At 38.1% G+C, this 144,179-nt stretch overlaps 1 protein-coding gene across 1 annotated transcript; it reads right to left on the bottom strand.

Moving 5' to 3' along the window:
* Nucleotides 1–47,504: 47,504 nt before the first annotated feature.
* On the bottom strand, nt 47,505–129,877 carry ZCWPW2 (zinc finger CW-type and PWWP domain containing 2). Its single transcript, XM_015544438.2, is given in 9 exon segments — nt 47,505–48,134; nt 51,425–51,549; nt 58,245–58,312; nt 59,397–59,446; nt 81,067–81,113; nt 93,135–93,249; nt 118,067–118,226; nt 129,542–129,855; nt 129,857–129,877. Coding segments are annotated over 9 exon segments (1,062 nt in total). The 3' UTR covers nt 47,505–47,972.
* Between the last annotated feature and the right edge of the window lie 14,302 nt (nt 129,878–144,179).

Genomic DNA, 144,179 nt, shown 5'->3' with positions numbered 1-144,179 from the left:
TTACAGAAACTCTATTCTGACACGACGACTAAGTGCTTGAGATAACGGGTGAGAAAATACCTCACTAGGTCCCCAAAAGGGAGAGACCACATTGTCTTTGGATGTCATTGCAAGAAAAGGAAACTGTTTTGTAAAGGTTTAACATAAACCTGCGTGAAAGCACAGAGGAGAAATAAATGGTCGATTTAGGGTCTACTCCAATTCATGGAATCAAAGCATACATAGCATGTAGCTGCTTTAAAACATTTCTCCAAAGAGTAGTTGGTAGAGAGGGATCAGGCATTGTTATTCTAGGAACAGAGAGTGCCAGTCACATCATGAAACTCTGGTGTAAAAAATCCTTTGACTGATGCAGTTTTCTAACCTTTCCTCCTATTTCAGAGACTTTCTGAGGATGTATAAGCATAAACTCGCAATTCAGGAGACAAGCTGATCTGGCACTAAGCTCTGATTTCTTCTCCAATAAGACAACTGGGGTAAATTCATGAGAAAGTAAATCATGGCCCCAAATCAGAAACTGAAAAAAAGAAAAAAAATGCCATTACTCCCTGGACACTTCATTTGAGGGAGAGAGGAGTCATATCCACTGACATTCTATTTACAGTACCCTTGCTTAGAGGAGGATTTAAGATAAAGTAGAGTATTCAAAATTCATATTTTATCACTTTCACAAGTGAAAAAAACCACAATAGTTCACCGCATTATATTTGTACGTTACTGTGTTTAAATCCTATCACGCGAATATCCCCGCTTCACCCCAAGCAGCTTGGTAAAACCACATTCCATTTTATCCCACTTTGTCTTCCATTTATATTTTAGTAGAATAACTTGGTCAGACATCCAAAGGCCCTCCCACTAATGAAACCAGGATTTGCTAAGAAAATCAGTTGATAACTTGCCTTAGCATCCATCAAAGACAAAAAGAGTTATTAAAGTCTGAAACACCTCAAACTCAGAAGAACCAGTGGGAGAGCGCCAGAGGCAAACGAAGGGTTAAAACAGCTGATTTCTGGCTTAAGAGGATGCAACACAATTTTTTTAAGGCAAACACCTGGAGGGAAAAAAGTAGTATCTTGTTTCCACCTCAAGAAATTGCAGACAAACCTAAAGCAAATCACATCAGTGGAATACTCAATTAACTGAACATGCTAATTAACGATATGTAATCAACCCGCTTTCAGGCCTGTCTTCACCTGCTGTAATTCTGTAGTGCGTTGCCTTCCTTATTCCTCACAAACGGTAGAACATTAGACAGTCTGCATGGTGCATCAAAGGGAAACAAATAAGCACAGATTTTTGCTGATGGCAGGAATTTCTCATGCTCAGGGCATATGAACCAACAATACGGAAACGGCAGCACCGGCTGTGTATTTTAATTATTCCCCACACCTATTCTGCAAAAGAGACTTTAAGTTTGACTCGATAATACAATGCTCGGTTATGGTTATTTCATAAAACTGAGCGCACACAGTCATTTAAAGTAGTAAATATGCAGTCATGACAGAATTAAATATTCATGAAATCAAGAGCCACTGGAAAGCAGAGGATAGTGGACTATTAAAATTCATCATAGTTTTTACAATGTAAATGCTGTATGCATTCGTAAGGCACTCCAATTGGGTCTGGTGTGCGCCCAGATTCCAAGTTCCATGGTCGACTGCCATTTAAATTACAATACTGATTTGGGCAGATAAACAACAATGTCAATCCTTACCTCAGTTTCAAAATGCAAGGCAATCTGGAACATTTGCAAATACCAACTTGTTAAGTGAGCTTGTCTCCAAATACAGAACAGCAACACTCCACATGATCCCAGTGTGTTTCGGGTATTTGTTTAATCCACTAGTACCTTCGGAAAGGTCCAACAGAAACCAAGGTAATCTTGTAGGAGGAGCACTCACGGAAGCACTCAACGCATGCAATTCTCTTCTAACCAGCCCAAGTAGCTATTTTGTTGTAGCTTCCTTAAGTGATGCAAAGTAAGAAAGTATTCGGACAGACCCTTCTTTGGTTCCACTATTCTCATTTGTTGCACCAACTCTTCCCCAACATTAGCAGGCAGTTTCCAAATGTATTCACAACCACACGTGTACGCTTGACACAGATACAACTAAACAACACTAGCTTCCATTGCACAAAACAGAACTCCAAGCGTGAATGGAAAAATAGGCTCAGAGACAAAGCTGTAATAAATACACTCCCATCATATTACCAGAGCGTTGTTTTCTATGCCGTTTCCTTCACTTTCCGATTTTCTCCAGAAGAAACATCAGCACCAGAGAATGATGGCATCTGAGCCATTTCTTACTGGAATCCAATTACTTGAAGAACTCCCCGGGCCACAGTAAGAAGTAGCTATCCCCTGGTCTACAATGACACAGCAGGGCTGCAAAAGATTTCCAGGGCTCCTCTGCTGCCAGGCACCTGGTCCCGGCCCTCCTAGCGAGGAGGGGGCCCGCGGAGGAGGAGGGCCTCGACTTTAGAGCTGGGTTAGGCAGTGCTCTCCATTCTGCAAAGGAGCCAAACTTTGCTCCCATTGTTGCCATCTTAAGCTTGATGTCACCTCCCTCCAAGGAGTCTCAGAAGCCACTTGGCAGCTCCCGAAGACACGCTTCCCCTTGACCTACATCATCTCAAGAAGCCTTGGTCAGACTGTGTGGGCAACCAGAGGTCTCCCCACACGGCTCTCCCCGAGTGCCCTGCTCTACCCCGGGCATCACACCGCAAGTACCAGAAGACTTTTCCCTGCACACACCTCTGAATACGGAAACCAGGACAGGCTCCGGCACACGCCTTCCAGTTCGGAAAGTCACTCTCTCCCGCCGACTCCCCTCGATCTCACGCCTTCCCCACCTCTGCAACCCCCACCGCCACACAAACGAGGGAAGGGGTGGGGGGAGCGGAGGGGTTAAAGTGACAGCCACTACGAGAGATCCTCGGTTTTGTCCAAAAGGTGTCACAGCTCCAACACTGTGGACCTACCTTGCTCTCTCCTTTCTCGCTGTTGGGTCTCGCCTCGGGATCGTCGCTGTCCTCCACGCCAGCACTCTCGCCGGGCACTTCATCCTGAGCCAGCTGCTGCTGCTGCTGCTGCTGCTGCTGCTGCTGCTGTTGCTGCGGCGGCTGCGGCGGGGGCTGGGGCTGGGGCTGGGGCGGCTGTGGCGGCGCCTGGCAGGCTCCGCCAGCCCCCTGGGAGCGGGGGATGGGCTCCGGGCGCGGAGAAACTCCCTCAACATCCATCTCCATCTTCCCATTCACTGGAGGGCAAGACAAAAGCGGAGCGGGGACTTGGCAGCGGCGCCCGGCGGCTCCTCAGCTGCCCGTGGCACGCATGGCTCGCCGAGGAGGGGCCGCCTCCCGCGCGCCCTCCCTCCTGCCGCCCTTCGCCCGCGCTCCCCGCGGCTCCGCTCGCCCGCTCGGCTCCGGCGCTGGCGGCGTCTGGGCCGGGGCGCGCGGGGCGCGGGGGGCCGCGTGTCCTTGGAGCGGTGGCCTTCGGGCGCCCCCGGCAGCCCCGCTAAGCAGAGCGCATCCCGGCGGCGGCGGTGGCGGCGGCGGCGGCGGCGGCGGCGGCGACGCCTCCCAGCCGCGCGCCCAGCCCCGGGGCCGCCCGGGGACTTGCTCTCCAGTCGGGCCTCCAGATTCGCGGTGCTTTGCAGCCTCTCCTGGGGCCCCTCGGCGTCTCCCCTCCCCTCCAACCTTCGGAACAAAGTTACTGGAAGAACGGCCGGGCGAAACGGACAGGAATGGGGACGGCCAGGTGCGCGTGAGCCCTACCATCCCCGCCCGCCGACCAAGCGCCGACCCCTCACCTTTGCCCTCGCCCCGGCGCCGAGGAGCCAAGGCAAGGAGGGGTTTCCGACCTGCGCCAGGTGGTGGCGGCGAGGACTGGCAGGAGGCGAGCACGCGGAGGGCCGGGGGCCGGCGCGCCCACCCCCAAGGCCGGGCGACCCCCACCTCCACGCCGGCCCGCTCTCCCCCGCCCCGCCCCGCCCCCCGCGCCGCGCCGCGCGCGTCTCCGGGGTCAGCCCTCCGGAGCGTGCGTGAGTGTGTCCCCGGGCTCCCGCGCCTCGGTCGGCTCCGCCGCCGCCGGCCCCGCGCCGCACAGCTCAGCGCCGGAGAACTGGAGTGAAGAAGCGGAGCCGGCGGCCGGCTCCGGGCAGGAGGTCGACCTACCCTCGCCTCCGACCCGATCGCGGGCAGGAACCGGGAAGGGGTGGGGCCCCGCGTGGACGGCGAGGACGCGAGGCTCGCAGCGCGCCCGAGTTGGGCGTAAAGGTCGGCCAGAGAGGGTCGATGGGGGAGGCCGAGGGCGAAGCGAGAAGTCGCTGCCAGGCATTGACTGCAGTGTGTCCCGGGGTGGGCGCCAACTGGGCGCCGCCGCTCCCAAGTGGCGAGCCCTCCGGTGCTGGAAGGGCGTCCTCCGCAGGGCAGGTCTCCAGGAGGTTCGGGTGGTGGTGACCCCAGGCCGGGCGGCGAGCTGCGTCTGCAAATATAGACAGATAGAGGTGACAAGGGTAGACTTGGAATTTCTTAAATCGGGGCTCGCCGACAGTCAGGTGATCAGCATGACTTCTAAATTTAACGCCGCTTGGTCCTGGGGAGTAGCTTACAACTTCACGGGAACTGCTCCTGCAACTCTGCGCTTCCAGGAGGGGACCCTCCAGCAGCTGTGGAGAGAAATAGCAGGTTATTAAGAACCTGTTTAATATTAAATAGAGCCCATTGTTCTGGGCTTTGAGTTCCATAATGCCCCCAAATGGATCAGCAGATAAATGAACTATTCATGCATTTCTTAGCAGCGGGTGGCTTCCCCCCCCCCCCCATAACATATAATGCATCGCAGGTAACGCTTACCTAATGAAACTAGAAAATTGCATTGTTCGTGACTGCTTTGCACTAACTTAAAGACTTTTCCATATCAAGACACACTGTCTCAATACATGCAGTTACACAAGGACACGTCATTAGGTCCTATCCTTCAATGCAATCTCTTAATCTCTGACTCTGCCTGTAAATGTGACCGAAATTAATTGCCACTTTAATTTAATCGGTGTAGACAGCCAATCTGGATATTGCAACGCGAGCATGCTTTTGGAAAGAAAAAGTTTGGGGACTGACTTACTGATTTGCTTTTCTTCAGAGTTTCTGAAAACTGGATTTCAAGCTCATTTTCGAATTTGGGAACTTGTGAAAAATAAAATGAGCCTGCATTGGTATGAAATCCACTGTACTTCTAAAGGACATATGACCCTTTAGGCAGTAATATACCAGCCAAAAATCTAGAGAGCTATGTGCCTCCAAAGAAGTCCTTACTCTCCATTTCCTCCCCAGAATATTGTTATAAATCAATTCTTCTAGTATTTTTACAACGGTAAATTAGATGATCTGTGTAAAGTCCTTAGCAGAGTGCCTTAGTGCACAGTGAGCACTCCACAATCATTACCTGTTATGCTGAAAATAGTAAGGTGATAGAAATTCACCGTGACACTCATCTGAGGACCTTGATTTAGGAAGAAGAAATCGTCAGTTTAATCTGTTTATATAAATTATTCTCAAAGGTATTTGGTATCTTCAAAGAATGAAGTCCCTTCTGAAGGCAGGAAGAAAGTCGGTGTGGTGTTCTGTGCAATAAAGTTTTGAATTTGTCAGATTTTCCTTCCAGTGTAGAAGTAAAAACTACATGTCAGGCCCAACAGGATCTGGAAGAGCCGACCGGTAAGTTATTATGCTTACATGCTTGTCACTTTCGAATGTATTTGTGAACTTCTTTCAAGGCTTAAATGAAGATTAAATCAAAATAAAGATACAATACTTCCACTAAATCTGTTCTAAATTTAGGTATGTGCTTGCAAAGAGTCCCACTGTTAAATGCAAATATTTTTCTTTCTCTGCCCTTCTATTTTTTGGGGGGACACAGATATTTTTTTTTGCATCTGTCATAAGTAAATATGGGCTTAGAAAATATATTACATTTCAAAACTGTTGATTGCACCTAATTATGCATGTAAATTGCTACTTCAAGCATGCAGACAGCTTGCAACATTTTGAAAATTTTGCCCTAGTAGTCATCTGAGGTATTTGTGGTACTATTTTGCTTTTGCCTTAAATGACTTCATTCCCGATTAGCTTCCCGATAGTGATGGATCTATGAATAATTTTGACCTTTTGATGTCTCTCTTTTAGATGATTCAAATTAGCAAATCAGGACTGCCAACAAAATCACCCCTCTTACTGTTTATACCAGACCATTTGATGTTTTGAGTCATTGAAATGAGAGTTTACAAAAAGGTGTCCTGAAAGAACCATCTAATCGTCTGCTACTCAAAATGTGATCAGTGGCCCTGCAGCATCTCAACACCGGTATTGTTAGAAGTACAGTCTCAGGCCCCACCCCAGATCTGCTACATCATAGTCTGCATTTTGACAAGATCCCCACGGGATTCCTACCACATGCAATTGGAGAAGCTGTAATACATCACATAGTTGGCCCTTCTACATTATAATTATCTTTGGCACTGTTCTCCTAAAATACTACTGGAAGAGACTTATTAGGAAAACACAATCATAGAAACTTTTTTTTTTTTTTTTTTTTTTTTTGTCAAAACATTATTGTCCCTTCCTGCCCTCCCCTCCCAGGATCTTAGTGCTGCATAATGAGAAGGTACACAAATTAAGAATGTAACAATGTTGTGTACTGGTAAGTGGATTAGAAGTATATAATTTTCTCACATCAGAAAACGCTAACCTGGGGTGCCTGGGTTGCTTAGTCTGTTAAGTGTCTGACTTCTGGTCAGGTCATGATCTCGCGATTCACGAGTTCAAGGCCTGCATCAGGCTCTGTGCTGACAGCTTGGAGCCTGGGGCCTGCTTTGGATTCTGTGTCTCCCTCTCTGCCCCTCCACCACTCATGCTTGCTCTCGCTCGCTCTCTCAAAAATAAACATTAAAAAAATATTTTTAAAAACAACACTAACCTAAAAAGGGAATAGCATTTTATCTTGAATGACAAATTTTATGCAAACATGTAAAATTAGTTCCTTAAAAGCTTTGGTTATTTTTGACCTTCTGTTTGAGATTTGAAAGTCCACAGTTTCCCCTCCTCTGACAGGATTATTGATTTCCTTCTGTTACAGTGGAAGTGGAAACCACCACGTTTGAGCCTATAAAATGATCATTTAATAAAGCTTCAGTAATTTGGTATAACGGTAGACTAAATTATATGCCCCGGTATTTTTTAGGAACTAAAAGAACTTGTTACTTTAAAGAATTTCTTTAAAGAACATACATGTGGATCAATAAATTATTACTTTAAAAGGTTATCCAATACAGTAGTTCTCAGCTTTAAGGTACATGGTATCACCTGGGGAAAGCTGTGGAAAATGCAGGTTATGACTCAGCAGGACAGGATTTGGGCCAGAGAATCTGCATTTCTACAGACTTCCAGGTAAAGCCAATGCTTCAGGTCCTCAAATCTGACGGACTTGCTTTATCACCATCAATGGTTGTTAAATTTCAATCACTTGGAGAATCATCACTTGGGGATTTTTTAAATCTGTGATGCCCAGGCTACACACACACACACACACACACACACACACACACACACACACCCCAGACAAATTCGACCTGAATCTTTGGGGGTGAGAGCTAGGCACCAGTAGTTTTTAAACCTACCCAGGTAATTATGATAGCTAGCCAAGACTGGAAATCAGTGCTATAAATCCGTGATTCTCCAAGCGCAATCCCCATACCAGCCACAGCCAGATATAAATACCCACTCTCTAGCCCCACCCCAGACCTACTCAGTATCTACACTTTAAGATCCCCGGGTGATAGGTTGCACATTTAAAATTGAGATCCACAGCAGCAACCTGATCGCAACTCCTTTATTTGTCTCTTGGCTCTTTACGGATCTACACCCGTTGCAAGAAGTTTGTAGAACCCTTACAGATAAAGTTCCAACTGAGAGGAGGAATCCACAAGCATCCTGGCTCTGTTTTAATAACTTCTGTGATTAGCGGCACTGTCCAGTAGAACTTTTGTGAAGTGATGGAAATGTTTTGTATCTGGGCTCTTCGGTAAGTAGCCGCCAGCCACATGTGGCTAATCGAGCATATGAATTATGGATGGCTAAGACAGGGAAACTTTTCATTTTAATTTTATTTAATTTTAATTGATTTAAATGTAAATAGCGTCGTGCGGTTATTGGCTCCCCTGTTGAACAGAGCAGCTCTGGAGTAAGCATCCTTCCTGTTGCTCAACCCTTGTTCAAACTCCCAGGTTGAACACAGGCCCCTCCTGCTCAGTTTTTGTATGTATTAATCCCCAGTGAGTACATCAGGAGGAAAAACATCTGCCTTGCCACCTCATTTACATAATAGGTAACATTATGCTTACTATTTTGAATGAGGGGAGTTTAACTTGAATTAAATGCCACCAAAAGTTGTCAAAACCTTTTTCATAGTATTTATAACTACGTAGCTTTAATTTTACAGCCTTTTCAAACACCAGCATACATGGGGTGCAATTGGAGCTGCCTTAAGAAAAAGAGACAAAAGAGTGCAAATAGATTCTGGGTAGAAGACCCATGAAGACACCCTTTCCCCCAGCATCTTATTGGTGCATAGTGGAAAGTTGCATAAATTAAGACTGGATCTCTGTTGGAAATAAATATAAGACTTGAAGATTCCTCTCGAAATGGAAGATGAGATACAAAACAAAGGAGGGGTCAAGGAGCTTAGGTGCCAGAAGATAGCAAATGAAATTCAAAGTAGAAATGTACTCAACAGTTACCCTGAATGTAAGTACCTAAGCTGTGGAATGGGACAGGACAGGAGGGCAGGGGTGAGGGGAGGGGGAGGGAGGAGAATATGAAATCAAAATGCTCAGGTTCTAAAGACCAGCACCAGCAGCCTGAGTGTTCCCTTCTCCGGGATGAAAATAACAAGCAGCAAACACCATCACGTTAGTGCTGCCTGGCGCTCCCTACGTCATGCCCCTGCAGCCTTCCCCACAAAACCCCCTGAGGAGCAGATGATCAGGAAAGAGATTATTCGGGGGACATCACTTTAACTGACACATCTCAGAATAGAAAAGCAAATCCCTACTTGAGAGGGAAGAGGACAGTGTTAAAGTCAGCCCTTGCCTTTGAAAAGGTCATGTGTCATTTCCAAGCTGAATTGGCCACAACCTATTTCATAAAAGGAGGCTAACACTAGGAAAAATATTTCATCATCGCCGTATTCATATTTCATCAGGGTCTCTGCCTTGCCCGGCTGCTGATTTGGTACTGTGTGACACAAGATTATGCCCACAAAGAAATGTGTAGCTAAGGGCAACAGCCTCACTTCTGAGGACGGTCACTTCATAGCAACTGAAACCAATAAATAGACTGCCCTTGTTGTCCTCAGAAAAGAAACTCCAAGGGACTTCAGACAATATGATTTCAGGAGGTTGGCCGCCAACTCAGAGGCCATTCGGAACTCGTTTTGACTCTCACGCAGGCATCTTCAGATCCCCTCAACCAGACTCCTTTCCTTCAGAAAGTGAGGGCAAGTTCTTTAAAAGTCCACATCAGTCTACCTCAGAAGGGAGGGGGCAGAGTAACCATGAAAGAAAAAGAAAATGTTTACTCCCTTGCCCCTGATGGGCTACAAAGGCCAAACCCGGTTCTACGTTTGTACCACTTTGCTGATATCCCACGCCTAACAACGCAGCTGATTAAAGCCAACAACCTCTAGCCATTGTTCTAGGCAACATTTGGAGGATTCCCCTACCCTTTGCTTATTCAAACGCACCCATGTTTCTTGGCTAAAGTTATAGGTGTAGTTTACAGATATAGGATTTCCAAGGATTCTGAACTTTCGTTTCTGGGTCACCTGAAAATATTCCAGAACATTGCAGTTTTAAGGGCAGTGCCATATCTGCTCTGGCAATATTGGAGCAGCTCTGCAAAGTGTGAGCGCCTGTGTGGCTTCCTACATCTAAGATAGAATGCCGGCTATGCTGAGTTCGTTCTAGACTCGACTGGTGCCAAAAGGTCACCTTTGTTACCGATAAAGAGCAGCTTGGAGTACGTAGCTTGCATCTGTAGGCAAATGGTCTTCCTATTTTTGAACTCCCGGATCAGGCAGACAGATCCACTCAGTCGCAGCCTTCTGGGGCTATTGCAAGCTTTCTTTGCATGCACCCTGCAGGCCGCTAGCTCCCAGAAGGTACAAGGAGGAGAGGCCTGTAAGCTCAGTTCATTTTTCCCAAATTCATTGGGCAGTTAAGACACCTAAGACAGAGACTAAAAGAGGACACATCAGGAGCGTCCTGGATTCCCTACATATGGAAAGAAACATCAAAAGTAGGGAAGAAGTGGTAAGCCCTCCCAAACAAATTCTGCGTCAATATTAGTCCCAAGTCCCAGGTTCCAACCCTCCTCACGGCATGGTGCCTCCTGTGGTGGGTGGGAATTCTGGGAGCCCACCCTGAACAGCTCCATTTCCTCCCATCGATCATATCCACTCATCGATCCCGTGTGGTCACCAGGCGATGACCAGCTCTACCAATCACACTCCCCTCAATTGTAGAACTGATTTGTTGGGTCTTAGATGTGGTTGGTCAGAATTAACATTCCTCGTACAAAACTGTCAAGAATTAAACTCCTGACCTGGCTCTCATTAGCATCATGCTAGAATCAACTGAGCAAACCAGACACTTTATAGAGGTGTAAAGCTTGCAGAGGTGGTGCTCTAGCAAGTGCCTTTTATCTTACAAGAGCCTAATAAATATTACATTTTCATGATGTGTCTTTTTAAACCATATATTATCTTTCATTCCCTTGTATAGTATATTTTAGAAGACCCACCTCATGCAGTGCCTTGCACATGGTGGGACTAAATAAATGTTTGAGAATGAATATTAAAGACCTTTTATGCGAAGGCTTAGAAACGACTTTACATCTCATCTGGGAAAATTTAGTCTTCAAGAAAGTAAAACAAGAATAGGCCATTTGGAAAGTAGGTTTCCATCATGGACTTACTGTGGTCACGTGTTTCAAATTCACTGAATTACCACAGGAAAGTAAATAACCATTAACTTTGCAGTACGTTGTCTCAGCCTTCATTTCCTTTTTTATTAATTGAGGGACCTATCCTTCCTTTCAGCTCCAAGATCTGAGATAACAAGAGTAGATATTTTCTGACCAGTTAAGAGCACACAGAGAGCATCCAATAATCAAGTGAGAGTGGGAAACCCTCTGGCGTTTGTAACAATATGTTCTCATTTTCATCTATTAAATAGCAGATCTCCTATTTCTAGATATGGCCATTGGTCTCCCGGTCATTATGTCCTTATTTGCACACCGTGTTTTTCATTTTGGAAGCAGCGTAGAAGCAACACGTACAACTATAGTAAAAATTAGGCAAGACATTTTGGAAAACCAAGAATCTAAACGTAAGCAGGAAACAGGAAACAAGCCACAGAGACAGCCATAAATATAATAAATGAGCTCCTAGGGAAAACCAACAGAGTGTGGTGATGAATTCTAAGATTCACCTGAATGTATTTCTAGAGAAAAGGACCACTCTAGTGGGGAAATTGAAATTTGAATGGGTGTTATATGCCTTTTTCATAGAATAGTATTCTCGGGTTCTTTAAGAATATCATGTACATGCTTAGAAATTAAGGTGCAAGTGACTACCAACTTTTGCTTCCTCTTACTACTTCCTCGGCATGCAGGCTTCCAGGCTGTGCTCTGTCGACACGGCTGTGTTATGTGTCACTAGTCACCTCCCCACTGCTGAAATCAGTACCTTTCCAGCTGTTGATCTCAGCTGGCCTTCGGTCTCATATTTCACCCCAACCTTCTCAAAAAGCTACTGAGCCTCGATTGCCTCCTCACCCTCTGACTATTCCCTACTGTCTCTTTAACTTTTCTTTTCCTATCTGTTTCCAAATGACCTGTTCTACTCCACGAATACTCTTTCTTCACAGAACTTCAGCTTGCTCATCCCGGGGAACAGTGCTCACCGTCACCAGAGAGATGAAGCCCAACATTAGACGTTTACCTATGGCATCTCTTTAATGATCTTAACAGCTCTCTGGGGCAGCCATTACTAATCCTATCTGTTGCACAAAGAAACAGAGGTTCTGCCCATCTGGGTAAGGTGCCTAAAGCCACAACCCTGGTGGTAGCAGAAGCAGAGATTTTAACGCAGGCATGGCTGACTCAAATTGCACGATCCTTTCACCACCGAAAGGTCAGCTGCGGGTGTGTAATGTACCTCCCCAGAACCCAAGGCCTGAAACAATCATCATCGTCTATGTGGCACACACATCTACAGTACAGATAGAGCTCGGTGGATATAGCATGCCTCTGCTCCGTGGGGCCCCAGCCGGGGCAGCTTAGCTGGGGCTGGAGGCTCCACTCACGGGGCTGGCAGGCTGGTGCTGGCCATTGTCTGGGAGCTCAGGGCCTCCGTTCCCTCCACCTGGGCCTCACCAATGGCCACTTGGGCTTCTTCACAGCATGGTGGCTGTGAAGCTTTCCAAAAGCAAAGAACCTAATACAGGGAGGCAGAAGTGCAAGGCATTTTTATGACTTAGTCGCATAGTGTCATTTCTGCTATGCCATCCGTTGAGGCAAACACAGAGTCCATGTTCAAGGGGAGGTAACGTAGACTCCACCTCTCAATGGGGAAATAGGAAGGTACCAGAAGAGGATGGAGGCCAGGAGGAAACACTGTCGCAGCCATCTCTGGACAAAACAAGCTGCCACAGCGTGGTTCCTCTACTATAAAGATGACTTTCAATTCTTTTTTTTTTTTTAATTTTTTTTTTTTAACGTTTATTTATTTTGGGGACGGAGAGAGACAGAGCATGAACGGGGGAGGGGCAGAGAGAGAGGGAGACACAGAATCGGAAGCAGGCTCCAGGCTCTGAGCCATCAGCCCAGAGCCCGACGCGGGGCTCGAACTCACGGATCGCGAGATCGTGACCTGAGCTGAAGTCGGACGCTCAACCGACTGAGCCACCCAGGCGCCCCTATGACTCTCAATTCTTTACCTCCAAGTCCTGACATCTCTTCTGAAGCCAGCTCCACAGTTCTGATTGTCTATTCAAATTTTTCAAAAGCCTAATTCACTTTATTGAAGTCAAGCCTCGCTTGACTTCATACTTACATGATCAGCACCATCGACCCAGTCACCATCGCTGAACGGCTCACCTGCGGCTTTTACTCCTCCTGTTCCCGTGGCCCCACACCCATTTCTTCTAACCTGTCGGCTCTCTGTCATCAGGTAGCGGATTCATTCTTGCAAAAACATTTATCGAGTACCTACGATGTAACTGGTCCTGCATTGGTTGTTGTTAATTATTAGTGATACAGATACAATAGAACACACACGCAAAAATATGTATGAATAATATGTATACACATACACATATATGTCCACATATCTTCTGTCTTTGCTCTCAAGCAATGTATAGGTATTTGCAGAAATAGACAAATCAACAAAAAAATGTACAATTTACGATTGTTATCAGCATTATATTCCAAGTACACTGCCGGGTGTAGAAGTTGCAAGGAGATGGAACTCAATCCTACATTTGGGAGAGTGAAGGAAGAAGGCAGTGCATTTAAAGGGATAGTAGGAGTTTTATGCCATCAGCGCTCACACATTACAGACATATATATGTGTCTGTGCGTATATATATACATATATATGTGTGCGTATATATATATATCTATATATATATATATACACACAATCTGTGTCATGTGTTTGTGAATGTTCATAGTTATATATTTATAAATTTTATAAATATATTTTAATATTTATTGCACAGAATGACATTTAGCTCAGGATGAGTTTCAGTTGGTCTGCCACAAGACAGTCTCTGAAGCAATGAATGATGCCCAAAGCCGAACCTCTGTTCAAATATATTTCTCCATAGACTCTTTTTGAATGTGTCTAACCTGTAGAAGGTAAATTAATTTAATTGGGATTAACCAGTATCACCGAGCATTGTAATGTTTGAAAGTCAATGTAGAGAGATTTTTTAAAGTCTTTACAGGAATTGGAGAGCTTTTTAAATGGCAAAGAAAGAAATCTTGCATGACCCCATGTGCTGGTGTTTTGCCAGCTTGCTCTCAAACCTGTTCCTCACTGCATTAGTTGCGTCTCCTGCTCTGCTCTGTGTCACGGGGAACTACACTTCTGGGCTCCCTTGCTAACTTGTCTCTGGTTGGTTTAAGTCCATGGGATGCACAGGTAGAAAACCAGAGGGTGCAAGGAGGGGAGACACTGGGGTATTTCGTCCGTCTGTCTGCCTTGCCTGTGTCCAGCAACAGCCCAGCCGCCTGGTTGGGTACTAGTACCCTCTGTGGCTCCCATTCCCACTGTATAACCCCAGATTCTGGGATTAGGTAACACATCCTCCTTCCCCATGGGCTTCCAGCTCTAGGGATGGGACCAACCTCTTGCTCTGGCTAGCCTCTGGTGCCCTCAACATCCCCTGGCTGCCATATGTGACCAATTCCAGCACAATCCCTTCCATGTGAAAGAGTAGAATGGCATCTGGGTTGCTGATTGGACCTCAACTGATACATCCAGCTAGCTCAGTTTTTAAAGTTATTCTTAATTATTATATAATACTTCTAACCTGAAATTTACCATCATAATCGTATTGAGATGTGTAGTTCCGTGACACTAATACATGTATGTTCCACAGCCATCACCAACCATCCATCTCCAGAACTCTGCTCATTTGCAAAACTGAAACTCTGTACCCATGAAACAACTCCTCATTCTCCCCACCCGTAGCCCCTGGCAACCACCATTCAACTGTCTATGAATCTGACTGCTCTAGGTACCTCGTGTTAAGTAGAATTATACAGTATTTGTCCTTTTATGCCTAGTTTATCTCACTTAACGTCCTCAAGGTTCATCCATGTTGCAGCATGTGTCAAATTTCCTTCCGTTTTAAGAATAAATAATATTCCATTGTATGTATGTACCAGATTTTGTTTATCCATTCATCTGCTGATGGGGCCTTAGCCATTGGGAATAATGCTGCTAGGGACATGGGTCCCTGATTTGAGTCCCTGATTTCAGTTCTTCTGGGCATATGCGTGGAACTGAAATTCTAGATCATACGGTAATTCTATTTTTAATTCTTTAAAGAACTACCAGCTTGTTTTCTCTGGTGGCTGCCCATATACATCCTCACCAACCACACAGGAGTGTTCTAATTTATCCATATCCTTGCCCACCCTTTGTATTTTCTGTCTTTTTGATAATAGTCACCCTAATGGGTATGCAGTGGTACCTCACGGTGGTTCTTAGCTCATTTTAATACCAGAACAGTTGGCTTTGGGTAGCAAAAATCATCGACTCAATCTCATCTTCTGGTCATTGGTAAGTAATAAGCAGGATTTCTGGCAGTAAGTTTATCGCTGCTCTATATTTTTGTGACGAGTTTAAGTGAGAGCCTTACCAGTGCCCAACAGTGGGGGCCCCGTGAAGATTTCTGAGTAAGACGGCTCTTCTGTTCAAATCCCACCTCAGTTACTCTATGACCTTGGACAACTCAGCACACCTCTCTCTGATCTCAGTTTTTTCGTCATTACCTGGCAACTAATAACCTCTGTCTTGCACAGACAGAAGAATTATATTTTCTCTGCATATTTACTTATATTCCAGATTCTTAGTTTTAAATATTTGATGCTTCATATCTTGCTAGCTTGTTTATATAGTTAAAACCTCATATGCTTTTGTTGACACAGTATCAATAAAAAGAACTGAGAATGTGCACATGTTGCTTTCCCTGGTAGCTAAGCTTAAGAGAGGTGATTAATTAAAAGTACAAGTCCCTGATGTCTGATCATATCATTTCAAATCCTAACTCCACCACCAGTAAAGGTATGACTTTGGAAAGTTACCTAAATTATTAAATGTCTCTGGGCCTCAGCTTCCCAATCTGTAAAATAGGTATAATAATAGTTCCTATACCTTTGGGTCATGGGGGTTAAGTTATAACATTACCTCAAGCTCTTATTTATCACACTTATTAATACACATTAAGGATTATTATTAGATTCCATTTCAACTGCAAATTTTATTTTTTTTATTTTTTTTTTAACATTTATTTATTTTTGAGACAGAGAGAGAGAGAGCATGAACAGGGGAGGGTCAGAGAAAGAGGGAGACACAGAATCTGAAACAGGCTCCAGGTTCTGAGCTGTCAGCACAGAGCCCAATGTGGGGCTCGAACCCACGGACCGTGAGATCATGACCTGAGCCGAAGTCGGACGCTTAACCGACTGAGCCACCCAGGCGCCCCTCAACTGCAAATTTTAAATGTTAGTGGATCCACTCTTGAAATACCCCTTCACTGAAACTTTTACATTTCACAGAGGAGATTCTAGTCGGGATACATTAGGACACATTGATCAAGAATGCTGCTGTCTGCATTTGCAGCCCTCACCTACCTTTCCCAGACTCTTGGGTGCGTAGGAACTTTGTATCAATCTAGGTACCCTTCTATATAGGTGGGACAAGCTCTGGGGCCCTGGTCTTCTCTCTGTATGCCTAAATGGTAGAACTCATGGCATTGTGCTTTTTTGTATAGTACAGTCTACATTTTTAATCAGCAAAACAAGGCCAACCATGGTCTTCTGAGGACAGCATTTTTGCTCAACCATAGTCCAAACTTCTCAGGACTATGTATAATGAGCGTGACTCATTGACTTCTTCCCTAAATGAAAATGCAAAGCACAATATCAACCTCATTCACTCATCCATTCATTTCGCAAACCTTTCTCAAGGACCTGTGCCAGGCACTAAGAAAAATATCAAGACACAGCTTTAGCCCTCCGGGAGATCTGGAGACTGACAATTAGCACAAGGTGCATCTAACTTACTCTGAGAGGTCTGGGAGGAGGCGATGGCTGGGCTGAATCTGGAAGGACGGGGAAATGTTAACAAGGAAGAATAAAAGGGAGGGAGCGTGCTGTTCCAGGTATCAAGAACAACAGGTACAGAAGCATGGAGGATGAGAGTAATGTGACACATTATGGGAACCTCAAGTGTGTGCAAGAGTTGCATCAGGTTGATGCAAAAGTTGGCTGGATCCAGATCATGAAGGCATTTCTGTGTCCTGGTAAGAAGTTCAGACATGAGACCATGCACACTACGGGGGAATGATTGTGGTATTTTAAGCTGGAAATAAGAAAACGGAGGGGATTTCTATGACAACTCTATGGACAAGAGTAAGACTAGAGGTCAAGGAAACCAAATAGGACACTACAGCAGTAACAGAAGCAAGAAGTAAGATTTCTAACAAGTCAGTGGACATAGAAAGAAGAGAAAGCACTGCATTCTAAATTGGAATCAGAAAGATAATCAACGAGACTGGGTGAGTCATTACATGTACCTGTTGCTTCTAAATGAAGAGTTCTAAGATTATTGAGCAAACCATAAATATCCTCTGACCACATGGGAGTACATCCAACAAGGTTTCAAAAAATGGTCAAAGTGACAGCAAAATCTATGTGCCACGTAGCTGTCAGATTTCAACCAAAGCTGACCTATTTTAGCATCAGCTACACACCAGAATATCGGAGGCCAACAAGTTCTGTGGAATGATTGTTTAGGAGAAAAGAGGAAAAGCCCATACCTTCAAGATGGCGTGCATTTTTGCTTCTGCGTTTACAGTGTTACTCGTTCTGAAGGTTCACTTGAGTGTTTAGACATGAAACTAAGGATAGGCTTTTCTGTGTTAAACCTCAAACATCCAAAGAGTCTATTTTCTAGTGTCTTTAAGCAACTCCCCAATTAACCATATCCAACCATTAAGAATCTGTTGATTCTATTTTTAAAGATGTGAGTGGATATGTTCCTCCACATCCTTGAGTAACCCAATCCACTTCTTAAGCCTCTTCCCAGGAAGAAAAGCTTCCTCATAACGACTGTAACTCTCTCATATGGCCCGGTGAAACTCTCTCCTCTCATGCTATTTGGAGAGCACTGGAGAATACCTGTTGTACCAAAGGCATTGCATTTGACTGCATCTTATAAGTGGAAATGACTTCTCCCTCAGAGATCAATACAAGGTGAAAGACACTAAATATAATTTGCTGAAAATTACACCTTTCAGGTTCCAGAGCTAATCACTCACCATTTATAAATACATGACTTTTGGCTTACAGTGGAAGGAATAACAACCCTGAACACCAATTCCAGAACTGGCCTTATCTTCAACATTTTCTTCCCTCAGAGTTTGCATATATATTTAGAACAAGGCAACCATTTTGGAGCATACAATTGAAAGACTCACTATTACAAGGTAAAATTATCATATGTTGTATGGTAAATTCCTATGTCTAAGAAAGTCTTAGTCAACTAGATAACTGACTCCTTCCATTGGTCAAGCACTGGCCACATTTTGAGGAGGTCGGGCCATGCATGTTAGATGACTGGAATCCAGAGTTGGAATCCAATGAAACAGAAAAGGGGATTAGGAGTGAAATGTGGGTTCAATTCAAGGCTGCCACCAGAAAGGAAGTACAAGCTATCTGTTTCAGTAAAGATGGGTCCATGGAAACTTGGTTTCACTACTGTTCTCTTCGATCTGTCTCTCTCTCTGCTGTATAATCTTTGTCCTCTGGCCGGCTCCACACTTATTTGGCTAAATTACATCGCACGCCCTCCCATGAACTAATCACCATGGCCAACATAATATGATAATTTAATTGATGTAAGCCAATCATGTCCTGTCCCTGAATCTGTGTGTGCGTGTATGTGTGTGTAGGGGGCGTGGTCAATGCCACGAAACCATATGTCTGCCACAACAGAAAAGGGATGGGGCAGATGCCAGCAAGGCGTTGGTGCCCACTGAACAGCCTGCTGAATCAGTTATCAATGAGAGCAGGGGGATAAAGCCGGAGAAAAAGGAAGCAAAAGAATTTGAGAACAAAACAGTCACAGCACAGCATCAGACTCAATTCCCTAGGCAAAAGACAACCTCGCACTGAAGCAAATGGCCTCAAATGGTAGGTTGATTATATTCTTCCTGCTGTAGTGGGTAACCAACAATAACTCCTAAGGAGGATTAAAGCCAAGTCTTACATTCATGGCAGTCACTTCCTGATTTTAATTATTAAGAAAAGAACAATGATGGTTATAATGCCAGATAGCTCATTGCAGTAAATCACTGGTCTAGAATAGAAAAAGAAGCATTCACTCTTTCAGGCAACTAATGGACTATTTAGTAAATGTCTGCTCTTAAGGACAAAGTAGAACTCTGAAACGCTAAACACTTCATTAAATAAAACAACTTGTTTCCTAAGAACTGCAGTACGTGCTGTGACAAGATGTTCTAGGACTGACTGAGTCTTTCGATAGGAACAAGGAGTTTACATGCCAATGTTGAAAAGGGAAGGGAGAAGGGTCACAGCCTCCAGGCAAGTGCATTTTACAATTACCAAAATCTGAGTGCAAATGCCACTTGTTTTATTTTATTTTATTTATACCAAGAAATTCTGCCTAAGAATAAATCAATTAGTAAATATCTTGTGCAGTACTTGCAAGTGGTAAGTACTCAATAAATGTTCATTGAATTAAAGTATTTATTGAGTGCCTCGTAAGGACTGTGACAGGCTCTGATGGTAGTTTAGAAGACACTGTGCATATCCCTGGGAACTCACTCTTCCGAACTACATGGATAGCTTCTTATCACAAGCATCTGAGGCTCTGCTTGAGGGAGACACGGAGTCATTACATGGGGTGGGCTGGGGGTACTGGGCAGTTACTGGGCCTGGGAGCAGCTCTCGGCCAAGGCCAGATAGCGATGGGTGAACAAATACCCAGCTTCTTGGCCGCTCGGGTGAGACCGCTCTGAGGCATGTTCTATGCTGGTGTCTCAGAGGTCTTGAGCAGGAATGAGTCCCAGTTGCCTACAGCACTCACCTTCTCATTAGTATACATTTAATTGGCTACCTTCCCTCCCTTTTCTTGTTTTCCCACTCCTTGCCAATGCTTCCGGGGATCACCTTCTAAATAAAACACCCCCTTTTCCTTGCAACCTTGTCTCATGATCAGCTTCTGGAGGAACACAGCCTATGGCAGCAGTCTTCCTAATATCCATTCTCCCTTTTTCCCTGGCTATCAGAACCCTAATATTTTGAGGAGAGTCAGTAAGCCCATCCCCCAGAAATAGATTATCTGGGGGATATGCCAAACAGGGCAATCCCATTTTCTGTTTTCCTAGCCAATGTTGTAACTACAAGAGGGTAGCATGATCAATTTAGGCAGTGAGAAATAAGCAAAAATCTACTGGAAATTTTCTGGAGAAGCTGTTGTTCTCTTGATAACAAGTTACAGATGCAACTTCCCACTTCCTGCCTTGAATGCAATCGTGGGGCCATTTGACATCTGCTCCAGCAAAGAGATCCATAGCAAAGATTTTGCTGGCCCCCAACATCACTGACCCACTGAACCGACAGGAGCAATGCCCATTTCTGAGACCTCTTGTTATGGGAGAAATTATAACCTTATATGTTTAAGTCATTGTCATTCAGTTTTCTGTTACATGCAGCCAAAAGCAATCCTAACAAATACTAACATCTAGCACTATGTTAACGGTTGAAAGAGATCAAGAAGGCACAACCCGTATCTCTTTCACTGAGGAGTAAAAACTACGTTACAAGATCATTAGAACCACTTTTATAAACTCTAAGAGGACTGATATCATATTTGGCTCAAGCACCTGTTCAACAATTAGTTGGCACAGATTCAAGCACTGTGGCATATTTGAGCTAGAGGGTCCTCTAGATCCCTTCCAATTTCAAGTTTCTGTCATTTCATCCTCTTACCACAGGGAAGGAAAAAATGAGAGTAATATTCCCAGAGAGGTCCACCGAAGAACAGAAGAAAGAAACGGACCCTGAAAGGTGGAAACGATGTGAATAAAGTGAAATAAAGAGCACCGCAATCAGAGCAAGGACTTGGAAATATATGCTGTAGAAATAATGCTTACAACTTGAAAGTCTCATAGGAGGAAGCCCTAAACTCGGACAGCCCCCCCAATGAAAGGGAAATGCAGCAACTCTGATGAATTCCATTATAGACCTAGATGCAGCCTTGTTCGCTATTTCAGAAGAGCAGGTTTCTAAAGAGTATCTGCTATGACTGGATCCAGAGGCTCTTGCTTTTAAACCCTCTTAGGAATCTCAACATCAGCTCAATGGATAATGACAAAAGTGTTAACTTGTGTTACACCACTCTCCGAAGATGAGACCAGGATGTCATCAGGTGTGGCATTAAATGCCAGCAGAAAAGAAAGTGGAAGAGACTGCTGTGGTGGAATTCAATGACATTGAACCCTGGAGAGAGGCCTGTTGTCATTGCTTGGCATTTACGGCATCCGTAATTTATTAGCTATTCCTGAGCAAAAGCCCTGTGCACTAGAGTCTTTTTTTTTCTTTAATAAAGGAAGTGAAAGAGGGTCAGAGAATAAGTTCAAGGTAACCAAGAATCTTTTCAGCAGTAAGATAAACGAATGTTACCATGAGTCTGAAAGACAGAGTTCTGTAGTGGGAAGAAATACATGGTCCTTGCTAATTCTAACCAGAACCACTGACTTTGTATTACAGTGATAACTAAAATCACTATTGTCTACATTTTACAAAGTGCTGTCACATATGCTACCTTATTCATGCTTCACAAAACCCCAGGAGGTAGAGAAATCAAATATTAAATCCCTGTTTTACAGAGGAGGAAACTGAGGCTCCAGAGGTTGAGCAATCGAGGTCACCTTGCCAGGAAGGAGCTGGAATTCAAGCCTTCAAACGCAAACTCCCATTCTCTGTTCATTCCTCCACACTGCCATGTAACTCTCAGCTACATGAACCTGAGGGCCAATTCTGGTTAGTCTTGGAGTGCCCAAGATTCAGGCCAACACACGGATACATAACTTCTTACAATCTACAAAAGTAATTAATTCACTTACTCATTGAACAATTATTTCTTAAATGCTGACCATGCACCAAGCACCATGCTATGTGCTGTGGATCCTTAGGAAAGAAAAAGTCCTAGGGTGCCTGGGTGGCTCAGTCAGTTAAGCATCTGACTTCAGCCCGGTCATGATCTCGTGGTCTGTGGGCTTGAGTCCCGCATCGGGCTCTGTGCTGACAGCTCAGAGCCTGGAACCTGCTTCAGATTCTGTGTCTCCTTTTCTCTCTGCCCCTCCCCTGCTTGCACTCTGTCTCTCTCTCTCTCAAAAACAAATATTAGAAAAAATTAATTAAAATTAAAAAAGGAAAGAAAAGGTCCTTACAATTCCTTTCAAAGACCTAAGCATCTTTAAATTACTGTCCTCATACGAAGCCAGAATGCCTTTCCTGGAGACAGATTTTTCAGCTGGCCCTGGTAATGGGGGCAAGACCTGCCTTGGTTTGCTAACTTGGATCATCATGAACACAGTGCTCTATAGAGTGAATAAAAAAGAGTGAAGAAAGAGGTCCAGGGACCCAGAAGAAAAGGATATACGTCAGAAGCTCTACAATAGCACCGTCCAATAGACCTTTCTGGGGTGATGGAAATGTTCCATATTTGTGCCGTCCAATTTGGTAGCCACTCGAAATGTGGCTAGTGTGACTGAGGGCACAAATTTTTAACACTAATTTTAATGAATTCAAAACCACACGTATCAAGTGGCTATCATATTGGACAGCACAGCTCTAGAAACTAATCCGATAGCTGAGACACTGGAACATGTGTGGCATCGCAGGGTAGAGACAGCCATAGCTTCTGTTTATACAGAGTTGGAAATACAATTCCTTTCCCAAACACCTCATGGAGAGAGAAGTACCTTTCCTTGGAAAACTAGCTTGGTAAGCTAATTGGGGTCACAGAGAGGCTGTGAGAACACGGTTCTTGCACTAGTATGTGGTTTCTGAATCTTAGCATTTTTGACATTTTCCCCTGGACAAATGTTAGTTAGGGATAGGACCTTTCCTGTGCCTTGCGGGATGTTTAGCAGCAGCCCTGGCCTTTACCCAGCAGGTGCCAGTATCAGACGCGGTCGGGGCAACCATATATGTCCCCAGACATGGCCAAATGCCCCCTTGATGCTCCTGGTTGAGAACCACTACAATAGTCCAAGAAACAAGGCCAAGGCCAAGCTGGTCTGCAGGGCAAAATAAGAATAAGTAGGGTTTACTCTTGGGAAAGAGGAGGAGAAAACAGACCTGAGGATGAGAAGTGCAGAGAAAAAGGGGAACAGCCTGGAAGAGGCAAGCATTTTGGGTACATCAGGTAAAGAACCAGGGAGAGTTCCCAGTGTCAGCAGAAGAAAGTCAAGAATAAGAATAAGAAGTCTGGCTCTTCAACGTGGACTTGTTTTCAAAGCTACCACAGAAAATCCTCCTTCATATCCTCCTACACCTGTCGGTACAATTTACTACACTTTACAAATGTTTCTGTGGGTGGGTTTTTGTTGAAATTGAGAAAAAAAGCTAAGATGCATGCTTGCATTAAATTATAGACCTAAAGCAGGTACCTGGGAAGATGGGTGATGATGATGATGAGGAGGAGGAGGAGGAGGAGGATGAAAGTAAAGCCTGGATTCACTGGACCCTTTTTATGAAGCAGTCCAAGCACACCTTAGGACTCCATCAGGGAAGCGGACCCGCCATGACTATCGCGCAATAAAAAAAAAAATGTGTTAAAGCAATGAGACCTTACAGCACTGTGGGGAGGACTGGAGAAGTATGGGTCTGGAAAGGGGACATCAAAGGACCAGAGGAATGTCAGTAACAGGGACCATGGCACAGGCGGACGAGTGGAACTAGCAAGCACATCCCCCAGTGGGGCTGGGATCGCAATGGGGGTCAAGTATGTGGTGGCAGGCCTGTAGTCAGTGGCCTGTAGTCTGGGAATGGTATGTGGAGTAGGGAAAGGTGAGCATGCTGGAGTCCATGGCACGTTTGGGTCTATCTCTCACCACTGCTGTCTCCCTGATGGCTTTTATCTCTGCAATACAACTTTAGTTACAATCCTGTAATCAAATACCAAAAAAATCAACTGAAAGATACACATTTATATAAGTAGATATTCATTCAATATTATTCATGAGTGGGGCACCTAGGTGGCTCATTCGGTTGAATGTCTGACTCTTGATTTTGGCTCAGGTCATAATCCTAGGGTAGTGGGATCAAGCCCTGCAACAGGCTCCGCGCTAGGCATGGAGCCTGCTTCCCTCTGCCTCTTTCTCTTTCTCTCCCTTTGCACCTCTCCTGCTCCCACACGCTCTCTTTCTCTCAAGAAAATTTAATTAAAAACATATTATTCATGAGCATAAAAACATGTTCCCTATTAAAAACCATGAAAAGAATAGAAAGTTATAGTATGGCCATCAAAATTATGTTGTGTTTAAGACTAATGATATGAGGGAAAGATTATCCTATAATCTTAAATGGAAAAGCATATATGATGTGTATGTGTATACAATGATACAATTTTTATAAAATTATTCACACCCACCTAGAAAAATGGCCAGAAGGGAATATACCCACATCCAAGTGGGGGATGATGGATACTTTTTATTTTCCTTTTCCTAGGTTATATTTTCCTCTCAGTGATTATGTAACAATAATTTTAAATTGTGTGGTCTGCTGCATACATTCTTTTCCATAGGCTTTTTTGTTTGGCCGCTAATGTGTTCACTTTGCTTTATTACAGAAGATACCACAATAAAAATTCCTCACCAAAAAACCCACTTTCTAAGAAACCAACTATCTAAGAAACTCTATTATCATTAAGGGAGTGAGGGGAAAAAATTTTAAATTCTTGCTCATAAACGTCTCAAATGAGTCAAGGGAGCTCTAGAGGTCACAGCTGGTCCCTGTTGTTGCCCTCTGTAATTCGGGAAGAGGGGCCAGGTCAGTTCCTCCTCTGGAGTGCCGGTGCTCAGAGAGTCGAACTCAGGTAGGAAACATTACTGCCTTCTCTCCCCCTCTCCCCTGCCCTCCTTGCCCTACCCTTACATGCGAGACTGAGTTTTCTGAGCCAGTCTTCAGTTTCTGGAGCATTAAACAGCAGAGGCCCTTCACCTGCTATTGGGGTCATGTCTGCGTTGGCTTGGCACACTGCATTTTTAGGGAATAAAGGATGGTGAAATACTTCTGGCCAGTCTTTCACTCTTTCTCTCTCTCCTGGTGTCCTAAAACTCCATCTCATTTCACCAAAAAGGAATTCCTTATGATTCTGTAAGTCTGAGGCCCATTATGCCAGTGGTCATGGTAGAGAAGTTAGGTGTGGAGCAGGCAGACACAGGGCATCGCTGGTTCCACATGGGGAGGTTCACTGGAGGTTCGGTTCCACACTGGTTCATTGGAAACAATGACATGTGGAAGGTGCCCAGGAATGGGGAAAAGAAGAGCGGGAGATTTATGCAGTCAAACAGAGAAGCTTAGAGCCCTGGCCTCCCCTCCTTGCCCACTGACCCATGCATGATAGGTAAGCATGAGGAAGCTGTGTGAAAGTGTTATGGGCGATCTCCCCTGTAGAAGTGTGATTCCGTTGACCTGGAAATACGATTTCCTATACATTCTAGTTCTCCAGCAATGAGATCCTCATCTGGTTGCAGGGTCTCTGCACGATGCCAGCTCAGTTTCTCCCTGGGTGACTTGGAATACACATTTGGCACAACTGGCTCAATCATTTCATCCTCTTGCCAGCAGGTTCCAATCATGGCAACCCAATAAATCTTCTGGCCATCTCCATTAATCCCCAAAACGACCGGATAATCCAATTGGCTGCAGTGCTGCTTAGTCACAATGCACATCAGACCATCTGGTGACTCCGTCTCCTCCAAGGGTAGCCCACAAGGACCATCTGCTTCAATGCTCTGTACGTTCGGCTGAAGGAGGCAGAGGTTGAGGCTGACCACACACCAAAGAAGTCATTCCCTCCTGCCTTTACACCAACCGAAGAAATCCTGAAATGCACTCGAATTTAGCAGCTCCCGTCCTGCAGAACCTGCTTTGCATTCTCAGTGAACACATCGTGATATTCAGAATGCAAATTAAACTTTATGGGTGTCATAACCTTGGCCATTTATTGCAGCAGATTCCGTAATTGCCTGATGCTGCTAATACAGCCAAGACTACGTTGGCGTTGTTTTTTTTTTTTAAACTTTTGCAGATAGAGCCGCCATGTTGATTAAGCAATCCTGGTGCTTCTTTGCACTATTTCTTAGGTTGAGGTATTAGCTAAGATCCTTTTGCATATAAGTAGCCAGAGTCAGTCTCAGCTAGAGATGGGCAGTAAAATTGACAACAAAATATATTAGTATGCTCAAGTCCAAGTAGCACTTATGAAATAAGTACAGTTAACATTCTAAAGGAAAATAGGTTTGCACAAAAATACAAGGAGAGTTAGGGGAAAAAAAAGTCAGTTTAAGACCAACTGGTGGTTGGGGTGCTGGGGTGGCTCGATTGGTTAGGCATCTGATTCTTGGTTTCGGTTCACGTCATGATCTCACAGTTCATGAGTTCGAGCCCCACATCAGGCTTGGTGTGGAGCCTGCTTGGGATTCCCTCTCTCCCTCTCTCTCTCTCTGCCCCTCTCTTGCTCACTTTCTCTGTCTCTCTCTCAAAAACAAATAAATAAACTTAAATTTTTTTTTAAAGACCAACTGGTGGCTATAAATAATACCAGATGGTAAAAGTTGGTTCTTTGAATAATTTGAACCACAAGGCATCTACAGTTTGCACTAATTTGGAAGAAAAATCACCCAGCATTAGAATTATCACCAAAGAAGAATTAAGAAAGCCAGGGGTATTATGGCTTAGGTGACACTTGTGTGTCAATCAGAAAAATTCTCCATTCCTCTAGACCGGTAAAGCTAGCCAGGCATATTCCATTGTCATCTTGAGCCCTGGGGGAGTCATCACCAAATAAAATGTCCCAGGACAACAAATCACTCCTTCTATTTTAATGACACAGTGATACAAGGAGGTGCCTGATTTGGGAATGGAAATACACAGCGTTACTGGAAGGTCCTGGGGGATGGACTTCCCCGAGGAAGGTTGCAGGCAGTGACTTGGATGGAGTTAAAGGAGGAGTTTGAGGATTTGACTAAAAACTGAACTCCATGTGTTTTGGGATGTTCTGGATTACAGGAGAACTGTTCGTCCTTCCCTGTCCCAGGGACTGCCAGTACAAATAAATCGGAGTTTGATTCATGGTCTTTTGCCTCTTCCACCCGATGCCATGGATATGACAACTGGCTCTTAAGCCAGGACCACAGTGGGGCTCATTCCTTCGGCAGTGCTAAGGGGCAGCGGTCTCAGATGTGCTTCCTCCTTGTTACTCATGAGGCAGGGAAAAGAAGTGAACGTATTGAATAGATGTGGGAGGCTACGCAATACAACCAAGATGCCCCCAGAGCAGCATAGAGGACTGCATCAAAGGCCCCAGTGCTCACCTCTCCCTGTGGCATGAGCACTGGTCATTCCTCTCCCTGAAGACGCAGAGTCAATCCCCCTGCCTTTGCGACTGTGCTCAGCCACGTAAGTTGTTTTGGACAAATAGAATGAGATGGAAATCACAGTGTGCAAATTCCAAGCCTGCTCTTCAGAAAACCTTGCATGTTTCTGCTTGTTCTCTTGTGCTCCTGCCATGAGAAGAACATGCCTCAGCTAGGTCTCTGCCCTGTGAGTGGGTGACAGACATGGAATAGAGTTGTCCCAGTTAAAATCAGAGCCCCCAGCCAGTCCCATGATGCATGACAGACAACTACTAAATGTGTGCATTATACTAATAAATGCTTGTTGGTGTGAGCCACAGAACTTTGGGGAAATTTGCTACATAGCTAGAGCTAACTGATGTCACAGGAATTAGGCAGAGGCTGAGTCCCAGCATTCAAGTTGATAGACCTTTTCTACAAACACTTTCCCTTAACCTGCAGCAACTCCTCCTTTCTGCTTTTGTTTCCAGTTCTAAACTCCTGAGAGGGACAAATAGCTGGGGAGGATGGAGTACAACCTCAGGGAAGATAGTTTTCTTTGTGTTCAGGGGCCAGAAAACCTTTCCAAAATGTCTGCCACTGTGGGGCCATCTTCCCAGGCCAAACACTGTGAGTGATTCCTCCTTCAACCTGTATCTCCATGCACTGCAGACTGTTAAACATCTCACCCCATTCCAGATCCAAAGTCAGCAATCAAGAAGAGTAAATGGTAATAAGAACAAAGCACTATCGGGGCACCTGGGTGGCTCAGTCGGTTAAGCATCCGACTTCAGCTCAGGTCATAATCTCACGGTTCACGAGTTCTAACCCATGTCGGGCTCTGTGCTGACAGCTCAGAGCCTGGAGCCTGCTTCAGAATCTGTGTCTCCCTCTCTATCTGTCTCCCCCCCCCTCCCCCGCCACTTCAGGCTCTGTCTCTCAAAAATGAATAAAGTTTTTTTTTAATGAATAAAGTTTAAAAAAGCATTTAAAAGGTTGTTTCCCTGGACAAGCTGGGACTGGTCCTTTGTACCCCGAAAGGTAGCTGTTCTGTGTCCTTTGGATGCTCCACATGGCTTATGGAGACTTGAGCCTGTCACAGGCTTCATTTGAAAGCCTTATCATAGCCTATAAAATCCAAGTAAACTACTTTCATAAAGTCCTGTGAAATAGGGATGCCATTTTTGTTTACTCTTTTCAAGAATTTAATAGCTAGAATGATTTTCCCTTCCAGAAAAGGTTGTGTTTACCTGTTTATTTTTTTCCCCACATTGTAGTATGAGGTCTTGAAATAATATCTGAAAAACATCTTTTCTGGAGCTGAGGGGTAAAACTCACTATTCTATCATTTTGGGGACCACCTGATTCTCTTTTCAGAATACAGAATTAATTTTGGTCTCTTGGCCACTTTAAATAACCACATTTTCTTTTTTCTAAGGGTTTTTTAAAATGTTTATTTAATTTTGAGAGAGAGAGAGAGAGAGAGAGAGAGAGAGAGAGAGAATGAGAGGGGAAGAGGCAGAGAGGGGGGACAGAGTATCCAAAGCAGGCTCTGCACTGACAGCAGAGAGCCCAATGTGGGGCTCCAAGCTCACACAGTATGAAATCATGATCTGAGCCACAGTCAGATTCTTAACCAACTGAGCCACCCAGGTGCCCCCCCCCATTTTCTTTTTTTATGAGAATAAATGAGTATTTCCCACTTCGAGTTCCCTGCATTCACATTTTAACTTTGTTTGTCTTAATAGATTTGAGACCAAAAGAAATTTTGACTGTTCATTTAAAAAAAATTAAGGACTTAACATTAAAAAAAAACCCAAATAATTGAAAAATGGACACAAAAAAGTGCACCATAAAAAAAGATGCATGATAAATGGAGGTTCCTTCATATCAGATTTTCATTTATTCTACTACAGACTAGAAAGCAAATACTTAGACTTACCTAACTTAAGCCATTCAGCCAGTAACTCTTGAAAAGCTGTGCTACTTTTCTCACAATGTCTTCTCTGTAACCCACCTCCTGTTTTGGGGACATATAGCAACTCTTCTAAAAACATGAACTGGGGCGCCTGGGTGGCTCAGAAGGCTAGATGTAGACTTCAGCTCAGGTCATGATGTCACAGTTTGTGAGTTGGAGCCACATGTAGGGCTCAGCCCTGACAGCTCAGAGCCTGGAGTCTGCTTCAGATTCTGTGTCTCCCTCTCTCTCTCTCTGCCCCTCCCCTGCTTGTGTTCTCTCTCTCCCTTTCTCTCAAAAATAAATAAATAAACATTTGAAAAACCATGAATAAATATGCTATAAGGAGTGATAATGCAACTTTGTCATTAAAATCTTTTTTAATGTTTATTTTTGAGACAGAGACAGAGACAGAGAGACAGAGCAAGAGCGGGGAAGGGACAGAGAGAGAGGAGACACAGAATCCAAAGCAGGCTCCAGGCTCTGAGCAGTCAGCACAGAGCCCAATGGGGCTTGAACCCACAAACCATGAGATCATGACCTGAACCAAAGTCAGATGCTTAACCAACAGCCATCCAGGCACCCTATCAACTTGATCATTTTAGACAAAGACATGCCAACCAATTTGCTAAACAGTTTCAGCTCATAAAATATCATATGAAACAAATCTGAATTGTACACTGTGCGTAGATGAACCCAGGGTTTAGTTTTGTTCATATGCTAAGAGACAATGAAGAGGTGGCCTCATCTACAACTCTGCAATCTGTTGTGCAAGTATGCAATTTTGCATGTTTGGAAACACTCACATTTCAGCCTTTACTTGGCTCCAAAGGTGTTTTTCTGTTTTGCAATTGTATTTATTTTTAAAGACTTTATTTTTAAGTAATCTCTACACCCAGGGTGGGGCTCGGACTTACAATCCCGAGATCAAGAGTCGCATGCTCTACCAACTGAGCCAGCCAGGTGCCTCTATAAATTTATTTTTAAGTTTAATTTGACTTCAAGATAACCATGAGTTCCTAAAAGCTTGAAAACTCAGTGAAAGCCAGGGCACAGAAAGAACACATGTTCCAAAAATAACTTCCTCATCGCATTCCTCCACCAAAATGAGTGGGAAAAGGCACCGATGTGCCATTTTAACCCAGGGACAGGCCCAGCAGTCACTGGGAAAGCTCATCAATAGATGACAAGTCAGCAGTGTTGGCACTTACGTTTTAGGCAACGGTTAGCCATGGACACTAATGAACTCTGCAAATGGCTGCAGAGCATGAAATTCAAACATGCACTTACAAAGCAGATAGGGCTGGGCACAGCTGTCCCGCATCTCTCTAGCCTCAGGCATTAGTATGGCTGGTAGTCACCATGACTTCAAAGAGTAAGAGAAGAAATGTAGATTGGTCAAATCACATACACTGGGCTATGGAGCAAGACAGTATGTGTCGCGTGGAAGGCCACAGTTCCGGAGCCTGGCTGAATCGGAATCCCCGCTTGGCTACCAGACTGGGCAAGTTACAGAAGGTTTTTGTGTGTCAGTTTTCTCATCTGTAGAACAGGAACAGTAGCAGTGCCCATCTCACTGAGTGGCTATGAGGATTAAATGTGTTATTTCAAGCCTCTGCACAGACCACGGTGCCAGGAACATAATAAGCATCGAGTGAAGTCAACTACCATCATTCACGTAAAGGAAAGTGGAGTGTCAAAGCAAATACACACCAAGTCTGATTTTTAAACTCTCGATAATTAAGGCCTTCAAAATGCCATTTACACCCATCACAAATTTTCTTTCTCTTGAAAAAAACATTCAATTGAAAAAAAAAAAACAAAAACACAAACTCAAGGGCGCCTGGGTAGCTCAGTCGGTTAAGCTCTCCATTTCAGTTCAGGTCACGATCTCATTGTTCATGAGTTTGAGCCCTACGTCGGGCTCTGAAATGAAAGTGTGGAGCCTGCTTGGGATTCTCTCTCTCTCCCTCTCTCTCTGCTCCTCCCCTACTCATGCTCTCTATAAATTAAAAATAAATTAATTAAAATAAATAAAATTAATTAATTAAAATAAATAAATTTTTTAAGAACTCACTTAGCTTTTCGTGATTCTCCACCATAAACTTCCCATGGTTGTTACTCTGAAATAAAACAGAACGTGTGTCAGACTAGTAGATGCTGTCTGCGTGTCTCCTATCACCTTGTTACCATCAGCCTGATCATCTCAGTCCATTCTAATGTGCACAGCAGGCCAGAGGCCTGGGGAATTACCATCCTTCAGAAGAAGCCCTTAACCAGTGGGAACGGGTGTATAAATACCCCGGGTTCCTCACCCCCTGGGTGGGATAGCTCTGAGGCATGTGCCCTATGCTGGCTCCCAGGGTTCCCCAGCAGGACTGAGCTCCAGTTGCCCGTGGGGGTAGCTTGCTGACAACACAGCTTCAGTGACCTCTTACCTTCCCTGTGTCACTTCCCCACCTTCCTACTATACTGTTTTGTCTGGCACAAATGATCTGTGTTGGCTATCCCAAATAAACCACTTGAGCCCAAGTCTTATCTGATTCTGGGGGAAACTCCAACTAAGACAGCCAGCAATACAAACACACAATCCACAAAAATGTGTTTTAAAACATATTTGTCCTGAAATAAAAAAAAATTACTGGGGCACCTGGGTGGCTCAGTCAGCTGAGCACCAGACTCTTGATTTTGGCTCAGGTCATAATCTCATGGTTCATTAGATCAAGTCCCACGTTGGGCTCTGCGCTGAGTGTGGAGCCTGCTTAAGATTTTCTCTCTCTCTCTCTCCCTCTCCCTCTCTCTCTCTCTCTCTCTCTCTCTCCCCCTCTTCCCCTTTCCCCCGCATGCATGCACTCAATTTCTCTCTTTTTCTCAAAAAACAATATATATATTAACACACACCAAGCAAATTTCTCAAGAAATTCCAACTTATTCGTAGAATTTGTTTTGAGCCTTAGATATTTAATGGTTTCTGAAGAACTTTTTATTTCTTTTAAAAACCTTTGGCTCACAAATGCTATCACACAGTGAACATTTCTTTTCTTTATTTCAATCTCATTTGAGACTGAGAGAACAGCTTTGACCTTGTTTAGAGTCACTTGAACTCTGTGGGCTCCAAGCTAACTTTTTCTCTCACACCCCAAGCTCCATTTACTGCCAACAAAACATGACTTTCTGGTTCAAATAAAAATACCTTTGAAAAGCCTTATAAAAAGGTTCATAAGATGTGTTGGTGTTTCAAATGGATCTGAGGTGTATAAATGAATCAGGAACACACATTAAGTTTCCTTTGAAATATAGTTTCCAAAAGAAAGGAGTCCTTGGGAGAAAATATTTATGAGGATTTACTGCTTTGTTTTGTTTGTTTGCTTGTTGTTTTACTTAAAACAGTTAAAGGAGTGCTGAAAATTTCTCTTCAGTAAAATTACCCTTGAATTATCTTTAAATTTCTTTTTTTAATGCTTATTTTTGAAAGAGAGACACAGTGTGAGCAGGGGATGGGCAGAGAGACAGAGAGAGGGAGACACAGAATCCGAAGCAGGCTCCAGGCTCTGAGCCGTCAGCACAGAGCCCAATGCAGGGCTCGAACCCACAGACCGTGAGATCATGACCTGAGCTGAAGTCAGACTCTCAACTGACTGAACCACCCAGGCGCCCCTGCTTTGAATTATCTTTAAATTGCTGTTTAGAGACAACCATTTCTCTGGAGAATAAATATTTAAAGTTCTTGCTACTTACAGAACCAAATTCTTGAGTTTCTGTCAATCCAAAAAAATTGTTTTAATGTTCTTAAATCAAATGTCTTTAAGGATTATGCATTTAACACAAACAGATTTCAGCATATGTTTACATTTATGCCAAATTTATAAGGTCACTGGTATTACAGTTCATAAAAAAATCATTTGAAAGAAAGATTGAACTTTCTTTACATTTAAAATTCATTTGCTTGCTTTCCATTAAGGTTAATGATTTTGGTAAATCATTATCATATTCAAGGGTCTCTATATTTTAAACACTTCATATTAATTAAATATGCACCAAAGAGAGATTTTTTAAAAATTTGTTTTTAATGTTTATTTATTTTTGAGAGAGAGACAGAGTGTGAGCAGGGGAGGGGCAGAGAGAGAGGGAGACAGAGAATCTGAAGCAGGCTCCAGGCTCTGAGCTGTCAGCACAGAGCCCATTGTGGGGCTCGAACCCACGAACCGTGAGATCACGATGTGAGACGAAGTTGGACTTTTAACCGAGCCACCCAGGCACCCCACAGAGAGATTTTGTTAAAAATTCCTTTGCCTATGCACAACTAGGCTAATAAAAAAATTCTGTAGAGATTTAAAGAACTCGCTTTCATAACCTATGAGATACAGTAAACACATTTAGAACTGAGAAAAAATTCATTATAAATGATACTACATATGCCTGGTCCTCAAGTATTTTAAATTAATTTGCTTTGATAAAAATGTACAGCAGTAGGTTTCTGGGTAAAGTATTTATTAAGTGCATTGCCTTTTGGTTATTTGTAATATTTTGCCTCGTAATTTGAATAGCCTCTTATTTAAGAAGAAAAACACGTACAGTAATTTTTTTTCAGTACTAATCTTTTTTCTTTAAATAACATACTGTTATTCCTTCCCACAAACAAATCCTAGTCTTTAAATAGTTGTCCTTTCTCCTTTCTAGTTATATCTCAGTGGCAATCTCTCTATTCTCTTCCCCCTGCACGCGCGCGCGCGTGCACACACACACACACACACGTGCACATGCTCCAGTATTTCTGTCTTTGCATCTATTTCTGTGTCTCTTTCTGGCTTCCTTTCTGATTCTTTCCCTCTACCCTACTCCCTGCCTTCCCCTATGTCTCCCTCTCTATGAAATCTACTCTTCAGAATTAAAACACAAATGAAATAATTCATTAATTTGCCAAGATTATGTTTATAAAACAGAGCAAGCAAGAAAGAAAATCAGTCACCTTTGTATCAAGAGAACAGCAATTGCTGCCATAGGAGAACGTGCAGGAGCTCTTGTTTACGTGATAATTTAAAATGTTAAATGTGAGTTTAAGCTCTGCATTATGCCTCTCAGAGGGGTGTTTACCTATTAAAGATAAACTTGTTTATCTGAGGTGAAATGCAAGATTAAAAAATTCAGATGTCTATGAAATACAAACACAATTTCATTTATTTATGATCACGAACATGCTGTAATCAAAGCAGAACTCATTATTCAGTGATCATTCGATTCATTGTGACATGTGTTTCCTCCAGCAAGAGAGGGAAAGGAGGTGAAACTTGCAGCATAGAATGACAGAACATTTAGGAAACAGAGTTTTATTTGTTCTTCTGTTGGGAGAGCTAATTACTCATCGATTTGAGACCTAATGTCTTGATGAACATATATTGATTGAGCCTGATTATTTCCTGCAATGTCAGAAACATTCACACATATTTGTGTTACTACCAAAGCTATGTAATTTATTGGTGGGCACTAATGGCTTTAATGAAGTCAGAAAGCTTCAAGTGCAGAAGTAATGAAAGGAAGATTGCAATCAGTGAATTGTCTAATTCTTCATTCTGGCTACAAATATTAGCCTATTTTGACTCATTAGCTGTGTTCCTGTTTATATCATGATTCATTTACATAAAAAGGTCTGTTTAAATTACACCAGTATCTGGTGCCCTGTTCAAATTCAGAAAACCAAGGGAAAGTGGGGTCCGAGCCCCGAGACAGATTTAAATGTGTAGTTGGACTGGCGAGAAATACAACAAGCTAACTAGTGAAATCTGCAACAAATGGCGGCCTCAGCCTTGGCCGTGTTGGCCCTGTTGAATGTGCCACATTCTTCCAGTCTCATGGCCTTTGAACTGGCCATTTCCTCTGCCTGGGATGCTCCTTCACAGGTACATGCACAGTTCTCTGCTCAAATGTCTTGACAGACATTTGATATGACATTTGATATCAGACATCATGCCTTCCTGACACCCAATACCAAATATATAAAGTAGCATGCCCATCTTTTATTGTTGTTCTGAGCTTCATATCTTCACTGACCTGGTCCATATTTATATTTTCAATTATTATATGTCTTATCCACTAGCATTTACTTAGTTCTTTTTTGTTTACTGCTTTCCTAGAAGAGTGTCTGGTAGGCATTAAATATTTGTTGATTTGACTAGAAGGTAATTGTGAAGTATTAACATCATTTATTTTGGCTAATATCTCAATATCATGCAGGTCACTATGAGAAATGAAAGATATGATTCTTTTTTTAAAGATGCTTATAATCTATTTGTTGGTAAAAGCCTGTCACACATTATATTAGTTATCCGTTGCTGTGTAACAAATTACCCCAGAACATTAGTAACTTCAAACAATGAACATTTATTATCACACACAGTTTCTGTGCATCAGGAATTGAGGAGTGCTTAGCTGGGTGTTTCTGGCTCAGAGTGTCTCATGGGGTTGCAGTCAAGATAGTGGCCTGGGCTGTAGTCATCTGAAGGCTTGACTGGTGCCGGAGCATCACTTCCAGAAGAGCTTAGTCAGGTGGCTGTCAAGTTAGTGCTGATGTTGGCAGAAGGCTTCAGTTCCACCACGTGGACCTCTTTTAAGGCTGCTTGAGTGTCCTCATGACGTGCGGTTGACTACTTCTGGATGAGTGATCCAAAAAAGAGAATAAAGTGGAAGCCACAATGTCTTTTATGACCCAGCCTTGGAGGTCAGAGTCTGTCATGTTTGAGATATTTTGATGGTTACACAGGCGAACCCTGTTCAGTGTGGAAGGAGCCAAACAAGAGTGTGAACACCAGGTGAGAATCGTCTTAGAGACTGGCTACCACACATGAAATAAATAATGGCATATAAATGCCCATGTGTAATTAAGTGCTACATGGTAAAAACATTCAAGGTTCAATTAATTTTGAGAATCTAGACTTATATAATTAGAAAGGCTAAGTTGGATGGCAAATTTAACCCTCATTTGGGCAAGGGTGTTTAAACATTTATAAACAATATTTATTAAGGCCTTGTTTTCTGTGCTAGGACCACAGATTATGAATAAAGCCCAGACCCTGGGAAGGGAGTACTCATAGTCCATTGTGTGGAAGGTCATAATTTTGGAGCAATAATCATTTTGAATGAATTTAAATACATTTTGCAGGGCAAGAATTATCATCCAAAACCAGTTTTTCTCTGGGCACTAAAAATAAAAATTACAGATACACAAAAGCACATATGTGGATGGAAAATAAAAGTCTTCATGTTCTCATTATAAGCAATTTCAATTTAATACAAGAAAGGTGGATTTTAGGAATCATCACCTAAGTTATCTAACATCAAAAACTCATCAATCGTGATTATAATACACCAGCAGAAGCCATGTGACTACCTTAATAGAAGTATTCAGTGAAAACTGGTCTATTCTCTCAAGCACCTCTATTTCCCTACTCCTCCCAAATTGGAATGTAACTTCCTAGATTTTTAATTGTTATCAGCTGACCAAAACGTTTTCCAGACCAATGACTCTGCCCTAGTATTTGTCACAACAATGATTGACCAAAAGGACATCTAATGTCTAAATCAAGTGACCATTGTTTCTTTTCACATTTGCCCATTACCTGGTTTATTATTCTTATCTCAGTCACTTTTCAGCCTGAGTCTATGGCCTATGTTAATGCTAGTCTTCAGCCTTCTCTAAGGAATTAGAAGAAAAAAAACCAAAAACCTACCATCTCATAGTCATTTAGTCGATGTTCTTTAAGACAGAGATTAACCCAACGCACTGTTTTAAGTAACATAAAATTCAAGTAGAAACCAAACCCCAGTCTAGCAGAGAAATAGACACACACCTCTGGTGGAAGATAATAGATGATAGCCACAAAAAGCCTTGCAACTGTGTAGACACTCTGACTTATTAATTCCTCTTCTAGAAAAGAGTTGAAAGAAAAGTAAGGTACACAAAGATAAAATGATAAGGATGTTCATGACAGAGTGGTTTACAATTGTATAATTAAAAATCTGGAGGGGCACCTGGATGGCTCAGTCAGTTAAGCGTCCGACTTTGGCTCCAGTCATGATCTTGAGGTTTGTGACTTTGAGCCCCATGTCGGGCTCTGCGCTGACTCTCAGAGCCTGGAGCCTGCTTCGGATTCTGCATCTCCCTCTCTCCCTGCACCTCCCCCACTCATGCTCATTCTCTCTCTCTCTCAAAATAATAAACATTTTAAAAAATTTTTAATTAGAAAAAAAAAGAAAAGAAAATGTGAAAACAAATTAAACATCCATCAAGAGAGTATTTTGTTGTATGGATAAAAATACAATGCAATCCTTAAAAATCATGTTGTAGAACAATATCATGGCATGGGACTACATTCACAATATATGGTTAAGAGAAAAAGGCTATGGAAATAACTATGTGGTTGTTGCTCCTTGTGCATTTAAGAGTACATATTTATTTGGAAATAAGATTGTAAGAAATTTTTAAATGTCACCAGTGATTTATCTGTAGTTGGTGGAATTGCAGGTGATTTGGATTTTCTTATTGGAATTTTCTCTTACTCTTGTTCCTCTGCTATCTCCAGGACAACATGCCTGGGCTAGTGTGTTGCAAGATGACAGGTGGTGCATAAAGCAGAGCTGAGTTGCCCCATTTCCCCATCTAAGACTGTTAGCTGGTCCTCGATAGGTAAGTGAGCCCACCTAGTATGAGCCACAGAAGAACCACACCTGAGGAGACCCACAGCTGCCCACAGACAGAGAAGTGAGATCACCTGAAAGTAGCCAAATTGGCTGAACTTTTCAGGCTCCCAAGCTAGGAGACGTGCTTTGTTGTTTGCCATTGGCATTTTGTGGTCACCTGCTACCCTGCATCACTGTCGCGATAGATAACGGATAGAGCTAGAGCTTGTCAGCGTTTGGGGAACTGGAATCAAAAAGCAACAACCACCTGAGATTCAGTCCAAAGGTGCTTGAGTATAGAGCTTGTTAGAAAACATTTTTGAACAGGCTAGACCGGCAGAAAGTTCAACATCAATCTAAAAATAGAACTGCTGTTCTCACATGTGCGAGGCACTATGCTATGGTCTGGGTGGGTCACAAGTGGAAGGACATGTAGCCCCTACCTCCTGGAGCTCACAACCGCAGTAAGTGGGAATTTCCGGACCCAGATGTCGCTCTCAGAGAGTTAGCAGCAATTGTATTAGTACACTACAGCACCAAAGAGCTTCAATTTGCTGAAGTTGGTTAAAAATGCATTAGCTCGTCTCCAACATGATTCTGAAAGCACAGTAAAATCAAAAAGTCTGTTCAGCTGCCCGATGAACTTGAAGTAATGAGGTCTATAAGCTGACTTGAACAGAAGAAAATGATATTAAGCTTTCATGGAGGACAAATGAAAGTATCTACCTGTAACCTTGCTGACAGCCAGAGACCCTTTGCCATTTAAAACTCTGCTGCTGTGGTGCATTATTCCCAGGCAGCTGAGAGTTTAATAAGACTTCGCAGAGACACCTAACCTTCCGGTCCCCGGCTGCCTGCTGGCAACCCTAAGGCACTCACTGTGGAAGCTGACAATCCGAGCTAACATCAGGGCACGGATTTCCTCAGACACAGGGGCACAGGTTGGCATAGCAATGTCTGCCTGCTGCTCCTCCGTGCATGCAAATTGCACAATGGTCTGGTTCCAAGCCGGTCATGGTGCCCAGCACCCTTGGGTGTTTGATCTTGGAGACTGTGGTGGTCACCGCTCTTCATCATTGCACTAACCTGGCTCCCCTGCTGAATGAAGAGCTGCCATTTAGTGTGATATACAAGGCTTTCCTTGAGCAAAGCCCAACCTGCCTGGTCCAGCCTTAACTCCCAATATTCTTCGTATCACACCCTCCACCCCCTGCATTCTAGTTACTCGGCTTAGGTATTTGCTGTTCCTGCTTTTCCCACCTTTGTGCTTTGTTCAGACTGTGACTTTCATCGTCTCCAGCCAGCCCACTCTTCCACCTTCCAATTCTGGCTTTGCTTCACGGGTCTCTCCCCAACTAGACTGTAAAAATAGTAGTGATACTTACATAAAATGCAATGTGCCAGGAACTTTGCTAGGCACCTTGCCCATCTTAACTCATTTTATTCTGTTCAACAACTCTAGGAGATGAGTGTTATTACTATTATTATCATCACCATCATCCCAATTCTCAGATGAAGAAAGTGAGGCTAAAGCAAACTGCTCAAGGTCAGAATCAGCTCCACAGGTTTGGAGATCGTGTGTGTCTTGTTCACTGTTGTATTACTAGCGCTTCGCATGAAACCTGGCCCATAGTATTGAGTGAAGGAACGAATAAAATGCCACCATGAAGCTGTGTCTGCAGTCAGAATTAATCTCCCTCTCCTCTCCTTTCACAGGTCTACTCCAGTACTTAACACGTAAGTACCTAACACATAACCTTGTAAGGTTGGACCCCCATTTCCAAATAATCTATACTTTCACACTTCTCTGTACATCCACACCCTAACCCTCCTTTGCTTGGAAGAAGTCAGGCTTTCATAGATCAGGTAGTTTCCAGCTCTGGTGTTGCCTGAGAGCAGCTGCTGCTGAGAGATGAAATTAGGAGTCCATGGGGGAGGTGGAAGAAAGACCGTCGGCGGTAGTTGGAGGCTGTGTGGCCAGTCCTCTACCCTGAAGAAGCACAAGGCTGCTCCCCTCTGCAGTGAAAGGGCTCCAAGAGCTTGCTGGCGCATTTAGAACTCCTATCCAAGAGGAGTGTCCCTTGCCAACCTCCCCTTCTGTGCCTCCCACACTTTGGCTTCATCACCGTAGCAGGGGAAGTTATGGAGGTCACGGAGGAACAGGGGGCGATGGATTGCAGCCAGGAGACTCAACAGGAAGTGGAGAGCATAAATGATGGTGATCCCATAGAGGACCTGGGGTCTGATCCAATTGTATTGGTAAAAGCACTGAGTCCCCTTAGGTCAAGACCTTATGGGGTTTAAAGATCAGGTGTCATTGTCATTGGCCCTCTCCGCAATTCAAGAGGAACCAAAGCAGGGCTTGAGTGGGGAGCCCTAGTTCTGGCTTAACTCCCTCCATGAATAGCTAGCTGTTGGCAGCTGAGGGCTAAAGCTGTCTGTAGACGTCAGACTCCGTAGGGTGGTTTCTCACTTCTGGCAGGGGGCACCTGAGACTGAAGGAATCGTATTAAAGGATTTTGTAATTATTGACTCTCAGCTATCTAGAAAGACAACTCCCTTCTGCTTTTAGACATTCCATCTTCAAATGCATTTTCTGCTTTGTGGACCACCTATATTTATTTACATTCTTCCATCACTAGATTGTAGGCTCCAGAAGAGAGGAGCATGACCGTATTCATATTTCTCTTCTGCCTGCTCCTTTCCCTCTGCAAACTGCAAGAGGCTTGTTGTACAAAATTTTAAATCTTTGTAATTTAATTGTATGTCATAATAAGCAAGTGTCATTGCCAAAACAGACTAACTCTGGCCATATATTTTGGTGAGCTTTCTGGCTTTCAAAAGGTCTTTGGAGCCAGGGCCTAAATTCCAACTTGCTGGAGGAGGGCATGCTGAAATACAACCCGTGCTCCCTGTGAAAGGCATCCATACGTTTATTGGAAAGCATCTAAAATGCCACAGAATCTGCCACTACTCATCAATACTGAGACTCCCCCCACCCCTTTTCTTTTTTAACGGAATGAAGAAAACAAGGTGATTTAAAGCCATAGCTAAAATTCAACAGTGAGGGGCGCCTGGGTGGCTCAGTCGATTAAGGGTCCGACTTCAGCTCAGGTCATGATCTTGCCCTGAGTTCGTGAGTTCAAGCCCTGTGTTGGGCTCTGTGCTGACAGCTCAGAGCCTGGAGCCTGCTTCGGATTCTGTGTCTCCCTCACTCTCTGCCCCTCCCCTGCTCATGCTCTGTCTCTCTCTCCTTCAAAAATAAATAAACATTAAAAAAAGTTAAATTTAACAGTGAGATAGATGTCCCTTAAAAGACAGACATTGCTGTTAACACACCCATCAGAGAGAGGGTCACATGCCGCCAGTGATGGTTTCCAAAACTTAATTTTAAAAAAGAGAAAAAAAAATTCTGATATTGATGACGGTAGATGGAGAGATACAAGAGTAAGACAAGTGATCATTTCAAATGCATAATTACATTTTATCTCAGTAATAATTAATTGCAGTGTACTTAAGCACGTACTCAGTTTCCTTCAGAAAGAATATATAGAAGATAAAGTTGATTTACAGAGCATTTTCACATAAAATAGCTCATTTATTCCTCACAACAATGCTTTTGTTTAGATAGTTCCATCCTCATTTTACATAGGAGGAAACTAGATGATCATTCCACCACCCACCTAGTAACCAGATCATTAAACAATATAGACAGTTATAAAGGGAATGGGATCTGAACAAACAGAAATGTACTCAAATTCTGGCCTTTCCATTTATTGGTCATGTGACTTAGGCAAGTTGGTAAAATCTGAACCCAAAACTAGATTTAGCAACTTAAAATCCTTTGATACAATACCAAAAGGGTAAGGAAGACTTGGAAGACTTGAGGAACAGAAAGGGGATGGAAATATATGCACACTTTTTTTTTTCTTTTTTGGCCAAATGAAACATTTCACCATTATGGGCCTATCTACCTTTTGTAATTATTATAGAGTCTAAAAATACTTAAAAAAGAAGTGACCCACGCTTATGAACTCTTAGTGATATTTTGGTGGTGCTGGTATCCTATTAACTTATAATATCTCTATATATGCTGCCTCTGTGATAAAGCAACCTGAGGCTGGGCAGGGAATGGGCTAAGCCCCATCAGTTGAAGAGCCCATCTGGGCCTGATCCAAAAAAAAAAAAGCTGGAAGGGTCACTGGGCAGGCGTTGGGCTAGCACGCTGGGTCCAACCCAGGAGACAGGGCTATTTTGATAGAAGCTCCACCCTAAGGAGAAAACAACCCATGGGTCAGATACAGCTGGAAAGCTGCCACCACACCCGACCTGTGAAACTGTTGCTGGAACCAAGAAATCAAGTGTATCAGTTAACTACTGCCACAAAAATGCTGTGTAACAAACAACCCCAAAACTCAGTAGCTAAAAACAATAATACTGTATTCTATTCTGGACCTGCAGATCACCTGGGGCAGCTCTGCTTCATTCTGCAAGTCTCTGGGTCCAGGTCTTCTCCCGGGACTTTCATCCTCCCTGAATTAGAGGGCTTGTCGCAGCATGTTCTTTTCAAGACAATGGCAGGGTACAAGAGGTAAAGAAGAAACACCAAAAGCCTCTTAAGGCCTTGACTATGAATTGGCCCCATCACTTCAGCTCTATTTCATTGATCAAAGCAGGAGGCCAAGTGCAAAGTCACAAGGCCCGGTAGTAGTACACTCTGTCTGTGATAGATCCATGATAATTATACAATGCAGGGAGATACAAAGAACTTGGATCAGGAACTCAATCAATGACTGTCCACCTGCTTGGCTACATTATTCACATCTCTCCAATATGAAAACAGCCCATCCCCATCAAAGGACACCACAAGTCTCACCCAATCATTTATCAGGCTCAACATTTAGGACTTCATGATTTACATCTGGTCCAGATAAGAATTGGACCTATAAACTGAGAAGACAAATCACAGGCCCCATCCCCTTTCCACACCCACACAATATGCATTGGTATAACAGAGACAGGAAAATCACAGTAAACACCTCATTCAAAATGAAGAAACTTGTTCCTTAGTGATTCTGAAATCCTTCTAGGCAAATTAGCCAAGTTTCCCTGCCAAACGAGTAGGATATGTTTCTTCATCAGACCTTGGTCCTGCTCCCAGGGGAAGGGAAGGTGAGCTGGGGGTGGGGTGGAGTCTGGTAGTGTAGGAGGAAGATCTTTGGTCCATTGTTCTCTACAGCTCCTAGCTCTGTCCTCTGAGACCTCCTTTTCCACCATCTTCCTCATTTGCTTCTGAAGATGACACTGAGACTTCTACTTCTTTTGGGTGGCTAAGTTTTCCTAGCCTATTTCCTACATAGAAAACTGGGGGCTCAGGGGTCTTTTTTCTCCCTCTCAAACAGTTTCAGTCTCATTTAGTTCAGGCTATTAGTACTTAAGGTGGTGTCAGTTTTTCTACAACTTAGTGGGTTTTCTACGTATTTGATTCTAGTCCATTCTATGTGTCAAAACCACAGTTATTTTCAAGACAGGCTTTTCTCTCCAGATTTAATTACTAGCACTTTGGGCATGTCAGGTGGCTGCACTACTATACCTTTAAGCTTTGCAGGAGGTTTAAAAGTCATTTTGTAATAGTTTGTAATGTTATTAGCCACACCCCTGATTGGGTCCTTACCCTGAGGCCATGTTTTCCTGCAAGCCCCCTAGATTTGGTCTTTGTCTCTCTTGCTGTGATTCACCAACCAACCCCTGGACTTGATCACTGTCCCCAGGCTACATTTTAATTTGAGAATCTTTTTCTGGTTGGAGAGGCTGAAGATTAAAAAGTTTTATTTTTTAACCCAGCAACTTCTGGGCTGCTTGCAAACTGTGTTTATTTTGTTTGGTTCTGAGCATATCTCCTTTCTCATAGTATTTTCCTATATGCATTTAAAAGAAAACAACTCATTCTTTCAGAATTTTTCTTGGAAACAAGTTTCTCCTCTCTCCCCTACCCTTTCATTTGCTGCTCACTACTCTGCATGCCTATACCATGCAACCACTCAGTGGGTGGGAAAATCCTAATATTTAGATTTGCGTACATAGAATATCCCACTTGGACCTTAACGTCAAATTTGTCTTTACTAAACAACTCTTTCAGAATTCTACTAAGTGACAGCAAGAGTTGGCTCAGCCCTAAAAAAGAACTCAGAATTTTTTAATTGCACTATGTTTAGACCTCTTCTTGGAACCATACAGAGGAAGATATAATAGAGCAGGATTTGGATATTTCTATTTTGGATTTTCAAAATCTTACCTTTGTCCCTTGGAATGTCCACAGATGCAAATTCTACTGGTCTGGAAGTATCTGGAACAGAACTATACCAATTCTTAACCCCAATAAATGGTGGAGTTATGGAATGCCAGCTATTTGGTAGAGGCATTAGGTTATAGAATGGTTTCGTTCCATGAAAAGCAATACACAGTTCACTTCAGTTTTCATGAATAAAAGTTTCCTCCAAAAAGAGCTAACTGCCAATTTTTTCCACAAAGCCTCTAGATAGTTTATGATAGTGCTTAGGTCTGTTAGTGGACATATTAACTATCTGTGACTCATCACCCTCCACTGCAGAGCCAGGAAATTCAAGGCTGTAGACACTACAGACTTTTGCAAGTGCAAGGGTGCACTCCTCTCTTTATCCCACTGGTGGCAACAAGTCAAAATACGTAGCCTGTCTCCACTAAAGATAGAGCTAAGCTTCTTACCACTGGAAATACCTGCATAAATTCAGCTTCTGCATGAGGCAAATGGACCAGGACTTCCTAGAATATAGGGCAACAGAGTTGGCTTTGGTGCTTAACTTTCCACAGTCTGTAGATCTAAGTGGGGACTCAGCTTCTGGTGGACCCAGCCCTTCCATAGGTTCATGGAGGCTACAGACTAGCTGGTCAATTCACTGCAAAGAGGATTAGTCAGCCACTCCTCAAACTAGACAAAGAGGAGGTCTTATTCCAACCCAAAGGCTCAGGCAGAAGGTCCTAACATACTGCTTTATAGCCCCCATATCAAACTTGGTATAACTAGTGTGCTTAGAATTTAATCTCCCTTGATGAGCAGATACAATTTCCTTATAATGTCCTCCTCTGGGCCTAGCAGGAGGCCCTAGCTATAGAGGCAGGGTACTGTCCACCTCCAGGCCTGCCCTGGGAGTCAGCATAGTCAGAGAAGTCTTTGGCCCCAGTCCCCCAGAAGCAGGTGTATCACCTCAGGTTCTGCTGAAAGAAGCACATTTAGGCTTTAGGCTTTAGGCCTAGGATAACCAGGCAGAGGCAGTCAGAAGAGAAATGCTTTTGAGACAACAATCATGGTCATGACTTGCATAGTTTTCTGTGTGTTAAGATTGCTCTATGCATTTTATGTCTATTCATACATTTCCTTTCACAGCAACTTCTACTCTATAGATGGAAAAAAGCCCTGGCTCAGAGAAGTTAAGTAACTTGCCTCAGGTCTCCCAATGAGTCGGCGGCGGCACCAGGACGTGAAGGCAGGCATCGTGTTTCCATAGTCCCACTGCTATGCCCTGGTGTATGTTGAGCGGCCTGCCCTGAACATGGGGTCTTTACCAGCAGGTAGGGTTTGCCAGCCAGGCAGGATTCTCAGCCTTGAGGACAGAGATGTTAGTTGACTGCTCCTTCATCCGTTTTCCTGAGCACATTCTATCTGGAAATTTGAAAGGCTATATTCTCACATGGACAGAGGCTCCCCTCTGTCCTCTTCTTGGAAAAGGCCTTTTCCCTAAGAGGCTCTTCTTGGAAGGAGATTGAAGTTTCCTCTGCAGACAGAGCCAACCCAAATGTTTGTCCTCAGGACCAATTTGAACTGCCCAAGTGCACAAAGACTTCAGTGGAAATTCCGGACTTCTGCAGCTTAGAACATGGCAGAGATGAATTCAGTCTGGAAATTTCAGTGTCTTACCCATGGACTCTAACTTGGAAGAGCACTGGCTATTCCACCAACAGGAATTAGCTGCAAGTGATCTAATTAGTCTACCACCTGGGGGCTTAGATCAAACACTCGAATTGTGGGTCAAGTCTTTCAAATACAATTGTAGTCATTTTATTGTTGATTCTAAGAAGTAACAGGAAAATGGGATCGATTACTTCTTGACACATTTTGTAGGCTGTGAATATAACATCATAGCGGCGAGAGAAAGAGGCGAAGTTTTTCTGAAAGGCTATGGAGTAAATTGTGTTAGAAGAAAAAGAGGAAGCCTTAGTTTCCACTGTTTGATACCATTTAGAAGTAAATATGATGCAGTGAGAGAGTAGTCATAGTCACTCTGGCTCATGGCGTGGTTCTGAAAGGCAGGCTCTGTCAAAGCACGAAGAGTTTCGAACCTTTGCTGAACTCACACAGTTTGGCCCCAAACGTGGTATCTGCCCCACGCTTCTAATCTGCACCTATTCTGACCTTCAGGGAACAGCACTGTGAATACAAGAACCCTGAAGTCGACCCCACCTCCCCCCTACTGTCGCATGCCTATTTCCATTCTCAAAATCCTAATAATCCACTCATTGATGTTAATGCAGCTGGAAACCGTTCTGCTCTCTCCATATAGCACCACCATATTCAGGTTCTCATAGTCCTGCAACTGGATTTCCCAAGCAGCCTCCTAACAAGGAGCCCCGTCTCCAGTGCTCTCTTGCTCACTCCATTCTCTGTGTTGCTGCTGGTGTGATCTTTCTGAAATGTAAAAGGGACTCCACGGTCTGAAACTCTTCACTTGGCCCCTACAGGTACAAGTCCCTTAGCCTGTGTGCACAGTGCTACGCATCTGCTGTGGCTACCTTCACACCAGCATGTGGTTACTCCAGCTAATTCAACTAGCAATAGGTCCAAGATGCTGAATTGCTTTCTCTTCTCTCCTCAAGCTTTGTTTTCGGTTTCGATGTGCTTGGAATGCCCTTTCCCTGATCCCATACTCCCCCAAGAGAGACATGGAGAGCGAGCGAGAGTGGGTACTAGAGATGGATGTGCGTTAGAACACTTATGTGGAAGGACACCCACTGAAACTGCTCATGGGAATCCCTATGGAATGGGGTTTCAGGGAGGCGTTAAGGGAGTGGTACTGTAGGATGCACTTTTTGCTTTCCTATAACGGTGAGAATTTTTTTATTGTGAGTATGCCTAACTTAATCTTATATTTTTCATCATGGTTTCCATCCTCACCTTCAGAGATACTGATTTAATAGGGAAGCATCCAGGATTCTGATCTTCCACAGCCTCCCACCTCTACTTAATCAGGTTTTGGAATCATGGTTGAAATGATTATTTCCAGTATAAGGCAACTGGCACCTTTGAGAAGAACCCCAACTCTAATACACAATAATTTTTTTTATTATTTCCTTTTATTTTATAGTAGCTTAATTCCACTACCAATACATATACTCAATCTCTACTATGCTTGAATTATATGGAAGAATTATAATAGCCTTGACAGCCATCTAAATAGCCACATTTGAATAAAGGGCCGAAATAATCATTGTAAAGCACGTGTTTGCAAAGTTTCATAAACCATTTTAAAATTAAGGCAAACAAGAAAAAAAATCTACAAATACAAATATCAGGGTTTCTTAAATGCTAAATTGTTTTTTTAAATCCTAAATCTTAACACTAACTTGAAGACCATTTGATTGGCTCTCAAAACAATGGATATTCTAAAAGCATAAAACAGGAAGTTGTTACAAATAGCAGCTTTGGTATAACATATACCTATCTCCCTCCATGTTTTCAAGTTTTTGACTTTGGAAAAATATAAACACGTAACTTTTTATAATTAACTTTTGAAAACATCAATAATACCTTAAAATTCAGACATTAGAGCATCTATTTCTTTAAACTTGTTAGTTATATTGTCAATACATTCTCCAGCTTTTAATTTTATCCCATCAATTACAAGACAGTCTTCTTCATAGTGGTTTTCAAATGGACCGCCTGCAGGAACTTCAGGGCTGCATTCAGATAACTGTAAAAATAACCATACAATTCATCAGAACGATATCAAATTTACTGGAACACCGGCTTAATTATTTGAACCAAATGTAAAGTAGTCAGTAACTCCACAAGCCACAGCAGTTACCCAAAGTGTTCTGTTATGCTGGTGGTCAAATAATGATCCCCATGTAGAGTATAATGTACAAGAAATGTGTTCATATAAGAATAACTTATTATTCAGGTCGTATTTCTTTCCCCCAACATTATACATTTTTAGGTTTAATATTACGTGTTGGAAAAACATGATCAGTTTCATTCTATGACTTTTCTATATTTATTTATTTTTATAATTATTATTATAGGGAATACAGCTTAAAACTGTTTGAGTCACACCTTCTATGCCTATCTTCTCATAAGCCTCTGCATGACTTACAAATAGCGATAGCTTGATCTAGCTCAGTGGGAAGAGACACAAGTAAAAACAGTGCAGATATACATAAACACATACAAGATTTATAACTTCAAGATTCATTAAAGGTAGAGATAACTTCCATGAAATTAAGAAAAAAAAATACATGTAATTTATACAAGTATTTTCATGTAACATCAAAAACTGTACCTTTTAATACAAATAATTATTCAGCAAACTCTGTTTTATTTGTATATGGCTTATCTAATTTGTGAATTATTCTGGAAGATTTTATAAAAATCTGATATTAATTTCCTCTTCTTGCTTACAAAGTTGGGGCATGAAAACCAGTGTTAATATGCTAAGGAAGAGCATAATTAGGAAGGTGACTCTACTGAGGAAAATATTCTCATAAAACATTTCAATGACAAATAGAAACGAATTTTGATTATCCATGTGTGTATGCTTTCTTTTTTATGTTGTCACTCTCGCTCATTGGTATAAATGCTTGAGAGTTATCAACCTCAAACCTGAATGAAAACACCATCAAATTTACAACTTTGAAAATAGTTTAACCAAATCTGCTCAGAGAATAAACATGCTTTAGCACCTTAAAATTATCAGGTGGCTCTTTTTGGTGTGTTAGCTTATAAGAGGCCACTTTCTCCTACAAATAAAACGCAGCTCCAGCTTTAAGCAGTGTTAACTTTGGAAGCCATATTAATTTTCCCTATTAACTTGAATGAATGAATGAATGAATGAAATAAAGAAGAAAGAAAGAAAGAAAGAAAGAAAGAAAGAAAGAAAGAAAGAAGAAAAAAAAAAGAAACCCTTGTGGTGATCATTTCTTTTCTTTTAAACTGAAAATTGTCCCAGCTTTGATAGTTGGTTTCATTGCTATTCTTCTCATTTAAAAGTGAACAAGGCCCTAAATATACAGAACCTGGTGTGAATGCCAGACTTACAAAGCTCAGTGTGGAGAATGGCTTATGAACCAGTCTGCAGGAGGCACTCACCTGCCTGCCAGCAAGTTAAGATGGTTAATTTTTACAATTCTTAAGTGGCTTTTGAAAGCATAAAATATTACAAGAATCTAAAACAAAAAGCAAGCTCCTGCCTGGTGATATATTAAAACTATGTATTTTACCTTAAGGAATAAAAATCCAAAGTAATTTTCTGTTCTATCAAGTTACTAGTTATAATGGTAAAATAGAAGCCAATTCTGTGGCTGTAAAAGCTCCAGGACATCTCTATAAAAAATCAACCTGGCTGTATTTTTGAGAAGAGAAACTGCAAACACTGAAAACACGTTGCACAAAACCATATGGTGCTCAAACAAAGCGCACATTTGCTGGAAAAGACTAATTGTATATTAATTATATGTCTATAACATATATGTTGCTAATCTACAGATCCTGTTTGACAAAAGGTAAGATCAATAGAAAGAAAAAAAATTGTTTTTTTCAAAAAGGAACTCTAATTGGAAAAATGCCATTCACAACGGTACAAATTCAGGCACAAGTTGATATGGCTGGTGCTACTTAAGAAAACTATGGTTTTCAATGTGGTAAGAGTTTTTAGCATTAATTTTATTTCCTTTTGGTGTATTGCTCTCTTTAACTGTAAATCTTGTATATTTTGATTTCCAACTCGGTAAAGGAGGTGTTTACGAATCATCTTTATTCTTGCTGAAGTTCTGAATGAAATCATGCAATTGGGCAGTCTGCCAAAGTGGGTAAACAACCTTGTCCACGTATAAATCCACCTTTTCCAGCATCTGAGAAGAGACAGACTCGGGAATGGGCAGTTGCTCAACAGGAGAATGTGGGAAAAGAGAGGAAGTAAGGAAGTCTCAGCACTTACTCTCTCCAGGGACTGCCATTGCCAATTCTCATCTGTAATAACAGCTAACCTTGGGTGTCAGTTACTGTGCAAAGTACTTTTCCCGGTTTGCCTTATTTAACCCACAAAGAAATCCTCTTGGGCAAGTGATAAGCAACTGTGCCAAATCACACAAGTCCTCCCTGGCAGGACTGGGGTTAGGACATTGGTATTATATTCCAGAGTAAGAACTCCCAACCGTTGTGTTCTCTGGACTCCAGGCACAGCATATATCTAAATGAATGAATGAGAGAATGAATGAGACCTTAAGGATACATGACTTCTTGCTGCCATTTTTCTTCCTATCTGGAGAACAGCTGTACTGCCTTGAAGAAGTGTCTGCCTTATGACTTATTTTTCTCATACCTACCACACTGCTGCTCTGTATTAATGACCTAGGCTTGTACCCTCATTTTATTTGCACAAACACGGAGCTGATTTGCTGGGAAGTTTGATAATTTATGTTATCACACATAAGAACTGAATAAAGTAAGCATGCATGGCCTTTCTCAGTCCAACATAGCTAGCCAAAAGGAAAAAAAAAAAGACAAATCTAGTTATGAATGGTGAAAAGTATTCCAACGAAAAATTCTACCTCCAGAGTGTTAATAATGAGGTCTGTCCCTACAGAAGTTGTCTCTGTGCATGAACCAGGCAGGGCAGATTTCCTAGCAAGCTGCTCTTATCCAGCCTCCTCTCCTGACTGTGAAATTGGCAGCGGTAGGCACTTCTCTCTACGGTGGCACCCGACCGACTACTGTGAGCTCCTTCCACTCTTTCTTCATCCCAAACTCAAAGATCCAAAAAACAAAGGGCTCCTCCACACTCACAGATTTTTTTTTTCAAAAACTGATAGTTGTATTCTGACCTTTCAACAGGTTACTAGTTTATTCACTTCAGGATAATCAAGGGCTCAAATTTCAGAAGGGAAAAATGTTTTTCATATAATTAAAATGTACAGCCAGGAACAATTTCTGCCATTGACAGAATCTGAACTTGCTATTTAGGCCTGATAATGATTACAGTGCTACCTTTTCTCCTGTATTCACTTCTTCTCCACGCTCCTCTTCAGACTCATCGGGTGCTCCTGTGGGCTCTAGTGCCTGCTGTAGCATTTGCTCCAGCTCTTTTAGTAAAACTTCTGTCTCAGAGACAACTAAAAATCATCATTAATATAACAGAAAAAGTGCTACATTTTAATTAATTCAATCTAATCCATAATCTTAGCCAACTCAAAAGAGAAAATCTAAATGTTACAAGATAAAAAACAAATATTTTGTATAGTTCTCACAGATGGCCTCTGCTTAATGCAAAATAATTAAGGATTTCCAGGTGAATATTTTCCAATTATTCCTGTCAAAATGTAGGTGATATTCTTGCTATGTGTACATCATGAAAAGCTCACTAGAAGTGTCTTGTTTTGCTTTTTTTTTTTTTTTTAAATCAGGGCCAAACTAAATTGTTTTTTATAAACCAGAGGTCAGCAAACTTTTCCCATGAATGGACACAGAGTAAATATTGCAGGCTTTGTGGTCTCTGTCACAACGACTTCATTCTGCTGCTACAGTGCAGACCATACACGTGTACCTAAATAAATGAGAGTGACTATGTTCCGATAAAACCTTATTTACAAAAACTAGTGGCCTGTGGGCCAGTTTGCCATGCCTACAATAAACTATTAAAACTACTGTTTAAAAGGACAGACGATGTAATTAAGCGGTCAGGCTAAACACAGGCTAGTCTACTCCTAATCCGAATACCAACACATCTTAATTGCCTAATATATGTATTATATATGTGTGTGTATACACACACACACACACACACACACACATACACACACACACACATATATATTTAAATACCACACTTACAAAATTTGTGTGTGTGTGTACTGCTGTGACATGAATTCACTGAATTTGCGGACATAAAATAATATCCCCACAAAAGAAATGAACTCCTATTAAATAACTCTATAGACTCAACTACTGATTAATAACATGCAGTTGGATTCCTGACTTAAATAAAATAAACATTTTTGTTTCATATAGACTTGTTGAAGTAAAAATCAAGGAAAGGAAGCCACATGTGGCCTGCTGTCCTGCACAACAGACAGAGGGAGCATCTGAGAAGTCGTTCCAAAGGCAATATGATTCAAAGTGAAAGGCCATGAATACACACCCCATTATTTTCCACTCGGGTGACAAAAACTGGACATAGTACCCTCTATTATCCACCATTCTTTGGCAGGACACCAAAAATCCCACTACGTAGAACATCTAAAAGTTCACGGAACACGAAAACAGACCCATACAGGACATATGCTTTGGAGCTAACCTATTATCAGTGAATATGCAAGCAGGGCATTCTCAGCATTAACATTCAGTTTTAATCTAATTGTTGGACATATTTAAAATTCTTCTAACTAATTATGTTTAGGAAGATTGCACATGCATATGCATCCCTTTATGTGTGTGTGTGTGAACACACACACACAGAAGTATCCTTGTAAACTAAGCATGTTTAAAGGTAAAAAACAAATTATCAATGTGAAAAGTCTCATGCACTGTTTCCTCCAGTTCAAAAGAATCCATGTTTTATTAGAATCTTCTTTGTTGGTAATTTCCTCTTATCTAGTACTCGTAAGAAAGTAAGTTTAAAATTCTGCTAGAACGTTATTAAATAATAGTGTCAAATAAAGTCATGGGAGGTTATGAAATAGAAAATTTTCCCTCTCTTGGTTGTCACTACAGTATTAAAAAACAATTTTTAGTTAACATTTTTCACTTCACAGTTTTGTCTACAAAAATTATTTTTCTGTCAGTACTTATCACTTGCCCCAAGTACTTTTTTATTCAGTCAACAAATATCAATTATGTGCCTACAAAGGGCAAGGGACTCAAGAGTAGGCATTGACCAACGAGCCTTCCTGGCCATCATCTCTTCCTAGCCAATCTCAGGTTTTCTCTATGGAAGACTTCTTTCCAAACAGTTTGAAAGTAGCTTTCTGATAAGCCATTTGCACACCTTAGAATCAGTTCCTATGTTTAAAAACAAAACAAAAACTGTAGCTGACATGTTAGTTGTGTCCACATAGATATGTGTTCTGTGGTAATTGGTAAAGCGTAAGAACACAGAGTTTGTTTTGTTTTTTATTTTTTTTTATTTTTTTTTATTTTTGGGACAGAGAGAGACAGAGCATGAACGGGGGAGGGGCAGAGAGAGAGGGAGACACAGAATCGGAAACAGGCTCCAGGCTCCGAGCCATCAGCCCAGAGCCTGACGCGGGGCTCGAACTCACAGACCGCGAGATCGTGACCTGGCTGAAGTCGGACGCTTAACCGACTGCGCCACCCAGGCGCCCCAAGAACACAGAGTTTTAATTATTACATTCTAAAACAATGCTATTCAAAATTTGATGGGCATAAGAATCACTGGGAGAATTTACTAAAAAAATACATGAATGCAACCCATGTTTACCGCATCAGGATTTTCTAGAGGAATGTACATTTTTATTGAAGCTATTTTGTTTAACGAATTGACTTCTCTTTATGATAGATTTCTTACTAGTAACCTGTTACTGAACAGACAACTACTTGTGGTTATCTTCAGACTGATTCTCCAGTCCCACTTACAGATGTTGTGTTTTCCTACTTTATATTCTGAGTCTATGGAAATTGATACTGACATTTAATGCACTGTTGAGAAGATGAATTTTGAGCTATGCTGTAAAGGAAAAATGGACAAAAACATCTTTATATTTCTAAGGCTAGGCTAAAATACAATCAATTTATGATAATGAATGTCATTGCCAAATGGCATTGTAGGCTCTCTGTTTTCAAGTGATCTGGAAAAATATGTACACTGCCTTCTGCTCAAAGGGTAGACAAAGTAATGGATGACTTCATAAATCAACTAGGGTTCATAACACCAACTTGATTGATGTCAAATTCTGCTTCCAGAGCAATGGGAGGTTTGCTTTTCTAAATAGGTATTTCTATATTGTAAACTGACAGAATTCAAAAATAATTCTCAAGAAATAGCAGTTACCGTAATGTACAAACTAGGTTATCAAAATTGGCCAATGATATCCTCCAAAGATAGAGGCAGAATGAATGCCTTTGCTGATTGCATGACCAATCATCTTCTATCAATACTGATTATCCTGTGGTTTCCCTGACTTGTTTCAATTTGCTGTTTAGAGTAAAGTGGTAGCATTACAGTTATTCCATCACTCAGAAAAAGTTTTTTTAAAAAAGGTAAGAAAAATATATCTCTTATACTGAAGTCCATACCTGGGTTTTAAAAATGAAATTTTATAAAATAATCTGTGTAGGGGCGCCTGGATGGCGCAGTCGGTTGGGCGTCCGACTTCAGCCAGGTCACGATCTCGCGGTCCGTGAGTTCGAGCCCCACGTCAGGCTCTGGGCTGATGGCTCAGAGCCTGGAGCCTGTTTCCAATTCTGTGTCTCCCTCTCTCTCTGCCCCTCCCCCGTTCATGCTCTGTCTCTCTCTGTCCCAAAAATAAATAAATGTTGAAAATAAATAAATAAATAAATAAATAATAATCTGTGTAGTTTTTCCATTCCTGATAATAGCTTACTGTTTGTCTCTTAAATAAATCAGTCACTATTTTAAAAGCCTTCAAGGTATACTTATGGGGTTTTATCCAATCTGTATTTTTTCTACTAAATGTTTAAAGAAGCTGTTTATTTCCTTATATACCCCAAAGCTGGTATGGAAAAATATCATCTGAAATAAATTTGCAGGGTCATTTCAATATTGAAATTTTGAAAGCATTCTTACAGAAGGAGGCTGAGGAGGAGGAAAAAGTACTTGGTTTTGTTTGGGTATTAAATAACCACAAACACTCCTCTTGTGTGCTTACAATTTAAATGTAGAGACGAGTACAATACAAGTTAGAATGTAATGAAGAAGAGAGCACCATTCCTGGAGACACAAACAGAAATAGGAGGCAAGGAGCTTTCTAGGAAAGGGGCATGTGGGCCAACCCCACCTTTTACCCTAGAGGCTAAAGCTGACTCCAAACCAAGAGCAGGTGGGCAAAGTTTGTCCTGAGCAGCAAAAAATCACCTGTCTCCCTGTCCCCCTTCTACCCCCCAGCCCCAGCCCCTAAGGTCTTCATGCTCCCCTGGGGCTCACCCCATGATCCAGACCTTTCCTGGATTAACCATTTTTTTCCATGTTTATCTATCTCAGGTGGCTGATGAACACATCCTTTGCTAATTTGATAATGAGTGTCATAGATTATCAAGTTGGTCTGGGGTAATCTGCCAATCTCTTTTTAAACTTTTATAGACTGTTTACTACCCAAGAATAAAGGAGGTATTTTCTAACAAAAAACAGTGATACAACAAAACAAATGACTAAAACCAAAAGACCAAAAGAAATCAAAACCAATTCATTAAGGGGGATACAAAGGGCAATAATGAGATTTTAAAAGTGCCTAGGTCAACTACCAGTACTGTGCCCAACCCCCCTGTATTTCGCTTTAAGTTTCCTGATACTCAAAGCAACCAAGGAAACAGCTGCACACTTTGATTAATTTTAAGAAGATATGTGACAAGAGCACCTGGGTGGCTCAGTTGGTTAAGCCTCCAACTTCCGCTCAGGTCATTATCTTACGGCTCCTGGATTCAAGCCCTGCACTGGGCTCTGTGCTGACAGCTCAGAGCCTGGAGCCTACTTCGGATTCTGTCTCCCTCTCTCTCTGTCCCTCCCTCACTCTTACTCTCTCTCTCTCTCTCTCAAAATAAATAAACATTAAAAAAAGGAAGATAGTGACTGAGAAAAACCATATAACCTCTTAAGTGCCTTAGTTTCCCCATTGATAAAATGGGGGATATAATAATATCTAACTGTTTATCTTATATAGCTCTTGTGAGGGCTAAATAAACTAATATATACACAGTGTTTAGAACAGTGAAGACACAGAGTAATTGGTACAGGTGTTGGTATTATTAGTTCATCATCATAGATGAATTTTCTTGTCCCTAAACACTGAAAAAAAAAGAGTTATAGGGACAATACAAATATAGTACATAATATTCCTGGTACTAATTTTCCCCAAAACATAGATATGCTCCACAAGTAGTTATTTCTTAGATTAAACCTATATAGCCATGGGCTACAGTTTAAAATATTTAATGATTTCTATTAATTTTCTATTAATTTCTATTCAATTTTTTCTATTAATTTCCAGAAATTCTCTCCTTGTTGGATAAGAGGGCTTCTACTGCATGTCTTTATTACAGATGAAGCAACTGATACTTGGACAGGTAAAGTAGCACTTAGTTACCTCTCCTCCTGATCTCTAACTAAAGGACAGAGAAAAGAAATGGGTAGAGCTTAAAAACTAGAAAGGAACAGCAAATCTGGGTAGTAGGCTGCTGGGAGACTTTAGCACTTGGGAGTGTAAGGAAAGTGGCTCCAAAAAGTGGGGCAGACATTCAAGAAGATGACGGTAGAATTTTCACTTGATCAAGGACTGATCCTATCTCAGGCTAAGAAGAAAAGGAGTGATATCAGAGACTTAGATCACGGGATCCATGGAAATATGAGTAGGGGTAAAAAAACTGAGGAGGGTTAATTTACTGAAGAAGAACCACTCTTTCCAGAAGTAGTCAGCTCTTGAAAGAGCATAGTAAACTAGATATTTCTGTTTTTTAGTTGTTCAAAATGTGAAGAAGGAGTAAGACACAGATCAGGTTCATGGTCTGAACAATTAACTACTGAGACTTGAGAGCCATTCAGAATGTGAGACTCCTAAAAGGGTATCAGTGGATATCCATGGAGATGTATTCACCCATTTACACAGAAGAGTGATTTCCAGTCAATGGAGTCATGGCCGTGATGTCCTGGGGTTTCTTCCAAGGTAGCCCATTTGAGTCAGAGGGGGAAAGGATCCCAGCATTGGAGGCTTCAGCTGCAGTGCCAAGGTCTCCTAGTGGGAACTCAGTCCAGGGATGAGCAGACTTTTGCCTTTCCACAGCAATATCTGAACTAATCATGGGAGGCAAAGGGACAACTTGGCCAAGAAAAGGCACCTGAGTTAGCAGGAAAGCAGCAGTGGAATACATTTAAGAAGAGATAGAAACAACAGAATTTTGTGGTGGTTTAGGACAGGAACAAAAGGATTTAAAAAAAAAAAATAACCACTCTGTCCTTCTTCTGACTGCTTTCCTTTCTTTTGATAAGACTAAAAATGAATGGCTGATTTAGCCATTTGAAAGGCAGTGCCATAGGACCTGGGGGTGGCCACAAAGGAGAGGGAATATGGTGCGGGTAACTTCTTGGGGTTTAATGGGCTTTGAAACCTCTGCGTGGCTGCCAAAGTTCCATCTTGCAAATAAGCATTTGCCTACTTTTCAAGACTAACCAAAATGAAGGAAGAGTAAAGTGGTTTTGAAAACTTAAACTTTCTCCCCACATTCGCCCTACCGTGTTCTAATACCAATGGCAATTAATTCAGCTGGAAGCCCCAAGCTGCTGCTTTTCTTCTTTCTCTCCCATTGGCACCCCTAGGCCCCCAATAATTTTGGAATGGGGAGGTCTGGATTTTAATGTATTGATGTAGGTATTTCCTCCCACAACTGCTGGTGCTTTATTTTTAAAAGAAATTAAATACATGACAGAGCCGAATTTAATGCAAGAGAATAGAAACCCAAAGACAACCCAAATACCTAGTATGAAAATTAATACCAAAATGACTCACTAAGAGTTCTCTTATATGTATATATGTACAACATTTTTTTTCTTCAAAGAACGACAACCACATTCGGTAGAATTAGAGGTATATAAGAACCAGAAGCAGGACAGGCCTTCACATACCCACATTTTCCTTTGACATGGCGTCATCTGAACAAACATTTTCGAAAGAGTATTTTAAAATAGGTTTCCTAGAAAAAGGATTTGACAGAATTAGTTTCAAAAGATTAATCACGTATATTTAAATGGCCATTTATGTATATTCATTGATCACTGTAAATTATGAATATATTTCTTTATCTTGAGGTAATTTTCCTTGTTTTTTTAATACAGTAAGGCAGCATGATGCAGTGAAAAACCAAAGGGGAATAATATTGATCTGAGCCCTCACTAGGTCAAAAGCACTAATGATCTACCAAGTACCTTACATAGGCTTTTTTATGTAATTCTCGCCCCGAAAACCTACTAAGTAATTGCTGCTCTCATTTTATAAAGAAACTGAGGCTCTGCAAAATTGAGAAATTTGACGATGTAGGTAATGGTTGAACATGACAGGGCTAAATTCTTTCAGACTGCAAAATCCATGCTTTTTCCACTACCTGTGTCACTGATTTAGAGTTAGAAAACATTTGTTCAAATGTATTTTCTCTAACCATAAGATCTTGAGAAAGCCACTTAATTTCTCTAAGTCATAAAGTTTTCATCTTTTAAATAGAGATGATTATAACATACCCCCTACCTATTTGATGAGGTTACTGTGAAATATAACTAAGATAAGGCAGTAAGTCTTTTTAAAAAAAGGTAATTACTCATCCTCTGAAAAAGGACAAAGAATAAGAGGAAGACTGTCATATCAGAGCCAGTATTTGTCTTTGAGCAGGACTACTCTTAATACAGCACTAATTATCATTCATCAAAAAAATAAACTGTATGGTTGGTTCAGTGATAAACACTAAAACTTGTCATTGGTGGCTTATCAATTCATTATAAAGACCTGTTTCTGGTTTGCACTATTTTAAACGAAACACCTGCTTCTCATATGGTTGCTCACATGATATTAATCTTATACTGTTCTGGTTCAACATATTTATATAAACATAAAGCTTTCTCCATACTTCTAAGACTATTACTTATCACCTTAATTCTTTTAGAAAATTTTAATGCTTCCCTAGAGAAAAAGAATCAAGAATCAGGGGTAAATGTCATAATAATTAAATCTCTTACACACACTTCAATTTCATCACAATACTTTTCAATTAAAAAAAAACCCCATACCTTATCCTTCTTCTAAATTTTGGTTTAGTAGTGTTTCTGGAAACTTGCATCTATCAAATAACAACAAAAGGATGAATTAGTTCAAATGAGACTAGATGAGTTCAGTAAGATAATGAGTCCAAATGGCCCAAGTAATTTAGTCCAGAAGAAAAACTCTGACCTGTAGGTCTCAACCACACCTATAACTCTAAGTCAACCACCTCATTGTCACTACAATTACACCAATCTTCTCAACTTCCAGGAATGGTAGACTAATCCAATATGAATTCCCATCTCCCATATCTACTTCCCTTCCTCACTTCACAGACACATAATAATACAAAGTAAAACAATCTTTACATTTTTATACATGAATGACCTTTTAAAAAAAAAGAACTATTCAGATGCCAGAAACATGTGGAATGCGAAACTATAGACAGGAACTGACATGGTGAAGGCCTACCAAAAGTGTATACCAGGATAGGGCCCAAAGGGCTTGGGATTTTAATGTCTAAGCAAAGATGAGATGAAGGATGTGGAGAAATTGGAACCTCCCTGCATTGTTGAAGGGAAGGTGAAATGGTGGAGCCACCCTGGAATATAACTTGATAGTTCTTCAAGATGCTAAATGTAGAATTGCTATGTGATTCAGCAATTCCATTCCTAGGTATGTACCCAAAAGAAACAAAACTATTATGTCCATACAAGAAAATGTATATAAATGTTCACAACATAATTATTCATAATAGTCAAAAAGTAGAAACAACCATCAATGGAGAGATGATATGTGATCTATCCATACGATGGAATATTATTTAACCTTTAAAAACAATAACTAATTATACTGAAAAATACTAAACATGGGTGAATCTTGAAACCATTTTGCTCAGCGAAAAGTGAAAAAAGTCAGACACAAAGACCACATGTTGTAGGATTCCATTTATCCAAAATGTCCATAAATAGGCAAATCCATAGAGACAGGGAAAGATTAGTAGTTTCCAGGGACTAGGAAAAGGTGGGAAATGGGCAGTGACTGCCAATGGGTATGAGGTTTTCTTTTAGGGTGATGAAAAAATGTTCTAAAATTATAAAGTGGTCTTGGTTGCAAAACTGTGATTATACTAAAAACCACTGAATTGTATACTTAAAAAGAGTGACTAAATTACATCTCAATAAAGGTATAATTTTTTCAAAAACTTGGTGACATGGAAAAATGGAAAGTAAAGAGATAGAATATATCAATGACTAGCAAAAGGAACCCAATGTAGCACTATTACTGTTACAAGAAAGCATAATCAGAGATAAAAAAAAGCTATTACCTAATGCAAAAAGAAACAATCCACCTAGGAAGTATAACAGCTCTGACCTGTCTATACATAAAATCTTAGCCTTAAAATATATAAAGCAAAACAGAAAAGAATTACAAGTAGAAACTGATAAATTTACAGTTAAAATGGGATATTGTTATTTACTTCCCATAAAAAACTTATAAAGCAAAAAAATTAGCAAAGAAACAGGAGAATTCAACAATACAAATAATAAGTTGAATCTAATAAACACATATAGAAACTGGCACTGAATAATTAAAGAATACATATTGTTTTCAAGCTTGAAACATTTACAAATTTGACCACCTCTTAGGTCACAAAGGAAGCCTCAAAAATAGTAACCGCTGTTTTAGAGCCATATTCACTGACTAAAATACATTAAGAAATCAAACCCCAAAAGATAAGTGAATAAAATTTGTAATCAATTCATAGATGTAGAAGAATTTATACTGTCCCATAAACCTTTCTGTGATAAGAGTTATGATCTTTGTCATTTAGGTCAGAGTTCTTGTCTCATATTTTAGTTACTGGTATATGTGACTTAGCTTCTCACTAGGTAGTACATTTGTCTCCATGCCATACCCTGCATGCCATAGGTGCAGATAAAGTGTTCGTGGAACAAATGAATGAGTACGTGTTCAGACAGAGATACAATAAACACAAATATCACAAGGAGAATACAGTGTCAGTGTTCCCGTCCATTCTGAACTGTCCTGTTTGTCGATTTAGGCTTTTAACGAATTCGTACGATTCACCCTCATTTCCTAAGACAGAACCTCAATGCCACTTTCACCTCTATGTTTGTTACCTTCTTTTATTTGTCTTCTCACTTTTATCTGCTAAAGTGAGCAGTGTCTCAGCCCATTTTGTCTAAATCTTTCATAGTTACACTGATCTTAATTTTACTGATCTTGAATTAAGTATCCACACTGCAAGGGTGGGATTTTTTTTTTTTAACATACTAAATGTTTAGCAGCTAGCAGAGTGCCATTCATATTGCTATGTTCAAACGCATTAACTATAATGAGATGAAGGTTGAATTTAATAACTCTCAAAACATTATTAAATAGCTTAAATACCTTAAGAAGCATTCAAGGGAAGTTTGTAAAAAAACACTCAGGGAATTCATATTATTATGATGCCAAAAAAATAGGTGTTTTTTTGTGATCTTCAACCTCAAGTTAATATTCAAATATTTTTTCCACCATTTGTGTTATATATATATGAAAGTAAATAAGGTAAAAAGGTATATGGAACTAGATTGTCTAAATCATTGATCTACATCTCTATAAAGACAACGTACAGCTATTATTTTTAACTCATTATTAAGGATCAGCTTAAATTATGTGCATATTTGAGTTTAAAGTGAAAGCATTGCTACAAGGGGAAAAAAGATTAAGGTAACAAAGTACAAACTATTTCATAGGTATTAATAGAAAGAAATACTGTTAAATAGCTACCATAAATCAGGAAGATTTCTGTTAGAGATAATAAATTCCTTCCTACTTTGTTAAATATTCCACAGCAGCCAAAATGAACTAGTCAGTATCACCAAATGTCCTGTGCTTTCCTGCTCCAGGGCTTTGATAAAATATGACGTGATGGAGAAGAACACTAAATTTGGAATGACAGGATCATGATTTGAATTTAATCCCTGGTACTTATTACCTGTATCACTTTTGGTAAGTCACTGACCACTGGAATATCTAGCAAGAGCCTGGTATGAAGTCAACACTTAACAAATATTTTCCAACTAAATGGCTATTCTGCATTTCAGGATATTCTTTTACAACTACTGCTTAAATAAATAAATAAATAAATAAATAAATAAATAAATAAATAACTACCTCAGAGCATTTAGGGGTAAGATGAAATTAAATACCATGCCAGAAAGTATCTAACAGTACTCAACAATTAGTCTATGTTTGATCATTGTTTGTTTAACCTATTAGACTACTCCACTGGATTAGCGTCAGAATTCTATCCTTTTTCCTTAAAGCATATGACAAATGGAACTTATTAGCACTTTGGTATGGTTGGACTTATGGTCCATTCGTTTCCCAAGGTTGCCATAACAAATTACCATGAACTTGGTAAAGCATCAGAAATTGATTTTGTTATAGGGCTGTAGGATAGAAGTATGTCTCTTATGGACAGACTCTTTTGTGTGTGTGTGCTTGAAAAAAAAATGTTTATTTATTTTGAGAGAGAGAGAGAGAGAGAGAGAGAGAGAGAGAATGAGGAGGGGAGGGGCAGAGAGAGAGAGATAGAGAATCCCAAGCAAGCTCCACAGTGTCAGCACAGAGCCCAATATGGAGTTCGATCCCACGAATCAGGAGATCATGACTTGAACTGAAATCAACAGTCAGATGCATAACTGACTGAGCCACCCAGGTGCCCCTGGACAGACCCTTAAGGACAATTTCCTTGGGTTAGGATCCACCTAATTCAGGATGATTTCATATAAAAATCCTTACCTTAATTACATCTGCAATGATCCTTATTCCAAATAAGGTCACATTCTGAGGTTCCTGGTACTTTTGGGGGCTGCTATTCACCCACAAGTAGATACTATAATCTTTATCTATTCCACCCCTTCCACTTCTCTTCCTGTGTTACACTGCTGATTCTCCTATGTCGTCGAGCCCCAGGCTATTCAGAGTCAGGACCACCATGTGAGAATCAGCAACAACTGAGAGTTTGTTAGACATACAAATTCTAATGTCCATCCTAGGCCTACTGTGGGGTCCAGAAATCCATATTTAAAGAAGCTATTCAGATGACTTGTATGCAAACTGGAGTTTTTCAGGCATTAGTCTATCTAGCCCACACCCATCCATACAAATATGTTATATATTGTCATTGATTATAAGGAAACTAAAGCAAGTATTAATTCTTTTCTTGTTAGATCTAAAAAAAAACAAGAGACATACATAAAGAGGGCAAATGCCATTTACTGTGAAAAAACGTGTGTGTGTGTGTGTGTGTGTGTGTGTGTGTGTGCATATATATAATGATAATTAGGATTACTGGCTTGAATTGCAAGTGATAGAAGTGCCTCTAATTGCCAAGATCAGATAATCCATAGGAATTGTGTTTACATCAGATTTATATAATCTTCATAAAGTGACTTGACATTGTCCATTTCCTTAAATCACTATTCATCTAAATGAAAATCATTTTATTTTTAAGAACAAGTTTGTTAGCTGTGTTAAATCCGAGAACATAAAATTTTGATTCAGCATTTTATGCTCATAGAAGACATAAATATGTTTTGTAACCTTCCATTGAGAGTAATTATCAGTCAATGATCACTAAAGAGATGCTTACTTTGACAGAATTTCCAAACACGAATCTGTGCCTTGAATAATGTACACAAACTCCTTGTCAAAAGTTATCATATAGAAGGAAATGCCAATATTCTCATTTCCCTTTGGAAAATCTACTGGGAAAGTATGCTTGGAATAAGGATGAAAACCAGTTTTATGCAGCACTGTAAGTGGTGGTTATTACTTAATCTGAGTATCTGGAGAGTACAAATAATAAAGTGAAGTCTTCGGACCTAGATAATGATTGTTTTTTTTAATCTTCTTTGAAGAGGGGGAAAGTTAAATAATCATTTTCTAGCTCTATTTTAAACACGATTTTAATAGAGAGAATACAAATCTAGTGCTTCTTACATAAATGTCAGTCAATTACCATATGCTCCAGTCCAGTCACTCTCACTAGAGTTCAGTATTCCTGCAAGATTTGGACAATATCAGAGATCAGTCCTTGGCAATATGACTTATAAATATCTTGCTGTCCCCTGCACTATCTTTAGCCATGTCTAAGTTCTCACTAAAGTACTGTGGATTTCTCTGCTTTGAGGGGCTTAGCAGAGAAAACACTGGAGTGTGTACTCAAGCAGTGAGCTGAGACACAGGAGAATATTTTCCCTAAAAATAGAAGCTGACCACTAGACCACCTTAAATAGAAGGCATGAAAGACTTTCTATTAACACCTCCCAATCCTGGCTGAGGATACAAGTAACAGCATACTTCAAGAAACTCTATGACTAGCTACTTCACGGACAATTTTTAGAGTCTTGGACTTAATTTTTTTAAATAGTTTTTGACTATCTATAGCAGGGATATAACATATAAATTCACTATGGTTTTTAAAAAAATAGGAAAGATTTCAATTATATCTATAAAGAGATTAAGAATACTAAAAGCCAATAAAAACAGGGTGTCTAGAGACTCAAAGACCCCCATGAAAAGCAGCACTTATGTCACAGTTGTTTATCTGATTAAATGGTACCAGTAAATTAGATTATTTCACCTCTATTTTGATATTCTAAGAATCCAAGTCAGTTGCAAACAATTCCTATTTGCACATAGTTTTTCCTAAAGCAAGAGGAATGTTAGGATAACATAGAGTCTCTAAGGAAGACTTCCCAGAATTGACATACAGGCCTACCTTGAAGATATTATAGGTTCAGTTTTAGACCACTGCAACAAAGTGAATATTGCAATAAAGTGAGTCAAATTAATTTTTTGGTTTCCCAGTGCATATAAAAATTATATTTACACCATACTGTAGTCTATTAAGCATACAAGAACATTATGCCTATGAAAACAATGTACATACCTTAATTAAAATACACTTTAGGGACACCTGGGTGTCTTTTAAGCACCCGACTTGGTTTTGGATAATGATCTGACAGTTCATGCGCGAGTCCCACATAGGGGTCTGCGCTGACAGGGTGGAGACTTCTTGGGATTCTCTCTCTCCCTCTCTCTCTGCCCCTCTCCCACTTGCATGTGCACATGCATGCTACCCCCTCTCAAAATAAATAAATAAACATTAAAAAAACACTTTATTGCTAAAAATGCTAATCATCATCTGACTTTTCAGTGAAACCTAATCTTTTTCCTGGTGGAGGGTCTTGCCTCAATGTTGACGGCTGCAGACTGATCACAGTAGTGACTGTTGAAGGCTGAGATGGCTGTGGCAATTTCTTTTTTTTTTTTTTTTTTTTTTTTTTAATTTTTTTTTTTTCAACGTTTATTTATTTTTGGGACAGAGAGAGACAGAGCATGAACGGGGGAGGGACAGAGAGAGAGGGAGACACAGAATCGGAAACAGGCTCCAGGCTCTGAGCCATCAGCCCAGAGCCTGATGCGGGGCTCGAACTCACGGACCGTGAGATCGTGACCTGGCTGAAGTCGGACGCTTAACCGACTGCGCCACCCAGGCGCCCCTGTGGCAATTTCTTAAAATAAGGCAACAATGCAGTTTGCCACATCAATTGACTCTTCCTTTCACAAACAATTTCTCTGTAGTATGTGATGCTGTTTGACAGCATTTTACCCATAACGGAACTTTCAAAATTGGAGTCAATCCTCTCAAACCCTGCCACTGCTTTATCAGCTACATTTATGTACTATTCTAAATCCTCTGTCATCATTTCAACAATCTTCACAGCATCTATGCCAGGAGTAGATTCCATCTCAAGAAACCAGTTTCTCTGCTCATCCATAACAAGCAACTCCTCAGTTGTTCAAGCTTTATCATGAGATTACAGCAATTCAGTCCCACCTTCAGGCTCCACTTCTAATTCTAGTTCTTTTGCTATTTCCACTATATCTGCAGTGACTTTCCCCAGTGAGGTCTTGAATAACTCAGTGTCACCCATGAGGATTATAATCAACTTCTTCCAAACTCCTGTTAATGTTGATATTTTGACCTCTTCCCATAAATCACAAATGTTCTTAATGACATTTAGAATAGTAAATCTTTCCCAAAAGGTTTTCAATTTACTTTGCCCAGATCCATCAGAGGAATCACCCTCTATGGCAACGATAGCCTTTTGAAATGTGTATCTTAAATAATAAGACTTGAAAGTTGAAATTACTCCTTGACCCATGGGCTACAGAACGGATGTTGAATTAGCAGGGATGAAATCAACATTACTGTCATCGTACATCTCCATTATAGATCTTGGGTGACTATATGCATTGTCAATGAGCAGTAATATTTTAAAAGGAATCATTTTTTTCTGAGCAGTAGGTCTCAACAGTGGGCTTCAAATATTCAGTAAAACATATTGTAAATAGATGTGCTGTCATCCAGGCTTTGTTGTTCCATTTATAGAGCACAGGCAGAGCAGATAATTTAGCATAATTCTTAAGGGCCCTAGAATTTTTAGACTGGTAAGTGAACATAGGCTTCAACTGAAAGCCACCAGGTGCAATAGCCCCTAAGAAGAGAGTCAGCCTACCTTTGAAGGTTTGAAGCCAGGCACTGACCTCTCTCCAGCTATGAAAGTCCTAGATGGCATCTTCTTCCACTATATATAAGGCTATTTCATCTATAGCGAAAATCAGTTGCTTAATGGAGCCGCCTTCAAAAATTATGCTAGCTAGATCTTCTAGATAACTTGCTATGGCTTCTACATCAGCACTTACTGCTTTACCTTGCAATTTTATGTTATAAAGATACCTTCTTTCCTTCAACCTTATGAACCAATCTCTGCTAGTTTCAACTGTTTCCTCTATAGCTTCCTCACCTCTCCAGCCTTTGTAGAATTGAAGACAGGGCCTGGATTAGGCTTTGGCTTAAGGGAATGTTATGATTGGTTTGATCTTCTATCCAGAGCACTAAACTTTCTACGTATCAGCAATAAGACTGTTTTATTTTCTTATCATTCATGTGTTCACTAGAGTAGCATTTTTGATTTCCTTCAAAAACTCTTCCTTTGCATTCACAACTTGGCTGTTTGGTATAAGAGGCCAAACCTTCGGCCTGTCTCAGCTTTTGACAGGCCTTTCTCATTAAGCTGAATCATTTGTAGCTTTGGATTTAAGGTGAGAGACCTGTAATTCTACCTTTCACTTGAACACTGAGAGGCCACGATAGGGCTATTAACTGGCCTAATTTCAATACTGTGCGTTTCAGGGAACAGGGAGGCCCAAGGACAGGGATGGTAGACAAAGAGGGTAATGGATGGTCATTGGAGCAGTCAGAACACGTTTATCAATTAAGTTTACTGTCTTACCCAGGCATGATTTCTGACACCCCAAAACAATTACAATAGTAACATCAAAGGTCACTGAACACAGATCAGCATCACAAATATAATAATAATGAAAAAGTTTAAATATTGCAAGGATTACCGAAATGTGACACAGAGATAGGCAGAGAACAAATGCTGTTGGCAAATTGGCGCCAACACACTTACTCAATGCAAGGTTGCCACAAATCTTCAATTTGTTAAAAAACACAACATCTGTGATGTGCAATAGAAAAAAGTTCAATGAAATGAGGTATGCCTGCATTTCAATTAAATGCTAAAAAAGCTGATGCGTGAGAGCATCCAATGTTATAGTACCCATATTACACCTTTGTTCTGGATAAAAGAATGAACATTGAGAGCTTCATTATCTGTTTCTTTGCTCCATCGGCTTGAGTGGTCAAGATAACCAGCCTGATTATTTGACCCACGGACACTGTCAAATCTTCTGAGCCTTTATCCTCAGCATTGCGCAAAAGAAGATGATCTCTCTTCTATGTTGGAATACATAGACTCTACACAAGAGCATAATTAAAAAAATATATTCTTTAAGAAATTTTGTCTAGATCCAAGTCTTTAAATCAACTCTCTGAGGATTTCAGAAGTTGAAATGGAAGACATTCTTGCACTTACATTCATGGGAGGGCATGGAGGATTTATCTCCCTTTAATCTGTATGACTATGTACGTCCCCACTATGTAGGGGGCATACAGATTTAAGATGTGTGCCTAATATATGTATTTCATGATACAGCAAATTATTTTGGGATCAAAGTGAAGGTATTAAATACACAAGCAAAAAGAAAGATAAATATCATTTCAAAGTCATTATAATTTTAAGGGATTAAAAGGTAATAATTTATAGGTCTTCAAGAAGGCAAGAGGGTTGCATTGTCTAATATAAATGAAAAGTTGGAAGGCTTGTTGGAAGAAGCCAAATGTTTATAAATTTGAAATTACAGATGAATTCTAATACGTTATGAGTCAATTCTCCTAATTTTCACTGACATTTTATTTTTTCCAATGATAACTCTTTCCCTTTGCAAATAGAAAAACAGTAGTTATTACTATTAGGCATAGAAAGATCATTTAATATCTAGTGCAATACCTACAGTCCATAAAATACAAACTCATTATTCAAATTCCTATTATACATTAAATCAATAACCACTCTCTATTTATTACTAACATTGTTTTTGGTTTTAATGGAATGGGATAAGGAAGGTGATGGCGGATGAGACATATTCCAAGCTTTAGAAGAAAAACAGATTCATCTTGTATATAGGTTGATGTTGGAGACGTGACCGATGGGTCTCTGAATCAGAAAGAAAAGATAATACTTGTAATGAATATAATCAGCAAAATAAGTGGAAGAAAGCTGCATAACATAACCTTTAGTTCCAAATAACAAAAAGGACAATACCTAGAAACTTCATGTGATAACCAGGACTCAACATGAAGAGATTTTTGTTCTTAACAAAAGAGCAATCACATTTTGTAGAATTATCTCTATTGCCTTCTGGCTCAACATTAAAATATAGAGTAGAAAACAGAGAGAGTAATAGTTGAAAAGTTTCGAATTTTTTTAAGTATGTAAGAACTCAAATTCCAAGTGAATTAATATTTTGAGTGAATGTTTCAATGGGTATTATGTATACAGAAGCAAAAACTATTCTGTTCAACACTTCTATTATTTTAGTGTCAACATTCAAAAATGATACTTTTTGTTTGTTTTCAGTAATTGGGGCAAAAACAATTCTTAAAAGAGAGAAAATTATTGATAAACATAAATTTCTGTTTACCAAGTACCACATCTGCGTAACAAACCTTGAATTTTCTCAGATAATCACTGCACTGGAAAAATTACTGGTTTAAGAAGGCATCACCAATATTCCTCTCCACTTGCACCTTCTACAGCACCCCTGAGAACTACAACCCCAACAACAACAGGCAGCCCAACAGCCCTGAGATGGTCAAGATGCCTTGAATAGCCAGCTGCTAGCCAACACATCTTCCACAGCAAGCAAGCCCCGTGAACTTGGAGAATAGCATGCATGACCTTCACACTAGGACACTGTTGCTTCATCTCCAGGGAAGATAAGGCTCATTTCCCCCCTACCCCCCAACTCCCACTGACCATCTTATTGGAATGACAAGGAGACAAATTTGGCTAAAGTCAGATCCATGGACTGAAAGTCAAAGCAAAGAAAGAGTTAGGCAACTGGCCTATCTATGGAAAGGTGAACGACACCCACAAAGAATCCAAAAGGAAACCAAATGAGTTTTGAATTCTGACTGTGACTCTTCCCAAGGGGTTCTTCTGCTTACTATTCTTTTCAGAGATTTCTCTCTGCCTGGGGCTAGAAGCCAGCAGTAAGGATCTATTATAATATTTATCTTTGGGGAAAGATGCATATAAAGCTAGTGAATCAAGTGAGTTGCAGTACATGAATTCCATATTAACAGCAAGCTTATTAATTAACACAAATATTTAGACATCTAGTCATAAAATATAAGCAACTTATACTGTAACTGGGCTAATGAAAATTTCCTGCTTTAGTATAAAGAATTTTTGCAATAATTTTAGGGGAAAATATTTTTTTCATCTGAAAATATAATAGCCTAATTTCCTCATACAGAAATGTATAAATCAAGAGAGTGATCATTAATTTTGTCTTTCAAAGTGTTACAAGTTAAAGTCTTGGCATTAATAAAAGCAAAGTGTTAGGACAAAAAGATACCCATACATGCACATTATAATCTCTGTATATAAGCCAAATTAGAAAGCCAAATGACAAAGAGATCCTTTTCCAATTAGTAACAATATCTGAGATAGCCTTAATTGGAAATATATAAAATTTTACACTAAAAAAAAACTAAAGAGAAATGAATAGACAGAGAGTTATGTTTCTGCATGTGTTTATTTAGTATTATAAACATGTACTTTTTCCCTAAATTAATACAGAGATTTTCTACAATGCCAATCATCATCTCAACAGAATTCTTCTCAGGACTTCACTAAATAACTCTAAAGTTCATTTGTGTGTAGTTGAAGCTATTTAAATTGTGCCTTTATTGGGGCTGCTAAAGGAAAGGCAAGATAGAGTAGGGTGAACTGTTCAGGATTGGCTAGTTTGAATAATTCTGGAGGGCTCTGGCCTATGGGAATGGTCTCCAGTTGCCTGGTACTTGATTCTGGGATGATTTAGGGAAATGGAAATAATGGCTTCATGTTTCAGAGTTTGGTAAGAAGGTGGTTGAGGGATATGGGTTTGGGACTGGTTGGTTTGCCTATGAAAGATGTACCCTTTGCTACCTAAAAGGGGCAGTCCTTCGCCCACTAGAAAGGTTTTTTTTAATGGCAAAACATCATAATATACAGAAAACATGTACATACATACATACACACACGTATACACAGACACAATACAAACTGAAAAAGTAAACAGACAAAAACCAGGAAAACAATTTTTGAAAAATTACAGTCATGAAGGATCACGAATTCACACATTAAAGATAAACAATAATTAAAGCAATTTGAAATCTGTTTTAAGACCAGATAGATTGGGGCGCCTGGGTGGCTCAGTTGGTTGAGGATTTGACTCTTGATCATGGCTCAGGTCATGATCTCACGGCTGGTGATTTCAAACCCTGCCTTGGGCTGTGTGCTGACAATGCAGAGCCTGCTTGGGATGCTCTCTCTTCCTCTCTCTCTGCCCCTTCCCTGCCTGTGCTGGTGTGTGCATGTTCTCTCTCTCTTTCTCTCTCTCTCTCAAAACTAAATAAATAAACTTAAAATACAGAGACCAGATAGATGAATAGATATAGAAATAGGTATTTTGACATGTTAAATGTCATGTGTTACTTTATGAAGAAGATATATTATACATTATAAAGAAGATTCAAAACAGTAAAGAAGGGAAAGATTACTTGTTAGTCAATAAATGGTATCGGAGGGACACCTGGGTGGCTCAGGTTAAGCATCCGACTCCTGGTTTTGGCTCAGTACATGATATCATGGTTTCGTGAGTTCAAGCCATGTGTCGGGTCCTGCGATGACATTATGGAGCCTTCTTGGGATTCTCTCTCTCCCTCTCTCTCTATCCCTTCCCCACTCATACTGTCTCTGTCTCCCTCAAAATAAATAAACTTAAAAAAATTCAATGAATGGTATTGGAATAACTAGCAGTATAGGGGAGGAAAAATGTCTTTTTCCTCTATCTTTCTAAGTTCTCAGTTGGGGCCCCTGTAACAAAAAAATAGATTAACAAGAGAAAAGCATACGGATTTATCTAATTTAAGTTTTATGTGACCTAGGAGCCTTCATTAAGAACATGAAGACCCAAAGAAGCAGTTAAACCTGAGAGTTTTTATGCTACGCTTGAAGAGTGGAAGGTCGTGGGAATATGTGACCGGACAGGAAAGGGTAGGAGCTAATTGCAGTAAACTGTGGGAAGCAGTAAGGCTTATTCCCTCAGATTCCTCTTGGGCTCCCTTTGTCTTCAGAGGCAAGAATGCTCCTTTTCTTCCAGTCTAGGGATGACATCTCACATGAGGCTCTTATAACCTGCTCCAGGGAAAGTCAGAAAATCCTTCCCGCACCTGCCATTTCACAAATTCCTTCTGCTTGAAATACTCAATATACCAAGATGCCATATTTGGGGGTGGCATGTCCTGAACCCCATCATTAGCAAGTTGTGTAAAACTTTTACATCCTATTCTCATACCTCATATAAAAATAAATCCATATTCCCATAATAATAGGAAAATGCATAAAGCTATGAAATGCATAAAGGACATACCACTGTGCTTTGCGCTTTACACAAATTGTCAGAGCAGTCTTACTTTGCAATACTTCCATTCTTCCCACTTACCAGGAGGAGACTGAGAGCTTAGAGGTAAGCAGCTAACTTAAGACCACACTGCTAGAAGGTGACAGAGCCAGGATACCTTGACAGTCTACCTCTAGATGTCCTCTTCCTTACTCACTCTACTGCATTAGTATCTATGAAGTCTATGCTAAGTAATAAATAAAAAATCTCAGAAATGTAGATGTGAGCACACCACATACAAATACTTCTGTATTTCCAGGAAAAAAATGACAGAAAAGCAAGCATATATTGAAACTATGACAAAAAATTAATATTTTCATTACTAGTATATAAAATGTTCATCTAGGGGGGCCTGGGTGGCTCAGTCGGTTAAGTGTCTGACTTCAGCTCAGGTCATGATCTCACAGTCTGTGAGTTTGAGCCCCGCGTCAGGCTCTATGCTGACAGCTCGGAGCCTGGAGCCTGCTTCAGATTCTGTGTCTCCCTCTCTCTCTTCCCCTCCCCTGCTCATGCTCTGTCTCTCTCTGTCTCAAAAATAAATAAAAACATTTTAAAAAATTAAAAAATAAAAAATAAATAAAATGTTCATATAAATTTGTAAGAAAATATTAAGAACTCAGACACAATTTACCTCAAGTCAAAGAAATGCAAATTAAAAGAATAAAGTATGATGTACCCTGGCAACAAAATCTTTATGTAATAACACCTGTCGATGACTGTGGCGTTTGCATGCACTGCTGGTGAGACTGAACAACCTGACATGTTCCTATTTATTGTCCTAGGGATCCTTCTACTGGGAATTATCAGAAGGAAACAAAACAGGTGGTGGGAAAGCAAGCAATATTCACAGAGATTTGCATCAAAGTGTGACCAACTGCAATAGGAGAAAGATGAAATGAATCATAACATATTTTAATAAAGGGCAGTCTTTTAAATCATGTCACAAAAGCTCTAAAGTCCTAAAAGAAAAAGTTTTACTATATATAAGCACAGCAAGAGAACTAGAAAAAAACTTAAAAGGAAAACTGAAAAAATGTTTGCAGCATATTAACAAAGTATTAAGGATCAATAACTAAAGAGAGCACCTACAAATCGAGAGAGAGAGAGAGAGAGAGAGAGAGAGAGAGAGAGAGAGGCCAGCCTATGGAAGAAACGGGTGGGAGTATAAATAGGCAGTTTTCAGAAGAAATATAATGTCCAATAAGTACATTAAACAATGCTCAACTTCATTAAAATAAAAAAAATAAGTAACAGCAAATGAAAGTAACAATGACATGTTTTTCACCTTTTAAATATTGGCAAATATGTAAAGATTGGTGATATCTAAAGCTGGCAAGAGAGTGAGAAAAGCATTGGTAAGAATATTCAGATATAGCTGTTTTGAAAAGAATTTGACAGTACTTTACTAGAATTTTTAACTTTTATTTGGAAATAATTTTAGAATTGCAGAAAATTGCATATTAGCTCAAAAGAGTTCCCATATATCCTTCACCCTGCTTCCCCTAATGTTGTTAACATTACACACATCATAGTACAATTATCAAAACAAAAAATTAACATTGCTATAAAATTCTTAACTAAATAAAGATCTAATTCAAATTTCATCAGTTTTTCCATTGATGTCCTTTTTTTTGTTTCAGGATCCAACTAGGATCACACATTACGTTTGGTTGTTATGGCCTTTTGTTTCCTTCAATATGTAACAATATTTCAATCTTTCCTTATATATAACCAGATTTTAAACACCCACATCATTTACCCGAGCAATTTCACTTATAGGAATTATTCTGTTGAAATTTGTGCACAAATGTGCAAAAATGGACAAGGATGCTTATTTCCAGATTTTGAAATCCTGAAATGTTAGAGGTGAAGTAACAAGCGGGAAGAAAATGACTTATCCTTTCCACTTTAAACACTTTTGTATTCCTTGGTATTTTTTCCCTAGTATGTATTACGTAAGTTTATAATAAAAATACAATAAAACAAATTATAAAGAAAAAAGACTGTTAATGGCTAGAGTTGGCATGTTAAAGCGGTCTCGATATTCTCTTACACTAATAACAGGACAGTAATTGGTAAAATAATGTTGGGGAATATTTTGGATGGGAGATGTTTAACAATTTGGCAAAATTTAAAATGTGCCTACTCTTTGAACCAGCAAGCCCTCTTCTAGAAATTTTTAGTGTAGAAATACTTACAGAAACATTTAAAGAGGTTTGTATATAATGATGTTGCTGCATTTTTATTTATAATTTTACTAATTGAGAATCAACCTAAATGTCCAAGAGAGTGTTCTACATGAAGACATTTCCATAAAATCATATGCTATGCTACTGGGTAAGACCTGGTAAATCTCTGACTTGAAAAGATGTCCAAAATATATTATTATTATTATTTTTTTTTTTTAAATATTTATTTATTTTTGAGACAGGGAGACAGAGTGTGAGCAGGGGAGGGGCAGAGAGAGAGGGAGACACAGAATCCAAAGCAGGCTCCAGGCTCTGAGATGTCAGCACAGAGCCCAAAGCAGAGCTCTAACCCATGAACTGTGAGATCCTGACCTGAGCCAAAGTTGGATACTTAACCGACGGAGCCCCCCAGGCGCCCCCACAATATATTATTGAATGAAAAAAGTTTAATTCATTTATGTTAATAAAGTACATATATGTATACATATACATATTTTATTTATTCATAAGCATTTATTTGTGCACATGATACATATATCTATACATGCATAAAGTATATAAAACTATTAACAGTTGCTTTTCTTTTAAAATTGAAATTATAGCTGGGAAAGGGTTTATACCTATTTTTTGTGTTTGAAAAATTTTTTTAAATACTTATTTATTTTTGAGGGAGAGACAGCGCTTGAGTGGGGGAGCGACATAGAGAAAGGGAGACACAGAATCTGAAGCAGGGCTTGAAACTATGAAACATAAGATCATGACCTGAGCTGAAGTCGGACGCTTAAGTGACTAAGCCACCCAGGTGCCCCTATTTTTTGTTTTTTTCACAATGCTATTTCTCTAATTAAAAACAAAACAAAACAAAACAAAACAAAAAACCTCTTAAAAGTAATAAGAATGGTAAAACAACATGAAAAAGATTTGTGATGTAATGCATAAGTGAAAACAATAATGGTACATTACTCAATGATTAAAGCCATGCAAATAAACATATGCATAGAGAAATAACTGTAAACAAATGCATAAAATTAATTAAAAATTATAATTGAGGGGATGGATTTTGGATGATTTAAAAATTCTGTTCTCCAAATACAATGTTATTATATTACTTCGAAAAAAATTATATTATGATTAAAATGTTGGACTTCCTTTAAAAAAAGACTTTTACATAATCTTAACTATCTAATAGACTATGATGTTATTATAAGTCTGAAAATTTTAAATATTCTTAAATCCTTCCTATTTCTAAGAAGAAATTAGAGAAGTACTAGGCATTTATTAAACAAGTACCTACTAAAATGTAGTAAACTCTATGCTGTTTTAATTGCTTTTCATGTTAATCTTTATAACAACCATACAAGGTAATTCTTATTGTTCCCAAATCAGAGATTAATCCAATGAGGCACAAAGATGTTAACTTGCCTAAGGTCACACAACTAAGTAGCAGAACTAGCCCTTGAAAGCAGATCTGGTTCATTCATAAGTTCCTACTCCTTCTACCGCAATATACTGTTTCCTGAATCTTTGTTTTTTATATTCAAACATCTCGCAGAACTGTAACAGGCAACACCATCAGCTACTCCACCCATCTTCCCCATACACTACTGTTTTTATTCTTTTATTTCTTTATTTCTTGGGCCAAGTGACCCAGATATTTACTCTGGTCTGCACAAGTCCTTTGACATTCTGAAAGTATTTACTGAGCTGTTATAAATATTTCATGGAATATTAGAGCAGGAAGGGACTTAGGAGAAAATCCAAATCTTCCCCTTCTTTTTTTTTTTTTTTTTTTTTTGCAAGCAGAACTCAGAGGTAGGTGAGACTTACTCTAATTCTTTTTCATTCAGACTGCTGCCATTGGGCAGAGCAGTGGTCAGGTGAAAAGATGGGGCACCTTTACTACTCACCTCTATCTTAACATGTGGCTGAAGAGCTAAAAGAAGGGGCCTATGGGAATGGCAGAGGCTTGCAGATAGAGCTCTCATACTTACCCAAGAAGCCCTTTCCTAATAGGCACTTAGGAACAGTATTCAAGGTGGGAACATTCTTATACCTTGGTTCAAACAGGTTGTAAAGACTGCCTCTACAACTCAGCACAGGCCAACACCTAACTTTGACAACTTATTCCTCAAGGTCATTTCATGATTCAAGGGAGGCAAGTGACACTGTGGTTAGCTTTAATCTATCAAGCCCATTTGGGGAATTTATCCTATAAAAATAATGGCATCAGTATTTTAAAATATATACATAAAGATGTTTATTAAAGCATTGCATGTAGCAGTATCAAACCACAACAGCAACTTGAAAAACTCCCAAACATTCATCAATATAGAGCTCACTGATTAAAACTGATATATCTGTTATGGTATGCTATGTAGAAGGCTAAAAACAGATCTGTATCTGCTTAAGTAGTTAAATCTGTAGAATAATATATATAATAAGATCTCATTGTTGTAAAAACAAGACAATCACAAAGCATTTATACATGTACATATATACCTCTGTTTATATAAATAAAGAAAATAGACTATTAAGACTTGCAACCCAGGGTAAGGGGCTGTACAGAAAACTACCTTACTTGTTTTTATCATTCATCTTTGTAATGTAGTTTTTGCAGTGGTGAACATCCCTATGCCTATTTTCTTTATTCATTAACCATAGACAACAATGATTACCTCACATAATTGTTGTTGAATCAAATGAATTAACGTATGTGTATCCCTGGCCTTTGTAGGCACTTAATACGTCATATTGTTATTTTTTAAAATTTTTATTTATTTAATTTTGAGAGAAAAGACAGAGCACGAGCAGGGGAGGGGCAGAGAGAGGAGATACAGAATCTGAAGCAGGCTCCAGGCTCTGAGCTGTCAGCACAGAGCCTGACGCAGGGCTCCAACCCACGAATTGTGAGATCATGACCTGAGCTGAAGTCAGTTGCTTAACCGACTGAGCCACCCAGGCGCCTCAAAACAGTTCTATCTTTAAAAAAAATACTGTCTTCGATATCCATAGATCCAAATGTATAAAAAAATAAAAGCTACCATATTAGTTGAAATTAACACTCAAACTCTAATAGGACTAGCTTGCTAAACTTTAATAAGAACTAAGAAAAACTAAGATTAAGTAAAATTATCTAAGGAGCACTGTGGGTGTATGGCAAATTCCTTAACTTCTCTAACTATAAATGATCTCCTTTGTAAGATGATGATGATAATGTCTGCTATGCCTTCTTCCCAAATAATCTCAATATGTAAATATTTAAACATAGATTTTTTATCACTATTGTAAAGTGTTTACAAATGGAAAGGGTAGCAATACTATGAAATATTTCTAAATGTTTATTTTTTTGAAATACAAACAGATCAATACATTTCATGTATCTGTGTTTAGTAATGTTTGATTTTAAGACTGCTAAAAATCATCTCAAATTTCCTATTACAGATTTATAAATGTTTTCCATGATTTCTCAGTAACTGCACTTCTATTCTTACAGCTAAATATATACTTAAATACATTACAATATGTTGAATAGAAAATAAGTAAATTATTCAATAATTTCAAGAACAATGTGTTTATTCCACTCCATAAAAAGCCTGCACTTGCATGCAGTTTCTTAACAATACAGTATTGTAAATGTAGATTCTCTTCCTTATGATTTTAACATTTTGTTTTCTCTAGCTTAATGTATTGTAAGAATATAGTATATATTATATATAACATACAGAAATCTGTATTAATCGATTATTTACGTTTTTAGTAAGGCCTTCAGTTGACAATAGCTATTAGTAGTTAAGTTTTGGGGGAGTCAGAAGTTATACATGGGTTTCTGACTATAGTGGTCAGTGCCCCAAACCTCTGTTGTTCAAGGGTCAATTGTATCTCTGTAGTTTGCTGAGTCTAGCAGCACATTCAAAAATCATGCCCAATGTTAGACAGTTTTTGTGAAATAGTTCTGTTCCATACATTGCAAGATATCTAGTTTCCTTAACCTTTGGCCAACAAAATGCCCTGTATTCCCCAAACTACTATAACCCAAGACACTTCTACAAATTCCTAACATATCTCATAGGGAGATGTCTCTCAAATTATCTGTGTTAAAGGACGTTTTGTCCCTAATTTGCCTAAGATCTATACTTCTATACAAAATTAAAAACAGAAACAAGTTACTAGGAAAAAAGTGAAATAGAAAACAAATATAAAATGTAAGTTCTATTTTATCATTACATTCAACAGAAAAAATGACCCTGTGGAATTAAATACAAGTTTCTAAATGGTTCCTCTCATTTTTGGGTTTTATCTCATTGCAGACCAATAATAAATAGTTTGCAGACCAGCTCTGGTCCATGGACCACACTTTAAATAGCACTGTCCTAAAGACAGTAGTATAGCTTTCACTGAGAATCACTGGTAAAAATAAAACAGTATATAAAAATGTTAGTTATTATCCTTATCATTTTTTATTCTAAATATCCTTTAGCTGAGACTAAAATAAACAATTCTACCCACATTAACAATCCTATCTCAAAAATTCCTGTCTAAATCTTCAGACATACACACAAGTCCTATTTCCTCGTTTGTTTTTAAACGCTTATGTATTTATTTTGAGAGAGAGAGAGAGAGAGAGAGAGAGCGCGCACTCCCGTGCAGGCAGGGGAGGGGCTGAGAGAAAGGGAGAGAGAGAATCCCAAGTAGACTCTGTGTTGTCAGCACAGAGCTCGACGTAGGGCTCAATTCCACAAACTGAGATCGTCCTGCGTCAAAATCAAGAGTTGGATGCTCAACCAACTGAGCCACCCAGGCACCCCTTCTTTCTTTTTTAAAAGGCAACCTTGTCTTCTATGATATTGACTTCCTCTCTGCAAAGGTGCAGCAACATTATTTAGCCAGTGAAAAGTACAGACTACTTTTACAAGTCAAAAAGCAGAAGAGTTGATTTTAAAAAGGGCCATGACCTATATACATACTCAGAATATAAAAACAACACTTACTTCCTTGCCTGTTCATCTATAGGTTTGTGTCCAACATCTTTTCTGTTCGTCCAGGTTACACTCAACCTTTCCTGGGTCCACCCTGCACCAACACCACCATTCAACACAGGAAATACTACAGGGATAGGCTTTCCTTTCAATCACAGTTCTTTTTATGACACCAATATATTATTTGCCTAAGAGAATTTGTTTTAAGAATTGGCTCTTTCTCTTTTTTCAGTAGTGTCCTGTTAAGAATACTGTCACTTGAGGAGAATGTCAAAGGTTCATCCTATCCCAATCAAGTTTTGACAATAGGTAGAGTTAAACATCTCCCTGCATATACAAATTGATGTGTTAGAATTCTTTTAAAATGCTCTTGACTTCACAAACTTTAGGGCTGCCAGGGTGGTTCAGTTGGTTAAGCGTCCAACTTCGGCTCAGGTCATGATCTCACAGTTCGTGAGTTCCAGCCCTGCCTTGGGCTCTGTGCAGACAACTCAGAGCCTAGAGCCTGCTTCAGATTCTGTGTCTCCGTCTCTCTCTCTGCCCCTCCTCTGCTTGCACTCCATCTCTCTCTCTCCATCTCTCTCTCTCTCTCTCTCAAAAGTAAACATTAAAAAATAAAAAAAAAATTTATTCAAAGATTCTATGTTTAGATTTATACAAATGGCTGATACTGTTCTCAACTTCAAGGTAAAGTCCATATTAAGCTGTGAATTTTAATTATTTAAATCTTCCATGAGATTGCACACATTCCAATAACATGGTATACAAAAAATATTTTAGTGTAGGAGAGTATGTTTGTGAGATACAACTTTTAAAAACATTTTTTTAATGTTTATTTATTTTTGAAAGAGAGAGACAGAGCATGAGTGGGGGAGAAGCAGAAAGAAAGGGAGACACAGAACCCAAAGCAGGCTCCAGGCTGTGAGCTGTCAGCACAGAGCCTGACGTGGGGCGCAAACCCACAAACTGTGAGATCATGACCTGAGCTGAAGTCAGACACTTAACTGACTGAGCCACCCAGGCACCCCTGTATGTGAAATATAAATAAAAGCAATTACTTACTTGTTAACTTTAAATATTGCTATCATTCTAATTCCTCATAAGTCTGTAACACTGATGTAAGTAATCATAAAAATTAAATTTCTAGTGTTAACCTAAAAAAGGAAAAATGCACTCAACTAACATTTAGAAGAAAATACTGATTATATGTCATTTTGCTTTTAAATATTAATTCAATTTTCTTTTAAAAATAGCTTTAATCAAATGGAATTTGAAGTCTGCATATTTTATATAATGAAACATGATCTTACCCTTTTCTTGGCTACCACAGCAACTTTGCCATCTGCTTTGGATTTATCTGTAAGATAATAAAGTATGGCTGTTTCAAAAAAAGTGCCTACACTCCTGTTCAAATAAATGCAACATTATACAGTTAGAATTTTCTACTTTCTCATGCTGTGATATGTGTTTTCAATGATTTTTTAATCATAATGCTATTAAACTCAACTTCTCCAAGTTGAGTATAACAAAATAATCCAAAGGTAATAATATCAGGGATCCTCATAGTTATTTGACAAGCCTCCTCCCTTAAATCTAATTGGTTGGCTGGATGTTTCCAAGTTAGCAACGAGTGTATCTTATTCCAGGTTCTGGTCAGCTAATGTGCTCTGGAGTATACAGGACCTGGAATGAAATCCCAGCCATCTCCACTTGCACATCTACTCTATGCCAGACATGGATAAAGGCCTTACATAGACAATCTCTTATTTAAACCTCATGATAAACTTGCAAAAAAGTATGTAGTCCATTTCTCAGCTAAGAAAGTTAAGGCTAAGTACCCTGCCTGAGGCCATGCAGTGGGGCAAGACCCATCTGACTGCAAGTGTTTAATCTTTATGTCTGCAGCTTCCATGCAGGACCCTTAAGCAACACTCAGCAAGGAGGATGATAAACAAATAGCACGTAGAAAACTATGTTAAGATATAATTTTGATATATGTAAAACTGTGCGTGTGAATTAGTAAAACTTATTGGCAATAATAATTAAGAAATTGTATTTTTTATGGGTTCAATGTAGAATTCCAACGAAATGAGTTGTACATAAATTTTTATTCACACATATGTTTTATTAACCTTAATATTGTGGTAATGAAAAATGAAGAGAATTATGGACATTAATAATAAGGTTTTAGGGTTACATTTAACATTAAAAAATACCCAAAAATTTAATTTATCAATGTAGGACTATAATTCACAATGAAAACTTAAAACAAACAAAGAGAATAAATATCCATGGATGTGAGAGTAAATAAATGCTGCCTATCTAAAAGCAAATTTTGCAGTAAAAAATTATTAGCATAAAGCATACAAATCCAGAGAAGCAGGTTATTATATTTATGCCTATAATTAGTTGGCCACATGTAAACTGTCCTCTTTCCTATGTTCAGCTGTGTGCTTGAAATAATCCCTTCTTCTGGAATACCCTTTTTCTCCCCACTGATGAATGTATAAGACCATCCACTGTCACAGAAAATTCTTCCAACTAGGAGAAATAACCACCTTTGTTGCAAAACCACAGTCATGACAGGACACAGAACTTTCTTCCTTGTCTTATGGTTACTTCTATATACGGTCAAAGCACCCTACAAGACTAGAATGTGCCTTAAAGTCAGGGGCCAAGTTTTGTATGCAGTAGGTGCTCAATTTTTTTATAATTAATAAATGTACATGTATCTTATTCAAAATCTCACATGGATCTGAAATACACATTTTACCTGAACAAATTAATATAACTTACGAGTTAAAATACATAGAACATTTACATGGTGTAAGTGACTATACTAGACAATGTAAGATATAAAACACCATATATGTTCTCAGACCCTTAGTTTCTTTATTGATAAACCAGGAGTAATAATTATTACCTTATTGGTATATTGTGAGATTCAAGTAACAGAATTTATGTAAATAAAACTCCTAAAACAATGTGTGGTAGATAATAGATTATTAACAATGTTCTTTTACAATTAGCTAATAAAGACATTCTGGGGTATGGGTGCATGTGTGTGAGAGAGAGAGAGACAGAGACACATACAGAGAGATCTTAACCCTTGCAATACTAGGAAAAATAGGTTAGTGATTATACATGTCACTGTTGTATCATCTTGTTAAGTGATTCCATCATTCTACCATTTAAATAATTGTTCTAGTCTTTTTAACATAGTTGGGAATAAACTGATGAGTAATGATAAAATAGCAAAGATTAGTAAAATTCCATAACGCATTTCAGATTTACAAAAGAGCCCTGATGATAATTACAAGATAGAATAAATTTTGTTGTATCTAAAATTTTTTTTCTCTTTCTTCTTTTGAAGACCTCTAATAACAATGAAACTCATGATGAAATATCAATCTGTACATGCAGTTGAAAATGCACATAAAAGAAACTCAAAACTAAAATTGGATCCAATGGACCCTGGTCATATACTGGTCTTTTTTCCAGTTAGTGAAAAAAGAATACAATTTTGTTATTTTTCTCCTCAAAATATACATCATTCTTATGTAAAATTTCCAGTAGGGAGACACATTTGGAACAGAAATATCCAAACTGTTGTTCAAGGAACTTTTTATGTTGAAACGTTGCACAACCATCTCCCAGTGCAATATAGAAGTGTTTCGGGGGTAACAACAGCCACTCTGATTTTCAAAGGGATTTGCCAAAGGGAAAGTCTGATGTAATGCCGAAAAACATTACAATCATTAGTAATTTTCCTATTAATAACAGTAGGTCCGTGTTCAACTTCAGCAACATTAAACACTTTCTAAGAGCTGAATTTTCCCTAGTGAGAAAGGTTTAATTTCCTCCCTTCAGAAATCTCTGCATGTAGGGACCCTCACACAGAGTGAAAAGCAGTTAACAGGAAATGTAGATTTGGATAATTAAAAGGGCCTTCACTCCTCTTCTAGGCTACATCCATATCATCGTTTTAAAGTGCAAAAGAGGAGCTGCAGGTAGAAAATGAAAATGTTCCAAATCAGTAGAGGTGGTTATGCCTCATGACTCATAACAGATGTTAAAATTTTTTTATTTACAACCGTATTAGAAAGGAGTACAAATATTAACATAAATCAGTGGCTTCTTTTTTAAAAAAAATATTTTTTAAAGCTTATCCATTGATGGCCTCAGAAAATCTGTTAGTATATGCTTCTTTAAAGGTGACAGCTGAAAGCATGTTCTTAAAAAGGTAGAGGATATTCCAGTTTCCGATCTGGCATGTAAAGAGCTTAGAAGTCACACTCCATCCTCACAACAGGTAAAAAGCTGAACAAATTGAAAATCAATAACTCTTCTTAGATCCCTTAGAGAAATGAGGTCACAGGGCAAACCGCGGCCCCCAAATTTGGAGAGACAGGTGAATACAAAGAATCACAACTTAATGGAGCAGAAACCTCCACAGGAACTAGTGCTGGGGTAGGAACACATGAACTGTAATTGATGAATTGCTGGAGCCTCAATGTGAACAAGCCTGAGAGAGAAAAATTCTTGGGGGACCCAGTCATGCAGGAGGGAGGCACACTTTTATGCATTTACCTCCAGGAGCTATATCGGGCTCTCATAATAAAGACTGGAGAAAAACACCTTTGCGCTTCCTCAGTGGGAAGAAAAAAGTAACCATTTTGAAATATGCCAGAGCATTCAGTTCTTAGCCGTTTGCTTTGAAGAGAAACTATTTTACAAGAGCTTAACCTATTCTGGTTTTCTCTGAGCCTGACCAATTAGTGGGGGAGGGAAATACCCAAATCAAGCATTCTATGGTTTTCCACGCAAGGGAAGGGAAATACCAACTCGGGATCCCCTCTATCCATTATGTACCACGTAAGGGGGTGAAAAAAAATGGGAAGCACTCGTACAGTTCAAAGCCCAGGACTAAGACCTAATCATAGAACTATAGAATGCTTGGAGCATCTGGGTGACTCAGTTGGTTAGGATTCAACTCTTGATCTTGGCTCAGGTCATGGTCTAATGGTTCATGAGATTGAGCTCCGTGTCAAGCTCTGTACTGACAGTGCAAAGCCTGCTTGGGATTCTCTCTCTCCCTCTCTCTCTCTCTGCCCCCCCTCACACTAGCACTCTCTCTCTCTCTCTCTCTCAAAACAAACAAACAAACAAACAAACAAACAAACAAACAAACAGTGTAGCCTTACCACTACACTGCTAAAGGTCTCGCTACCACAGTTTCCGTTACCTGGTACATCATGTTTGTCTTTCCACAAAAAATACAAAGCATACGAAAAGCAAAAAACAGTCTGAAGTGACAGAGCAAGTATCAAAAGCAGACCCATGTATGTCAGAGATGTTGGAATGATCAGATTGTGAATTTAAAACAAGTACGCTTAATACAGTAAGGGCTTTAGCGTTAGAAGTAGGCAACATTCAAGAACAAGTGGGTATTGTAAGTAGAGACATGGAAATTCTAAGACATAATAAAAAAGAGGTGCTGGGGATTAAAAATGCTGTAACAGAAATGAAGAATACCTTTGACAGGTTTTATCACTAGATTGGACACAGTTGAGGAAAGAATCTGTGAGCTTGAGGATATATTAATAGAAACTTCTAAAACTGAAAGCAAAGAGAAAAAAGATTGGAAAACAAAAGAACAGAATATCCAAGATCAATGGGAAAACCACAAAAGTATAATATATGTGTAATGGGAATACCAGACAGAAAAGAAAGAGAAAGGAACAGAAGAAATATTGGAAGCAATAATGACTGAGAATTTCCCCCGATTTAACGTCAGATACCGAATAATGATCCAGGAAGCTCAGAGAACAAGCAGTATAAATGCCAAAGGTAAGCGGTAAGCAAAGATAAAGGAAAATTATTGAAAGAAGCCTGGGGGAGGGTGGTGTGCCTTATCTGTAAAGGAGCAGATAGAATTTCATCCAATTCTCCTCAGAACCTGTGAGAACAAGAGGAGAATGAGTGAAATAATTAGTGTTGTGAGAGAAAAACCCACCAAATTAGAATTCAGTACCCTGTGAAATTATCCTTCAAAAATAAAGGCATATATATTTTGTCAGGCAAAGAAAAATTGAGGGAATTTGTTACCAGTAGATTTACCTTACAAGAAATGTTAAAAGAGAGAGGAAAATGATGTAGAGTAGAAACTTGTATCTACATAAAGAAAGGTACAGCATCAGGGAATGACTAAGTGAAGGTAAAATATAAACTTTTAATTTTCTTATTCTTTAACTGAACACAATGTGTTCAAAATAGTAATAACGGCAACAATATGTTCGATTTAGGAAAACCATCTCCTTAAAAAGTTTTTTTTCTTAAAGAAACTTAAAAAGAAAGCATAATTGATATGCTAAGAAAGAAAACAGAATTATATAAAATGTTCAATTAAACTACAAAAGGCAGAAAAAGAGTGAAAGAAAAAATAGGAGCAAAGAAAAACAAATGGAAAACAGTAACACATATGGTAGCTATTAATTCAACTATATCAATAACTATTTTAAATTTCAGTGTCTAATTATACCAATTAAAAAACAAAGACTGTTAGAGTGGATCAACTATATGCTGTCTACAAAAAAACTCACTTTAACTACAAAGACACACAGAGGTTAAAAGTAGAAAAATAGAGATATAGCATGTTAACACTAATTAAAAGAAAGCTATATTAATTTCAGACAGAGAATGCTTCAGAGCAAGGAAAGTTATCAGGGATAAAGAGAATATTAATTAATAATACAGTGGTTACTACTCCAAGAAGACATAATGATTATTAATATAAATGTGGCTAACAACAGTGTCAAAGCATGTAACACAAAAATTGATAGAACTCAAGGAAAATACATAGACCCATTATGATAATTAGAGACTTTATCAGAAATGAGCAGGTCCAGAAGGCAGAAAATCAGTCAGGACATACAGTAGTTCCCCTTTATCTGTAGAGGGTATGTTCCAAGACCCCCAGTAGACACCTGAAACCATGGATAGTAGTAATAAAACCTATATATACTGATTTTTTCCTATATATACATAGTCCTGATACAGTTTAATTTATAAGTTAGGCAGGGTAAGAGATCTTAATACAATAGAATAATTATAATCATATGCTCTGATAAAAATTATGTGAATGTGGTCTCTCAAAATCTCTTATTGTAATGTACTCATCCTTCTTGTTATATGAGATAAAATGCCTGCATGATGAGATGAAGTGAGGTGAATGACAGAGGCACTGTGACATACTGTTACGCTACTACTGACCTTCTGATGAAACATCAAAGGAGGATCACCTGCTTCTAGGCCACAGCTGACCACGGATAACTAAAACTGTAGAAAGTGAAACTGCATATAAGAGCAAACTGTTGTACTTTGAACTCAACACCATCAATCGACTGAATATAATCTACACCTACAGACTACAACCTCAGTAGCAGAATACACATTCTTCTCGTGCTCACTTGGAACATTCACCAAGATTGACTATGTTTTGGGCCATAAAATACTCCCTAACTCACTTTTGAAAACAGATATCATACAATAGTCTGCTCTCAGACCACAGTGGAATTAAACTAGATAACAAAACAAAACAAAACAAACAAACAAAAAAACCCCAGAAAGATAACTATAAAACCCTCTAAATACTTGGAGATTAAACAACACATTTCTAAATAACATATGGGTCAAAAAACAAATCTTAAGAGAAATTTTAAAATACTTGGACTAAATGAAAATGAAAATAAAGTTTACGAAAATTTGTAAGATGCAGTAAAAGCAGTATTTAGAGAGGAATTTACAGCATTAAAATGTGTATATTATGAAAAAACAAAGACCCAAAATCAATAAACTAAGCTTCCATCTTAGGAAACTAGAAAAAGAAAAGCAAGTTAAAATATGAAGTATGCACAAAAAATAAAAATTAGGGCAGAAACCAATGAGATTGAAAACAGGAAATCAATTGAGGAAATAAAACCAAAAGCTGTTTCTTTGAAAAGATCAATAAAAATAAGACACTAGCCAGGCTAACTAGAAAAAAAGGACAGAAAACATAAATTACTAACATCAAAAATTAAAGAGAGGGCATCATTACAGATGTGAAGATATTAAAAGGATAATAAAAGGAAATGCTGTCAATAACTCTATGCCCACAAATCTGATACCTAGATGAAATGGACCAATTCTTTAAAAGATGTAATCTGTCAAAAGTCACACAAGAATAAACAATCTAAGAAGCCTATATCTTTTTATAACATTGAATCAATATAATAACCTTACAAAACAAAAACACCAAGCCCAGATGGGTTCACTGGTGATTTCTACCAAATATTTATGGAAGAAATTATAGCAATTCTCTATAAGCTCTTCCAGAAGATAGAAGCAGGGGGAATACTTCCTAATTCATTCACTGAGGCCAGTATAACAAAACCAAACAAAGACATTACAAGAAAACTACGGACCAATTTCTCTAATGAACATAGATGCAAAATTCTCAACATACTACAAATCAAATCTAACAATGTATAAAAAGAATTATACACCATAAGCAAGTGAGATTTATCTGAGGTATACGAGGCTGCTTCAACAATCAAAATCAATTAACGTAATCAATGACATCAGTAGGTTAAAAAAGAAAAGTCAAATATGATCATATCAGTTGTGCAAATAAAGCACTTAACAAAATCCAACACACCCATGCATGATAAAAATTCCCAGCAAACTAGGAATAAAGGGAAACATCCTCAATTTGATAAGGAGAATCTATAAAAATCCTACAGCTGACATCATACTCAATAGTAAGAAGCTCAAAGCTTTTTCCCTAAGATTAGGAATAAGTCAGAGATGTTTCTGCCTCAGAACTCTTTTCAATATTGTACTGGAACTCCTAATTAATGCAATAAGGGGGAAAAAAGGAAGAAGAGTATAGATCGAGAAATAATAAAACTGCCTTTCTCAGTAGATGACATGAATATCTATGCAGAAAATCCAAAAAATCAAGAAAAATACTCCTGGAACAAATAAGTGATTATTGCAAGGTTGTAGGGCACAAGGTTAATACACAAAAGTCAATCACTTTCCTATTTACCAGCAATTAAAAAGTAGGATTTGAAATTAAGAACACATTACCATTTACACTAACACCCCCCAAATGAAATACTTAGGCATAAATTTAACAAAAGATGGACAAGATTATATGAGGAAAACTACAAAACTCTGATGAACAAAATGAAAGAACTAAATAATGTGGATATATTTCATATTTATGGATGGGGAGTCTCAATATTGTCAAGATGTCAGTTCTTCCCAACTTGATCTATAGATTCAGTACAATCTCAATGAAAATCCCAACAAGTTATTTTGTGGATATCAACAAACTGAATCTAAAGTTTATATGAATAGACAAAGATACAGAATAGCCATCACAATATTGAAGGACAGTCAGAGGACTTCATCCTACCTGACTTCAAAACTTACTCTAAAGCTACAATAATCAAGACAGTGTAATATTGGGAAAAGAATAACAAATAGATCAATGGAACAGAATAGACCGCCCAGAAACAAACTCTATAAATATAGTCAACTGATCTTTTACAAAAGAGCAAAGACAATATAATGAAGAAAAGTGTTTTCAATAACTGGTGTTGAACAACTAGATGTCTATGTGCCAAAAATGGATCTAGATCTAGACCTTACACCTTTCATAAAAATTAACTCAAAATCACACATCTAAATGAAAAATGCAAAACCATAAAACTCCTAGAGGGTAACACAGGAGAAAATGTAGATGACCTAGGATATGCTGATGACTTTAGATATAACATCAAAGGCAAGGCCCATGAAAGAAATAATTAATAAGTTGGACTTCATTAAAATTAAAATGTATGCTCTGAAAAATGCACTGTCAAGAGAATGAGAAGATAATCCAGAGTGAGAAAAAAATATTTGCAAAATACATACCTGACAAAAGGACTGTTATTTGAAATATACAAAGAACTCTTAAAAGTCAACAAGATGAACAATTGAATTACAAAGCAGGCAATGAAGAGACACCACAGCAAAGAAGATTTATAGATGGCAAATAAGCATATGAAAGCATGTTCATCATCATTGTATGTCATTTTCTAATGACATTTAATTGCAAATTAAAACACCACTGCAGACCTATTAAAATGGCCAAAATCCAGAACACTGACAACACCAAATTCTGGCAAGTATGTGGGGCAACAGGAACTGTCATTCATTTCTGGTAGGAATGTAAAAATTATGCAGCCACTTTGGAAGATAGTTTGGCAGTTTCTTATAAAACTAAACATACCCTTACCATATGATTCAGCAATTGTGTTCCTTGGTAGTTACCCAAATGAGCTGAAAACTTATGTGCACAAAAAAACCTATGTTGCATGTTTATGGCAGCTTTATTCATAATTGTCAAAACCTAGAAACAACCAAGATGTCCTTCCGTTGGTGAACGGATACATAAACTGTATTACATACAATGGACTATTTTCAGTGCTAAAGAATCTACAGACATGGAGAAACGTAAACACATATTACTAAGTAAAAGAAGTCAATCTGAAAAGGCTACATACTGTATGACTCCAACTATATGATGTTCTGGAGCCTAAAAAGATCAGTGGTTGTGAGGTGTTGGCAGAGGGGTAGGAGTGGGGGAGAAATGAACATGTGGAACACAAAATTTTTAGGCCAGTGAAACAATTCTGTATGATACTACAACGGTGAATACACATCATCATACATTCGTCAAAACCCGTAGAATGTACAACACAAAGAGTGAACCTTAATGTAAACTCTGAATTTTGGGTGATAATGATATGTCAGTGTTGGTTCATGCTTCTCTGGGGCCAGAAGTTGATAGTGAAGATACTGTATGGGTATAGGGCAGGGAATTATGGGAACTCTGTACTTACTGCTTAATTTTTCTGGGAACCCGAAATTTTGCTGCTCTAAAAAATAAAGTTTATTTAAAACAAAACAAAACAAAACAATTCTAGGAAAAAAAAGGTAGAAATAGGAACATCCACTCTAAGATGTAAAGCATGTAAGAAAATATTAATCCTACAAATAACACAAAATCCTAAAGCTAAATTATAAAGAGACTATATGGATAATACCCTACTCATTTTAAAAATACAATTATAATGAATGTTCCTACATAAGAAAACTCTTTCTATACTCAGAAAAAGAATCCCTTACTCGGAGTAATAGTTAATATAACAAAAAACAGGGGAACTGAATTATGTGGACAGGACTTTGAAATCTCTTACAGTATGAGCAGGTCTGTATTTTTTACATATCATTTACTGACCCGGCAGATTTCAACACTGAAAGAGTTGCATCAAACATAATAGTATGTCAATGTCTGCAGTGTAGGGAGAATTCAGGCCAAGAAATTAGGAGTCATTATTTCTGGGTTGGAAAAATAAATTTTGGGGTGAAGAAATTCTCAAAGTTGTTGGGATGAAATAAGTTGTTTGCCTCTAAACTACTCACCTTTTGTAAAATATCTGAATAATGGCTATTTATGTCTCAAAACCACTTTTGAACAAAGTAAGAAGCTGGATACGTACGAGAATTCACCCTAGAAGCTAAGCAAGGACTATATTGTCTCTTTTGGAGACAGTAAAGAGTGAGTCTGAAGTGAGCGAGCCTCTTATGGCAAAGACTGAATTCCTGCCAAGTCTCTTCATGCCCCCCATCTACAAATGTAGATGACTTAGGTTGCTAATGACTTCAGATAGAACATCAAAAGCAAGGGCCACAAAAGAAATAATTAGTAAGTTGGACTTCATTAAAATTAAAAGTTCTGCTCTGCAAAATACACTGTCAAGAGAATCAGAAGATAATCCAGAGTGAGAGAAGTATTTGCAAAATACATATCTGACAAAGGGCTGTTATCTGAAATACACAAAGAACTCTTAAAACTCAACAATAAGATGAACAAAATGAAAGTCTCTAGGCATGGATTCTCTACATTCAGACTGAATTACATCAATTTCTGCATGCAAAAATCATCAGTTTTTCAGCAAAAAAATGGTCTGCTACAAAACCAATGAGAAATAACCCCTCTCCATAGACTCTGGACAAGTAAGAATGCCAAAGGACCCAGACGTTAATACTCCAGCACCCACAACAATGACAAAGACACAGTTCCATATTTATTGAAAGAGTGTATCCATTGCTAGTGTGAAATGGCTGTAATATAATTTTAAAAAATAACTGACTATATTAGTTTACAGCATTTATATTAAAAAACCCTAAAACCCTAAATATTTCAAAGTTTATTTTGGTTACACAAGAAAAATGTATAATCCATGAAAAGAATAAAATTGCATTTGTGACAATACAGTGAGTTCAACCTTTACTGCTAATAAACAGAGACATTATATTTTCAGCACAAGGAATAAAAATCACATTCATGGTAATAAATGTCCCTTTTCCCAGTTTCAGAGTAAACCAGAGTAATGTGCTTGTCATTCTTTTCCACTGTTTTTAAATCTACTTATTTCCTTTAAAATCTAAACCTAGATAGCTGGGTTAATATTTAAATTTTTCTTAAATAAAATATTTTCACCTATAAGTTTTTTAAAATATATATTAAGCTTCTCCAAGGGAGGAAAAAAATACCACTCTTACTTTCAAATTCAGTCAGCACTGAAGGCCAGATCCTTCCATAATCTTTAGAACTGAAGGTGATAAGTTATTATCGCTAAGCAGCAAAATTTAAAAACATATTTAAATTTATTGAAAATCATCATTTTTATGTGAAATCACATTCAGAGTTAAAAATGTATCCTACCTACTACAATCATTATGATGAATTCATTTAAAAAGCTATCTATAAACCATAATATTGATGATTCAAAAGAACTTTCTTTGAAAATGACCTGAAATCTTACCATATTTTTTTACCTAATTAAAAAAAAAAAGTTGATGATGGTTTTTATCTCTGCCTTGAATGTGTTCACAAATAAAACATTTTGAAAAATACTTTGGTCTGAAATAAAACAGCACATGCAAATGAAAGTTTCATCCTAGAAATATATTTTAAAGACATAGCTTCTAATTGTGAAATATACTTTGAAACACATAAAAGAACTTACGTAGATAGTCTAAGAGTAAAGAAGATGATAGAAGCGTTAATTAAAACCCTTGCATTTAAATAGAGTGTATGCTTAGTTTCAGAGGGTGAAATACATACTATTAATCCATAGAAAACCAATTTTTCAGTGGACAAAGATATATCCTATCCCTATGAAAAGAATATTTTTTAAATGTGCAAATATATTTCAGAAAGCATGCATCTGAATAAATCCTCATTTGGGGGTGGTAAAGAATAAAAAAACTCAAATACCCTGTTTGGATAGGCGGCACACTTCCAGTCTTCGCTCGTGAGAATGTCCATAGAGAAGGTATGCTTCTTGTAGTGCACTTTTATACCATTTCTTTTTCTTCGTACATGTTCCTAGCTAAAGAAACACAGAAAAATAATGACTCATTTCTAAATGTATAATTTTGTTTTAATATCTACGTGATTTAGCTATTGAGCTGAAATTAACCCGATTTAAGCATTGTAACATACATTATGTAGACTTTGGTATATAATTATTATTTCATTATTAGAGTATAGCAAAGTTGTGGGAATGTTGTACATTAAAAGACAAAGGGTTAGATTCTTGATTCACTAAGATAATATTTTAATATAATTCCTCTCACATTTAAAAAGTTACAAAAAGTTATGACCGCCAATGTAACAAAGTAGTCAGTATTAATATATTTTGTTAGCGTAATTTGATTCTCTTTTAAGTAACATAACAGTGATACTGAAGTGGTATAAACTGAAAAGCCAAGTTTCTTATTGTAAGAAAATTAATTCCATTCACATCCAGTTTTGAGTTATGGCAGAAAAGTGACCTATTCATACAAGTTCCTTAAACTTTTGCCCCAATTTCTTCATCTCTAAAATGTGGATACTAATCATAAAGTTTCAGAAGTAATAAATGAAATAACAGATGACAGTTTTCTGGCATAGCAAGCACTCAATCAATGTTATTCTACTTGAATTCAGTACTTTTTCTACATGTAATTTATTTTTACAGAAATTTTTAAAGAGAAAAACAGAGTCAAAGAATCTCTAGGTTAAAAATGACTTTAAAAATTATCTGACTCACTAATTTTTCCATTGTTATTTTAGAACTTGACTAAAAAGTTTTTTTTAAGATTTTGTCTTTAAGTAATCTCCACACCCAACGTGGGTCTTGAATTTACAGTCTTGAGATCAAGAGTTACGTACTCTACCGACTGAGCCAACTAAGCATCCAAGAATCTGCCTAAAAAACTTTTTACAATATTTTTAAATGTTACAAATTATAAAATTCATACCACCATTTTCTTTTTTGGAAGTTTACCATAAAAAAAATACAGGCTTTTATTCTATTATTCCATATTTACCACTTGCATACAATAATCATATCTTTATCTCAGATACATAATTTACTCCTTATACAGAAATGTAAATCTATATAACACCTATATTTAATTCATTTAGAGAATGAAACTATCCATATATTTAAAGCTCTTCTCAAACTCCACCTTATTCTTGGAGTCCCCAAATTAATATCAACTATCTGTTCCTGTTACACTTAATATTTTCATTTAATCATTCACTACATTCTGAGTTGTATTATAGTTATTTGTATTCATGACTGCCCCTACCCATAAAATGAAAAGTCCCTGAAGACAGAGGCAATAAATAATATTTCATCTTTCTATCCTCCATAGTACCCACTTGCCTAATCTCACCGCATATTATGTAAGTATTCCGAAAGTGCTTGTTAAATTGCATGTTGTTCTAGACAATGATTTATTTTATAAAAAGGAGTCAAAGAATATAATGAAACAAAAACCTACTTTTTTTTTTCAAAAACCTACTTTTGTGCACAGAATATTTAAATTTCATTCATTAGTTTCACAGAAAAAGAGTTAGGCAGATACAATTTAATAGACATTAGAAAATTTAAACTAAGAATATCTAACTTAGTATCTGCATGTTTAAGATATTTCTGCAGCTCTAATGTTATGGTGCTAAATAAGAAATCAGTGAAAAACAGCCTAGAAGCTGATATGGCACTAAACAATTGATGTTAAGAAAATTTCTTGAGAAAAATCAATACTATAGATAGCTAAAGTAAACTTCGGTGAGTTTGGGGAACCAAAAAGCTTTTTTAAAAACTTGTGTCTGAGATTCTTTAAGAATTTATCAGTAAGTATGTGCCATCTAGTGGTAGTACAATCAAACATCTTCAAAGAAACAAAAAATTAAGACTATAATTTATAAAGAATTTTGAATTCCACAATTAGGCTCAACTATGCACTGTATTTTCCAACTAAAGTGGTGTGTACACACCCTGAAGGCTGGAATGTGCCGCCATATCCATCGCTGGTATTGTTTCTCCCAAAGGTACCCATTATTACCAGTTTCTTTCACAGTCTTTCACAGCTACTGTATGGATCTACAAACATTTATGTCATTTGTATGAATATATCTAATTTTACAGAGTGTTGTGAACAGTTACATATACTTTGAGTTTTTCAATTTGTCTTGCAGATTGCTTCGTTTATTGATTGATTTGACATATTCTAAACCCTTGGGATCTACCACTGAAGAAGGTAGATAAAGCTTACCTTCATTCTAGCTAGTGAAACAGATGATCTACAATAAGCATAACAAATAAATAAAACCTACAGTATGTTAATAGGAGGTTACAAGTTCTATGTAATAAAGAAAAGTTAAGGCAAAAAAGTAGGGTAACTCTCATTGAAAAGGTGACATCTGAGCAAAGACGTGAAAGAGGACAGGGAGTTAACCATGTAGATATTCCAAAAAAGAGAACTCCAAGCAGAGAAAAAAAAAATACTCTAAGGTGGGAGGATACAAGTATATTCAAGAAGCATCGAAGAAACCAAGGTGGCTGAGGCTAAATGAAGAAGGAGAGTAACAGGTAATGAGATCACAAAATTAACAGGGGCCAGATCATGGAGGTCCTTTCAGGCCATTGCAGGGATCTTGCCTTTTATTCTAAAATGGGACCCATTCCATAGTTCTGAGCAGAAAAATAACATTTGATTTGATTCAGTGTTTTAAAACATTCTGATTTTTTATACTATTTATTTATTTATTTATTTATTTATTTATTTATTTATTTAATATCCAAATTAGTTAGCATATAGTGCAACAATGATTTCAGGAATAGATTCCTTAATGCCCCTTACTCATTTAGCACATCCCCCCTCCCACAACCCCTCTAGCAACCCTCTGTTTGTTCTCCATATTGAAGAGTCTCTTATGTTTTGTCCCCCTCCCTGTTTTTATATTATTTTTGCTTCCCTTCCCTGATGTTCATCTGTTTTGTATCTTAACATCCTCATAGGAGTGAAGTCATATGTTATTTGTCTTTTTCTGACTAATTTTGCTTAGCATAATACCCTCTAGTTCCATCCATGTAGTTGCAAATGGCAAGATTTCATTCTTTTTGATTGCTGAGTACTACCCCATTGTATGTATACCACATCTTCTTTACCCATGCATCCATCGATGGACATGTGGGCTCTTTCCATACTTTGGCTACTGTTGATAGTGCTGCTATAAACATTGGGGTGCATGTGCCCCTTTGAAACAGCATATCTGTATCCCTTGGATAAATACCTAGTAGTGCAATTGCTGGGTTGTAGGGTAGTTCTATTTTCAATTTTTTGAAGAAGCTCCAAACTGTTTTCCAGAGTGGCTGCACCAGCTTGGGTTCTCACCAGCAGTGCAAAAGAGATCCTCTGTCTCTGCATCCTTGCCAACATCTGTTGTTGTCTGGGTTGTTAATATAAGTGTGAGGTGGTATCTCATTGTGGTTTTGATTTGTATTTCCCTGGTGATGAGTGATGTTGAGCATTTTTTCATGTGTCGGTTGGCCATCTGGATGTCTTCTTTGGAGAAGTGTCTATTCATGTCTTTTGCCCATTTCTTCACTGGATTATTTGTTTTTTGGGTGTTGAGTTTGATAAGTTCTTTATAGATTTTGGATACTAATCCTTTATCTGATATGTCATTTGCAAATATCTTCTCCCATTCCGTCAGTTGCCTTTGTTTTGCTCATTGTTTTCTTCATTGTGCAGAAGCTTTTTATTTTGATGAGGGCCCAGTAGCTCATGTTTGCTTTTGTTTTCCTTGCCACTGGAGACCTGTTGAGTAACAAGTTGCTTCAGCCAAGGTCAAAGACTTTTTCCTGCTTTCTCCTTGAGGATTTTGATGGCTTCCTGTCTTATGTTTAGGTCTTTCATCCATTTTGAGTTTAGTTTTGTGTAAGGTATAAGAAAGTGGTCCAGGTTCATTTTTCTGCATGTTGCTGTCCAGTTTTCCCAGCACCACTTGCTGAAGAGACTGTCTTTATTCCATTGGATTTTCTTTCCTGCTTTGTCAAAGATTAGTTGGCCATATGTTTGTGGGTCCATTTCTGGGTTCTCTATTGTTACATTGATCTGAGTGTCTGTTTTTGTGCCAGTACCATACTGTCTTGATGATTACAGCTTTGTAATACAGCTTGAAGTCTGGGATTGTGATGCCTCCTGCTTTGGTTTTCTTTTTCAAGATTGCTTTGGCTATTCGGGGTCTTTTCTGGTTCCATACACATTTTAGGATTGTTTGTTTTAGCTCTGTGAAGAATGCTGGTGTTATTTTTATAGGGATTGCATTGAAAATGCAGATTGCTTTCGGTAGTATTGATATTTTAACACTATTTGTTCTTCCTCTCCAGGAGCATAGGATATTTTCCCATTTTTTTGTGTCTTCTTTAATTTCTTTCATAAGATTTCTATAGTTTTCAGTGTATAGATTTTTCACCTCTTTGGTTAGATTTATTCCTAGGTATTTTATGGTTTTTGGTGTCATTCTGATTGTTTTGACCAAAATAAACTATACAAAGGCATGTAGATATAAGATTACCAGTAATAACCTAGGCAAGAAATGATGGTGGTATAGACCAGGATAGTGGCAGCCATTGTGGTGAAAAGTGGTAGGATTCTGGACATAATTTGAAGTTACAGCAAAATAAATTTCTTGACCCACTGAAAATTGGGTGTGAGAGAAGCAGAAGATGACCCTAAGGCTTTTGGACTGAACTAGCAGAAGGATGAACTTTGCTGTCAAGTGAGAAGAAGGCTGTCAAGGAAGTGAGATTCTGAGGGGGAAGATCAAGAGTTCAGACCTGTTGGTACAAGATGTCTATTGTGACATCCAAGTGGAGATACCAAGTAAGAGTGTGGTAAGGAAATTCAGGAGAGAAATGAGAACAGCAGATAATATTTATGAATCATACACACACACACACACACACACACACAGAATTTAAAGCCAAGAAACTGGATGACATAACCAAAGTAACGAGGAAACAGATGAAGGTATATCCACACACGTGCTTTGTATGTGCCTTTATTTATTTGACAAATGCCCTAGCTATGAACATTTAAGCTATTTCTAATATTATGTAATTTGAAACAATGCTTTAATAAAAAAATTTGTGCATATATCACTTTTCCCATGTGAAAGTGTAAGAAGAGTAAATTCCTAGATGTTGAATTACCAGGTTTGAAGGTGTATTTTAAATTTTGGAACTGTGAATTCACTCTTGAATGAGATGGTCACAATTTACAATGCCACAAACAGAATGTTTCCTCACACCCTGGAGAAGACTTCTGTGACCACACTTTCAGATTTCTGTCAATATTTTAAGAGAAATACAGTATTTTTTATTATCATTTTCATTTCTCAAATTTAGTAATTATGAGAAACTTTTAATATTTTTCCAACTTTACTGAGGTACAATTGCCATATAACTATGCAAATTTAAGGAGCACAACATAATAATTGGATACCTGTGTATCTTGTAAAATTATTACCATAATAGAGTTAGTTAACACCTCCATCAACTCACACAATAACTCGTGTGTGTGTGTGTGTGTGTGTGTGTGTGTGTGTGTGTGTGTTGAGAACATTTAAGATCTGCTTTTTTTTTTCAACTTTCAAATACATAATACAGTATTTTTTTTTTAATTTTTTTTAACATTTATTTATTTTTGAGACAGAGAGAGACAGAGCATGAACGGGGGAGGGGCAGAGAGAGAGGGAGACACAGAATCGGAAACAGGCTCCAGGCTCCGAGCCATCAGCCCAGAGCCTGACGCGGGGCTCGAACTCACGGACCGCGAGATCTTGACCTGAGCCAAAGTCGGACGCTCAACCGACTGAGCCACCCAGGTGCCCCACATAATACAGTATTATTAACTTTAGTCACCATGTTGTACATTAGATCCCAGATCTTATTCATCAATTTTTCACATTTTTAAAAGCCATTTATGTTTTCTTTTCTACAAGTGACTGTTCAAGTCCTGTGTTAATATTTATATAGGTCTTTTTCTTATTGGTTTATAAGAGTCTTGTATAAATTAAAAAAGTAATACACTGTTACATGTATTGCAAGTACCTTTTCCTATTGACAGTTAATTTTTTAGATATATTTGTATTTTCATTTTGTTCATTTAAATCTTTCATCCTTCTAGCACTAATTTGTGTGTAAGTTATGAGGTATAGCTTCTACTTTGTGTTTTTCCCAAGTAGCCATTGGTACCCATACAATTTATTAATAATACAACTTTAATTATTTGAATATAATCTTAACCACTAACTATATTTCCAAGTACTTTGGAGTCTATTTTTGGACTTTATATTGTTCTATTTATCTGTCAAATCACTGTTAGTACGAAACTGCTTTATCTAATGGGGCTTTATTATAATTTTGTATTTTATAGGCCTACTTCCCTCTTCTATGTTTAATTTTCCTATACATTTTAGCATTCATCTTAAGCCCTTTTTTAAAATTGAGATTACATTAAAAATAATTTAGGGAGAATTGACATCTTTCCATATTAAATTTTCTAAACCAAAAAGAGGATTATATCTTTCCGTTTACTTAGGTTTTATTTTCTGTCTCTTAGTAGCATTTTGAAGTTGTATTCACATAGCTCATACATATGCTTCTTAAGCTTATTCTAGTGTGTTATGTATGTTTTGTTGCTATTATAAATGGGAACTTTTATCCATTCATATTTTCACACTGGTTGCCTCTGTATACTAATTTTATAACTGCCATATAATTGAATTTTCTTATTGTTTAAAATAGTTTTTAGATTTGAGTTCCATGGGTTTTCCAAGTAAACAATTATCTACTAATAATGATAATCTTGCTTTTTTTCTTTCCTGTATATGTACTTTGGCTCCTTTCTTTGGCTAATTATATTAGCCAATTCTACCAGGACAATTACATAATTGTAGTAATCTTACATACTTTTAAAAACCCAAATTTCCTACCAGAACAACCAATGTCTTCTCTAATTAAAATAGAACTTTCAGTTGAATGAGTTCATGTATTTTTCAAGACATGCAGAAGTGATTCACGTTTATTTAAATAGACTTCTTCTGCAGAAGCTACCAAAAAGAAATGTTTATTTGTAATCACCTTCATATACTAAACTGTTTAATACATTATCATAATCTTTCAACTGGAATTTGCCAAGAAAGGGCTTCTGGATTGACGAGAAAGAAATAAAGACACAGCATTTCACCAAACATAATAGATTCATTCCATACACTAATTACCAGGGCAAAATTTGTAAAGGATGAATGAACATCATGCTTGAATGAATTATAGTAATAACACTGTGATTAGGTTCAATATTAAAATACTATAGTATTTAATGAGATAAATCTTCAACTTGAAGGTTTACATTTTAGACAAAATTCAGCAAAGGAAACAATTCTATTTTGAATAAGCCTAAACTAAGGCAAAAACTACCTTTTCCTGGTTTTTTTAAGAAAAAAAATTTTTTTTAAACAAAGATAATCTTTTAAAGGCATGAAAACATTTAAATTTACCATTGCAGCCAAAAGTCAAGTAAGATAATTAGATTAACAAAGATTTTTTCAAGACCAAGTGGTATTGAAAATAGGATTCAAACTCAAGCAGAAAGTAACTGCCATTCAAACTCACTCTATCAACTGCAACGTGGAGGTGTTTAACACTTGACTGAAATCTACAGCAACTCTTGTGACTTTCCTGATAACTCTCGGATAATAAAATGTCCCAGAGTTACTTATTTAGTTCCCTGAAATTCAAAAACTACAATGTCTACTTGCATGTAAGAAACAAAATTCCAAAACTGCATTTGAAGTTAAAGCTTCTGTTCCTCCTCAAGCTAGGGACATACTGTAGGCTGAAGTGGTCCTCCTTTTCCTCCATGTGTTTCTCTTTCTCTCCCCACATCTTCTGGCTTCTCTGGGATTGAAAAGATTTGGTGTGGAGAATGGAAGAGAAATTGCAATAAATATTTTTGACTGCTACATAGCAGTTTGGGGTTGGTGCTTTCTAGGCTTAAAGCATTTTTTTTATTGTGGGGTGCTTTGTGGGTTTTTGGAGAATGTTTTCTACCAACTAGGAACAACTTCCCTGACAGAGGAGATCTTTCTTGAGCTGGCTGCTTTCAATCAACCCCCTATCCCATTACCACTTTTCCTGTATTGCTCAGTCTAGATTTCACGGGAACAGGAAGCCATCTTTATTTTTTTTTATTTTTATTTTTTTTTCAGTATATGAAATTTATTGTCAAATTGGTTTCCATACGACACCCAGTGCTCATCCCAAAAGATGCCCTCTTCAATACCCATCACCCACCCTCTCCTCCCTCCCACCCCCCATCAACCCTCAGTTTGTTCTCAGTTTTATTTAAGAGTCTCTTATGCTTTGACTCTCTCCCACTCTAACCTCTTTTTTTTTTTCCTTCCCCTCCCCCATGGGTTTCTGTTAAGTTTCTCAGGATCCACATAAAGTGAAAACATATGGTATCTTTCTCTGTATGGAGGAAGCCATTTCTAGAAGACCCTTCTAAAATGACTACTCGGGGTGCCTGGGTGGCTCAGTTGGTTAAGTGTCCGACTTCGGCTTAGATCATGGTCTTACAGTTTGTGGGTTCAAGCCCCGCGTCGGGCTCTGTGCTGACAGCTCAGAGCCTGGAGCCTGCTTCAGATTCTGTGTCTCCCTCCCTCTCTGCCCCTCCCCTGCTCACACTCTGTCTCTCTCAAAAATAAATAAACATTAAAAAAAATTAAAATGACTACGATTCTTTTTCCCATGTTGCCTGCATCCTCTCTCCCCCAAACCACGGGAATGCTGGCCATTCTCAGTGCCTAGATCTTTTCATTCTGTTGCTAGACCTGATAACCAGGCACTCTCACTCAGATTTCTCAGAGGAAAGCACCAGTATGTTGTGTTGCTCAAGCTCAAGAGTACACACATCATGCTCTCAAAAAATCCCTCATACAGGAAAATGAACATCTTTCCTTTTCACAAGATGGGTAGTGAGGAGGTATAGGGAAAATGTCATAGAATATCATTACTTTCTCCAAAGAAACTCCTGTATGTTCAACCTCAAACCTTTTATATCCTTGCATAAATTAGGCAAAGGGCTGCCAAGCCAGTTTTAGCCCCTCCTTTGCAATGTGAAAGTCTTGTACCTTAGTTTGCAATGTGAAAACAGTTATTTTTGTCTTCATCTTTTGTAGTCTTAAAGACTTAATGTATTTCACTAAAACCTGAATATATTTTAATGTTAAAAATTCCAAATTTTCTCCCACCCCAAAACAAACAAAACACAGAAAAGTTTTCAAATATACTTGTTTAAGAAGGAAATTTTAAATGCAGCTCTTTAGCAAACTTTCAAGGTGCTGCTAACAGCTTATAAAGTGAAGGATTAAGATCAATAACTTTACATAAGATCATAGAAAGGACAGGACATCTTCAAATCCCAGTAAATTCTATGATGCAAAGACAGAATATCAATTCCTTTGTTACGTTTATATTACTGTGGCAACTTGAGGTTTATCAATCAATTTATTAAATTTAGGGTGAAGGGGAAAAATAAGTAATCATAGAGGAAAAGAAGTAATCATCATGGAAAGAAAAGGAAGACTCACAGTCTAAAAATTTGTGTGAATTTATGAATGTAAATAAGAGATTCTTGATAGATGTATTCTTGGTGGATGAATAAACATGTAAATATTTGGAGTAAGGATGAGGTTTGAGACTCTCACGGATGGTTAGACAAGGAAGACAGTACCTGTGTCTGGGAAAATTCCCAGCTATGTCCAAAACTGAAAAGGTTGTAAGGTACTGTTTTATATGATCTTGTTTCAATTGAGTGTTATTGGCTGACTGAAAGGACTTAATATCATTTTTACATTTCCCAGGATTTGAGGAAGAAATTGAATGTCCCTTTTCATTGAATAAGGTTTGTGCTATCACCACATACTAGTATGGAGTGGCAGAGTCAAAGAAAATAATGTATTTGTGCCTGTTCACCCAGGAAGGCCAGAGGACTGAAATCTGCAATCCAGCAGAAATTCGTATCTTTTGTCCCTTTGTATTTTAAGATTGCTTCCCCACCTATGAGTTATTCAAAGTATAAAAACCTGAAGCTCTAGCAGGATAAATCTTATGCTTCAAACTTGAATGTGTAAGCAGTGTTCCATTACCAATTTTTGCTAAATAAAAATCAATGTAATATCCCACATCCAACAAGGATAAGAAATTTGATCTCAGGCATTTGGGAGCCACCCCTTACTTTCCTTAGGTTCCTATAAATTGGAAAGAAATATATGATGCCTGAAGAGTGAAGACAGATCATTACTCTACAACCCATAGTGGTTTCAAGAATAACAACATTGTTGTTCCAGTCCCTTGAAGTCAGACAGTCTAACAGCTTCTTTGCCACGCTGAGGCAAAAGAAGCTTTTTGGAAGTTGGGAACCTTGATGGCATGAGTTCAGCATCCCTCTGGGTGACACAGTGCCATTTTCCTCTGAGGTACTGCCGCTGCCCAGGGCACTGACAGACTTTGTCCTCTTCCAAGTCGGAGAGGCTCTTCTCTGCACAGATGCCCTTGCCCGTCCCTCTCAGAGGCACTGACTTCTCTGTACCCAGTCCACCCTTCCCACCCTTGAGGGACTCAGGTCAGGAAGACAGGCAAGCTCTGCTTTTGATCTCTACAACAGAAAATTCCCCTGAGACAGGGGAGCACCAGGGGCCTGACTACCTTTTAGAATAAATGAAATGGGAAGACACAATCAAAACAAGTATTATCAACCACCCATTGGTGTTTGGTTGGCTGTGGGGAAGAATTTCTTCGCTAAGGGACTTCGAGTATTAGAATAGATAGGTCCTCCTCCCTCCTCTCCCCTTGGCACCCTGCTTCCTTATCCCCCCTATTACTTTCCCTTCACTTTCCCCCACAGCACTCATCAACAACTAACATACCTTCTTATCTTTCATTATTGTCATTTATTTGTTTACTATGGGTCTTACCCTATTAATTTAAGTCTCATGAGGGCATTTGAATTTTGTCTGTTTTATTTACATCTGAGCCTAGAAGAGTCACAAACAACAGGAGCTCAGTAAGTGTTATTAAAAATAGATTTTTTTTTTGTTCAGGGTGGCATTGATACAATCCAGTCAGAAAATTGGAGATGAAAATGAAAGGCTACTATATTTTAATCCTGAATTATGTGATTAACCCTAGAAAAGGAGAAGAAAAATTTATAAACATGATAACTATCAAAGACAATACAGAACTTCAGTTTTTATACAGAATTCAGATCTGTAAAATATTTCATGGGCCCATTGATTTAGCCCATGATATTAGTAGTATATTTTTTCTTAGGAAAAAGAGTGTGTCTAATTTCAAGTCCTTTAAATATGCAAAAACTCGTACCTAATTTTAAAACTAAAGTAATTCAATCAAATGATTTTTAATGTGACCTATGTTGGGGAGGGTAGAGTCTCACTACAATTCTGTAGATACAACAGTAACATCTATGATCCAAAATTATCATTCTGGTTATATCAATATTAAAGTTAACTGCAAAATAAGTACTTATAATTTAGAAAATGTATTTTTTACACACAACGTTCAGCATATATTAAAGACCTGAAAAACTAGAATCATAGGTACTTAGCCTACTTTATTGAGCTTCATAAATTCACTGGAATGACTTCACATATTGACCATTACTTTAAGTTATGTCTTACATAATATGTCTTTAGAAACATAAGGATATAATTCATACATTTCATAATCTAAAAAAATACGAAATGATTTTCCTTTGGGATGCATCTCCACTAAATGTTTGGGGATCAACACTACTGCCTATTCTAAGGTATTCTTCCTAGTGATTTACGTTAATTGCTGCTATTTATACATTCAAACTTGCAGTGCAGCTCGCTGACTCTAACCATGCGTTGCCCTGATGCATGGTTCTATTTACTATCTCACCAAAGCTATCGCTCTTCCCCTCTGTTGGGAAGATTGTTTTCACTTACAGCAATTCAGTAGAAAGTTAATCACAAGGATATCTTGTCCTCCTTAAATTGGATTTCTCCAAAAGCAACCAGTAATCCAGACAGTAAGAACATTCCTGTTCCTTGGATGCACACTAGAAGACAGTCAGTCACAGCACACCCACGTGCATCACACACTCCTTGGCTTCCTAATACCCTCCACTCTCATCTCTCATCTTTAACATAGGTTCATAGAATCTTCATATAATCAACTCTGGATTATTTAGACAGTTTATTCCAATTTTTGAACACCAGAAGCAAATACTGCTTTCAAGATCTTATTAATTTATTGTTTACTCTAAGTTTCCAAAGACATAAATAGGAATTTTGCTTACTCTAATTCAGCAGGGTTTTAAGATGAAAATAATTTATGTCCCCCACTCCCCACACTAACGTTAAGTGTGAACTAGCTAGATTGACAAAAAAAAAAGTTCTAGTTCTGTTTAGTCTGATCCTTTACAGAGATCTGAGAGACTATGTATCACACCTGAGAGATAATACTGAGAATGCAAAGAATACTAGGGGAGAAATTAGGAAGAAAGAATAAGGAAATCTGAGAGTCCAATTAAAGTACAATTCCATTACTTGGCTTGAAATATTGGGAAATATTACCAAATATAACCAAAACAGGAACTGAGTATTCCTTGCAATGCTGGGTATAGAGGGAGGGGTAGGAAGCCAAGCAGTTTAAAATAGTCTGAATCGAAAATGAAAAAATTGCAGGCTATGATATAAACTTTTTATTAACATATATTTACTAACATAATGTCTACTTATTTAGATATTGAATATATAAGTTCTTTTCCTATTAGGATAGACAACTACTATATGCTGTGGTTATTATTTTTTTTAAGAAGTCTCAGTCTGACACTTTAGGCTGGTCTATTATTTACACTGACATCCTTCTGAAAACAATTTTTATACAAACAATAGATCGGTCATTTAGTGTGATGGACCTGAAATCAGATTTTGAGAGGAGAGAAAAAGTCTTAAGAGGGCCCCAGCTGTCATTGCAGGGAGAAAATCAACCACCACCAAAGGAGAGAAACTATTTAAAAGGACAGGGGGGTCTAACATCACAATTTTGCTAAAGATTTGTCTGGCTTGTTTAGCACCACAAACTCATAAACACATTTACACATTTCACACACACACACACACACACACACACACTAAAAATATACATTTTGGCGGTGCCTGGGTGGCTCAGTCAGTTAAATGTCTGACATCAGCTCAGGTCATGATCTAATGGTTTGTGAGAGTTCAAGCACCACAGTAGGCTGTCTGCTGTCAGCACAGAGCCTGCTTTGGATTCTCTGTCCCCCCCTCTGTCTGCCCCTCCCCCACTTGCTCTGTCTCTCTCTCTCTCTCTCCCTCTCTCTCAAAATAAACTTAAAAAAATAACATTTTCATAAACACCTTCTTTAGCTAATTCTAATAAAGATAGAAAGTAGGTATGATTTGGTATGCTACTGAAGATTAGAAGCAGATAGAAAGTAGGTAAGATAACCTGCTATATAGTGGTTCTTCAGATTCACCAAGGAACTATATAGATTCACAGAACACTCCCCAGTATGTAGGTTCAGGAATAGCTAGATAGATATGCACACACGTGTGTGTATTTTTTATCCTAGTTTTATTGAGAAATAATTAACACCCATCACTGCAGAAGTTTAAGGTACACTGCAGGATGTTTTGCTTTACATATATCGTGAAATGGTTACCGCAATAGGTTCGGCTAATATCCATCTTCTCATATAGATACAATAAAAAGAAAAGAAAGAAGAAAAAAATTGTTTTCCATATGATGAGAACTCTCAGGATTTACTCTCTTAACAACTTTCCTATAAACCACACAGCAGTGTTAGCTACAGTCATCATGGTGTACCTTATAACCCCTAGTACTTACTGATCTTCTAGCTGGAAGTGTGTACCCTTTGACTACCTTCTTCAGTTCCTTCCCCCCACCCTCCACTTCTGATAACCACAAATGTGATCCCTTTTTCTGAGTTTGTTGTTGTTTGGATTCCATATGTAGGTGAGGTCATATAGTATTTGTCTTTCTCTGTCTGACTTATTTCACTTAGCATAATTCTTTCAAAGTCTATTCATGTTGTCAACAAATGGTAGAATTTCCTTATCTTTTTTAATGGCTCAATAACAAAGAACAGTAATGTTTTTAAAGAGCTCTATGGGATAATGTGATACTGAGCAATTTTGGGAACCAACAGTAGAGTATAAAACAAAAACAAAAACAAAAAAACAAAAACACAAATCCTGGCATCAAGTACCGATGTTTGTATTAAATGATAACCAATTACTTCTAAGGTTACAAGAGAATAAAATAAATACTAAGCTTTAATGACAGCCATGGAGATTCTAAATCTGTGGCCAGGAATCAATACACTAAACATGAAGAAAAAAGCTTTTACACCTTTGTCAAACTTTGTAAAGTTCTGGTTTATGGTTAAGTTAATTAATCAAGTAGGTTGAATTAACAGCATGATATCAGTAAGAAGGACTTTGGGATACTCCAGTTTACAGATGATAGCTTATTATAAATTTGGTATGCTACTGAAGATTAGAAGCAGATGGCTCAATATAAATGTCAAGAAGGTTGACATATAATGTAAAAACCTGGAGTTTGTAATCAGAAGACCTAGGCTTCAGTCCCAGTTCTGTTGCTGTGTGATCTCAGGCAAGTCACTTAACCTAAGCTTCAACTTTCTTAACAATGAACGAAGATCACATGCGATAGTGTATGTAAAAAGTACTTTATAAAATGTAAAGCATTTTTCGAATGTCCATTAGTAATGTCATAAGTGATGAGAACATAAATATTTATCATTTGGTCTATGCAATCCAAGAAAATGAGATAGGAACTCTATTCACAGTAGGGAGGAGTTGACTGAGTATATGTTTTATTTCCGTTGGAGTTCTATTAAAGAGTCTATTACTAATTAAAAAATTTTTTTGATGTTTTTATTTTTGAGAAGGAGAGAGACAGACAGACAGACAGGTAGAGAACACGTTGGGGAGGGCCAGAGACAGACAGAGGGAGACACAGAATCTGAAGGAGGCTCCAGGCTCTGAGCTGTCAGCACAGAGCCCGATGCATGGCTCGAACTCATGAACCATGAGATCATGACCTGAGCTGAAGTCGGACGCTTAACCAGCTAAGCCACCCAGGCACCTCTATTATTAATTTTTTAAGTTACTAATTTAATCAATGCTTCTGTAGTATTAGGTGTCAAGTACAGTTTTAAGCACTTTACAAACAACTCATTTTAACTTCTTAACAAGCTCAGGAGGTGGGTACTATTGTTATCTTCATTTTACAAAACTGAGGCACTGAGTTTAGAACTTGCCCAAGCTCATATAGCTAGTAAGTGACAGAGCTGGAATTCATACACATCAAGCTCCAGAATTCATGGGCTCTACCACTATAAAATTTTATTTCAATAAAAGGCAAGTCTGTTTCACAAATCTCAAAGATGGTGTTATGAAAAGGCTCATAGCCCATATCATAAGAAATACAGTGTACTGAAAATAACAGAAAACTGCCATCTGGATTTTCTGTATCAGGTCATATTTACACTACTTAGGAAAATTTTTTCTAGGATTATTATCAGTAGTTGAAAACTTAAATCACCATTGAACATATGGTTAAATATTTGATCCCAATTTTTAAAAAGAATCAAAAACTTAAATCAACTTTATTTATTATGTACAGTTTAAAGAATTTTACATATTCTGATTTCAAGTTGTAGACTTTTATTTTGCAAAACTAAGTATATCACTGAGTCTACAGCAAGAGAGTTGCTGTAAATACTGCTATGTAAAATGACAGTATTAGTAACAAATTGTTAGTAATGAAGTATTACTAATATATTGATGAAATAGAGCACAGGAAGCAAAGTGAGCACTGAGCCAATAGATAATTTTTAAGGCCTCTGCTCATCTAAAGCACTGCTCTAGGGGTGCCTGGGTGGCTTGGTCGGTTAAGCGTCTGACTTCGGCTCAGGTCATGATCTCACGGTCCGTGAGTTCGAGCCCTGCGTCGGGCTCTGTGCTGACAGCTCAGAGCCTGGAGCCTGTTTCAGATTCTGTGTCTCCCTCTCTCTCTGCCCCTCCCCTGTTCATGCTCTGTCTCTCTCTGTCTCAAAAATAAATAAACGTTAAAAAAAATTTTTTTTTAAAAATAAAGCACTGCTCTAGCTAGGCTGCCTGTTATAGCTAGGGACATTCAACAGAACTGGGAAAACAGGTTTAAATCAACCAGGAAAATAACATGTGCTTATTTATCCCGGGCTTAAAAATGCCAGGATTGGTCTAACAGATTTTAAGCAACAGTATGTATGGTTATCAAGACCTGGACCTAAAGGAAAGTTAGTTGGATGCTACTTTCTTTTCTTTTTCTTTTAAGTAGGCTTCACGCCCAGCACAGAGCCCAATGTGGGGCTTGAACTCATGACCCAGCGATCAAGAACTGAGCTGAGATCAAGAGTCGGATACTTAACCAACTGATCCACTCAGATGCACCATATCAGAAGGAATATTTTAGAAAATTATTCGTTAAATAGAAATCCACATTATTTCATGTGTTCCTTCAACCTTATGGGGATGGCCAAATCAAAATGATAGTAAAAGTCTGTTGTTTCAGACTGAGCCACCCAGGCATCCTGGTTGTGATTTTCTGCCCCACATTTGCTTGTTTATTTTTAATAGAATATGTTTATGGGAAAACAATAGTTGTATTTATTACTAACAGATGCCCAGATTCTGCTTCATGATAGAATCACAAAAGCAGGTGGGAGTTCTAGAAGAGGATGGCTAAATATGTGATGCAGAATCAGCACATATTCTGGGAGCTAAACAAATGGTAAGTAAGTGGTAATTCCGAAATTTATTTTCAAAGTTAGTTCAATCAGTATTGTTTAGGGTTTAGCAATAATGGGTTTTGTCTGAGTCATAGACTGGTCCTGGCTTTTGGCTAGAAGATGTGATACAATTAATCAATATGTGGGGGAATTTTTTAAAAACAATGAAAAAAGAAAGTTAATAGATCAATTGTAGACTTTCAGTTATATGATTATGAGTTTTGAACTTCACAATTCCCTAATGGAAGAATGTACCAAAAAGTTACTCCACTACTATTTACTAATTTAAGAACATCAACCTAAAAGACTGATTTTATTTATTTTACATTTTTTAATGTTTGTTTATTTTTTGAGAAAGAGACAGACAGAATGCAAGTGAGGGAGGGGCAGAGAGAGAGGGAGACACAGAATCTGAAGCAGGCTCCAGGCTCTGAGTTGTCAGCACAGAGACCGACACGGGGCTCAAACCCACAAACCATGAGATCATGACCTGAGCCAAAGTTAGACATTCAACCAAATGAGCCACCCAGGCACCCTAAAGACTCATTTTAAAGCAGGCTTACTAATAAGGGATATGACTCTGAAGGCAATTTAGTAAGCCTCATATTTTGGCTTATGAACAATGATCTGACTCTGATTTCTTTAACAGAAACTAAACACTTCTAGAAAATTGAGAAAGCTATATATTGGAATTTCCTAGAAAAGATTACTACTGTTCCAGTGAAGAGTCAATATGAGAAACCTAGGTGATACTTAATACATTTTTCATGCATTTGATGATGGGAAAGGTAGCCACTTGTTCTATCCTTTATAATCTGAGTATAAAGTTGGTCATATTATTTGAATTTGGACTTTTTAACTTCAGTAGAAGTTCACAGCTATCTAAATTCATAAGAGATGAAGTCGGAAGATGACAGAGGTGAATTCAAGAATTTATTTGGAGCAGCAAAGTCAGCATACATAAATGTGAGTGAATCAAAAAGCAGAATAGAGATAGGGAAAGAAACTGGTTTCATTCAGTTGCAAAGAACATGAAAGATAATATTTCCTATTCTCCTTCCAAATTCCATCAAACAAATCCAAAGTATTCTCAAGACATTGCTGATATTGGGGACTATTCACTCACCAAGGAGTCAGATTAAGAAGGCTCTAACTTATCTCCTGCTTTCAATATTTCAGAGCACTTCTGTTTATAGTCAACTAGAAAAGCATTGCAGCAATGGCCTCTTTCAGTCATGTGCTAAAGAATTAAAGGATAAGATGATCAATTAGCTTTATTTCCTCCCATTTCTGGGAGCATGTTAGTTGATAAAAAACACTAAAATTGTATCATTTTTCACATATGATCTTAATCAAAAGAAAAGATCTTTTCTCCTATCTTATTGTTCTTGGTATCTTTTTGGTACTCCTTTCTGTAGATGTGGGTTTCTAGGGAAAGGAAATAAATAATTTTAAATGTATACTTCACCTGTAGTTTCAGTGAAGAACATCAACTAATGTTTATTAAAAACCTCCTACAGAGACTACACTAATTGTGATGAGCATTAAGGGATGTATAGAATTGTCAAATCACTATACTGTACACCTGAAACTAATATAACTTTGTAAGTCAACTATGTTTCAATAATAATAATTTAAAAAGAACCTATTACATGACAAGCACTGTGACAAATGTTTTGCATGTATTATCTCAGCCTCTACAGTATCTTTAGGAGGCAGATACCATTATAACCTCCATTTTAAGATGAGGTATGTGGGATTTGTAAAGACTAAGTGACTCGCCTGTAGTCAATCATCTAGTAGGTAACACAGCCAACGTTCAAACCCAAAAAGCCTGGCTCTAGGGCTTGCCCTTTGAACTACTATGACAAGTTAATTTTTTCCCTAATATACATTACTACAAAAGTTTTCTTGGCATATTAGTCACAAATAAGGTCACAGTTATGGAAACATACTCTAATTTTCTTAACCTTTCTCCAGGCCAAGAACTAAAGAATGCTTAGAAAACAAGCATACAAATAAAAAATCTGAATCCAATAATACCAAATTTACAGCAAATTTTATATCAAATATGGAATTCATACAATAAAAACTTCTGAGAATTTGCTTGTTATGCAGATTATTTGCAAGCAGGAACACGGTGCAAAAACACATATAGAGAAACGATCCCCAACTTATGATGGCTCCACTTAGAATTTTTCAACTTTACGATGGTGCAAAATGATACACATTCAGTAGAAATCATACTCTAGGTTTTGAATTTGGACCTCTTCCCGGGCTAGCGATACGTGGTGGATACTTTCTCATGATGCCGGGCAGTGGCAGCAAGCCATAGCTCCTGGTCAGGCCACAATCACTACAGTAAACAACCGGTACATTGACAACCATTCCATACCCATACAACTATGCTTTTTTTCACTTTCAGTATAGTATTCAATTACATGTAATATTCAACACTTTATTATTCACTAGGCTTTGTATTAGATGATTTTGCCCAACTGTGGGCTAATGTAAGCGTTCTGAGCACATTTAAGGTAAGCCACACTAAGCTATGATGTTTGGTAGGCTAGAAATATTAAATACATTTTGGACTCATGATATCTTCAACTTATTATGGTTTTATCAGAATGTAACCACACTGTAAGATGAGAAATATGTGTTTTATACACACACACACACACACACACACACACACATAATTGATATTACAAATGTAGTTTTCCATGGAGTTAGATCAACAGATTTGCATCCAGTCTTATTCCATTACTCTAAGAGCAAAACACTGCCTGATGATCTAGTTATACACTAATTTGCTAATCCTTATTACAAACTACACTCTTAGAATCTGGATCCTAATAAGCAAAAACACTTGCTCAAGTAGATGTTAATCCATATTTACTTGTTATGATGATTGCAAATGTAATTTGAAAATATCAAGAGTTCTGCTTGGTCACTAGTCCTCCAAAGGGGAACAACAAGGGGCAAACAAAGAGCAAGTCTACCAGAGACTTCCACGATTCAACCTTTTAGAATTAAAAGATGAGAATTTTCCTCATTTTGTAGGCAAATGTGGGGAAAACATTCATAATAAAGCAGGCCACTGCTGATGCATAAGTAAACTGGCATGGTATAGAAAGATAAATAATTTGGACTTTGGAGTTAGACATTGATTCTAATCATTATCTCATCTGTTGGTAGTTGAATGATGTTGGGCTAGACAAGTAGCCTGAATCTTGGTTTCTTTTATATGTCAAATAGTGACAATCTTCATGGGATTGCTATGAGACTTTAAAATTTATATGAAAAGGATCTACTCAACCCACGGCCTATGGCAGAGACTCATTGCATCTTTGCTGTCTCTGGGCTCTTTTAGTCATTGGAGTCATCACAGTGCATGTTGACATCGGAGCCCTTTGTTGGAGGATATTTATTAGACCCAATTTATATTCAATAAATTGATCATCAGTTGGTAAGTTCTACTCATATGTTTATCATTATACAGAAAAGAAATAAACTTACTTTATAAGTTACTACAGGGTGACAAGTTGTGTTATTTCTATTTACAGACTGGAAGATTTAGAGTACTATGATTTTAGTCATTTGGCCAAATTCTTCAGAGTACTGAAATTTCAAAATGGTCCATCTAAAGATACAAGTTACAAAGAACTGGGACATCCTTTGTGCCATCATTAGTGCATTTGTTGGAATAATCCCATGGGCTTAACTAAACAAGGCCTGTATCTTCCTCACTTTGCTTATCTGTTATCTGGTAGGGAGGGGGCAGTAGCAGTCATTCAGGGATCCAGGCTGAGAGAGTAGCAAATCGACATTTCAAACATTTTTGGTCACAGTGCCACGGGGAAAGTGAACTCTGGAGGATGTTGCCCTGCACACATTATGTGCTCAAAAAGGTGGCATTCATCAATTCCACACAACTCACTGGCCCCACCCCACCACAAGTATCAAATATGCAATTCTTTGTAATAGGAGGAGAGAAATCTGGAAATTTTTGGAGAGCACTATTAATGCTACTCCAATTAGGAAACAGAATTAGGAGTTGCAGAGCTCAACTTTAGCAATATGGCATTGCTCCTTGCTCATCTTCCTGGAAAATACAGGCAACTCCATAATATAATGGGTTAATACACAAATGATATCCAAAGACATAGTTGCATACCTACAGGTACACCCTACATACAGTAGTAAGCAGACCACTAAAATATAAAGCCAAAAAAATCCATTCACATCATCGACAAAATAAACCCTTAAATTTTGCACTGGAGCATCATAGCATCAGGGGTGAACTATCTATGTTTTCTTGGCAATATGAAAAACTAGAAAACTGCAGGCCAAGCAATCACTGGTTGGAGTGCATTATTTATGTCCTAGAAAAATTATAATGACTCTATACAACCAATAAGATGGATGATCAACTTAAACCTACTAAAAATTAAATTCAAATTATATATCAGCTTTATCAGCAATATCTATAAATTATGCAGAATGTTGAGTGACAGGAATGACCTTAAAGTCGTGTTCAATCAAACAGATTATTATGGGTTTGACATGTGAACATATGGCAGTAAGCATAATTACCAGGCAAACCAAAGTAAAAGACTAAGCAAAGAAATAGAAGGCAACAGGAAACAGTAAGCCATAACCAAAGTTATATTACTACACTAGTCAAGATAAAGCCGACAAAACTCTGATGGCTCAAGTTGAGAAAATTTAGTCTCTGGCCTACACATTAGATTCATCTGAGGAACTTGAAATTACTGAGGCCTGGCCCTACACCAAGAGATTCTGATCGAAACGCTCCAGAAGAGTAGAGCTCAGGCATTGCTACATTCTTGTTGCTGTTGTCATTTTCTTGTTATTTTGTAAAGCTTTCTAATGCACAGCCAGGCTTCAGAAATGCTAAACTAAGTCATATAGTCTGTCAAGCTAAAAAATAAACTTGCAAATAACGGGTTCTGCAGACATGTATCTACTAAATACAAAAGAACAACATTTGGGTTAATTAGGGAAAGAACTGTATTCCGTGTATCAACTCTTAAAGAAAATAGCCATCTGGCACATGTTCATATTTATTTTAAGTAAGGGGGAAGATGGGTTTCAGCTGTCTATAGAGCTGCTGATTTTATAGTAAATGAAAAAATAACTGTATGAATAAAATAATATAAATTACAAATATACAATCTAAATATTGCCTTCAACTGCTTTCTAAAGTATATCCAGTGTATCTATGAGAAGTTTTATATGTTGGGGAAAAACTTATCCTCTATACCTATCAATAGGCAGTGACAGAGCTCTGTTGTGCTTTCAACGATAAAATTAGTAAGTCAGTGGTCCCATAAATGTATCAACCAGGGGAAACTGACTATTCAAAAAAAAATTGACAAACATGAACTAAAAGAGTTAAATTTTTCATAATCTAAAATATAACAATATTTCATTTTCTCACAGGTGCATATAATGTCTTTGTAGGGTTACATATTTCTCTCCCACCTTAACATATACACTGCAATGTAGTCCATATTTAGTGACAACTCTTAAATATTTAATCACCTGTTAAACGAAGCTTATACAAATTAGGATAAAATGATGTTAAAATAATATATGAAATAAGACTTAGTTGGTTTAAGCAGTAAAAGTTATAAATCCTTTGCCAGTTTTAGAAAAAAAGATAAGACAACTTGTACAATGTGCATCCTCTTCCAATTCTAGAAAAATCTTTAAGAAAGTCCACATTGGCTACTATACAGTATCTTTCACGTGAGTGACCTTTTTTATGGAGGAAGGGGTGTGAACTTAATATCTGGATCAATGTGGTATAGTGTAGAGACAGAATATGATGCTATGGGAGCTCCAGTGAAGAAAGAACCATTAAAATATTAAATTTCTGGGAAGTCTAGACAAGAGAACTGTAGGTTGGGGCTAATACTATCTCCATCTCCCAGGGACAGGGAAATCTCAGCTATCCCTGGATAATACATAGATTGAAATTATTCTTTTTCAACCAATTTCTCATATGTAACATTTTTGTTTACCATTTTTCTACCTTGGTTGGCAGGGTTTCTGGAGTCAACCTCCTTCATTTCTGTTTCTTGAGTAGTTTGGGGCAATGAGGCTTCAATATGAGTCTTCCCATCCTGCTAAGTGGAGATCCTTAGATAGGCAGGAGTGGGGAATCAGAGCACAAAGGAATAATCTGACTTGTGCCAGCTGAATTAGGTAGAAGGGAATTAAAATTTTAGCCTTGAATGAAGAGACCCACAGAGAAAGTCACCCCTATTATTATCAGCTCCAAGGGAACAAGAAAAAGATACAGACAAAAAGAGTGAGACACACACACACACACAAGAGCATGTAGGAAAGGTACCCTGAGTGACAGTAGAGAAGAGAACTGCCCAAGCCTGTGGGCACCCAATGGGTTATCTACCTAGAGTACCTGGCTAGCTGGGAGACTGGGGGAAGGAAAAGGGGAAATGAATACTTTATTTTTCTCTGTTCTCATCCTTGTATTAGGGGTCTGCTTAATTTAAGGAGCCCTGAATTGATGGTCTTTGCCGAGAATTTCCAAGTTTGCTTTAATGCTTTCAGAAAGTTAAAAACTTCTGGCTCCCGATGCTTGAGTTTAGCTTTGTTTAGCATCAGGTTTTTTTCCTTGTCCCAGGGATTAATGGTATGCTCACTGGAATCAACTTAAATTAATCCTCACAGAATTCAAATCTTGAGAGAAATATTAGTTGAGACAATTTAAAAATTCACTTCTAGTTTTCACTTATATTTAAATATAATTTCTTAAGAATGCCTTGCTCTTTACCATATTGTCAAATGTCTAAGATTCTAAGGCCTGCTTCATGAGAGCTAGCAGGTTTTCCCGTCCTTTAGGAAAGGGGAGAAGGGCACAGAAGGGAGAACAATTCTTCCTGTCTTCTGTGGTTGCCAGGAGAAGTGGCTAGGAACACATCCAAAACGTCAAAGCAGAGAAGGTGCCTCACATTAAGATGACTGACTCACAACTACCATGGAATGAATGTATGTATGTTATTTCATGCTTAAATATTTTTATTAAAATGGCCTTCCATTCCAGTTTCTTTCAAGTTGCATGGAAAAAAGATAGTGCTTATGCCAAAGATATAGTAAAAGCCTGTTTTAAACTACCTCAAATTTACACAGATTTACTTACACTGTGGATTAAATGGTGTGGTTTAAATGTACATTCATCTATATGTGTATTGGAACATATATATGTTTCACCATAAAATAGAAACAAAGGAATCCACATTTCTGACATCTATTTTTAAATCAGATTTCTAATGAAAGCATGGTTTGCAGATGAAAAGTTTCAATATTATAAAACAGACACAGATAATTGAATTGATTTATAATAACTAAACCAAACCCACGGAAATAGATCCACGTCACCTACTCTCATTAACCTGAGAGTCCAGCCTATTCATTAATTGTAGTGTGTGATTTAAAGTTTAAAAAGATACTGAAGGAGTTAGTATAATGAAATATTCTGTTTGAAATTTGAAACTCTGGTTGCATTCCACAATTAATTTTCCCTATGAGCTAGGGCTACAACTTAGAGTCTTCTCATGGGAAATTTTAAAAAATTACCAACTGACAATCTTAAAATTGTTTCAAAAGGCAATTATGTAAAGTCCTCCATTGATTCATACTATACTGCCATTAGGAAAATAAACTTTAAAACTGCTCTAGTTTTCACACTTCCTTCGAAAAAACTTCTTCAAAAATCCAAATATTTGGTTTAAACAAATAGTATACTATTTTGTTCATATAAGTATAAAACTAAATAATTATGTATCTTTTAGGTTCTGAGACAAAAATGGCCATAACTAAAAACAAGCACAAGAAGAATAAAACTTGGGATGTTACTGTACCTACCTTTAATGTGATACTATAATGTCCAACAAATGTTGCATTTATCCATGATCTTGAATGGGGATCACCCAGGAATTCTATGTGATACTGTTCAACATTTCCATCCAGGTCATAGGTCACATATTTCCCTTTAAAAGGATCTGGGCAAAGTATCCCTGGCCAGCTTTCAAAAGAAAGTAGTTTTAATTATTTTGATGCTTTAAAAAAAAAAAGGCAGAAATCAATACATCTGTGACAATCATATATCAAACTTTCTCCTAGGAATTTTTAAAACTCCCCCAAATTAAACATATTCATACTTGTATCCTTTAAAAGTAGGATATTCACTTGATAGATGTAATCAGTTGTATCTTTGTAGATATAGAAAGCTTTGGAAAAGTCACATATTTAAGATAAACATAAGATACAAGGAAAAAGAATTATAAGACAGAAGGATGATCTCCAGGATCTGTAAGAGACATTTAGTCAGGGCTAATAGGAAATGTAAGATTCATGGCAGCTTTGAATCAACTCTAACCAATCAGAAGGCTTAATTACTAAAATGTCAACCCACTGACAGTTTCTGACAGGGTAGAAGAGAGCTGGCATTTCCTGAGCCAAAGGGCTCAGGGCTGCCAAAGGGGTACTGGCAGCTTAGGCTGCGATAACACTAAAAATTCTAACTACTGTGGGAAATGCAGAAACAGAGCTCAGCAGTTCTATATTGCCCCTTCCTTGCATCTGCTCCACTGGAAGACCAAATTTCTAAAAATTTTTAGTTCTAGAAATAAGATTTATCCTTTACTAAAAATAAATCTTTAGAGGTATGTTCTTTCGTGACATAAACCTCTAGAAATTCCTTGATAGGTTCATTTTTCCATTTGGCAAAAACATATATATATATATATATATATATATATATATATATATATACATACATATATATATCATATGTATATGTATGTTACATATATAAAGATATATATATCACACATATATATGTGATATATATAAAGATATATATATGTTATATATATAAAGATATATGTATCTGTATATGTATATAGGTGTTTTTAAGATATATATATATATACATCAACTAAGTTTTGACTGTTTTAGCAATCTTTTGAGACTCTGACCTACTGTTCGGAGACTAATGCAGGAAAGGAAGACAGCAAATAAGGTCAGGAAGCTGTGACTAAGGAATGCCAAGTTCTACTTCAGTTTGCAGCTCTCTTGTGAAAAAAGGTAGTCAGGTTCAAATCAGAAGATTCAGGCTCTTGTTCTGCCTTCTACCAGACAAGAAGCCTCAAGCAGGTAACTAGGCCTTGCTATGACTCTGGTTCCTCACTGTCCTAGTTATAAAATTCAAACAAGTACATGCTTTATACATTTTTTGGGGTTTGGCAAATCGAAATATTGTAGAGTGCCACCATTATGAACCAAACTGGGTTCCCCTCACCACATTCACATGTTGAAGTCCTCATCTCCAGTATCTCAGAATGTGACTGTATTTGGAGATAGTGTCTTTAAGGAAATAACTAAGTTAAAAGGTGGGCCCTAATGCAACATGACTAGTTTCCCTATAAAAAAGAATATTATGACACATACATGCACAAAGGGAAGACCATATGAAGAACACAAGGAGAAAACCATCTACAAACCAAGGTGAGAGTCTCAGAAGAAATCAACCCTGCTGACACACCTTGACCTGAGAATTTTAGCCTCAGAAGGGTAAGATAATAAATTTCTGTTATTTTTAAGCTACCTAGTCTTTGATACTTCGTTATGGCAGCCCTAGCAAACTAATACAATCATATACAGTAAGATTGTTGGTATAAATGGGAAGTAGGAAGAATGAGACAAAGCATTATTTTGTCGCATTTATTTAGAAACTGGACAAATTAGACATTTAGATAATTTTAAAACCTAGAGAAAGCATACAAATCACGCTATAAAGAATCTGAAATCACAAAAATGCAAAATCTACAAATTTCTTGGGTTTGAGGACCATAGATGGTTGATCTTCTACTAAATTATCTATTGATATGAAAGTTACAAAGTCCTAAATATAGAAATACATCTACCATACCACTGTAAAAAAAAGTCTTTACAGATCACAAATAACACAATGTAAACTAACACAATATGTCATAGTTAGTATTAATGAAAAAAAATTGATTCCAGGAAGCTGACATATCCCAAGTATAGTTGCCAGGTGATGACTTGGGTGCACCAGTCACCAGGGATGGTGGAGTATGTGAATTGAACGGGATGCTGAGCAGAGTTCTTTGACTCTTGGGCCTTTCTGAGTTAGGAGAAGGGGCTGTCTGGCAGCCCTAGATCAGGGAAGAGGAAGGGCTGGAGGATCACAAATTGAGTCAGACTACAGAGAACCCAAAGAAGTCTAATACTTTGGAAAACTGGAAATGATAATGGAAAAGTCAAAGAGAGGTTCAGGACCTATCTAGTTATTATCAGGTTCACATCACAGTATCACTGCTATTTGGCAACCTTATTGGGCTCAAGAGTGCTTAAAAGAAACCTTGAGTGGAGTTTATCTTTTAAACCTACATTGGAAATCTACATTTCTGAAGGAACCCACTCAAAAGAAAAAGATTTCAATAGGCAAATAAATGATTAAGAATGAATGGCAGCTGCATTGGACACTTCTAACTTATCAGAAATCAAGAAACAGTAGGTCCTCCAACTGGATTAATAACTACTTTAAAAGAAGCCAAATTGTGATTGTTATATTTGTTGACTGCTCTGTAAAATGTAAGGGGTTCGTGTTTAATACTAGGTGATTTGCACCTCACAGCAATTTTAAAAAGGATTATTGCCAAGCAGTATCAAATTATAAGTAGCATCAACTCCATTCAGTGTAAAACAATCACAGGATTTATAACACTTGAGACATGAAAAGAAATTTTGCAGTTACTATGTTTAAGATAAGCTTTTCTGACACAAATTCTGATACAACTTCTTTTACACACAAACCTATTGGGCCCAAGGGTATTCAATTTAAATTATTACTTTAAAAAATATAAATAAAAATAGAGGTGACTCCTAAAAATAATTAGATGCCAATGAAAGAAAAAAGCTTCTATTCATTATTTAAAACATGTTATATTATGGAGAATTTTGCATGCTGGTTTACAAATGAATTATGAAAAGTATCATCAAATGTCCAAATAACTGGGGCACTTTAGTATTTCTTCAGGCAGTGCAAAGGAATTGTCTGACTCCTAGTCAAGCAGGACTAGATAGAATGTACCAAATTGCAGGAGAAGCTGAGGAGAGGCAATGGCTGCAGAAAGCAAGATTACCTCTCTCCACATGCGACAGCCATCATTTTCTCTGACTCAGTGTGACTGAAGAAAGCTGATGTCCATTTTTTTGATCTCACTCTGAACTCCATTTGAGTTCTAAAACTGTCAACAATGACACTGCATTGTGCACCTCCACCCCCCGATTTCTCACATCCATATTGATGAGAAATTCTTTTCTTTTTTTTTTTAACGTTTACTTATTTTTGAGACAGAGAGAGACAGATCATGAATGGGGGAGGGGCAGAGAGAGAGGGAGACACAGAATCGGAAGCAGGCTCCAGGCTCTGAGCCATCAGCCCAGAGCCCGATGCGGGGCTCGAACTCACGGATTGCGAGATCGTGACCTGAGCTGAAGTCGGACGCTCAACCGACTGAGCCACCCAGACGCTTAACCGACTGAGCCACCCAGGCGCCCCATATTGATGAGAAATTCTAAAGTGTTGTCTGTGGGCTTAGAGGGAGACAGGGAGAGTAAGAGATGGCAACCCGACGGGAAGGTATCAGAATTACAAGAAAAGTCGTGTGATAAATTTTAGAATCTGTGGGTGGTGGGAGGTAAAATACACAAATACAACACAAATAGATCCATGTATTGGAATCCACTTGGAGAAAAGGAGAAATTTGGATACAACAGGTAACTTCAAGTGCAAATATACCATGAAGAAACTGATGTCTTACACATTTCTCATCCAGTAGAAATGATCTTTTTTTTTTTTTTTAATGTTTATTTATTTTGAGAGAGAGAGGGAGCATGCATGAGCAGGAGAGGAGTAGAGAAGAGAGAGAGAATTCCAAGCAGGCTCCGTGTCATCATCACAGAGGCCAACATGGGGCTCGACCTCACAAACCATGATGTCATGGCCTGAGTTGAAACCAAGAGCCAGACACTTAACCGACTGAGCCACCGAGGTGCCCCAGAAATGATCTTTAATGAGATAGCTACTGCCTTCAATAGAAGTTGAAGCTTAAGCATGATTTCAGTTGCTGTGTATTTATACTCAGTGAGAAGTACATGACTGTTATTTTCAAACCATGGTTTGGATGTTTAAGAGGAGAGCAGATTTTACTTGGGCCTCCTTCTTTATCTGTGGGAAACAAAATGGATGAATTGGAATCATCACTAACTGAATGTTATACTTGCCACAAAATCTCTAAGCTGTACCCAACTACAGGGGGCTGATGGGAGGAGGAGATTCCCCATCCCCACCCCCCCCTACATTATAAGTATATTAATCTATAGGCAAAATAATGCCAATAAGAAGTAATCAAATAATATTTTATAATAGTGAAAGGATCTAGTAGAAATCTCATTTTAGAAATTTAAATACTATATCTAAAATGTATCACTGGATTGGTTTGTTAATTTAAAGGCATATTTTACTATTAAATTTTACTACTACACTACATTAGAATGCAAATATATTTTCTATAAACTTATTTTCATATTTATGAAAAACTTTGTAAAATGTCTGTGTAAATATGCCCAAGGTAGTTACCCCAAATAGAGCCTAGTTTCTGCTTGACAATGTATCTTCTGCTAAGGAAAATATGCACCATTATTTTTCACTTTTAACTTCTATGCCGTTTCTAACTGAATACCATGCTATTTGATCGATTTTTAAAAATTAAGGGTGCTTAAACATTAGGAAGATAGTTTTTCTCTTCTTAGTACATGTAGGTATCCCCACCCTAAGCACAACAGACATGCATAGATCAAAGACAAGAAGCTACATATGTACTTTTGTAAGCATGTAAGTGTGGAGGTATCTCACAATGTGGAGGTAAATGTAACTATTATAAATTGATTTCCCATGGAGTTTGCCCATAGACAAAGTGCTTTCTCTTGACAATTATTTGTTTTTATTACATAAAGATTAAATAGGCCTTTCTAGATTCTGTATCAGTCTCTCTTTGGCTTTTTTAGCTTTATTAGAAAAGGTCAACTCTTTTGTAAAGACTAACTCTGAGATGTTGATAAGATTGAATTTCTGAGCCTTCAAAGCTCAGTGTAAGACCCATAGGCTAACAAGAACTGACCCAGATAATGTTACTTCCTAAGTGTCTCCATAGCCACCTAGCTGGTCTTCCCACTTGAAACTTCAACATCTTTAATGTTGCTTAACTAAGAACTGATGTTTGATTGTTTTTAGTGGGTTAATTCTACCTTTATATTCTGCTATTGCAATTTATCCTGTTATAATCTTTGTATGTATTTACAGTAACAAATAAAAAAATATAACTAGATTTGAGTTTTTATATTTTAAAGTTATATTTTAAGCCTGTATTCAACTATACTTATTTCATAAAGAGGAATACATCTGACTACTTAGCCAAATGCATTCTACTCTTTCCAGCAAGCAAGAAGGTAGATATAGCTGCATTTTGCAGGTATTCTGATGGTTCTAATCATAGATTAGACACATTTAGGGGCTGGAGTAAAACATGTTTCATGTGTATTTCAAGTTCTAACCCTCAGTTATAAGCACAAAACTGCAACAGAAATTCCTAATCAGATTTATAACATAATATTTCAGATATAGTGACAAGAAACAAATGCATTTCTTGAATTAGTTATTGAACCTTAAGAATTTCCATTAGAAAATAAAACCTCTATGCTTTCAAAATATTAATTTTAGATCTGAAAAATGGCATGGGACTACAAATACTGTCATAAGTAACATCATAAAATAAGCATTTATATTCATGCCTTTTTTTTAGAGAGCAAGAGCAAGTGAGTTGGGGAGAGGGGAAGGAGAGAGAGAGAGAGAGAGAATAAGAATCTTAAGCATGCTCCATGCTCAGGGTGCAGCTGGATGCGGGACTTGATCCCACGACTCTGAGATCATGACCTGAACTGCAATCAAGAGTTGGTCACTCAATCAACTGAGCCACTCAGGTGCTCCAATATTCATGTCTTTAAAAATATTTTTTTACATAGCTATCTAGCTCCTCTTCATGCCAATCCTAATTATTTTACAGAAGAAAATAATATTTTTATGATTTAAATAAATAATATGTATATATTTACAATATTTCATATTTGATCTCTAGAAAAGTACTCAGTAGCAAATGGTACATATCTCAGAGAGATTTCCATATTTGCAAAGACATTAAATGTATTAGTTTGCTAAAGCTGCCACAAAAAATACCATAGAGTGAGTGGCATAAACAACAGAAATTTATTTTCTCATAGGTTTGGAGGCTTTAAATCTAAGATTAATAGGTCAGCAGGGATAGCTTCTCTTGAAGCCTCTCCTTGGCTTGTAGATAGCTACCTTCCTACTGTATCTCTACATAGTTTTTCCTCTATGCATGTGCATCCCTGGTGTTTCCTTGTGTGTCCAAATTTCCTGTTCTTATAAGAATACTAGTGAGATTGGTGTGGGGCCCACCCTAATGGCTTATTTTCACTTAATCACCTCTTTAAAGGCTCTGAATCCAAATACAGTCACTTCTGAGGTTTGAGCTTGAAAGTATGACTTTCTGGGGACCACAATTCAGCCCACAACAGTAAGTGACAGAATAAGGACATAAATGTAGGTATTGAATTGAAGGCCTCTTATGTATGTGTTGTGTGTGTGTGTGTGTGTGTGTGTGTGTGTGTGTGTATTGTGTGTGTGTGTGAATGTGTATATGTATGTTAACGTGAGTCCATCACAGTCTCTCTATGAAAGAAAACATCTTATATTCTTTATGAAGAATAGCTAACTGGGAATGAAAACAAGGTAATATGAGGCAGAGTATCCTAGCTTTGAGAATGTTAAGTATGAGAATGCAATGTAAAATAGCAAGGGATTCTGGGAAGATAGTGCCAATGTTATTGTAGTTTTAGAATCTCCTGAAATTTCCCCTTAAGTACAGGTAGAACAACTATAATAGCAAAGCCAAAACCTGACACACAACATCTATAACAAAACTAAGTGATAAGCTATCCACATAAACTACCAAAATAGGAGCAGGCAGGTTCAAACTACTGACAGTTACAAGACCCACATATTACTAGCATCTGTTTGAGGGGAAACGGTGGGAGGGGGAAGGCAACCAGAGGTCTGATGGGTTTGTGAAATAAGAGCCTCAAAACTGAAAGAAGTACTTATTGAAAAGTGCAGCAAGTCAACATGAGCACAGCAGCCAAACTACGAGGGGGATTACAACAAAACCTGAAGGTATTGGAGCAGTCTGGGCCCTATGAACACTTAAAACTAACCAACAAAAAACTCCTTTATCAGGACAAAAGCTTACACTGATGAGAAATTGCTGGAAGTATAATCCAAATCAAAGAAGAAAGGATCAATACAGATAAAGGAAAGAGAAGGTACAAATAAAAGTGGGGATACAACACCAAAAGCACCATCCATGAAAAAAAGATGGGTAAGTTGGACTTCATTACAATTAAAAGTATCTGCTCTGCAGAAGACATTGGCAAGAGAATGAGAAGATAAGCCACAGACTGGGAGAAAATATTTGCAAAAGACATATCTGATAAAGAAATGATATCCAAAATACACAAAGAACTCTTAAGCTCCCCAATAAGAAAATGAGCAACTGAATTAAAAGATTGGCGAAAGATCTGAGTAGACATCTCACCAAATAAGATATACAAATGACAAATAGGCATATTAAAAAATGCTCCACATGACATGTCATCAGGGAAATACAAATGAAAACAACCATGTATGTCCATGAAAATACACAGGGGAAACTTAAATGCATATCACTAAGCGAAAGAAGCCAATCTGAAAAGGCAACATATCATGATTACAATAATATAGCAATCTGGAAAAGGCAAAACTATGGATACAGTAAAAAGATTTCCAGTTGCCAGGGGTAGTGGGATGGATGAATGGTGAAACAAAGGAGATTTTTAGGCCAGTGAAACGATTCTGTATGATACTGTGATGGTGAATACATGTCATTATACATTTGTCAAAACCTACAGAATACACAGTACAGAGATCAAACCCTAATGTAAACTGTGGATTTTGGTCACCAGTGATAGGTAAATGCCGGTTCACACACTGTAACAAATGTGCCACACTGTTTTGGGATATTGATGGTATGTGAGGTTGTGTGGAACAGGGGAGGAAATATGTGAAAAGAAAAATGCTAAGAAATTTCAGAAAACAAGTTCGTATTTTTGATACTTTGAGAAAATAATAGAATAAGGGGCTCTGGGTATACGATTTAGACAAAAAGGCTAAAGAAAATCTATTCTGCAGATTCCAGTTCTGGACAAGTTGAAATAGACTCAATTCTCTATATTCTTCCCACTAAGTACACCAAAAATTTCTGGGTATTATATTTCAAACAAACATAAGAAGATTCTAAAAGATGAAGAGAAAATAAGCCAGATAAGGACCTTGGGACCTGAAGAATGATATGACAGGGAGCTGCCTGAGTGTTCTTTTTGCCTCATTATCTCCTAGATTGGGTGCTAAAGAAGCCAGCAACTCAGAGACACCAACGGGTACAAAGGAACAAAAAGTCCATATGAAGCCTGCTTTCTCAAGTCAAAGGACCAGCATAGGGAAAGCCTAGCAAGACAGAAAACTTTTAAGCAATAGCTGGGAAAACAGCTAAATACCATGGAAAAATCTGCAGATCCCAACTCTATCCCCATCAACAAAGGTCAAGTGGTGAGCCTACACTTCAATACACCCAGCAGTAATAAAGCCCCATGTCCTTCCCACTCAGGTGGTGGCAGAAGAGGCCTACTGGGAAGATGGAATTGTTATCACCTTCCAGCATTAACATGGTTCTCCCCCCATGGTATCAGTGGAGGTGAGTAACAAGATACTCTACCTCTCTCAACCAAGTTGGTGACTTGGCTCAACTCTCATCCCTGCCTACCAGTAATGAAACACCCTTCCCTTCCAAGAGACTAAGTGAAAGCTGAGTAGAAAACCTAGGCTTCCAACTGCCACCTGGCAGTAACAAAGAGGTTCCCTCATATCCCTTCAGTGCAGTAGTAGGAGCAGCCTGCTAAAACAGATTTAAATAAAATTCAAAATGAAACTAAATAGAAGAAAGAGAGAACCAAATGTACATTTTACAACAGAAAATACAATAACCAAAACAAAAAAGCCAATGGATACTCTCAATAGCAGAATGAATAGGAAAGAGGCAAGAATCAGTGAACTTAAAGTAGAAATGATCCAATCTGAACAACAGAGAGAAAACAGACTGAAAAAAATCTCTTAAAGAACAGAACTCATGTCATATAAAATGAAAGAGACACAGCAAGAGTCCCTCCAAGGCAGCTCCTGCCCCAGTACAGCCTGCAAGCAACTCCAAGGGGAACTGGTACCACTCCAAAATGACTTCTGCCCCAGGGAGAGGGGAAGATAACCACACATATCAGTGCCCCCACAGTCCCAGTGGCCAAACCTTATAGCTGGCAGCACAGAGAGGGTGCCCTGTTGATCAGTCCAACTGTCGCCCCAGCAGGCAGACTGGGGACAGACATCTGGTCTGACTGCTGACACCACCCGACCACAAGCCCATGACAACCTAGACTGACCCCTTAATGGCACAAGGACCAAACGTTGCCTAGTGCACCCACAAGCAAAGTGGGCCACTGTAGCCAACTGGACTAAGGCAAATGCAACTCAGCCACATTAGTAGGGTGCAAGCAAATCACATAGGACACACCTCTGTTTCTGGTGAACAGGGAGCCTTGCATTATAGGCCACAACAGGACCTCCTCTTCATAAAGCCACCACTTTCAAGATCAGGAAACATAGCTGACTTCATTAATACATAGAGACAAACACAGAGAGTTAGACAAAATGAGGAAACAGAGGAATATGTCACAAATGAAAGAACAGTACAAAACCACAGCAATACAGCTAAATGGAACACAGATAAGTAATATGCATGATAAAGAATTCAGTAATGGTCATAAAAATACTCACTGGACTTGAGAAAAGAGTGAAGGATCTCAGTGAGACCTTCAAGAAAGAGCTAGAAAATATAAAACAGAACAAGTCAGAGATGAAGAACTCAGTAACTGAAATTAAAGAAAAAAACACACACACTGGAGGGAATCAATAGCATATTAGATGAGGCAGAAGAACAGATAACATCCGGAGGACAGGGTAATGGGAAGCAAACAAACTGAATAACAAAAAGAAAAAGAAGAATAATAAAAAATGATAACAGGTTAAGGGAACTCAGTAACATCATCAAGCATAATAAAATTTGCATTAAGGAGTCCCAGAAGGAGAAGACAGAGAAAAGGGGCAGAAATTTTATCTCAAGAAATAATAGCTGAAAACTTCCTTAATCTGGGGAAGGAAACAGACACCCAGATCCAGCAAGCATAGAGAATGCTCAAAAAAATCAACTCAAGGATGTCCACACCAAGACACATAATAATTAAAATGGCAAAAGATAGCAATAAAGAGAATTTTAAAAACAGCAAGAGAAAAAACAATTACATACAAGGGAAGAAGCCCCACGAAGCTATCAGCTGATTTTTCAGCAGAAACTTTGCAGGCCAGAAGGGAGTGGTCATGATATATTCAAAGTGCTGAAAGAAAAAAAACAAACAACAAAAAACAAAAAACCAAAAAAAGTCCCAAAACTTGCAACCAAGAATACTCCAGCAAGGCTATCATTCAGAATAGAAGGAGCGATAAACAGTTTCCCAAACGACAGTACATATTGCACACTTGGGAAAATCAGTCTAGTGTGGGAAACGCCGAGCTATACAATAGTAAATCTATAGAATCTAAAAGAAAAAAAATATTTTGGGCATCTAGTCAACAATTATAGAATATACATTCTTTTCAAGACAGACTATGCTGGCCCATAAAATAAGATTCAAAGAAACTGAGTACAATACATTTAAACTAGAGCTCAAGATCAATAAGATATTTAAAAATCCCCAAATATTACATAACTTAAAAATACACTTCTAACAGCTCATTTGAAAGAAGATCACCTAAAGTTTAGGTTACCTAAAGTTTCTAATTTAAAAAATTAGAAAAAGAAGAATCAGACCCTAAAGTATCAGGGAAATAATAGTGATGAGATCAGGAAACAGTAAATAAGAAATCAGACAAATAGTAGAAAAAAGTTGATTGTTTGAAAAGTTTAAAAAATTCATAAACTTAGCAAGACTGTAACTCAATGGTTTATTATAAAACAACAACAAAAACTTTACCTTGGCCAACTCTGTAATTTTACCAAAACCAGACTTCCAAGAGGGAGTTGTGAATAGACAATCTTAAATCCACTTTGATGAAGCTGAGACTCTTCAGGAAAGTCTTCTTCAGCAACAGAGCACTTATTGTATCTTGAATCAGTGTTCATGAAGCAGTACCATGGTTTATTGTGATCAACTCTGGCTGCATCCTCACTTGACAACAATCTCCACTTCAAACAGCTTTCATACTCACACTGAACCCACAATTTGTTTACGTACATACTGTTTTCCGCTGAGGAATCCATTGCAGCATTACAGTATTCTACTATTACCGTCCAATTTTTCTTTTTCCATAAATACATTTAATCTGGAAAACCAGAAGAAAAGAATAAATATTCAAGAATATGAGGAAAGAAAGTTCAAACTAAAATCAGAGAAACAGCCCTATTATACCTTCTTTGTCTACATCTTCTCTATCCCATAATGACTATACATTTTGAACAATGTATGTTTCCACCTACCCAGAAAGAAAGGAACAAAATAGAAGCATCAATTGCTCTGGGCATAAAATGCTTCAAACTTAAAAATAATTTTTTAAGTAACAAATAAAAATAAAAATAAGTATGACCATTTTTACAGAGAAAACTGAAGCTAAGAAATTTGTTTGAGGTCCCAGAGCTAGGATATGGTAGAGTTGGGATTTAAATGCAGGCAGTTTGGCTCCAAATTCTGTGGTCTTACCTACTTAAGCTGTACTGCCTCTTGGGATGTACATGTATATGTATATGTATATGTATATGTATATGTATATGTATATGTATATGAAATTATGTGATAACCCTTTTCTAGTTCTGATGAAAAAGTGTAACAAAATATTTCACCATATCAAAGTTTTAAATCTCCTTTTAAAACTAAAGGAATCTTTTGCTTATACAGTTTTGCCTTTTATCCATTAATTCAAATGGTTTGAAAACAACATTTCTCCGAGTATTTTATTATAAAAATTTTTAACATACAAAACATTAGAATTATATGATTAAGCCTCCAACTTCTAGGCTCAATAATTATGTGTGTACTAAAAATAATATAACTAAAATAAAGTAAAAATATTAGCAACTTATTTTGCAATAAAAACCTACTTTAAAGAATGATGTCAATATACCATATTCATGAGTTAGTAAAATACTATTCTCCAAGTATAAGCACCATTTAAACAAGCTCTTAATTCATGAGTTAATCATATGTTTAGAAACTCAATTACTTACCGTATTACAGGGTCACCACAAATTGCTTTAGAAATTTGCCAACATATGCCAATAGCCATGGCTCACATTTTTTTTTTACCTGTTAATACTGCTCGTGTGAATGTATCCACAGAAAATAAACTTACAAGAGACTATTCTACATATACGAAGACCCAAGAATATTTAGTGTGGCACTATTTATCATACGGGAAGAGTGGAAAAATCTGAAAACATGAAGACCAAATCTTCTGGAAGATAAATATAAAATTTTGCTAATAATATTAATTAGAATTATTATTTTTTAATTTTTTTAATGTTTATTTATTTTTGAGGGAGAGAGAGAGAGAAAGAGAGAGAGCATGAGCAGCGGAGGAGCAGAGAAGGAGACACAGAATCCCAAGCAGGCTCCAGACTCCTAGCTGTCAGCACAGAGCCTGGCTTGGGTCTCAAACTCACCAACAGTGAGATCATGACCTGAGCCTAAGTTGGACACTTAACCAACTGAGCCATCAAGGCACTCCGTTAATAATATTAATTTAAGACTTCTGGTTATTTAACTGGTGAGGAAATTTACAAGAAGCAAGACTGAAATTTAGATTGCAGCTGAAATGGCTAGTCTTCCCCATTCTCTGGGCCACTAGATGGTACAGCACAAGTTGCTGAGTTCAGACTTCAGAGGCAAATTATATGTGAACTCCTGGTTCGGCTACTCACCAGTTGTCCTTGGGCAATACATTATTTTGCATTTCACATCACATTATGTGTATTTTCCTCCTGTGTGTGTGTGTGTGTGTGTGTGTGTGTGTGTGTGTGAGAGAGAGAGAGAGAGAGAGAGAGAGAGAGAGAGACAGAGAGAGAGAGAGAGTTTTGTTTATGTATTTTCAATCATTGTATCATCTTTGACTATACTAAGACAGGCATAATATTGAATAGAAGCCATGATGGTAGACACGTTTTTCTAATTCAAAGAGAATGGTTCTATTTGACTATAAAATCAAATATGTATATATATATTTGTAGAGAACATTAAAAGATTACAAAATTTTTTTTTCCTTTAATTACCAGTTTACGACAAGGATTTTTTTTTTTTGCTAGTCATGAAGTACTGTTGGATTTTATCAACTGCTTTTCTGTATATATTTAGGTAAACAAAGACTTTGTTAAGCCTGTTAATTGGGTATGTTGTAATAATGAATTTATTAGTGATAAACATACTTGCATTCCAGGTAAACCCTACATTGTCAAGCGTTAGGAGAATTTTTCTTTAACATATATATTGCTGTATGAAGTTTATTAACAGCTATTTAAGATTTTATATAATTTATATATAAGATTTTATTTAAGATTTATATATATAAACATATGTATATGTTTATAGATGAGATTGGTCTAATAATTTCAATTCTCTTCTTTTTTGTCTTTGGTTTTGATATCAAGATGAAAATAGTCTCATAAAACGAAGTGCAGAATGTCTCTCCTTTTGGCAAAGTTTGCCCAAGGGAGGAATTCCCAATTCTGCCATACATCTAAGAATTCTGGTGTATCTACTATGTCTCTCATTATGTTTCTTTCACTCTGAAACTTGTTTATATCTTCTTTTTACTTCATTCATCTTGTCCATACTTTTTAAACAACCAGAGTTTGAGTCTCCCCATTTCTTCAAGTTTTTATTTAAATTTTAATTAAGATATAGTGTAATAATGGTTTTAGGAGAATTTAGTGAATCATCACTTATATATAACACCCAGTGCTCATCACAATATGTGCCCTCCTTAATACTCATCACCCATTTAGCCCATTCCCAACTCACCTCCCCTCCAGCAACTCTGTTTGTTCTCTATACTTAAGAGTCTCTTATGGTTTGCCTCCCGCTCTCTTTTTTTTCTCCCTTACCCTATGTTTATCTGTTTTGTTTCTTAAATTCTGCATAGTGAAATCATACGGTATTTGTCTTTCTCTTAGTTCGCCTAGCATAATAAACTCCAGCTGTTTATAAAATCTACATTGTTGCAAACGGCAAATATCCATTCTTTTTTATGGCTGAATAAGATTCCATTGTATATATACTACTTCCATTGTATATATGTATACTTCCATTGGACACTTGAACTTTTCCCATAGTTTGGCTATTGAAGATAATGCTGCTATAAACATGGGGGTGCATGTGCACTTTCAAATCTTATTTTTGTATCTTTTGGGTAAATACCTGGTAGTGCAATTTCTGGGTTGTAGGGTAGTTCTATTTTTAACTTTTTGAGGAAGATCTATACTGTTTTTCAGGGTGGCTGCACCAGTTTGCATTCCCACTAGCAGAGTAAGGGGGTTCCCCATTCTCTGCATCCTCACAAACCTCTGCTGCCTCCTGTGTTGCTAATTTAGGCATTCCAACAGGTGTGAGGTGGTACTTCATCATGGTTTTTTTAAAAAATTTTTTTAACGTTTATTCATTTTTTGAGAAACAGAGACAGAGCGTGAGTGGGGGGGGCGGGGCAGACACACACACACACACACACACACACAGAATCTGAAGCAGGCTACAGGCTCTGGGCTGTCAGCACAGAGCCCAATGTGGGGCTCAAGCCCATGGACTGTGAGATCATGACCTGAGCCAAAGTCTGATGCCCAACAGACTGAGCCACCCAGGCGCCCCCCTGGCGCCACAAAATCATCGTGGTTTTGATCTGTATTTCCCTGATGATGAGTGATGTTGAGTATCTTTTTGTGTCTGTTATCCTTCTGGATGTCTTCTTTGGAAAAATGTCTGTTCATGTCTTGCCCATTTCTTAACTGCATTATTTTTTGGGTGTTGAGTTTGATAAGTTCTTTATAGATTTTGGATACTAACCCTTTATCCAATATGCCATTTGCAAATATCTTCTCCCATTCTGTAGGGTGCCTTTTAGTTTTATTGTTTCCTTCCCTGTCCAGAAGCTTTTTATTTTTATGAAGTCCCAAGAGTTCAGTTTTAGTTTTGTTTTCCTTGCCTCCAGCAATGTGTCTACTAAGAAGTTGTTCTAGCAAGGTCAAAGAGGTTGCTGCCTGTGTTCTCCTCTAGGATTTTGATGGTTTCCTGGCTCACATTTAGGTCTTTCATCCATTTTAAATTTACTTTTGTGTATGGTGTAAGAAAGTGGTCTAGTTTCACTCTTCTGCATGTTGTTGTCCAGTTTTCCCAATGCCACTTGTTGAAGAGACTCTTTTTTCAATTGGATATTCTTTCCTGCGTTGTCAACGATTAGTTGACCATATAGTTGTGGATCCATTTCTGGGTTTTCTATCCTGTTCCATTGATCTATGTGTTTGTTTTTGTGCCAGTACCATACTGTCTTGGTGTCTACAGTTTTGTAATATAGCTTGAAGTCCGGAATTGTGATGCCTCCAGCTTTGCTTTTCTTACTCAAGATGGCTTTGGCTATTTGGAGTCTTTTGTGGTTCCATATAAATTTTAGGATTGTTTGTTCTAGCTTGGTGAAAAATGCTGGTGGTATTTTGATAGGGGTTGTATTAAATGTATAGATTGTATTAAATATGTATATTTGGGTAGTGTAGACTATTTTAGCAATATTTGTTCTTCCAACCTATGAGCATGGAATATTTTTCCATTTCTTTGTGTCCTCTTTGATTTCTTTTATAAGTGTTCTATAGTTCTCATATTACATATTTTTTACTTCTTTGGTTAGGTTTATTCCTAAGTGTCTTATGGTTTTTGATGCAATTGTAAACAGGATCAATTCCTTATTTTCTCTTTCTGCTGCTTCATTATTGGTGTACAGAAATGCAACAGATTTCTGTACATCGATAGTATATCCTATGACTTTGCTGAATTTGCTTATCAATTCTAGCAATTTTTTGATGGAGTCTTTCAGATTTTCTACATGGAGTATCATGTCATCTGCAAATAGTGAAAGTTTTACTTTTCCTTGTTGATTTTGGTGTCTTTTATTTCTTTATGTTGTATGATTGCTGAGGCTAAGACTTCTAGTAGTATCTTAAAAAGTAATGATGAGAGTGGACATCCCCATATTGCTCCTGACTGTTGGGGAAAAAAGCTGTTTTTCTCCATTGACTGGGGGTCTTTCATATATAGCCTTTATGATGTTAAGGAATGTTCCCTTCATCCCTAGTTTGTTGAGGGTTTTTATCAAGAACAGATAGTGTATTTTGTCAAATACTTTTCTGCATCTATTGAAAGTATCATATGGTTCTTATCTTTTATTAATGCGGTATATCATCTTGACTGATTTGTGAATACTGAACCACCCTTGCAGCTCAGGAATACATCCTAGTTGATCGTGGTGAGTAATTTTTGATTTGTTACTATCTTGAGAATTTTTTGCATCCATATTCATCAGGGACTTTGGCCTATAATTCTCCTTTGTTTAGTGGGGTCTTTATCTGGTTTTGGAATCAAGGTAATGCTGGCCTCATAGAATGAGTTTGGAAATTTTCCTTCCATTTATATTTTTTGGAACAGTTTGAGAAAAATAGGTATAAACTCTTCTTATGTTTGGTGGAATGCTGCTGGGAAGCCATTTGTCTGTTAGGAGATTTTTGTCTGTTAGGAGATTTTTGATTACTGACTCAATTTCTTTGCTGGTTATGGGTCTGTTTAAATTTTCTATTTCTTCCTGTTTCAGTTTTGGTAGTTTATGTCTCTAGGAATTTGTCCATTTCTTCCAGATTGCCCTATTTGTTGGCATATAATTGCTCCTAATTTTCTCTTATAATTGTTTGTATTTCTGTGGTGTTGGTTGTGATCTCTCCTCTCTTATTCATGATTTTATTTGTTTGGATCCTTTCTCTCTACTTTTTGATAAGTCTAGCTAGGGGTTTATCAGTTTTATTAATTCTTTCAAAGAACCAGCTACTAGTTTCATTGATCTGTTCTACTGTTTTTTGTTTGTTTCTATATCATTTATTTCTGCTCTAATCTTTATTATTTCCCATAGTCTGCTGGCTTTAGGCTCCATTTGCTCTTCCTTTTCTAGCTCCTTTAGGCGTAAAGTTAAGTTGTGTATTTGAGATTTTTCTTGCTTCCTGATGTTGACCTGTTTTGCTAGATATTTCCTTCCTATAACTGCTTTTGCTGCGTTCCAAGGGTTTTGAACTGCCATGATTTCAGTTTCATTTTCTTCCTTGTATTTTTTTTTCTTCTTTAATTTCCTGGTTTAACCCAATCATTATTTCATAGGATGTCCTTTAACTTCCATGTATTTGTAGTCTTTCCAAATTCTTTTTTGTGGTTGACTTCAAATTTCATAGTGTTGTGGTCAGAAAATATGCATTGTATGATCTAAACCTTTTTTGTATTTGTTGAGGCCTGATTTGTGACCCAGTATGTGATTTATTCTAAAGAATGTACTACGTGCACTCAAAAAATAATGTGTATTCTGCTGCTTTAGGATGAAATGTTCTGAATATATATGTTAAGTCCATCTGGTCCAGAGTGTCATTCAAAGCCATTGTTTTCTAATTGATTTTCTGCTTAGATGATCTGTCCATTGCTCTAAGTGGGGTGTTAAAGTCCCCTACTATCATTGTATTATTATCAATGAGTTTGTTTATGCTTTTTGTTGATTTATATATTTTAGTTATTATGAGTTGGGGGCATAAATATTTACAATTATTATATATCTGTTGGATAGACTCCTTTATGATACAGTGCCTCCTTTATCATCTCTTTGTTTTAAAATCTAGTTTGTCTGATATAAGTATGGCTACTCCAGCTTTCTTTTAACACTCATTAGCATGATAGATGATTCTCCATTCCCTCACTTTCAATCTGCATGTATCTTTAGGTCTAAAATGAGTCTCTTGTAGGTAGCATATAGATGGGTCTTGTGGGTTTTTTTTTCATTTTTATTTTTACTTTTTTCCATTCTGATACCCTATGTCTTTTGATTGTAGCATTTAGTCCATTTACATTCAGAGTGATTATTGATAGGTATGAATTTAGTGCCATTTACCTGTAAAGTTGGTGTTTCTTGAGGTTTTTTATCTGTTCCCTTCTAGTCTTTGTTGCTTTTAGGCTTTCTTTCACATTCAAAAAGCCCCCTTTAATATTTCTTGCAGGGCTGGTTCAGTGGTCACAAACTCCCTTAGTTTTTGTTTGGGAAACTCTCCTTCTATTCTGAATGACAGACTTGCTGGATACAGTATTCTTGGCTGCATATTGTTTGCATTCAGCATGTTGAATATATCATGCCACTCCCTTCTGACTTGGCAAGTTTCTGTGGAGAGATCTGCTGCAAATCTTCTTTGTCTTCTCTTGTAGGTTGGGGACTTTTATTCCCTTGCTTTTAGGACTCTTATCTCTTAAAATTTTGCAAATTTTACTACAGTGTATCTTGGTGTTGGCTGGTTTTTATAGATTTTGGTGGGAGTTCTCTGTACCTCCTGGATTTCAATGTCTATTTCCTTCCTCAGATTAGGGAAGTTTTCAGCTGTAATTGTTAAAATAAACCTTATGCCATCTTTCTCCTCTCTTCTTCTGCGACTCCTATGATACAAATGTTATGCTTTATGGAGTTGTTGAGTTCCCTAAGTTTATATTCATGATGCAATATTTTTATTTCCCTCATCTTTTCAGCTTCATTATTTTCCATAATTTCATCTTGTATATCACTTATTCATCCCTCTGATTCTTCCATCCTTGTGGTCATTACATCTAGTTGGTTTTGCATATATCTTATAGCATTTTTCATTTTGGCCTACTAGTTTTTAGTTATCTCTGCAGTAAGGGACTCCCTAGTGACTTCTATGCTTTTCTCAAGCCCAGCTAGTATCCTTATGACTGTTGTTTTAAATTCTGGTTCAGGTAGGGGTGCCCAGGTGGCTCAGTCAGTTAAGCATCTGACTCTGGCTCAGGTCATGATCTCATGATTCATGGGTTCGAGCCCTGCGTCGAGCTCTGTGCTAACAGCTCAGAGACTGGAGCCTGCTTCAGATTTTGTGTCTTCCTCTCTCTCTCTCTCTGCCCCTCCCCCATTTGCACTCTGTCTCTCTCTCTTAAACATTAAAAAAATTTTTAATTCTTGTTCAGGTATATTACTTATATCTGTTTTGATTATTCCTTGGCCATTACTTCTATCTCTTCTTGTTCTCTCTTTTGGGATGAATTCCTCCATCTTGGCATTTTGTCTAGATCTCTGTCTTCTTTGCATTAGGAAAACCTGTTATATTTCCTGCTCCTGAGAGTAATGGCTATATTACTAAGATGTCATATACTTCCCAGGGTATGGTGCTTCAGGAAGTGTTTTGGTGTATGCTGTATGTGCTCTGCTGTTGTGGTTTGGCTGCTCTTTTCCTCAGATCAGTACTCTGTAGAGTTTCTCCTTACCTGCAGTGGGGAGTGTTTGGACCTTGTACAGTATGTGGCAAGTTTTAACTAGGTGTGTTTTAGTCTGCTTGTTAAAAAAGGTTAGATCCTATTTCCTCTAGAGCTGAAGTTTTGCAGCACTCTATGGTCAGTAGACTTGGTGCTTGCAGAGGGTTTATGCTGGTCTTGTGGGGGAGGAGCCCTCCTCAGCTCTGGCTTTCAGAGCTTGCCCTTAATAAAACAAAGAAACAAATACACCTGCAGAGCTCAGGGGGGCAGGGCCTGGTGTAAGTGGCTCAAGCCTCTACTGTGGGCATTGTGCCTCTCTCTCAAGTACATCTGTGCTGATGGAAGGGGTGAAAAATGGCATCCACCTGCTCTAGTCCCTAGAGAGCGTAGTTCACGCCTGCCACTCTTCAGGAAGCCCTCACGGAAGAGTGAACAATCCCTTCTTGTGTCACAGGCTTCCATCAGATCCCTGCCTTCACCCTTGTCTGTGTCCAAACTGTCCACCTTCCCAGTGGCACAGTGCTCCTGTGTTTTACATCAGGTGTGCTGGCTGGCATTCAAAACATCAAATTTTAGGGACCTGGAGTGGCAGGGTGCAAACCTACACTGATCCTCTGGGGAAGGATTGCCATGCTTGGCTGCTTCCAATTTGTCCCAGAAAATCAGTTCCAGGACTGAGCAGGGGCTTGGGAGTTTATGGTAAAGTGCAGCCAAAAGCTAGCTTCCTGGTTAGTTACACTTAGCAGGTGCATTATGCTGATGAATGAGGCAGCTCAATGGTGCCTGCCTGGTCTTTTATCCCCTTAGGGGCAGTGCCACCTCTCCCAAATGCACTCCAAGAAGGAGAACTGTCTCTCCCGGTGGGACCCAGGATAACCTCAGACCACGCTGTCTGCTCCCGGACCTCTACCCTCCTTCTCCAGGAGCACCACCACATCTACCAGGATCAACCTTAGCGATAGTGTGGACTTCTAAAACTTCAGACTTTGAGCTCTGCTGCTTGTAAAAACTTGTGATAATCAGCCACTCTCATTTCCTCAATGATTTGGGGGAAGTGTTTTTCTTGTGCAGCACCCTGCACCTGTATGCTGCATTCTTCCTTTCTCTTTCTCCTGTCTCTGTGATTAGGGCTCCCTCTCCTCTGCAGCACACTATGATTCTTTTCTCCCCCAAATCACTCTCTGCACTTCCTACCTTCCATGATGCAGCCTCTTTTCTCCCTCTAGTTGTGCAGTTTCTTCTCTCAGTGCTCAGATCAATTTCTTGGTATTCAGAATGATTTGATATTTATCTAGCTGTGTTCAAGGAACAAGGCAATCACAGAGTCCCCCTATTACTACACCATCTTTACTCTCCCCATCTTTTCTTTAGAATTCTATTAATAGCTGAACTTTATTGTCTCCTTCCTCCACTTTCTTGGGCATTCTTTGTTGACCTCAACTTTCTCTTCTTGCGTTGGTGCTTAGATGATTCATTTTCAGTTTTTTAAAAAATTTTATTTTATTGTGGTAAAGAAGCAACATGAGATCTACCCTCTTAACAAAATTTTGAGTGTATAATACAATATTGTTGACCATAGGTTACAACACTGTATAGCAGATCTCTATAGCTTATTCATCTTAATTAAAACTTTAGGCCCACTGATTAGTAACTTCCTGTTTCCTCTTTAGTCCCACTCTTTTGAATCTATGAATTTGACTATTTTAGACACCACATATAAATTGAATCATACAGTATTTGTCTTTCTGTAGCTGGTTTATTTCATTTAGCATAACGGTCCCGAATTGACCAATATCCAATATTTTGCAATATTTTGCATGTTGCAGAATTTTCTTCTTGTTTAAGGTTGAATAACATTCCCTTGCAGGCTTTCTTCATTCATCCATCGACAGAAACTTAAGTTATTTCCATATCTTGGCTATCATGAATAGGGCTTCTATGAACACAGGAGTGCTAATCTGTCTTTGATATCCTGATTTCATTTCTCTTAAATCGGTATCCAGAAGTGGGATTGGTGGATCCTACAGTAGTTCTCTTTTTAATTTTTTGAGGAACTCCTATACTGTTTTTCATAGCCACCATTTTGCATTCTTACCAACTGTGTACAAGGTCCCAATTTCTCCACATTCTTACCAATATTTATTATCTTTTAATTTTTTGATAATCGTCATCTCAAACAGGTGTGAGGCAATAAGTAAGTGGTTTTGATTTGCATTTCCATGGTGATTATTGATGTTGAGGATCTTTTCATATATCTGATGGCCACACATATGTCGTTGGAAAACTGTCTATTCAAGTTCTTTGTCCATTTTAAAACTTGATTGTTATTATTTCTATTAATTGTAAGAGTCCCTTATATATTTTGGGTATTAACTCCTTATTGAGTGTATAGCTTGCAAATATTTCATTCCATTCTATTTTATAGGTTGCCTTTTTTTGATGGCTTCCTTTGCTGTACAGTAACATTTTAGTAACAAAAACCTAGTTTTTGTGTCAGATCCAAAAAATCACCAACAAGACCAATCTCAGTGACCTTTTCCCCTATGTTTTTTTTTAATAAGAGTTTTACAGTTTCAGGTCTTTAATTTAAATCCTAAATCCCTTTTGAGTTGATTTTTGTGTATCGTATAAGGAACCAATTATACTCTTTTGCATGTGAGTGTCCAATTTTATAATACCCTTTATTGAAGAGACTATCCTTCCCCTATTGCGTATTGTTGGTGCCTTTGTCGAAAATTAGTTGACCATATATATGTGGGTTTATTTCTGGGCTCTCTATTCTGTCCCATTGATCTGTGTTTTTATGCCAATACCATATTGTTTTGATTGATATAGTTATGTAACACATAAGAAGGTATAATGCTTCCAACTTTGCACTTCTTGCTTAAAATTGCTTTAGCTATTCAGGGTCTTTTATGATTCCATACGGATTTTAGGACTTTTTTTTTTCTATTCCTGTAAAATTGCCATTTGAATTTTGATAGGGATGGCACTGAAAGTGTAGATCACTCTGTATAGTATGGACATTTTACAATATTAACCCTTTCAATCCATGAACATGAGATGTCTTGCTATTTACTTGTGTCTTCAATTTTCTTCATAAATGTTTGATAGCTATCATTGTATAGATCTTTCACCTCCTTTGTTTATTCTTAAGAATAAGATGCAATTGTAATTGGTATTGTTTTCTTAATTTCTTTTTCAGATGCAATTGTAAATGGTATTGTTTTCTTAATTTCTTTTTCAGATAGTTTGTTGTTAGTGTGTAGAAATGCAACCAATTTTCATTTGTTGATTTTGTATCCTGCAACTTTACTAAGTTCATTCATTAGTTTTAACAGTTTTTGGATGGAGTCTTTAGGGTGTTCTATATATAAGATAATGTATTCTGAAAACAAAACAAGTTTCATTTTTCCTGATATGGATGCCTTTTATTTCTTTCTTTTGCCTAATTGTGCTGCTTAGGACTTCCAGTACTAAGTTGAATTAGAATTGATGAGAGTGGGCCTCTTTGTCTTGCTCGTAATCTTAGACGAAAACTTTTGGCTTTTCAGCAGTGAGTATGTTAGTTGTAAGCTTGCTATATAAAACCTTTGTTTCTTTGAGGTATAATCCTTCTATACCTAACTTGTTGAGAGTTTTATCAAAGGTTATTAAATTTTGTGAAATGCTTTCACTGCATCTACTGCAATGATATGATTTTTTTCCTCTTCATTGTGGCATATCATGTTTATTTAGAATATGCTAAACTACCTAAACCCAGAAACAAATACAACTTGATCACTGTATGTAATCCTTTTAATATGCTGTTGAATTCTGTTTAGTAGTATTTTGTTGAGAATTTTTGCATATATATTCATCAGGAATATTGGCCTATAATTTACAATGTCCTTATCTGGCTTTGGTATCAAGGTAATGCTGCCCCTGTGAAATGAGTTTGGAAGTGTTCCCTCCTCTTCAATTATTTTGGAAGACTTTGAGAAGGACTGTTATTAAGTCTTTAAATGTTTGGTAGAATTCACCAGTGAAGCCATCTGTTACTGGACTTTTCTTTGCTGAAAGATTTTTTTATTACTGATTCATTTGCCTTAAGAGTTATTGGTCTGTTCAAATATTCTATTTCTCCATAATTTGTTCTTGGTAGGCTGTGTGTTTCTAGGGATTTATCCATTCTTCTAAGTTGTCCAATGTTTTGGCATATCATTGTTCCTGTAGTCTCCTGTGATCATTTGTATTTTTGGGGCATTACATGTAACAGCTCTTTTCTTATTTTGAGTTTTCACTCTTTTTTTCTGTTAGGCTAGCTAAAGGTTTGTCAAATTTATCTTTTCAAAAAACCAACTCATAATTTCATTACCTTTTCTATTATTTCTCTGGTCTCTATTTCATTTATTTTTGCTCTGATCTTTGTTATTTCTTCCTTCTACTCAATTCAGGGTTAGTGCTTCTTCCTTTCCTAGTTCCATGTGATGTAAAGTTAGGTTGAGATCTTTCTGTTTCTTTGATGTAGACATTTATCACTATAAACTTTCCTCTTAGAGCTCATTTTACCACATCTCCATAATTTTAGCGTGCTGTGTTTCCATCTTCATTTGTCTCAGATACTTTTAAATTTCTTTTTCTTTAACCCATTAGTTGTTCAGAAGCATGTTGTTTAATCTCCACGTATTTGTGAATTTTACAGTTTTTCTGTTACTGATTTCTTGTTTCATGTAATTGTGGTCAGCAAAGATGCATGATGTGATTTCAATCTTTTTGTATTTGTTAAGACTGGTTATGTGGCCTAATAAATGATTTATCCCAGAGAATGTTCTATGTGTATCCTGCCACTGTTGGATGGAATGTTTTGTATATGTCTGTTTGATGTTTTTTTGTCTAAAGTGTAGTTTAAGTCCAGTATTTTCTTATTGATATTCTGTCTGGATGATCTACCCACTGTTCAAAGAGGAGAATTGAAGTCTCCTATTATTATTGTTTCTTCCTTCAGATCGGCTAATGTTTGCTTTATATATTTAGATGCTCCAATATTAGGTGCATATTTTTTTAACATCCTATTGATGAATTGACCACTTTATCATTATGTAATGGCCTTGTCACTTATAGTTTTTGACATAAAGTCTATTTGTTTGATATAATTATCACTGCACCTGTTCTCTCAGTTTCCATTTGCAGGAAATATCTTTTACCATCCCTTCACTTTCAGTCTATGATTGGATAATTAGTTCATTTACATTTAAGGTAATTTTTGGTAGGTAAAGTCTTTTGTTAATTCTTCTCTGGGTGTTTTGTAGACCCTTTGTTCTTCCTCTTTTGCTCTCCTCTTTTGTTGTTTGGTAATTTTCTGTAGTAGTATGCTTTGATTCCTTTCTTGATCTTTTGTGTATCTACTACTGGTTTTTGCTTTCTGGTTACCATGAGGCTTACATAAAACATTTTAACAGTCCATTTTAAGCTTATAACTTAACTTGGACAGCATATAAAAGCTCTATATGTTTACTCCCTGACCCTACATTTTATGTTTTTGATGTCATAATTTATATCTTTTTAGTGTACTCATTAAAAAATTATTACAGCTGTAGTCATTTTTAATACTTTTGTCTCGACCTTTATACTAGAATTATATGTGATTTATACACCACCATTATATATTAGAGTATTCCAAATTTGACTATATATCCACTTATGCCAGTGAGTTTCATACTTTCATGTTTTCATTTTACTAATTGGCACTTTTTCATTTCAGCTGGAAGAACTTCTGTTAGCATTTCTTGTAAGGCAAGTCCAGTGGTGATGCTCCTTCAACTTTTGTCTTATCTTTATCTCCTCTTCTATTCTGGGACAATTTTGCCTGGCGAAGTGTTCTTGGCTGGCAGTTTTTCTTTCTTCCCTTCCTTCTTTCCTCCCTCCCCTCCCCTCCTTCCTCTCTTCTTCCTTTTCTCCATTCCTTCCTTCCTTCCTTCTTCTTTGAGAACTTAGACTGTATCACTCCACTCCCTTCTAGCTTACAAAGTTTACCCTGAAAAATCTGCAAGTAGTCTTGGGGCAGGGGTTATCTTGTATGTAACATGTTGCTTTTCAATCATTG

The sequence above is a fragment of the Panthera tigris genome, chromosome C2 (assembly GCF_018350195.1).
Source record: "Panthera tigris isolate Pti1 chromosome C2, P.tigris_Pti1_mat1.1, whole genome shotgun sequence".
Classification (NCBI taxonomy): domain Eukaryota; kingdom Metazoa; phylum Chordata; class Mammalia; order Carnivora; family Felidae; genus Panthera; species Panthera tigris.
This window is presented reverse-complemented; position numbering and strand designations above follow the sequence as displayed.